Genomic DNA, 144,179 nt, shown 5'->3' with positions numbered 1-144,179 from the left:
ACAGGGGGCTTCCCTGGTGGCGCAGTGGTTAAGAATCCACCTGCCAATGCAGGGGACATGGGTTCGAGCCTTGGTCTGGGAAGATCCCACATGCCACGGAGCAACTAAGCCTGTGTGCCACAACTACTGAGCCCGTGTGTCACAGCTACTGAAGCCAGTGCGCCTAGAGCCCGTGCTCCAAAACAAGAGAAGCCACTGCAATGAGAAGCCAGCGCACCACAACTAAGAGTAGCCCCCGCTCGCTGCAACTAGAGAAAGCCTGCGCGCAGCAACGAAGACCCAACGCAGCCAAAAATAAATAAAAATAAGGTAAATTTATTTAAAAAAAAAAAAAGCTAGCACAGGGTTCAATTTTTGTTTGGGTTTACTGAACTAACAAATGGATTCATCTGGCATCATGGGGGCACACCCACGCGTGTCCTGCCCAGATGCTGTGGGCCCAAGACAGCACAGGCTGGGGGGCCAGCCAGCTTTGCTGCTTCCCTGTGAGTCCATGTGTCCCTAGGCCTCTGCTGCCTCTGGCCACCACGACCAACTGCACTGCATCCCCAGGTGATCATGTCTGCCTTTTGCTGGGGTCTGAGGCCCCTCTCCTGAGCCCTCCAGCAGACACCCGGCCAGCAGCTTGGTGGACGGTAAGTTCTAAGCTCTGCCTTCCTTAAGTGGGTCACTTTGGCACCTAATACACTGAGCCCAGCCTGTGGAAAGCAGGTGATCTCTGCACAGTCAAATCATGTTTCCACAGGAAACGAAGTCATGATTAAAAAATAAATCCCTTTCACCACTCCCAGTCCCTGAACACTGTGGCTTACGCTATAGTTTTTTACAGTAAACAATTTCCTACTTTGGGTTCCTGCTTTACGTGTACTCACTGGCCTGCAGGAGCGGTCAGGTAAACTCGGCCCATCGTTAACTACATCCCGGCACGACTGCCCTGAAGGACCCCCACGTGGACTCGGCCATCCACATATTCCACGCAGCTCCACGACCCGACCTGTACCTGCCCTGGCGTGGCCGTCTGTCTGTCCGTGCAGTGCCCCCGGTCCCACCCCAAGCCCACTCAAGCGAATCTTCAGTTTACAAAGTGGCCCGTATTTTAAGTCAGACCATTCCCAGCGCGCCCTGCCAATTTCGCTAAAGAGAAATCCACACGGTCATTTGGGTCTCAGGCAAGAAGAAACCGATCTACAGGCAGACGGAAACTGCGTTTCATGTATACAGTACGAGAAGGAGAAGAGTTTTGTCAGGAAATTTTATAGTTCTTTTTACTAATTTGTTTTAAATGCTGAGAAAGAGAAGGTAAAGGTCACCCAGAATCCCACCATCTACAGGAAGGAAGTGACACCAACTCCCCGTCCACACTGCATGTCCTCCCGGGATCTGCCCCCTTTCTCCTACACGTATACACAGACACACACACACCCTTTTCTTACATAAAATAGAATCATGTGGTAACTTTTTGACGGTGCCTCCTACGCATCTTCTCAGGGTCATGACTACAAAGCTACGACTCGGCACCGCTAGACAGAGGCGCCGAATTTGGCACACCTGCGCCCTCTCTCCTAACGATGGTGGAAACAATTTTTTTTTTAATTTATTTTTGGCTACGTTGGGTCTCTGTTGCTGTGCGCAGGCTTTCTCTAGCTGCGGCGAGCGGGGGCTACTCTTCGTTGCGGTGCGCAGGCTTCTCATTGCAGTGGCTTCTCTTGTGGCAGAGCACGGGCTCTAGAGTGAGCGGGCTTCGGTAGTTGTGGCACGTGGGCTCAGTAGTTGTGGCTCCCTTGCTCTAGAGCTCAGGCTCAGTAGTTGTGGCACACGGGCTTAGTTGCTCCGCAGCATGTGGGATCTTCCCGGACCAAGGCTTGAACCCGTGTCCCCTGCATTGGCAGGTGGATTCCTAACCACTGCACGACCAGGGAAGTCCCGATGGTGGAAACATTTTTGCTGACATGACAGATGACGACTTTCCAAGGTAGACAGGGACTATTAACCTTGCTTTACGTGTAAAAAAATTAAGGCTGAGGTTAAGTGCCTTATGGAAAGTCACAAGGCTAGTAAGTGGAGAAGCAGGACACAGATGTTAGACTCCAGGTGCCCTCCTGGTCCCAGCTGCCTCTTGTGAGCCATTAACCAGGTGCAAACACCCTCGGACATCCTCTCTGTGGCTGACGAGGACACGGCGTGAGTGGGGAGAAAACCTTCATCTTAGCAAAAGAAATCTTCCTCCTTGAAATGGATGGATGGTGTGAAGCTGATAAGAGGGGTTTTAAAAACTATGTTTGACAACATTATAAATAAGCCATTGTCTTTGGCCAGTATTGACCAATGGGCAGCTTTCTAGAGAAGGGATAAGGGAAGTATCTAATGGGGGGGGGGGTGGGATAGGAGCCCAGAACTCCTGGAAGACAGAGTCACTAGGAAGCAGGGATGCTGACAACAGCTGGATGGACCTCGCAGGACCCCACACGGGAAGATGAGAACAGCAGGAAAGAGGATGGTGGAGGGAGTAGTCAGGGAAACGTGGACGCAAGTGGCGGGCCCAGGTGGAGGGCATAGCCGGTTCCTGGAATTTCCCAAAGTGCAATTCCTGGGAAGACGTTGGCTCAGCCTGTTGACAAAGGGTGAGGCCACAGCAGGGCTGGTCAGTGGCAGAGAACGTCCCTCCAGTCCTGACGGCAGGCTTAGCAGAACACGCGCCCGCCCTGCTCACTGGAGGAGTTGAAAACCGTGGGCTGATTCTACACAGTCTGCTTTATGAGGGTACCAATCTTTCCGGTTTACTTCGAGCTAATTTAGTCCTCCAGCAAATATTTCCCGAGAGCCTACAGTGTGCCGTGCGCTGCGCAGGACACTGAGAACAGAAGGGAGAAGAAGATACAGCAACCAATGGGAGAGACCGGAGTGTAAATCAATATAGGACAGTGAACGAACGTCTCCCTAGAAATAGACAACGGTGCACTGGGGCTTTTGGGAAAAGTTAAATCCACACTGATGAGAAACCCTTCCCAGAGGAAAGAGCCTTTGGCCAGGTCTTGAAGACAAAGTGAATTCAACACTCAGAAACTGGAGGGAACATGCTCTCGAAGGGGGAGAAGGCCCTAGAAGCACCCTCTGCACAAACTCATTTGCACGTGTAAGTGCCACAGCCCCGTGTGTGCTGGGAACCAAGGCCCTGTGGAGGGGCCGCACAGAAGCCCCGCTGCACGAAGCTTCGCACGTATTCTGGACAAGCGCTGCCCTAGGGGCGGCTTCTCTGGCCCTTGCTACTCACTGTAAAACGATCAGGTGTCGGTGCAACAGAAAAATTTTTCTACCCCCGTTGGCAAACTTAAAGGCCCATAGTCCTTCCTCTAGATAAGGCAGTACATCCTATTTCCTTGGTGAATGTTAATTTTTAAAAATATTTTCCATGTTTTTCCCCACTTGCCCTCTGATTCAGAGGCAGTAACCACATTAGACCCAAGTTTCAACGTCCCTGGTATAAACCTTTGTCTCTTCCTGAAGGTCATGATTTATCCTTCTAAGAACCCGAAATAAAACATTATCATCGGGGCTTCCCTGGTGGTGCAGTGGTTAAGAATCCGTCTGCCAGTGCAGGGGACACGAGTTTGATGCCTGGTCCGCGAAGATCCCACAGGTCGTGAAGCAACTAAGCCCGTGCGCCACAACTACTGAGCCTGCGCTCTAGAGCCCGCGAGCCACAACTACTGAAGCCCATGCACCACAACTACTGAAGCCCGTGCGCCTAGAGCCCGTGCTCTGCAACAAGAGAAGCCACCGCAATGAGAAGCCCGCACACTGCAACGAGGAGTAGCCCCCTGTCGCCGCAACTAGAGAAAGCCCGCACGCAGCAACGAAGGCCCAATGCAGCCAAAGATAAAAAAATAAATAAGTAAATTTTTTTAAAAAAACAAAAACAAAACCAAAAACATCATCCTCTTGAATCACTTTCTCCATTTACGCTTGGAGGTTATCTATTTGACCATCTCTGTCTTACTTCCACCTCGCTATTTGCTATGCTATTTGGAATTTTTCATCTTAGATTTTGAGTCCTGGATGTCAGAGGTCTCGTCTTTTTGTTTTGTATTTTTCACACTCTGTAATGATCACGCTCAGACTGAGAAACAAACGTCATAACCGTCTCCTTCCTCCCCCAGAAGAACTGAGGCCCAGGCAAATCCCTTTTCTGTAAATAGACACAATCGACATTAGTACTGAGCCTGCAGACTGAGTCAATACTTCAGTAGACAGAGTGTATCACGGCAGAGACAGGATGAAAGCCAGCCTGTGGGTCTAGCCTGCTGGTGTTATTTCCAGAAATTGTTGTTTGCAGAAAAAGTAAGCTTTACAGGAATATCAAAACAAACGTAAGGTAGATAGCTAGTGGGAAGCAGCCGCGTGGCACAGGGATATCGGCTTGGTGCTTTGTGACCGCCTGGAGGGGTGGGATAGGGAGGGTGGGAGGGAGGGAGATGCAAGAGGGAAGAGATATGGGAACATATGTATATGTATAACTGATTCACTTTGTTATAAAGCAGAAACTAACACACCATTGTAAAGCAATTATACCCCAATAAAGATGTTAAAAAAAAAAAAAAGAAAGAGCATACACCAGTACAGTCAGAGAACAGAAAAAATTTAAAAAAGATTTTCAAATAACAATTCCATAAGATGAGATACAAATTTGCAAACTATAATTGAAGGTACTAAAATCAAGCATCAAAATAGTGCTTTATTAAAGTGTTATAATTCTTCCCATGTCTTCAGAAAGCCCATTATGTCTATATTTGAGCTGTTCCTTGTGCAACACTCCAAGAGGATCACAGTGTTGTTCTGCATCTATAATCAGAAATTAAAATTATTAGACAGAAAATCAGTTTCCAGAAACCATGAGAGCTGTTCCAAAGCACAAGAGAGAGCTATGAGGATTCCCTAAATTAAACTGTCTTTTAAAATAAGGCCAAGAGGGCTTCCCTGGTGGCACAGTGATTGGGAGTCTGCCTGCCAACGCAGGGGACACGTGTTTGAGCCCTGGTCAGGGAAGATCCCACATGCCGCGGAGCAGCTAAGCCCATGAGCCACAACTACTGAGCCTGCGCTCTAAACCCCGTGAGCCACAACTACTGAAGCCACATGCCTAGAGCCCGTGCTCTGCAACAAGAGAAGCCACAGCAATGAGAAGCCCGCACACTGCAACGAAGAGTAGCCCCCGCTCGCCACAACTAGAGAAAGCCCGCGTGCAGCAACAGACCCAACGCAGCCAAAAATAAATAGAATAAATTTTTTTAATTATTATTATTTTTTTAACACCTTTATTGGAGTATAGTTGCTTTACAATGGTGTGTTAGTTTCTGCTTTATAACAAAATGAATCAGTTATATATATACATATGTTCCCATATCTCTTCCCTCTTGTGTCTCCCTCCCTCCCACCCTCCCTATCCCACCCCTCCAGGCAGTCACAAAGCACCGAGCTGATCTCCCTGTGCTATGCGGCTGCTTCCCACTAGCTATCTACCTTACGTTTGGTAGTGTATATATGTCCATGCCACTCTCTCGCTTTGTCACAGCTTACCCTTCCCCCTCCCCATATCCTCAAGGCCATTCTCTAGTAGGTCTGTGTCTTTATTCCTGTCTTACTCCTAGGTTCTTCATGACATTTTTTTTCTTAAATTCCATATATATGTGTTAGCATACGGTATTTGTCTCTCTCTTTCTGACTTACTTCACTCTGTAGGACAGACTCTAGGTCCATCCACCTCATAAAATCAGGTCAAGCATATTTGGGGGGAGAGAAGGGTTGAAGGTAACGGCTTAGTATAGAAAACCCATAAATAGAGCTCATTAATAAGACGTGAATACAATACTTGGAGAGTTTTTACTTTGCTATACTACAAACCTGGCGACCAAGTAGTTATCCACTGACGGAAGACTGGGAAAAATGTCTCTCTGCAAGATGAACACGTCACCGCACGTGATCCTGCCCCGGAAACAGGGCGTTCCCCGCAGGGTCTTCAGTGCTCTCCACCTTGTTTCAGCGGGACCCGAGGGGCAGGGCTGACTTGCCAGGGGCCCTGACCACACTTGTTAATGCCAGGGGAGAGAGCGCCCCTCTGGCGTCAGTGGAAACGTTATCTTTGGCCACGAGAGACACCAGCTCCGCGTTAATAAAATTAGAGTGATGACACCAGCTCTGTCTGCAGCAGCTCCCACCACCGGTGCAAATGCACATGTCCTGGGACAGAAGCCACAAATACCCTCTTCAATTTAACCACTTCCTTCCAGGCCTTTCGATCACGTCCCCACTGTGAAATGTCTTAACAGCTGCTGTCGTCTTCCCCATGAGACCCTGGCACAAGCCCCCTATAGAGGAAATAATCCCTACTTCCCAATCCCATACATTCCCCGAGACCTCAAGAGGAAGGGAGATTCTATTGACGTCATTGGGAATTTGTGATACAAGTGTCAAATTCAGACTCTGTTTCAGTATTACCGCAGCTGATTCGGATTGCAGTTTCCAAGACACAGAAAGCTGGAAGAGTTTGACTTTTTAAATCGCCTTCCTTGCTTGGTGGATTTTAACTCTTGGTCATGAGTAAGGGGAGCATAAAACCCAACTGCCTTCCCCTCCCTCAGGAGTCTGGGCCCAGGGCAGGGAAAAATGCCAAGTGTTGGGGCTGAAGGACCATCCTTCTTGCTCCCTGCAGACCCGCACCCTCAACATCTCATCCCCACTCAACTGCTCTCTGGCCTGATCCTTTCAGAAGGGTTTGCATGTTCCCAGGGGACCTTGGACCTAGAACATGATGGGATGGCCCGAGCCTCTGCTGTCACCACACTACTGCCCGCCCCTGACATGGGCCTGGTCTGGACATCGGGGCCCCCAAAGCCCCTCGGAAAGGAGGACGCTGCTTCTTCACAGAGGGACCAATTCCTGAACCATCAGGCTGCAGCCAGACACATTAAGGCCAGCAAGAAAGAGCCAGGATTGCACCTATAAACGGACAGGAAAAGCTCATGGATTTCTCACAGTATGCAGTCCTTGAGGATGTATGACCTCCAGAGAGTTCTGGACAGTGAAAACAATCCAGGCTGCCCACAAAGACAGATGTCACCAAGGCCTCAGGTGAGGCATTGACAGCGGAGAAGAGAGGAACTCAGCCACAGCTGCTCCGGTCACTTACTGCTCTGGAGGGACCGGTGGAAGAGGGCGGCCCACTTGGATTCAAGAGCAGGAAACTTCAACTGTTATGGAAACCTTAAACTTTCACAGTAGTTTGACCACGGCAATCTGAGGAAACTGCTGTTCCTTCCATCTCTCCTTTATTTAGTAAATGTTCACTGCGAGCCTGCTGTGCCCTGGAACCCGGGTAGGCAGGGGTAACACTGCGACTTACAAATTAGCCTTTGCCAACATGGGTTTCCCATCTAACGCCGTGCTCCCCAGCCACCCAGGTGCCCGACCAGACATCTGCACGGCTGGCTGGCCGGCCTCCTGTCTGCCCCGCATCCCCACACCTCATCAAGTCTCTCCCGTGAGCACCCATCCCTCCGCCCTCACTGCCATGCCCGGATGTGCCCCCCATGCATTCCTCTCCCGTTAACCGTTTCCTGGACGTCATCCCTTTCCTCTCCAAGCCTTTCCCCAGAGTGGAACCAGAGTCAAAACTCTCTAGAGCAAATCCCATTGTGGGACCTTAAAGTCCTTCAAAGGATCCTCCACCACCTTGCAGAAGAAGTTCAAGTTGTTTAATGGGGCTGGGCTTTCCCGCTCCCCAGACTGGACACGCCCAGCACCCCCCATCCCGCAGGCTCTCCTTCCAGGGCTCTGCTCAGGCTGCTTCCGGTGCCCTGAACCCTCGTGTCACTCACACCCTCCTTCACACGACTCAGTCTTACGTGGAGCCTCCTCTGGCCGCCACGTCTGGGTGCCCCCTCCCGGGCTCCCCTCCCCCCCTGCCGTGGCACCTACGCATCGCTCTGAACAAGCCTGTCGGCTCGTCTGGATCCCCCCAGATCCCCAGCACATCATCAGGGCCTGCACACAGCAAGTAATCAACGAGCGTCCCAATGGATGGATGAGAACACAGATGAGTGGCCCCTCCTTCCTTGTGCTTCTAGATTTATCATCCGTGATAAAGCGAACTGATACCTTTCACGCAGGTCATAGAATCATAGATGTGGGATTTTCCTGGATACTCCCAACTTCAAGGTCTCTACTCCTCTAACCTAACCTTCAAAGTGTCATGGCTGCAACTAGCTAGGAAATGCCTCAAATCAGTGGGCGACAGTCCCTTAAAAAATAAGTATATGTTAGAAAAATATATTTCAAGACCATGTGTTCCCGTTGGGTTCTGGGAAGATATGGTGGCCACACATACAGAGGGAAGTCCCCACCTCGCTCTGGAGAAAGCTGGCCTGGAAGGAAAACATCTGGATGCAGAGAAGATGAAAACTGATTCCAGGTCACCCGGGGAGCTCCTGGCAAAGGTGGAGGTTGACTCTATAACCCATACAGCTCAACCTGAATTCTGCTTAGCGATGTTTCTTCCGTATTCTCTCCGGCCCCAGTCTGCTCCAGCTCAGCACTACTAACCAAGGTGGGCTGTTTCATGGGACAAGAACCATTCTACCAAGGAAGCCCCTCTAGGTGGGTGTGGGGAACTTAAAATTCAGAGGACCCTATTTCCACTAGTCTTGAATTGGCACCCAGCCTGACTCAGCCACCCTCTACTGAAAGGCAGACAAAGAATGAGACAAACGGAGACAAGTCCTCAGCTTGTGGTTTTGTTCTTCGGTTTTTTTTTTTGCGGTACGCGGGCCTCTCACTGTTGTGGCCTCTCCCGTTGCGGAGCACAGGCTCCGGACGCGCAGGCTCAGCGGCCATGGCTCACGGGCCCAGCCGCTCCGCGGCATGTGGGATCTTCCCGGACCGGGGCACGAACCCGTGTCCCCTGCATCGGCAGGCAGACTCTCAACCACTGCGCCACCAGGGAAGCCCCCTCCGCTTGTTTTGATGCAGACCCAGGGGCCAGCAGCCCGGCAAACCAACAGGGGAGACAAGCTCTCTGCAAAGGGCACTTTCAATCAATCCTGCCCTTTCACCCACTCAGAAAGACACATCCCCCAACAGGCAGAGGCCCCGCGGCCACGACGCCTGCTCGTGGCTGATTTCCTGCCTCTCGCACACACCCGCTGCCTTTACCCCCTGAACCAAAAAGCACTTATCTTTGTCACTCACAATCTGGCCTAAAGTGTATTCATTGCTAAAAAGAAGAACAGCTTGAAGCAGAAGAATAAGGACGAAAAATGGTTATTTTGGGAGCTTTGGGCTGCCTCTTAAAGGGAACAAAAGCCTCCTATTACAGCCCGAGCAAGCGTTTATTAATAATACTGCTGCAGCCTTTTTCCCAGATTCGATTTATAACCCGAGAGACACAAACACCTGCGCCGGTGAGGCAAAGCCTGGGAGAAAACGCTGCTTCTATGACAGCATCACGCCAGTAATCTGCAGATCCCAGTTTTAACGCTTTCAGTAAAAAGAACAACGATCCCTTTCGTTTGTATAATACTGAACCATTTTAAAGGGCTTCTGCATACTTTTCATTTTATCCTTATGACTCTGCTAATGCTGGAAGGGCAAAGAACATATTCAAATTTTACGGAAAGAACAGGCGTCTCAGAGCAGGTAGGGACCCCTCTCATTTCCCAGCTGGGCGGCACTAAGTGCCTAATCGATTCATCTTTGTATAAACCCAGTGTGGCCGTTGTTCAGTGAATTGAATAAAAGTCAACAATTAATGACAGCTGAGGACGTGATCATAAGAAAGAGACGCTAAATAATAAAAGACCCGTTGTGGAGCCGGGCAGTAACAGAACCCACGTGTACTCAGACTGTCACCTCTTAACCTTACCCACGCTTTCAGTAAAACGTATCACGTTGTATGGGACCTAAATCTATACAGATCTCCCTCCTCTCCTCACTCTACCCGGTGGCGGCCACTGTCCAGCCCCCAGCGCCACACCCCAGACTCCACGGCGAATCCACGGCGCCAGCCGGCCAGTGTTTCTGTTCCCCAGATGGGGGCCTGAGCCTGACTACACCTCACGTTGTGTGGACTCAGCACTAAAAAAGTGGAACCAGGGACATGCTGGCTACTCCTCCGTGCAACGGAATCTGATAGCTTTATTTTTAAATCCGTGTACTTATATATTGTACATTATGATAGACGGTTGCTTGCTGGCGTTTTGCAAAGCACGTTCTCAACCACGAACAGGTATTGAGGAAAAGGTCCCTGCTGCCCACTGTGATCCTCCCTGAGCTCTGCATCCCCTAACACAGGCTGCTCCAGGGTGCCCACCATGGCCAGGACACCTTCTGCACGGCATCCTGCAAGGACAGCAACGTAAACATCGATACAAGTAGGTTTCTTTTCTTTCCCAAAGAGCAGAACTAACCCAAAGGGCTTCAACTTAAATTATCTTTCACACTTGTTTAATGCCTACGATGTTCAACGCACTGAAAGAGAGGTAAGGTGAGCCTCCTGCCTTCAAGGACCCACAAGGAGAGTTAAGTAATTTAAATCCTTCTAGGATAGCGTTTTGTTAACTGACCTTCCTGCCATGTCCTTCACTAGACTAAGAACTTCTAGGGGTCGGGGATTATGATGTTGTTTGTTTAACCCGATCACAGCTCAGCGCCTGGCACTTTGGAGGCCTTCAACAAATGTTGCTGAATGATGAATAAACAGAATAACTAAATAGTTTCTTTAATTGAAGTATAGTTGATTTACAATGTTGTGTTAATTTCTGCTGTACAGAAAAGTGATTCAGTTACACATATATATACGTTCATGTTGATATATATATTCTTTTCGTTTTGGGTTTATCATAGGATATTGAATGTAGTTCTCTGTGCTATACGGTAGGACCTTGTTGTTTATCCAACCTATATATAAAAGTTTACATCTGCTCATCCCAACCTTCCACTCCATCCCTCTCCCAACCCCCTTCCCCCTTGGCAACCACAAGTCTGTTCTCTATGTCCATGATTCTGTTTCTGTTTCATAGGTAGCTTCATTTGTGTCATATTTTAGATTCCACATATAAGTGATATCATATGATATTTGTCTTTCTCTTTCTGACTTACTTCACTTAGTGTGATAATCTCTAGGTCCAGCCATGTTGCTGCAAATGGCATGATTTCGTTCTTTTCTATGGCTGAGTAGTATTCCATTGTATACATGTACCACATCTTTATCCATTCATCTGTCGATGGACAGTTAGGTTGTTCCCATGTCTTGCCTATTGTAAATAGCGCGGCTATGAGCATAGGGGTGCATGTGTCTTTTTGAATTATAGTTTTGTCTGGATCTATATCCAGGAGTGGGATTGCTGGATCATATGGTAATTCTATTTTTAGTTTTCTGAGGAACCTCCATAGTGTTTTCCACAATGGCTGCACCAATTTACATTCCCACCAACAGTGAGGAGGGTCCCCTTTTCTCCACACCCTCTCCAGCATTTGTTATTTGTAGACTTTTAAATGATGGCCATTCTGACTGGTGTGAGGTGATACCTCCTTGTGGTTTTGATTGCATTTCTCTAATAATTAGCGATGGTGAATATATTTTCCTGTGCTTTAGAATATGTAAATAATTGATGGAAGAACGGATCGATGGACAAATGGATGGATGGGAAAAAATAGACAGAATGATAGGAGTTCAGGGTAGGGGACAATTACTGCTGGTTGGAGTACAAGAGGGAGAAAATGCTTGAGCTGAATTTATCAATAATAAAAATGCAGACTAATCCTCCCATTCAAGAGTCTTCCTCTCTGTTACTGGTTCTGCCCAGAGGCAGGATGTACCTCAGAAACTCACTCTATTCTATCTCATGCCGCTTTACCTCCAAATTGCCCTGTCCCCTCCCACCACCACCTCCATCTAGATCTATACAGCCTTTGAGACATAACTGAGGATAACCAGGTAAACGGATAAACAGATTGTGGTACATCCGTGCAAGAAAATACCTGTCAGTGATACACAGGGATGACACCACAGACAGGAGTGAACCACAAAGGCAGTACGTGAAGGAAGCCAGACACAAAAGCCTGCCCACAGGCTTCCCTGGTGGCGCAGTGGTTAAGAATCTGCCTGCCAATGCAGGGAACACAGGTTCGATCCCTGGTCCGGGAAGATCCCACATGCCGTGGAGCAACTAAGCCCGTGCGCCACAGCTACTGAGCCTGCGCTCTAGAGCCCATGAGCCACAACTACTGAAGCCCGCGTGCACAGAGCCTGTGCTCCGCAACAAGAGAAGCCACCGCAATGAGAAGCCCGCGCACCGCAACGAAGAGTAGCCCCCGCTCACCACAACCAGAGAAAACCCGTGCGCAGCAACGAAGACCCAGCGCAGCCAAAAATAAATAAATTTAATGAAAAAAAAGAAAGAAATAAAGAAGGAGGGACTCCCCAGGCAGTCCAGTGGTTAAGACTCTGCGCTTCCACTGTAGGGGGCGTGGCTTCGATCCCTGGTGGGGGAACTGAGATACTGCAAGTCACGCTGTGCAGCGGGGTGAGGGGAAGGGGGAGAGGAAGGAAGGAAAGAAGGAAGGAAGTGAGCTATAAGCCATGAAAAGAACCTTTAATGCATATCACTAAGCAAAAGAAGCCAATCTGAAAAGGCTACATTCTGTATTATTCCAACAAAAGAATATTCTGGAAAAGGCAAAACTATGGAGACAGTAAAAAAGATCAGTGGTTGGCAGGGGCTGGGGGTGGCGGAGGGGAACGAGTTAGCGGACCACAGTGGGCAGGGATGCAGATCACTACATATTTGTCACCATGTGACCCTACAGCACTAACTTCAGAGTTAACACACACGTCATCACATCCCAGATGCCACCTCCCTGGCCTCAGTATAATACTGCTGTCCTGTCAACACACCATCCTGCATAGAAGAGCCTGGATGAGGGACTTGGAAGCACAGAACACCACTCCCACCCTGAGCACCTTGCCGTACTCCACAGACACACCCATAAAGCCCAGATCTCTACTGAAATCACAGACTGCAGACCGCACAGCTCTTCATTATACAGACTTACCGACTAAGAGTCAAATCCTATCCCTAAAGCAAAATACCCACACACCACTGATGCAACTTATCAGACCACCAATAACAACACAAGCATCATCTGGGGTACCAGCACTGTACATATGATCACTGCCCAAAGTTTCATCAGTGTAGCTTAGAAGAAATTCCTAAAAACTCAGTCATGAACAACCTACAAAGTCTCACTTCATCCCCCAGTAATAAAACTTACCCTGTTTTCTCAATAAGACTCAGTACCACTCACAGCCTGATGGTGTTTGAACATTACCTACTTGGATTTTTTTTCTTTCCTATCTACTTCTTCCATTTTTTTCTGGGACCCTCATTGAAGAAAGTAATACGTGATGGAGAAAATAGACACTAAGAGGGAAACATTTTAAAAATGTGTTGCTTAAAAAAAAAAAAACCCAACTCAATGCCAATTAATGACTGGCCTCTGGGAAGACGATGCCACTGGTTGTGAAGAGAGCCAGCTGCTCTCCCCGGACAGAGCAGCACGTGGTCAGAAGTTCATTCCGCCATAAATCGCAAGTCTATAACGTCTGAAGATCCTCCCTGCAAAGATCAACGGATAATATCTGACGACGAAGACTCTCAAGCAGCTAGGTTTTATGAGACATTAGGTTCAAAGAAATACAGTAGGACTTTGCAGTATTATGACCCAGTTCGTTTTCCAAATTAATTCTAGGTGGATCTTAGATTGTGCCCAGGGGAGATTTTCACTCAGTGTAAGAGGAAGACAAAACAACCCTGACAAGAACACAGCCAGAGCCCGGAGACACAGGCCGTGGTCTCCATCAGCATCCCTGGAGCCCCGGCGGGTCCTGGCTTCACCCCTCCCAGCCTTGCTTCCCCCGCCTGGAAATGCGGGTGATGGACTGCTGGATGATTTTATTCCTGAAAGTCTGTAATTCCATGGACAGTCGATCGAAACTGTTTGGACAAGATGATCTCTCATCGTGCTGTCCAACAGAAATAGAATGCAACGTTTAAACATATGCAATCTGAAATTTTCCGGTAGCCACACTAAAAAGAAGAAACACGGAAAATCATTTTAATGATATATTTTTTATTAAACCTGACATAGCCAAAATATTATTTCAATATATAACACGCATAAAATATTATTAATGAACGTTTTACATTCCGTTTTCGTAATAAGTCTTCAAATTCCAGCGTGTACTTTCTGCTTATAAGAAGCTTGCTTCTGGGCTTTCTTGGTGGCGCAGTGGTTGGGAGTCCGCCTGCCGATGCGGGGGACGCGGGTTCGTGCCCCGGTCCGGGAAGATACCACATGCCGCGGAGCGGCTGGGCCCGTGAGCCACGGCCGCTGGGCCTGCGCGTCCGGAGCCTGTGCTCCGCAACGGGAGAGGCCACAGCAGTGAGAGCCCCGCGTACCGCAAAAAAAAAAAAAAAAAAAAGAAGCTTTGCTTCTGACTCACATTCACTGTGCCCAGCAGCCCTGTGCGCCTGGCGGCTCCACACTGGATGGCACAGACCTAGAGGGATGCCTTCAGCTTTGATAACGTCTGACTCTGTGCAGATATCCTGAGCCCCCTGAAGGACAAATATCGGACCAGCGAGATGGAAATACAGCTTTCTACTTGCCCACTACCAGAAAGCTCCTCCCTCGCCGCTCACCTGCCTGGTGTCCAGCTCTCCAGCTCATGTTTCCATAGTCACCCTCCCTTTTCATCTCTGATGCTGCCCTGGTTCAGGCCATCGTTATTTCCCACCTGGGATATTGCAGCAGCCCCCAACTGTGCGCTTTGTTCGCAGTCTTCACTTATGCCCTGTGTTTCCGTCCAGCCCGATTCATTTTCACGGGAGGCCCCTTCTCAGTCACCTACCCACGGTGGTGTTCCCCCCCCCGAAAAAAGTGCCTGAACCCTAACTCAGAAGCAGAGCCGAGTAACGCATTCCCAAGCATCAGGAAGGGTCCATGTGCACACGAGTGCAGAATGGACCCAGAGCATCTATTTGTTACCTGAACCAGTAAAAATGAACAGTTCAGGTACTTTGGGGAAGGGACAGGCAGGGCAGGGGACACAACAGAAACCGCATGATCGTACACTTCTAGCGATTTGGTCAGGCTACACTCCACTGCTGAGTGAGTCCCCTGAGATTCCACAGGACAGAAGATCACGCAGCTTGTTTGCTAGATATATAGCAACTACATCTTTGGGGGTTTAAAGATGGACAACCTAAATGTCCATCAACAGATGAATGGATAAAGAAGATGTGGTGTATATATATATATACTCAGCCATAATAAAGAATGAAATAATGCCATTTGCAGCAACATGGATGGACCTAGAGATTATCATACTAAGTAAGTCAGAAAGAGCAAGATAAATATCATATGATACCACTTATATGTGGAATCTAAAATATGACACAAATGAACCTATCTATGAAACAGAGACAGACTCACAGACATAAGGAACAGACCTGTGGTTGCCAAGGGGGACAGGGGTGGGGGAAGGAAGGATTGGGAGGTTGGGATTAGCAGATGCAAACTAGTATATATAGAGAGAATGGATAAACAACAAGGTCCTACTGGAGAGCACAGGGAACTATATTCAATATCTTGTGGTAAACCATAATGGAAAAGAATATGAAAAAGAATATATGCATGTATAACTGAATCACTTTGCTGTACAGCAAACTTAACACAACATGGTAAATCAACTATACTTCAACAAAAAATTTTTTTTAAATTCTGTAGCTCTAAAACCAAAGTTATGTTTCCTCAGTGCATTTAGAATACAGAAAATAAAAAGAAAATGGGAAAGAGTCTTAAACAAGGATAATCTTGATGAGGCTAAAAATAGTTGATAAGAGGCCTGATCCTGCAGCGCCCTGACCTGAATAAATCAATCACCCAGCAGTGAGCTCTTTCCCCCTTTGAATATGAATGAACATCTCCCTGGTAGGAAGGTGTCATCTAAGCTGGGGGAAAAGCAAGCGTCTTTGTACTTAGGGTCTGGAATGCGATTTCAAATGTCAGAACAGAGAAGTGCTGACTCCTCATGCTGTTCGCTTACCCTAGTTCCCCATGTGATCAGTCTCGGTGACGTGCTTAAAATACTGCAGTAAAAAAAATTTAAAAATACTGCAGTAATCCTGGCATCCTCAGTGCCATTGACGGCTAACACAGAGACGGAAAAGGGAAAAGGGGCTCCCAAACGCTCCATCAAACTGTGGGAAATGTGCCATTCGCTTATTATTTGGCGTGAGATTACAAGAGACTGGAAAACGTCCTTGCAAATGGAAAACCTCGAGATCAGAGTTAATCGGGATTAGATTGCTTTTTAGGGTGAAATTTGATGATACATCAGATTTCGATTCTTACAGAGAGGCAGTGAGCAAGGTAAGAGATGAACTGTGAAAGCAAGAGACCTGCACACAGAAACAACACACCACACACACACACACACACACACACACACACACACACACACATGTGCACGCACACTTCTGACACAGTGAGCCTCCACGACCACTGCTGATGAATGAACGGCACGTGCACTCTGGGGAACACAGCTAGCGGGCAGACCCAGGCAGCTGTGCCCGTGGGACTGTGTCCCTCTGCGCTGTCAGGGTATCTGCAGGTGCAACCAGCCATCCTCACTTCCAGGCGAGGGCTCTCTCCAAGGTCCTGCTTCTGCGTTTGCCCCTTGATAATGGGGAGAAACTCCCAGGGCACGGATATGAGATCACTCTTATTTTTAGCCTTTCTTAATGGGTGTTAACATTTGCTCTAAGCACTTTTAACACCTAAATGGATGTAAATAATACCTTGTATGCAGTGTGGTATTGACCAGAGGTTATATTTAGTCAATGTCAAGATTCAGGGAGGAAAGGAACAGACCCATCTTTAAAGGTGCTCTGTACAAACCCTCCCATAAATGTTTGAAAACTTTTTAGAGAATAATTCTAACTTAACTTGAACTTTATTTTAACTTAATCTTAATTATTTAGAGAATCATTTTAATTTGTCTAGCCGGCACCTCGGTCAGATGAGGGTTTAAGATAAAACATTCACTGTAAAAATAAAATCAATGAATGATGAGATAACGGAAGCCGTCAACTGAGGTGTTTATTGACCCTGCAGGATAAAAAACGACCTTGGAGGCAGGACTACTCCTCATGGAAGGTGACAACCTTCAGAGACATCAGAGGATGGAAACTCTAGCCATAATCAGAGCGCTAGCTGGGTAATCACATACACCCAATAATGACACAAAAAGAACACAAATTCTCCAGTGATGACTATGCAGTCATCTCCTAGTTAAGGCCTCCATCATACGATGGAGACGGGAAAACAGTGACAACTGAAGTTTTTGCCAATTCTGCTGTTTGCAGGGTAAGTGTCTAGGTGGTGGAGTTGACCTTAGCTGATGACGGGCAGCATGAGAAAGGTCAGATATGTTGTCGATACGAGCTCGACCGTATCATAAAGCCCTCTCAATGGGTCGAGTAATGCACGCGCGCACGTTTATGCACGTTACTCGCTAATCACAACCATCCCGTGAACTAAAAAATTTATTTTCATCCTTATCGGTGACGGAAGTAGAGGAAGCTTTTTAATGTCATACAGGTAGCAAATGACGGTGTCAGAATTTAAATCCACTTCTCTCTAACCTGAGAGCCCGATGTTTTAAATCCCATATACACGAGCTCTAAGACTCTTCCAAACACAATCTAGACCCTTAGATCAAGTCCAAAAATAATCCATGACAAAGCTCGGTCAAATCTGTATTTACTGAATACCCACAGGATAGATAGTACAAAAAATGGAAGAAATTAGACCCAGTTCTTTATTTCCACTTGAGGAAGAGAAAAGAATATAGAATGAACGAATTCGTTCTGTGAATGCAGGTCTGATATTGAACTAGGGAGGTTGGAAACAGTGGAAAGCACCCTGGCTTCGGAAATTACCTGGTCCTACCAGAAGCTGACCAGCAAACAACACACAACTGGATTGTTCTTCTCTTCTGTGAAATGAGGGGATGAACTCTGAGATCCCTTCCAGCATTTGAGCTCTTCGCCCTTTCAGCTGCCCCAATTCTCCTCATTCTTCCCTTGAAACTTGGGTCAGATTGTTAGGGGAAAACTAGGTCCATGTAGGAACGCTTTTTAAAACAAAACAAAATTAAAACTTAAAACCACCTTTGAAGACCAGTAGGAATGCTCGTTAGGGGAAAACTAGGCCCACGTAGGAATGCCTTTTAAAACAAAACAAAATTAAAAATTAAAACCACCTTTGAAGACAGGAGAGGGCAGAAGAGATGGACGGGCAGAGTGACATCCATCCAACACAGAGGCTCAGCGGTGTTCTAGAATAGGTGCTCTACAACTTAATGGCCCTGAGGGAACATCCTATCGATGAAATTACAATGATATAACTCATATGTCTTCAATTGGAGTACACGACAAGACCTGAAACGTAACAGTTAACTAGTTTATTTGATGAGAAATGACTGTGCTTTACTTTTGTATATTAAACTTTCTATTTTGAGACCATTTCAGATGCACATGCAGTTCTAAGAAATGACACTGAACTGTCTGTGTACCCTTTACCCAGTTTCCCACGACAGCGCCATCTTGCAAAACTACAGGACAACATCACAGCCAGGATACCGATATGCAGGAAGTCAAGACACAGAACATCCCCATGAGCACAAGGATCCTCGCGTTGCCCTCACATCCTTCCCACCCCTGCATCCTCCTTCACCCCTGGCAAGCACTAATCTGCCCTCCGTTTCTATGCTGTTGTCATTTCATGAACGTTACATAAGTGAGATCAGACAGTATATAACCTTTCGTGGTTGGACTTTTTCTCTCAGCACAATTCTCTGGAGCTCCACCCAAGCTGCTGTAGTGGTTCCTGTTTATTGCCGAGCAGTGTTCCGTGCTGTGGACGCACCAGTTTTTGTTCGATCATCCAGCCCCTGAAGGACATCTAGTTTCTTGTGATTAGGAGTAGAGCTGCTGTGAATGTTGAAGTACAAGTTTTTGTGTGAGGGTAAGTTTCTGTTTCCCTGGAATAAATGCCCAAGAGTACAAGTGCTGTGTCAAATGGTCACTGCAGGTTCAGCGTTGGAAGACACTGCCAACCTTTTCTCCCGAGTGGCTGGACCACTTCACCTGCCCAGCAATAACGGATGAGGGATCCAGTTTCTCTGCACCCTGGCCAGGATTTGGTGATGTCAGCAGTTTTCGTTACAGCCATTCTGACAGGTGTGCCATGATTCACTTTTTTTTTTTTTCGGTACGCGGGCCTCTCACTGCTGTGGCCTCTCCCGTTGCGGAGCACAGGCTGCGGATGCGCAGGCTCAGCGGCCATGGCTCACAGGCCCAGCCGCTCCGCGGCATGTGGGATCTTCCCGGACTGGGGCACGAACCCGCGTCCCCTGCATCGGCAGGCGGACTCTCAACCACTGCGCCACCAGGGAAGCCCCCATGATTCACTTTTAATGAACACAAAGATCCAGAGACAAAAGGAAGACACTCTCTACAGCCACCAGGAATCTTTAGTATCTTCCTGGTCCCTTATGATTATCTTCAAGGTACACAGTAAATCAGCCTCTGCCCTTAATGAACTGAGTAATGGGTAGGAATACAAGAGCACCTCCCTAGTGTAATACAACTACCAACTGCTCAGAGCAAATATCATACTCTAGAAGCATGAAATTCTGCAAGCATTCCCTTTAACGTTCTAAGACCAAAGCAGAAAGGGCACTTCTGGTAAACTTTTGTCAGTACTAGCAAATATAATCAGATAAGAAAAATAAGGGTTATAACAATTACAAAGGAAGAAATGAAATTATTATTTGCAGATAATGTCTACACTTGAAAAATTTAGAGAATCCGTAACTATCAAAATTCATAAGACTGTTCACTAGGTTGTTGGGTACACAGTCAATATAAAACCCCAAAACCTTTGCTAGGCACCGGCAACACCAATTGAAAATGTAATTTTGGGGACTTCCCTGGTGGCGTAGTGGTTAAGAATCCGCCTGCCAATGCAGGGGACACAGGTTCGATTCCTGGTCCGGGAAGATCCCACATGCCGCAGAGCAACTAGGTCCGCGAGCCACAACTACTGAGCCTGCGCGTCTGGAGCCTGTGCTCTGCAACAAGAGAGGCCACGACAGTGAGAGGCCTGCGCACCGCGATGAAGAGTGGCCCCCACTCACCGCGACTAGAGAAAGCCCTCGCACAGAAACGAAGACCCAACACAGCCCAAAATAAAAATAAATTAAAAGAAGGCTCAACATTTTTAAAATGTCTCTTCTCTCCAGATTAATCTACAAATTGAATGCAACTTTAACCAAAATCCTAACAGGATGGTTTTGTTTTCAGAAAAGGCTCTTTTAAAAATACCCGTGGAGGAGTACAGGGCTACTGTCCAGGCCTCGCCACTCTGTCGAGTGGAAAGAAGAGGCCTCAGAGCTCAGGACCCTCCCTCGCAGCCCTCACAGCTCCTCCCCCACTTCCATCTGCCGTCTTTGTCGTCCAAACTGATCCCAGCAGGCCCTTTACCCAAGTTCAAATGCCTGCCCCCTGGGAGCCCACACTGTCCAGGTCGCCCGCTTCCTCACACAATGTGTAAATACCCCAAACAGACCACCGTCTCTTAAAACCTTCCTCCCTGTCTTCCTGAACTCACAGCCTATCCGTCAGCGAAGCCCCTCCCCCTCCCCCTCCCCCTCTGGACATGCCCGCACTGCTCCGCCCTGATGCTGCTGCCACCCACCGTGGATCTCAGATCCCTGCCCTTCCTTCTCCCTGTAATGCCCTGCCTTTGACCTTCATGCCAGCAACTGTGCAACAGTAGCTTTCGCCTTAAAACAGCCTTCTAGAACTCATATCCTCCTTCAGTGACCCTTCACTGTGCTCCCCGCCGCGCGCCCCCAGTTACAAAATTCACCCAAAAGAGTTTTCCGGTCATGCTGTTTCCAATACCTGTCCTCTTAGTCTCTCTTGAAGCTGCTCTTACAGATAGGCTTCCCTGTGATTACACACAATCAGCTCCCCTCAAGGTCACCCATGTCGTCCCCTCCCCACTGCTGAAGAAATGGGCGGTTCTCAAGCCTCAGCTGTCCTGAGCGCTTGGTAATGCTGGGCCCAGCTGGACACCCCGGCTTCCTGGACACCGCCTCTCGGGTTCCCTCCGAGCTCACTGGCCATCCTCACAGCCCCCCTGCTGTTGCCCTCATCTTCCTGACCTTGAAATGCTGGAGTGCCCAGGGCTCTGCACAAGGACCCCTCTCTTTCTGGCCACGTGGATACACATCACGTAAGCGGCAGGGCCCAGTGGCAAATGAAAACGCAGGCCCCCTGTTCAAAAATCAGTAAGACCCCCAACATAGCAAGAGCAGAGCATGAAGACAAACTCGGGACTCTTCCAAGACTGGGGCCCGTGTGAGGCGTGGTTACACACCCGTCCTGAGAGCCCGTCCTGCTGGGCCCGTGGGCCATCGTGAACGTCCTTCTCTGGTCTGGACACCCGCCTGATTCACACGTTCAAAGCCAAATTCCTGACCACCACCCCCGCCAAAAGGAGAACCTTCTCTTCCTGCAGCTCTCCCTATCTCAGTAAAGGGTACATCCTTCCAGTTTCTCGGACCAAAACCCCTCGAGCCATCTTTGCGTCTCCGCTCTCACTGAGACCCCACAGCCCAAGCATGAGCAAATGCTGCGGGCTCTACCTCCTAACACAGGGCAGCTGTGCCCTCACGTACACCTTGGCACCGACGCGGGGACCATCTGGCACCTGGACGGCGCCCGCCCCCCAGCCGGGCTCCCCGCAGCAGGTCTAGCCTGAGCGCGTCAGCCCTGGGAGCCTCTGACACTGGGATTCTCCGCAAATGTCTCTGAAGGCGCCCTTACGTTACTCAGGTTTACAAAACACTGGTCTAAACTGTCTGATAAGTTGTTTTCCTCTCACATTATTCAACTACAGGAATAGGAAAGTCACTTATTTTTATAGGCCTATTTTCTCCAAGAGAGCAAACAAAACCCACGATTCCAAGCGACCCCAGCTCCAAACCGCAAACCCTGTACCTTCCTCGTATCAGAGATGGACCTACAAACTTGCCAAGAGTCCTGAAACGGAATGAAATCTAATCCCTTTCCACCTCTCATTCCCTAAGGGTGTCGACAGCCCATCAAGTATCACAATCACGTGACATCCAGCTCAACAAGGCCGGGGTCCCTAAACATGCTACAAAACGAACGCAACACGGCGCCTAAGGATGCGAGCGGACGGCATGCCGCCCTGGGGGCACCGGGCGTGTGGCTCGAAAAGACCGGCCTCCGAGGCCCAGCCCGGGCGTCCCCAGGGAGGGGGGAGGGTCACCGGCTGGAGCGTCGCTGCGCGAGGCCCCGGGGCCCCAGGGAGTCACAAAGCTGGGGTGCCCCGCCGCCCCACCCCCCAGCTCTGCAGCAAAACGCGCGGCGAGGCGGCAGGGGCGAGAGGCTGGTGCGGAAACCGCCCCGAACCCACCGCGGTGGGGACGGGCACCGGCGGCGGGGGGACGATGGCGGGCGGGGGGGTGGGGGAGGGTGGGGGCCGCCCTCACGAGCACCTGCCCGGCGCCCGGACTCTGACCGTGTCCCCACCCCCGGCCCAGGCCTCCCTGGTGTCGCGGCGCCCAGCCCCCAGCGGGGGCGGGGCGGGGGCGCGGGGGCGGGCGGGGGGCGGGGCGCTGGGTCCTGACCGCGCCCCCGCCCTCTCCCCCCGCCCCGCCCCCCCGCCCGGACCATCCCCTCCCCACCCCACCCCGCCCCGCCCTCTCCCCACCCCCAGCCCGGACCGTCCCCCCTCTCCGCGCCCCCGCTCTCACCTACGGACGTGCGGGTCCACGACCTCCGGGGCAGGGACATCTTAAGAGTCTGGCCGCGGCCGGGGCCGTTGGGCATCGTGCCTCCCGCAGGCGCTGCGCGGGGCTGGGCGCGGGGCCGGCGGCCCGAGGGCCATGGGGAGCGCGCCGGGCCGGGAGCGGGCGGCCTCCTGCGCGGGGCTGCGTCGTCCGCGCAGCTGCAGCGCCCAGTGCGGCGGCGCCGGGGCTGCGGGCTCCGGGCGCGGGCGGGCGGAGGGGGGGCCCGGCCTCCGGGGAAGCCTCTGGAACGTCGCGCAGGCCGAGGCGCCTTCAGGTGCGGAGAAGGCACGCGGGAGGCGGGATCGGTGTTTTAGGGGCTCGCCTAGGAGCCGGGCGCCCCTCAGGGACCGTTTCTCTCTGTGCCCATCTGCTACCTGGTTGCCCCGCCTGCCACTTGTCAGGGGGCGCAGGTGGGAGTCGTTCGGGCTCCTACTTCCCTTTTTATCCCGCCGCAGTTTGTCCTTCCATGTCCAGTACGGTGGGACCTCTGCGAACAGGTATTTCTAAGGTGCCTGACATGTGGCCTGGAACTCAGGAAGGTCCTGGGTCTCTGGACTCCTCACCCCAGCCCTGCAGCCTCCCTACACCTTTCGAAGCTGTAAGAAATTCTGGGCATCACTTAGCGCGCGACACACACACACCTTCTTCCATAGAAACAGAATCGTTGAGAGGTGAGGTGACTGGTCCAAGGTCACTTGATCTACTTTTGCTTGTTTTTACTTTAATGTTAATTTTGAAACTGTGCTTGGTCCTGCTGGGCACCATTCCATAAAGAAAATAAAAGGAAAAAAAGCTGCATCTTTTTAATATCTGATAAAATTCTGACCTCAGAGTGAACACACACGAAAAAACAATTTAAGTAGGAGCCGGCCCCTGCGTTTACCGATGTGACCGCGAAGCTTCTCTGAACACAAGTTAAACACCAGGGGCTGACAAGGAGAGCAGGGTTCAGCAGAGAGGATTCTTGCCCGGGAAGGCAGAGCCATGAGGCCCCAAGCTCCCGTCCCGCTGGCCTCTGACTCGCATCTTCTTAGAAAAAATTCAGAAGGGATGGACAACTTGTTTTGAAAACTGTAGGCTGACAATTTCAGCTTCAAGTAGGATTCCTGCCTGACTATCTTGGGCCTAAAACAAAACAAAATGGGTTCCTGATAAGAAATGAGTCTTTAGCAGGAAGATGAGGAAGAAGAAATGTTCTAAATTGTTGAGCTGAGCTTCAGGGCGGGAGAAAATGTTTCCTCAGTGGGTGGTCACAGATGCTGAAGGTGATCCTAAAAGTTCCTAGCAATGAGTTTCTCTTTATAAATTTATACATAAGACTTTAAGCCATTTCTTAAGCCCTTCTTTACCGTAAACTAAAACCGCATTTCCTTTTTAAAATGTTCACACATGTATACATCTGTATGTCTGCCTTTTATATGTCTATGTCTGTCATGTCTATAGACATTTAAAAAAATAAATTTATTTATTTTATTTATTTATTTTTGGCTGCGTTGGGTCTTCGTTGCTGTGCGCGGGCTTTCTCTAGTTGCGGCGAGTGGGGGCTACTCTTCGTTGCGGTGCGCGGGCTTTTCATTGTGGTGGCTTCTCGTTGCGGAGCACGGGCTCTAGGCACGCAGGCTTCAGTAGCTGCGGCACACGGGCTCTAGAGCGTAGGCCCAGTAGTTGTGGCTCATGGGCTCTAGAGCGCAGGCTCAGTAGTTGCGGTGCACGGGCTTAGGGGCTCGAACCCGTGTCCCCTGCATTGGCAGGTGGATACTTAAACACTGCGCCACCCAGGAAGTCCCTCTATAGACATTTTTAAAGGAATGGCATATATATGGCACGTAAAAAGGTATAGATAAGCATACAGCTATCAGGCATGTCCCTACTCTCCAGTTTAGGGAACAAAACAATATAGACACAGTGGAAGCCAACAGTCCCTAATCCCTTTCCTTTCCCTCTGTCCCCAGACCAATTTCCTTTCAGGCTTTCTTCATAAGGCCTCTCTCCTGTCCTTATTTACAAACTAACACACTAAAGAGCCCCTCTGACAGGATTGGGCGAAGGGTCCGGGAAGGAAGACCATTTCGTGGACATCCTTATTCTCCTAGGTGGTCACCTAAAGCACTCTGCGAATGCATTCTGATGACTCTTGTCCAGGTTCTTCTCATTTTGACACACTGTTTTTAGAGAGAGTGGGCCACACTGGACATGGAACTATCAATATCTATTGATATCTATTAGTAGAACCAGCAATATCTATTTTCCAATGACAAAGGGGCAGTTGTCACAGACCCTGTCCCCCTCAATCATTCATTCACTCATTCACATTCACATCCAGCGTGTGACGCCGGCTGCAGCTGGGACCCCTACATGTGGCCTCTTCGGGTAGCCTAGGCTTCCTCACACCATGGTGGCTGGATCCAGTGGTGCGGGGAAAGAGGAGGCGGGTGAAAGCTACGTCAGCCCTTCTAACCTGGCCTTGGAAATCATGCAGCATCTCTTCCACCACATCCTGTTTGTTAAGGCAGCCACAAAGGCTGGATCAGTCCAAGGGCACAGGAAAGAGACCCCATTTATTGATGGCAAAGCGGCAAGATTCTGGAGGAGCCTGAGGATTGGAAACACCGTTGCAGCCACTTGGGGAACCAGAACGAGCAAGAAGCAATTTTAATTTTAATAAAATATTATTTATAGGGCTTCCCTGGTGGCGCAGTGGTTGGGAGTCCGCCTGCCGATGCAGGGGACGCGGGTTCATGCCCCGGTCCAGGAAGATCCCACATGCCGCGGAGCGGCTGGGCCCGTGAGCCATGGCCGCTGAGCCTGAGCGTCCGGAGCCTGTGCTCCGCAACGGGAGAGGCCACAGCAGTGAGAGGCCCGCGTACCGCAAAAAATATATGTATTATTTATAATGGTACCAAAATCATAAAATACTTATGGAAAAATTAATGAAAGATATGCAAGACCTCCACACTGAAAACAAGGCATTTGGGCTCCCAAAGGACAAAACAGAAGGACTTACACTGTCTCATTTCAGGTCTTAGGCTAATGCTAACACTAATCAAGACACTGTGATGGGGACATGTGAGTAGACAGAGCACCAAACAGCACAGAGCCCAGAAATAGACGCCTGCACATAGAGGGAAATGATTTTGACAGGCACTAAAGCAATTCAAGAGGGGAAAAGTCGTCTGCAATAAATGCTGCTGTGACAACTTGATGTCCATAGGGAAAAAAGAAGCCTTGACCCCTTAACCATACACAGCAATGAACTCAACCTGGATCACAGATGTCAGTGTAAAAAACTAAGCACATAGAGCTTCTAGAAGAAAATGGAGGAGAAAATACTCCTTATGCAGGACCGTAAAAAGCCCTGAGCATAAAAGGAAAAACTAATAAATTGAACATCATCAAAAATTAACCTTCTGCTCATCAAGACGCCACCAAGAACATCAATAGCCCATCCATTGACTGGGAAAAGACATTCACGATGCATCCATCTGACAAGGACTTGTATCTAGAAGGTCTAAATAATTCCCACAGTGCAACACTAAAAGAATAACTTGTTCATCTCCAGGAAAATGCACATCACAACGGACATCGTGTGATGTTGCTTATGTGTGGAATCTAAGACAATGGTACAAATGAACTTATTTACAAAACAGAAATAGAGTCACAGATGTAGAAAACAACCCTATGGTTTGCCAGGGGGGGACAGGGGGAGGGATGAATTGGGAGATTGGGATTGACATATACACACTACTATATAGATAACTAATAAGAACCTGCTGTATAGCACAGGGAACGCTACTCGATACTCTGTATTGACCTGTATGGGAGTAGAATCTTACAAAAAAGTGGATATATGTATATGTATAACTGATTCATTTTGCTGTACACCTGAAAGTAACACAACATTTAACTCAACTATACTCCAATTAAAAAAAAACCACAATATTCCAGCACACACCCACCAGGATGTTGAAATAAAGATAAATGACTACAACTATCGTGGAGGATGACGAACAACCAGAACTCAGACACTGCTGGTGAGAGTGTAAACTGCTGTGACCACCCTGGAAAACTTGCAGTTCCTGTAGAAGTTAAATGCCCACCTTCCGTAAACCCAGAAATTCCACCTCTAGGTACTTACCCCCAAGAAATGAACACTTATTTACAAAAAAGACTTGTAAGAAAATATTAATAGTAGTTTTATTCATAATAACCTCACACTGGAAACCACCCTACAGGTAAATGGATAAAGAAATTGCAATATATTCATAGGCTATGACTCAGCAGTAAAAAGGAACAAATTTACAATTACCAATGTGTACAACAGCATAGATGGATCTCAAAAGGCTGACGCTGGAGGAAAGCAAGACACAAGAAAGTAGATACAGGATGGTTATGTTAAAGTAACCAGATTAGCCCCAAGATAAGTCGCTCATGCTAAACCCCACATCAGCAAACCAAAGCTTAACTAAATTGCTATGCTCTATGCTTGGCTGTCCCAGAAAAGGAAAGCCTAGTCTACCCATCAGGGCTTGTCTGCCCAGCACAAGTTTCCTGACCCCTCCAAGACTTCCCTTTGCTCCTTATAGGTAAGTAACCCTGCTTTAACCAATCAGCAAATGCCCAGTATAACTTCCTTGTACCTGCTCACTCTGGTCTATAAACACCTCCTGCAAGGTGTTCAACATCACTGATCATCACAGAAATGCAAATCAAAACCACAACGAGATCACCTCACACACGTAAGAATGGCTGTCACCAAAAAGACAAGAAATAACAAGTGCTGACGACGATATGGAGAAAAGGGAGCCCTCGTGCATCGTTGCTGGGGGTATAAATTGGGGCCGCCACTATGGAAACGGTACGGACGTTCCTCAAAAAATTAAAAATAGAGCTACCGTACGATCCAGCAACTCTACTTCTGGGTGTTTATCAGCAGAAAACAAAACCACTAAATTGAAAAGATACATGCAACCTTGTGTTCACTGCAGCGTTGTTTATACCAGCCAAGGTATGGAAGCAACCTAAGTGCCCATCCATGAATGAATGAATGAAGAAGATGTGGTCTGTGTATATAAATATATATATAGAGAGAGAGAGATAATATATATATGACGTGAAATATTATTCAGCCATGAAAAAGAAGGAAATCTTGCTGGTTGTGACAATATGGATGGACCTTGAAGGCATTATGCTAAGTGAAATAAGTCAGAGAAAGACTGTATGATATCTCTGTATGATATGATATCTTACTTATATGTAAAATCTAAAACAACAACAGACACAAGCTCATAGATACAGAGAACAGATTGGTGGTGGCCAGAGACGGGGGGAGGATGTGGAAAACATGAGTGAAGGGGATCCAGGTCCAAACTTCCAGCTGTAGAATAAGTGTCCTGGGGATGGAATGTACAGCACGGAGACTATAGTTAATATGACTGTACGTATATTTGAAAGTTGCTAAAAGAGTGGATCTTAAAAGTTCTCTTCACGAGAAAACAAAGCTTGTCACTATGTGTGATGACAGATGTTAACTAGACTTATTGCGGTGGTCAATTTGCAGTATATACAAATATTGAACCATTATATTGTACACCTGAAACTAATATAATATGTAATTCTATCTCAACTTTAAAAAAATCTCTCGCCTTGTACAGCTCTTGGGGACTTCTTTCCATCTGCTAGATTGGATGCTGCTAGACTCATGAATTGTTGAATAAAAGCCTACTTGATCTAGTAAACTGATCTATAAAATGTCTGTGAAAATTTTTATTTTAATAATTCCATTTAAATGAAGTTTAAGAAAAGACAAAAATATATCTCAGGGCCAGGGTGTAGAAATTTACTGGGAAGGGTAACTTCCTGGGATGATAGAAAAGTTCTTTTTTTCTATAAAGGAGTAGATATTGGGTGTATGCATTTTTCAAAACTCATCAAACTGTACAGGTAAGATGTACATGTTTCACTGTAAACTATACCTCAACTTTTAAAATACTAATAAAGGGACTTCCCTGGTGGTCCAGTGGTTAAGACTCCACGCTTCCACCGCAGGGGGCACGGGTTCGATATCTGCTCGGGTAACTAAGATCCCACAGCCTTAAGGTGCGGCAAAAAATAAATAAATAAAATAAAATAAAATAAAATACTGATACAGGGGAGTTCCCTGGTAGCCTAGCGGTTAGGAGTCCAGGCTTTCACTGCCATGGCCTGAGTTCAATTCCTGGTAGGGGAACTGAGATCCCGCAAGCTGCGTGACGTGGCCAAAAAAAAAAAAAAAAAATTAAAATACTAATAAAGGAAGTGAAAATTTTAAATGCTTGTACTGGGATACTCATAATAATGTTATTTATAATAGCAAAAACCTGGAAAGCAAGCCCAATGGCAAAAGAATGAGCATTTAAATAATTTACAATTCTTTTTAGAAAATGATTCTCTTTAAAAGCAAAATTTTTGAAGACTATTTAATGGCTTGAGAAACCATAATATGTTAAATGAATGTCAAATGTTAAATGAACAAAGGGAAAATGCAACTGTATATGTTGTGATCTATTTTTAAATACACATATATATTATATATGTATGTATATATATATATATACACACACACACATCCGTATCTAAAAGGAGAGGTATTAAAACTTTAGCTGTTATTACCCCTGGGTGGTGCTAACTTAAAAAAATGCACAACATGAAAGTTGCGACTTAAGTTTTATTTGGGGCAAAATGAGGACTGCAGCCCGGGAGACAGCGTTCAGATAACTCTGAGAAACCACTCCGAGGGGGCGAGGGGGGAGCCAGGTTATATAGAAGTTTTGCAACAAAAGGGCAGGTAGTCGGGAACATCAAAAGATTATTGTTAATTAAAGAAAACCAGGTATCTCAAGTTAAGGAATTTAGCGCTTTTCTATGTACAGGAAGATGCACGAGTCTGGGCTCACTGACATCGTGCCGTTGACGTGCACCTCAGCTATCTGGGGCCAGTATCCTGTGATTTCGCATCCTGAGTTTCCTCAGGGCTCACCGGCTCCCGCTGGAGGGCTGCAATCGCTGATGACTGTGACATCATTTCTTTACTGATATGGCAGGGAATGTTCCATTTATAAATATTCCATTTATCAGAGGCGTGCTGGCCAACCAGAATAAGTCTCCCTGGAAACTGGGCTTTACCTCCAGGGGAAAGGGTGATCCCAGCAGGGAAGCCAGAGGGCTTTACAGAGAGACACTTGAGGACAGAGGGGCTGTGGGAAGTTATAAGGAGGACATGAGTTGGGGGTTTCCAGCAGCCATCTTGGCACCATTGGGAGAGACCCTGTCTAGCGAGCATTTCTAAGATGCATTTCTGATAACATTGGGTTTTTTTTTGGGGGGTGCACCATGCAGCCTACAGGATCTTAGTTCCCCAACCAGGGATCAAACCCCGGGCCCCCTGCATTGGGAGCACAGAGTCTTAACTACTGGACTGCCAGGGAAGTCCCTCTGATAATATTGTCTGACCTGATCGGTTCAGCTTTTTCTGAAGCCCAGGCCACTCACTGGACTTCATGTGATTGAATAAATTCCTTTTTTATGCACTTCAGGTAATTGTGCAAAAGTTCTACCCAGGAAGGATTTAGGGAGGAAAGGGCTAGGGAACACAGCTTGAACTGTGCCAAAGGCTGCGTTACTCACAGTGTAGATTTTGGGGGGGATCATGGAGATTAACGGGGGCGGGGAACTACACTTTCCCCAAGCCACTCCTGAAACCAGCTACGTTAGTATCACTTGCAACCAAAATATTACTGATTAATATAAATCTCTGCACCATTTCTGCATCTCTTCTGCTCTTTGTCATCAAATTTGCTTGGAACAGGCTGTGTGTAGATGAATGAGTGTCAACTTAAAACAGCAAAGCTTTTTTTTTAATATAAATTTATTTATTTATTTTTGGCTGAGTTGGGTCTTTGTTGCTGTGTGCGGGCTTTCTCTAGTTGCGGCAAGCGGGGGCTACTCTTCGTTGCAGTGCACGGGCTTCTCATTGCAGAGGCTTCTCTTGTTGCAGCGCACGGGCTCTATGTGTGCGGGCTTCAGTAGTTGTGTCTCGCGGGCTCTAGAGCACAGGCTCAGTAGTTGTGGCACACGGGCTTAGCTGCTCCGCGGCATGTGGGATCTTCCCGGACCAGGGCTCGAACCCGTGTCCTCTGCATTGGCAGGCGGATTCTTAACCACTGTGCCACCAGGGAAGCCCCAGCAAAGCTTCTTAAAGTGTCTCAATATCTTATTTTTTTAATTAATTAATTTATTTATTTGGCTTCGTCGCCGCATGCGGGCTTTCTCTAGTTGCAGTGAGTGGGGGCTACTCTTCGCTGCGGTGCGCGGGCTTCTCATTGCAGTGGCCTCTCCTGTTGCGGAGCATGGGCTCTAGGTGCGCAGGCTTCAGTAGTTGTGGCACGTGGGCTCAGTAGTTGTGGCTCGTGGGCTCTAGAGCGCAGGGTCTGTAGTTGTGGCGCATGGGCTTAGTTGCTCCACGGCATGTGAGATCTTCCAGGACCAGGGCTCAAACCCGTGTCCCCTGCATTGGCAGGTGGATTTTTCTTAACCACTGTGCCACCAGGGAAGTCCTTAGATGAAGAATACATTTTTACTTCAAAAATAAAATGTGTTTGTGAGCATCAGCTGGTATATTGGCCATGGTGTTCCCATCACAAAAACAAAAATTCCCTAAACTTGTATCCTATGTGTATTTGGACCTTCTTAGGTCCATTATGTGATGCTCTACTGGGAAGTAATTAAGACCATGGATATAGAGAATGCCTATCTACTAAAAATTCCCCATCAGTGTCTCACTGTCACTTACAAAATTCTCCATAAATCAGGTAACTACTTCCTAACTTCAAGGATGATACAGCTCCTCAAATACTTTCTCCAGTATTTCCTTTTCTTAGAGAAAGTTTAGGGCTCAGAGTCTGAAGTAGCCAAGCAGTAGCCTTCTACCTAAGATAAATTCCAAATATCAAGAGGAAATTTCAGAGACTTATAAAAAGCTTTTAAATATGTGATTTCTATTAAGATCTGATTTCGCAATTTAAACTCAGTTACAAGGCCAAGTAAAACAAGGTTTACAGACTCGCTTTTGTGTCAGTCAGCATTTTTAACTGATCTCAGAATATTCTCTATCGCCAGAGGAAGCTGACCTTTCATGTTTAGATGAATGCGAAAGATAACTAATACGTAATTCTTTTTTCCCTGTTTGCCTTCCACAGTTCTTCCTCTGAGTTGCATTCTACCTTTCGGTGAAAGGCTTGTTGTCCCATTTGGGCAGCTTGAATGGATGTGCTATTAAGGAGACACAGTGGAATAAAGAAAAATGGGTTTCTCAGCCAAGTCACTACGTATCCATTGGCCTTATTTAGATGAGTAGTAAGTCTCTTTAAACTCTGGAATTCAATGATTACAAAACTAATTAAGTCCACTTGGTATAAAGGGTCTAGAGCCATACTTGTACTCACAACAGCAGTCAACTGTGGACAGCTCTACACGTCCTTCTGTGTACCTTGGACCAGTGGGTGTAAAGCTTCTGCACAGAAGAGCACCTCTTACTAAACCCAGGAACTTAGGAACCGCTGATCCTCACCCGCACCTGATTCAGTAAGTCGTGGATTCTAGTCCCAAGGGTATCTGCCTGTCTGCAAGCATTCTGGGTGGTTCTGATATGCATGGTCTCTGCCCCATTCTGAGAAAACTGCCTTAGATTCAATCCAACTGTCTGTGTTTTGCACAGAGAGCACGGCAGCCCTTCATCTGGGTGGCCCGTCAGGATGGGACCCATGTGCTTGGGTTGCCGACTGTGGTCACAGCCCTGTCCCCACATGACCTGAGAGTCAGAATTGCTCCATTTGGGCTCAGACGGAAAGAACCCCAGAGAGTGACAAGAGGGGGTGTATGGAGGCCCAGAGAAAGGCAGGCACTCAGGTGGGGGCGTGAGCACGTGTGGTTGTGATGTAACCTGCGTATACACGTGTGCACAAGGATGGGAAGCATCTTGAAGCTGGCTCTCCTTCAGGCGTGGTGTTTGTTCCTCTAGTGATGAGGGGCCTGGAGCGCAGAGACAACCTCTCATCCAGGACGTCAAAGCCCAGGGACCAGCTGAGGAGAACCGGCCTGCACCGCTCTGTCAGCCATACTATAAGGAAGGCAGCTCACTGGGAAACAAACAGTCTTGGAAAAGAGCTGCCATCCCCCCTCCCACCAGCAGTCACAGCCTGAAAGGCAGTCTTGACCGTGCCCGGCTGCTTCTCAGGAAGACTTAGAGGAGTTTCCTCTCCTCTCTGCCTCCAAGAAAGACGAGACACAAAGGGAAGCATGAGTGTCCAGTGAAAAAGAGAGAGTGCAAGGGTAGAGCATGGTGTGAACTGGGCCATGCAGGCAGAGCTTGTAGAAACAACGGCAGTTCGCTTCCAGTTTGCAATTAACAGGTGACTGCTGTGATTCTCGATGCTCACCCAGTGTTTTAAGCAACTGTTAACTTCATGAGTGTTAATTGAGTTAAACGTAGACACGGTCAGTACAGCCACATAACCAGGTATGAATGTGACTACAGGACATGCTGACTGATTTACAAACTCAGCGAGGACACTATAATACATCTACATCGTACCTAGGAATAAGGTAAATGTCTTTTCACTTCATACATTTTAAAAGAATACTTTTCAACAAAGGACGCTGGAACAAATTGGATATCCATATACACCAAGGTGAATTTAGACCCTTACATCTCACCTTGTAAAAAAATTAACTCATAATAGATCACAGAGCTGAGTATAAAAACTAAAACCATAATACTTCTATAAGAAAACAAAGAAAACCTTTGTGACTTTGGATTAGGTAAAGAATTCTTAGATAGGATACCAAAAACACAGTCCATAAAAAGGAAATAGTGAACTTGACTTCCTCAAGATAAAATTGTTTGCACTTCAAAAAATGCCATTATGAAAAGATTTGCAAATCATATACCTGGCAACAGACTATACAGAACATTTCAACAAGACAAACAACCCAAGTTAAAAATAGGCAACAAGGGACTTCCCTGGTGGTGCAGTGGTTAAGAATCCGCCTGCCAATGCAGGGGACACGGGTTCGAGCCCTGGTCTGGGAAGATCCCACATGCCGCGGAACAACTAAGCCCGCGAGCCACAACTACTGAGCCCACATGCCACAACTACAGAAGCCCACGCGCCTAGAGCCCATGCTCCACAACAAGAGAAGCCACCGCAATGAGAAGCCCGCGCACCACAACGAAGTTAGCCCCCGCTCGCCGCAACTAATGAAAGGCCACGCGCAGCAATGAAGACCCAACGCAGACAAAAATAAGTAAAATAAATAAATTTTTTAAAAAACCCTTATGAAAAAGAAAAGGGCACAGAAATGTAATGTGCTTTGCTTCCCCTGAGAGTAAATGGAGTAGCAAGACCTGCTCACTCTTTATGGCTAATTGCATTATGATAGTAAACACAGTTATTGTCATCTTAGCCACATGGAGAAGCTCTTGCAGCGCAGACGCAGGAGCCAGGGACACAAAAACAAGCAAGAGGTGAGGGTGGGGTGCGGGTCCCGCCCTGGGTGAGGGGGAGGTCTGGCTCGTTTATGTTCTTGAGTTTGCCCATCATCTTTTCAATTGTCGTTTTTATAATGGATGAGGGACCTTATGCCTTACCATTGATAGATGATCTCTTTTCTCAAGTCACAAGAATCCCTTTCTTTAAGGGATTAAGCCCAGGGCTTATTTCAGCTGCGTCAGAGCTACAGGTGTGGCCGGTTCTGTTACTAATGTTGCTGAGACACGGGAACAGCGGCTGCTTGAAATTACGCGGGATTCAAAAGACACAATTTTACATGGGGGGGAAAAGCTCCTAACATCCTTCCCTAATGGAGCAACCTTCATGAAAACAATACATAAGTTATGAAAAAATAGAAACATTAAAATAAAGCTCGTTAACTTTTGAGAAGTTAACGTTTAATATTTGGTTTGCTATCTGCTTCACCTCTAAAAATATTTGACAAACATTCATGCTCATATAACGTTCATTTTAAACATTTTTTTCCCTCACTATTTTCTACTTTTTTTGCTCGGAGTTCTAAAAGGAGCGGCCACGACAGATGAATGTTTGGACCGAGGCTCTTCCTGAATTGTTCAACCACCAAGTGCTCTGGGCTGCATTTTGGCGGAGTGACCCGGGCACTCGGGCCACCGCGCGCCCCGAGGGTGAGGAAGGGGGAGCCGGCTCCGCCCAGGCTGCTCCAGGTGGGCGCGGGTGGGGACGCGAGGGGACAGGGGACCCAGGTGGCGCAAGGTCAGGCTGGAGGGCGGAAGTCTCAGGGGCGCGCAGCCCTGCTGGTGAGCTATCAGTTGACGTAGACCCATTTACATCCTCCCGAAGAAGCGGCAAGATGCACCGCTTGTGCCCGAACTTCGGAAAACAAGCCCATCCAATGCGCCCTCAGATGATGGAGAACGGGGTGCACATTTATGGATACAACAGAGCACCCTGCCGCTAAGCGCAGGTACCCGGGTGCGAAGAGCCGCTCAGGCTGGGGCGCCTCCCAACAGGTGGTCCCGCGCCCCAGGACAGCCCCGGACACACAGTCACCCCGCTCTCTCCGGCCCCCCCCAACCCCCTGCTGATGTGACTGCCGGAGCCTGGAGAGGCAGGAAAGACAGACCGGGTAAAGGGACGAGAGAACAGGCGAGTGAGGGCGGGCAGAGCGAGGGCACGGGGGCGTAGGCCCTTCCGCGGCCTCGCCCCCGCTCGGCCTCCCCCGGCCCCCTCCTCACTCTCTGGATACCCGCGCCCTCCCTCGCCTTCCTCCTGGCGCCTCTCCACACGCGCGTGGCCGCGCGCACCCCTCACCTGCGCAGGTAAGCTTCTCCCCCCCCCGCCCCCCTAACGGCGGGCTGCCCTGGGCGATGACTCCCCTCCCTGTCCCGTGCCCGTTCCTTCCCTCCTGTCCTCCCCTCCCCTGCGGCCCACACCGCGCCCCCTCTTACCCCGGGCATCCCCCGCAGCGCCCTCCATTGTTTCAGGGGACCCGCGGCAAAGCTCCCCAAACAGAACCGCCCAGGTGTGCGCGGCGGCAGGCGGAGGCCGATCTGAGCGCCCCAGGCGGACACGCGCCGACCCGCGTTAACCCGGCTGCACGCGTCCTGACGCAGGCCCGGCCCGGCCCTCGGGAGGTCTCTCCACTGAGGGGCGGACGCCTTAGAGAAAGCGGAGAGCGCCGCGCGGGCCAGGGGTACCCGACGAACAGGGAGCGGGGAGACAGAACCACGCAGCCAGCCAGGTTAAGGGAAGAGGGATGTTCACCGAAAAGATTTCCTTAAGAGGGACAACGACAGCGTGGGAACGCAGCCTGTGGCTGACTCTGCCACTGCGCAGATAAGAGGTGCTGAATACGTGATTGTTTTAGAGTTTGCATAGCTTTGGTTATTAGAAAGATTACACATCCTTTCATATGTTTATTGGTATTTTCCTCCTGTGAATTGGCCATGAACGTTCTGCGTCTGTTTTTCTCTGGTTGATCGTTTATCCTTACTGTAAATGTGTTTCCAGTTTGGTGTTTTTCTTTCAACTGCTTTAGAATGTTTTATGGGGTGAGAGGGAGAAGCGGGGCAGGGGATTCCCCTCTCCACCCCGCCATCCAGGTCCCTAATTCACTAGAGTCCTTTGAGCGCAAGCAATAAACACTGACCCTGGCTAACTTCAGCAGAAAGAGAATTCGGCCTCGATGACCAAAGGTAGAAGAAGGAGGTGGAGAGCCTCAGGCAGGACAAGCCCCTGCGCTCCGAGGTCCAGGCACTGGACAGTCTCCTTAGGGAACCGTCCCCTTTCAGTCCCCGTGTCCACAACTCCACATTCACACTTGGGGGCGGAGCCTGAGTGGCCCAATTTCGGTCGGCAGCCCAGCCTCGGTGGGCAGGCAGCAGGGGGCGCGGGGATGGGAGGGGCTCGCCCACCCAGGCCACAGAAACAGCCAGCCCCAAGGGTTCAGGTGGTCAAATTGTTTCTAATCTTAGCCCTTAGCTTTCGGGATTTCATGACATTTCAAGAAAGCATTCTTTATCTCAAGCTTATACTTTTTTTTTTAATGACCCATTTATTTTAGTATTTTTGTGTTCGCCTCTTTCACATTTGAATCGTCATCCCATCTGGAATTTCTTTTGCTTTTTCTAAGAGGCGGGGGTGTCCAGTTTTATTGTTTTCTGAAAGGCAAGCAGAGTTGTCCCCACCATTTATTGGACTAGCCATTTCTTCCTCGTGGGCAACACCACCTGTAATGCGGATCTTTACTCCGTGCGATTCCCACAGAGACCTACGGCTATTCCTGAACACCATCCTTTACTCCAGGGACTGGGCTCTGAGGGCTGGAAGATCCCATGGCCTCTGGGTGGGCTTGGAGGGGGACAGGGTCGAGGACAGAGCCTGTCTGCCTAGCAGAACCCGGGAAAGGTTCAGAGCTCAGAAACACAGGCTCAAGGGACAGCGGATGAAAGAACTGACAGCAGGGAAGTTAGTGAACCCTGAGGAGTCCACACCAGCGTGTGCACACACAGACTGTGCACACACACTCCCGTATGCAGGCACACGTGTGGATGCACACGTTTGCATACCTGTACACACATGCACAAGCACAGACACAGACGCAGACCCCAACACACATACAACACACCTGCCTACTCAACGCACAGAACTTCCAGCAACCAGACATTTAGAGAAATAAAACAGGATAAAAAAATTAGTACATCAATCTGATCGTTAATAGGGGTTCCAGGAAGAGAAAACTGAAAAAATTAATAGGTGAAAATATTTTTTATAAAAATTTAAAGAGATATTTCTGGAGTTGTGTTCAAGGGTTTTCTCATTAAAAGGACCAGTCAAGTGCCTAACACAGGGAATTTAAAAAAAAAAAAAACGAAAACAAAAACTAAAAACTCTACAACTATACAAAATATTGTGAAATTTTAGAATATCAAGAAAGAAAGGGAAGAAGCAACAGGCTCACAGAAAGGAATAAGCAAATTACTCAAAGAAATGAGATTCAAACAGGCAGAGATAACTTTCCTCATCATTAACTTGATGCCAGAAAACAAAGGAATGAGGCCTTCAAATTTCTGAGGCAAACAATTTTTAACCTAAAATTTATACCAACCAAGCCTTTACATAAGATGAATGAAGGTAAAATAATGCTATTTTCAGACTTGCAATGACTCATAAAGTTTACCTCTTATACATCCTTCATCAGGAAGTGACCAGAGTTTTTTAGGATGTGTTCCAGAAAAACAAGGGACTAAATTAAAAAAAAGGAAGACAGGATTTAGGAAATCATAGATTCTACCCAGGAGATTAAGGGGGAAAATCCCAGGATGACAGTTGTGTGTGGAAATGGAAATTGATCTAAATTGGTGCGACATGGTGGATGCTTCAGTAAGCAGATATGCAGGGAAAGGGGGATAGGAGAGCTTTGACTCTATTTTTGAGAACGGGAAAAACATAAGGAAGCAATAATAACAAAGAATTTAAAGGAAAATAAGGCAATTAGGATGTAAGAACTAGTCAACATAGCACTTATAGAGCTTTCTGGAAAAAAAAATGCTAGAGATGAAATTCAAGCAAGCAACAGAGGAATCAAAATGGAGTGCAAACCAACAAAGACTGGTGAAGTCCAAATGATTTTATAATTACAACTAAATAACTGTGGAAGCATCGTTCTGGAAAGGTAAGTGATGTAAACCGTATCAACAAAAAATAGCAATATGACTCTTGTAATATAAAAATTGGGTATAGAAAGATGGGAAGTGAGAGGAATGAGATGGGGTTACTGGCTTTCTTTCACCCTCCACAATAGGAAGCTAATAACACTGTTTAAAATTAACGCATGCTGCAAGAAATATATATAGTATAAAGACTGTAGCCTCTCATTATTTTTTCATGGTCTTACCTTCATACAAAAGAAATTGTTTGGAAACTAAGTCAAGAAGTTCCTGCAGTCAAGAAATATTTGCCTCTAGGGACTTCCCTGGCGGTCCAGTGGTTAAGACTTCGCCTTCCAATGCAGAGGGTGCAGGTTCGATCCCTGGTCAGAGAGCTAAGATCCCACATGCCTTGTGGCCAAAAAACCAAAAAACATAAAACAGAAGCAATTTGTAAGAAATTCAACAAAGACTTTAAAAAAATGGTCCACATCAAAAAAATCTTTTAAAAACTTGAGAAGAAATACTTATCTCAATTTCAGTATTTCCGTCCATTTTAGTTTGGTTATTTTTTTTCATATTTTTTTCATATTGGGATATTTGATGAAACTTCACCACACGTAGCACACCCAATAGACTGAAGTCAGAGAGTGGGCCTGAGTGTATGTCTGTGTGCTCCTTTCCCTTTAAAGAGTCCCAGCAAAACAAGCATTTTTAAAAAGTCCTTCCACTGGAAATGTAAAACCTTGCCTTTAAGAAACTCTTAGGTGAAAGGGGAAAATTTTTTTAACCACAAAATTTCTAAAGAATCAAGATATTGAAAAGCACTAAGTATCAGAATCTATGACGTACTGTTAAACATAATGATAAAATGTGTAATCATAAACACGTATACCAAGAAAAATAAAAATTGAAATAAACTAATGATCCAGCTAAATGCTGTTTATAAGAGACACGCCAAAAATATAAGCACACAGAAAGGCTGAAAGCGAAAGCAACATTTTGCGGATATTAACAAAAAGGAAGCAGGAGTGATTATGTTAATAAGAGACGAAGTAGATGATAGTAATATTACTAGAGGTAAAAAGGGTTCTGCCTAATGAGAAAAGATTCAATTTGCCTACCACAATAGCCTTAGTACATATAATGAAAACCTGATAGAACTTTAGTGGAAAATACATACGCCAATGTTGTGGGAGCTCAGAGCATGCCCCCTGTAGCCAGAAGGCCACGTGTGATGCCTCACCCCGGTCCTTACTAGCTGTGTGACCTTGGAGATGTTACTCAATTTATTTCAGTTTCCTCATCTGTAAAATGAGGATAATAATAGTACTCACCTCACAGGACAGTTAAGATCACTCCCTAGTAACTAATATAAAGACTTTGGAACGTTGCCTGGTACATAGCAAATGCTCTGTGACTGCTATTTCATCACTGATAGGTCAAGTGGACCAAAAGCAAACAAACAAACAAGAGAGGTAGAGGATTTAAATAACACAGTTAAAAGTTTAATTTTTAATAGGCATTGAAACCTCACACTCAACGGTCAAGAGAATAAATGTTCTCTTCAAGTACACATTGTAAAAATGGAACAAGTGCTATATCAAAAATTTCAAAACATGTAATATTCAGATGACCACATTCTATGACCACAATCCAACTAAGTTAGAAATTCATGACAACAATAAATATATGTATTTTAAGGAATATGGTTGAAAATGTAGATTTCTTTCTAGATGACTCACGAATCAAAGAACTCGTGCTGAGTTCTATTAAAAAGACCTCGCCAAAATAGACCCCTATACAATGCTCACTGGAAGGAAAACTCAGTGTTATGTGATGTCATTATCCACAAATTAATCCACAGACTTGATCAAATTTAAAACAAGTTTCCAATAGGAATTTTCATGACACTTGAAAGGTAGATTTTCAACTTTATAAGAGCCAAGAATAAGCAAGATACCCCCAAAAGAACCAAGTAGGAGAATTTAACCTACTAGACTTATTATGAAGTTACAGAAATTAGGTTCATAATTTAGTCTCTATAACAGTTAAGTCAGTGTAGAATTGATGCTGGGAGAGAGAAACCCACAGAGCAGAATAGGGAGCCAGAGATGTACACACACAGGAAACTTGACCTATGACACAGGCTGCACTCCAGGCAGCGGGGAAATAATAGATTATTAAATAAACAGTGTTGAGTTTCCAAGTGAAAAAAAATGAGATTGTGTTTCTCACACCTTATACAAGTCAATTCCAGTTGGAATTGACCTTTATGACTTCTAAGTAGGGAAAGACTTCTAAAATAAACAACAACACAAATCCATGAGTCATAAAGGAAAAAGATGAATGATTTCATCTACTTTAAAACAAAGAACTTCTCATCCAAAGACATTACCAGACAAGCCAGAAACTGTGGTTAAATATTGTTAACCCACATAACCAACAAAGGATGAACAGCTAGAATTTATGGATTAATAAGAAAAAAAACACAATAGAAAAAATGGGCAGAATATATCACAGGTATTTGACTGAAAAGAAAGCATGAATGGCCCGTAGACATACGAAAATATTTCCAACCTTATTAGTCATTTAGTAACAAAATTAAAACCACCAGGAGGTACCACTGAATACCAATTAGATTGGCAAAAATTAAGGAATCTCTCTTTCCTAATACTAGTGAGGATGTGAAAGAACAGGGGCTCACAAACACTGCCGCTGGGGATGGAAATCTACACAAGTCCCACGACAACACTGACCGTCTACACACTCAAACACTCCTCACGCCTTTGGACCCTCAGCACAAAATAATACATTTCATACCCCCATCCAGAATACCCCCGTGCTTAGAAAAACAGTGCTGGCTCTTTCTGTGTGTGATACAGTCTGATGGGCTCTGTTTTTTCATACAGAAGTCTTCTCTTCTTTTATACCAACCCTGCACCGGATCTAACCCGACAGCTTAGACTTCTTACTGCGGGGGCCTCCCGTAAGGCACTTGTTTGGGGCATAGCAGGCGGGTGCTCCCCTGAACCCAGGTGTCTCTCTCTCTCTCCACTTCCATTTGTGTCTGATCATTTTTCTTCACATTCCTGGAAGCTCCCTCAGTTCGTTTGAGTGCTTAGTAATTATGCACAAATCACACATTCATTCTCTTGCTAAGCATCTTCTTTGACCCAACAGTTTCAGAAACCTGCTGTTTGATGTTCTGGATCCTTCCCGGCTTTGCCATGGTAACGTGTGTGAGGCCTTCCTGTTAGAACGGGCTGCATTTCCTGGCCCAGAGTATGGCCTTTCTGTGGATCCCCATGTGTCTAACCAGGCCGCCTCCTCTGTTCTCCATTCGGGAGATTACTAAAAGATGTCAGATCTGGTTGAAATCTACAGATGCTGGTTGCATTCTGCTAAATTTGTTTTCATGACTTACTAATGTATCGTGACCCACAGTTTGAAAAACACCACCCTGGAGACCCTCTTACATGGTGTGTCAGGAACACACGTGGCAATGTTCATGGGTTTGTCATAGAAAACAGTGTAGGAATGCTAAAGTGCCCACCCTAAGGAGACGTGACAGTTACTTTCACACAATGAACGTTATGTCTTAGTGAAAATTCATGAACCTAAATATGCCTAGATATGGCATGGGTAAACCGTGGAAATATGATGTTGAGTGAAAATAAGCAATTTGCAGACTACATACAAGATAGCATTTTTGTAACACTCAAAAACAAGCAAAGGACTTCCCTGGTGGCGCAGTGGTTAAGAATCCGCCTGCCAATGCAGGGGACACAGGTTTGATCCCTGGCCCGGGAAGATCCCACATGCCGCAGAGCAACTAAGCCCGTGCGCCACAACTGCTGAAGCCCGCGTGCCTAGAGCCCATGCTCCGCAACAAGAGAAGCCACCGCTCGCAGCAAACAGAGAAAGCCCACAAGCAGCAATGAAGACCTAACGCAGCCAAAAATAAAAATAAATCAAAAAAAAAAAAAAGGAAAAGGAAATGTTTAGGGAAATATGCATATGGGATTTTAAAATTACGTTTAAAACATCAAAGGAAAAGGGGAGAATACAACTTAGAACAGTGGTTACTTCTGCGGGGAGCCAGGGAGATGGGGTCAGGTAAGAATACACAGGTAGCTTCAGAAACGTTGACCATCTTCTGGTTTCTAAATTAGATGGTGATTTCATGAGTGTTTATCATTATTACTCATAACTTATACTTTTATTATTTTTATATTTATACGTATTATGCATCCTAGTGGTTATTATTATATATCATATGCTTGTTATTATTATAGACTTCTTATAGGATACCTGCATTTATTTTGTTAATTATCCCATGTAAACTGCTCTTCCTTTTCTTGTATGTATCAAAGATTATATAATACATTTGTTAAGTGAAGAAAACTGTAGATTTGGTCCAGGTTCCCGTGTACGAGAGTCCTGAGGGAGCCCCACGTGCTCAAAGGAAGAACAGCTTTGCCCCAGGCCGCAGGTCCTGAGGGGCTCACTGGGATTCTGCAAGCTCCAGGCTGGATTCCCAGCCCCACCACTCAACCCTGCAGCCCTGACACCAGCAGCACGAAGCCCGAGATGCCCTTTACCCTCCTGCCAGACCCACACTACCCCAGGGCCCCCACTTACCCCTCAACTCCCACATTCACACACATTACACCTTGCACGTTGACCCCTAGTCCCATCACTCGCCCCCCCCCCGCCCCCAGTTCTTCAATTCAGTGTCCTCGGCAATGGAGGTCAGTCATCAGCAAGCCCCTTAGAGCCTCAGCTCTGAAGACCCCTCGCCTTCTGGCTGTGATGGAAACCCCTCTCCCCCAGGGCACTGCATCTCTTCCAGCCTTCCCCTCATCCCCTGCACCTGGCCAGGAGACAGTCGACCTGTCTTTCTCCCCCTAATGGCTGATTCCAGGCCAGTCTCTCTCCTCTTCCAAAGAACCCCTGAGCTCCAGAGTTCAGGACATCGGGCTGTACCCCTGGCTACCCTGGGTCATCCCTCCTTCTCATTCCTCAAAGACTCAGCTCCTGAGTGCCTCCCACTCTTTCCAACACTACTCCTGCTATGATTCTGGATGACTCCATATCCCTGCACGTGATCCATGTGGCGCCCCGGACTCAGGGTTCCTCAACTTCCCTTTCTCCACCCATTCCGTCAGCATCCACTCCCACGGGCACACGCCCGGCACCGTCCAGTAGGGAGGGCTGCGACGATGATGGAAATGCCCTATACCTGTGCAGTGCAATATGGTGTTCATCTGTCACGTGCGGCTTTCAAAGGTGGCTAGTGTGACTGAAGAACTGAATTTTCCCTTTCAGTGACTTTTAATTAATTTACGTAACCACTAGCCGAGGCTAGTGACTATTGTGTTGGCAAGCGCAGCTCTAAACCTGGTCACCACGAGTAACTGGAAAACCTCCCGAATCTCAGCCTCAGTCATCACATCCTCCTCCATCATCTAGTTTTCCAGCACATTCTCTTGAATATCAAATAATCCCTCCATTGCCGTAGGACCTAAAACCCACTGATTCTAATTTCACTGAGTTCAACTCTTCATTTCCCTCCTTATCCAGTTTCAATTCTACAATCCCAATCCCCTTGTCCTTCTCTACCTTTATGGTACCTGCTTGGCTAACCTAAAACCCGATTTCGTGCAAGTCTCTACCTTCCATACACTAAAATCTGAACATCTGAACGTGGAGAAGAAAAATGCCCACTGAGCTGACTGGGCTTGTTGACTTCATGACCGCCAACCTTAAAGGGTACTCAGTACTGCCTGGCTATCTGACCTCTTCACTCTCTCGCTGTCATGAGGTGATTATTTCATAACTTTCTCTCAACCCTCCACACTTCCACCCACATCACCACTCAGCTTTCACAAGCGCTCACCTGGTCTTCCCACCTTCCTCCACGGATGCCCGTAAACCCCGCTCCCCTTGAGTGACTGTGATCTGCTGTCTCCAATCTTAAGACAGACCCCCCTCTCCCCTCATTTATCCAAGGACATCTAACAATTCTCTCCTCTCTCTCTCTTGCATACCAATTTTTCTTTCTCATTGGGTCTTTTCAGTCAACATACAAATAGACCATTATTCTAGCATGTGAAAAAAAATTCTTGATTCTAATTTTCCCTCCAATTCTTACCCTACTTTTCAAGAATCTCCTCAAAAGGGTTGCCTTTTCTTGCTGCCCTAATTTCTTCCCATTTTCTCTCTCTTTTACTTTTCTGAGGTAAAACTGGTGTACAGTAGACCACATACACGTGAAGTGTTCAGTGTGATACGGTCTGGTAAATGCCTTTATCTGTGCGTGACCACAGTCAAGATAACAAACATTTCCTTCACCCAAGAAGTTTTCATCTGTTCCCTTCACTGCCTTCTCTTCAATATTTGAGCTTACGTAGCATTCCATCTCCATTTTAATTCATCTTTTGGCATTTTGGCTGTATTTGTATTTCTGTGTTTGGTGGTGGTGATTGCTCTAGGGATTATAATATACATCCTTAAACTATTCGAATCTATTTGGAGTTAATGAACTGTAGAAACCTTGCAACCACAGAGGTCCAATTCCTCCTCCCCCAAGGCCCTTGGCCTCAGAGTCATCGTAAGCATTACGTCCACACACATCTTCCTTCAGCGCTTTAAAGATGTGGTTCTATTGGCACTCGTGGTTTCTCAGGAGAAATCCATCATTATTCAAATTGTCATTTTCCTCTAGTAACTTTAAATATTATTTTATCTTTGGTCTTACGTAGTTTGACTATATCTAGCAGACTGTCTTTGAATCTGTTCTGCTCAAAGTTTGGTGAGCCTTTTGAATCTGTAAAGGTATGTCTTTCATCAAATTTAGAACGTTTCTGGCTATTCTTTCTTTCAATGTTGTCTCTGCTCCAACATTTATTTCCTCCTCTTCTGGGACTCTTTACACACAAATGTTAGATTTATAAATTTTGTACCACAGGTTCCTAAAACTCTATTCATATTTTTTCAATCTTTCTTCTGCTCTTCAGACTTGATCATTTTTATTGATTATAGACTATATCCACCCAATGGAATATTATTCAGCAACAAAAAGGAATAAAGTACTGATATATCCTGCAACATGGATGACCCTAGGGCACATTATGCTAAGTGAAAGAAGCTATAGTCACATTTGTATGAATAGGACAGGCAAATGCGTGGAAACACAAAGTAGATGAATGGTTCCCTAGGGCTTGGGGTGGTGGCGATGGGGAATGGGGAGTGACTGCTAATGTGTATGGGGTTTCTTTCTGGGTTGGCAAAAATGTTCTAGTATTAGATTGTGACATTGCACAACTTTGTGAATACACTAAAAAACCACTGGAATGCACCCTTCATTCAATGTACGGTATGTGAATTATATCTCAGTGAATTTCTGTTTTTAAAAAAGAATGAGTTGCATAAAGTTACACACATTTAATTCACTCTACTTGGCCAGTTGTCTCTTGTATCAACTTTGCCTGTTCCATCTATGAATTTTCCACTACTCCTTCCATACACTGGATTGGTGGGCTGCTTGCAATCACTTTAAACATTCCCAGGATCTCGTATATATTCCATTACATTGTCCTTAAACAACAGGGGCAAGTTTTCTTTCCTGAATTCTAAAAATCTTGACCACTCTACGACATGTAGCTCTGTTCTTAAATGAGATTCCCAAAATGATAATCAGAAGTTCCTTGCAAAGTAGATATTTGCTGATTCAATGCCTGCTCAGAACTGGATTTTTCTTCCTAGTTCATTGGTTTCTATAACACTGGGTTTTCGAAATCCAGTTAAAACCCGTGATTTGTTGCCTGAGAGAAAAAGAAAAATAGTTTAGACTGTATTAGGAGAAGTGTAGTTAATATTTACTACATGCTTAGCTTACACCTTACATAAGTTAACTCATTTCAATTTGCACAATCAACCTGGAACACAGGTATTGGTCACTCTATTTTACTAAAGAGGCACAAAGATGTTAAACTAGGCCAAGGTCATACACCTACTAAGTGGTGGAGGAGAGATTCTACCCCAGCAGCATGGTTCCAACATCTAGACAGAGATAGGTCGGCAATGGGTCACTGAGTTAACTAACCTTTTCCCACTGCACTGCACTAATTACTTAATTCAGAGGTATTTATGGAGTCCAATTAGATGATAAGTATTGAGGATACAAAACCAAACCAAAACAAACACAAGACAGGGCTCCTCTTCTGGGATTACTCAATCTAACGTGGGCGACAAACAGACCATCAAGTAACAAAACCATGACGTGGGAAGCCTGCCCTCTGAGGCCCAAAGTCTAAGCAGAGTGCAAAGGTGTGTATTCACTTTGCAGGAGGAGCTGGGAAGGATGAGGCAAGATGGCACTGAAAGGCCAGCATTTACTCCAAAGAAACGGCTCGTGCACAAGCAGAGGGGTGGAAGGGATATGCAGTTCTAGGAGGCCCTTGGTGTGACGGTGCCCCAAGGGGCGGGTGAAAGTAAGGACGAGGCTGTGAGGGGCTTGCATTTTATGCTGGAGAGTTTGGAACAAAGAGCGCCAAAGAGCTTGGCTTCCCATAATCCTATTTGCATTTTGAGAAGGTAACTAGGAATTCTGCTGGTGGAGAGGGCAGAGACAATGAAAGCAGGGATACCACACAGGAGGCTGTTACAACGATTGACCTCGAGATTATTTTAAAAAGAAGCAAATTAAAAATCTGCAATTTATTTCTCTTTTTGGTGTATAATAAGCCATATATGGTCCCAGGACCATGGTCAGTATCATCTAAACCAGCACTGTCCAAAAAATATAAAGTCACATACGTAATTTAAAATTTTCTACTAGCCACATTAAAACAAGTAAAAGACATACATGAAATTAACTTTAATCATGTTTTAACTCAATATATTATCCTTTCGACATGAAATCAATATACAAATATTAATATTTTACATTTTTTTCACACTAAGTCTCTGAAATCCAGTGTGAATTTTATACGCAAATGCTTCTCAACCTGGATGCTAAATGTACCTTAGAACTACTTGGTTTGCATTTAGGTTTTGTAAAATTGAAAAAGTAGACTCATGTAGCCAAGTAGTTCCAGACACACTTAAATGTTGCCCAGTATTTGAACTGAACGTCAGTTTTAAAATTTTAAATTGATTCAAATGAACTTTAGAATTCAGGTTTCCAGTCCCACTGGCCCTATTTCATGTGTTCAGTAGCCACATATGGCTAGTGGCCACCACTTTGGACAGCACAGATTAAAGCCTGCTTGGCTTATAATAGTTCAGAAATATGTTATTATCTGCAAACACAGGATTTAAAAAGTGAAGAATCACTCATTCTAAACCAACTGTAAATAAAACATAGTATTTTGGAGCAGAAGGAATTCTTTTTGAGACCAGGAGGAATAAATACTCAGCACATTACTGTTTTGGGCTAAATTATTTAAAAGAACCTTGCTCTTTAGACCAATCTTCTGTGCAGCTAACACAGAAGATGTAAACAATGATTGGAAAGAATCATTCCTTGTTATTAACGTACTTACAAAAGAGTAAAACACAAAAAAAGTCTCATTACAGAAGACTGTCATAACACAACAGGTTAGGAAACATACACTGTGTGCTGAGTACCTGTGCAGCATTTATAACTTGCCCTGGGGTAGGAAGGAAACCACCCCTCCTGCCCCTGCTGCCAGCTGCCCTGCTCTGCAGAGCTCCAGATTCTGCAACTCTGAAACTGCAGAGCTCCAGATTCACTGCATTCAAAGTGATTGACATCAAATGCTTTCCCAGCACTGAGGAATTTACTACACGTGAGTACATTTTCCTTCCTAAGGCTTGTTTGTGAACAGACTGACCATTGGAACTTTAACGCCTGTGCGTGACACCTGCCCTGTGAGTTCGTTTTCCCTATTGTGAAATGGAGAAAATACCTCCCCCACCCTCCTACACAAGTCATGGCACCAGTGGGGAGTGTGCGGAGAGGACTCCTGTGGTAATGAAAGCGGGAAGGAGGGGTGGACAAAGCCAGTGGCAAACAGATGATTCAGTAAGTAGAGTGATGTGAGTGCAGGAGGCGGTAGAGAGGGGTGGGGAGTGGGGATAACTGGAGGATGAGTGACAGCTGAAGGGGCAGCTCCCTCTGCAGGAAGGCTGAGGCACTGCTGCCAGATCCTTCCACTGAGTTCTCAGAAGTAAGAGATTTGGAATTTTATGTAAAATCTGATTTTTAAAAATCAGCAAACATTCTGTGGACTAGAAAGATCAAGTGGCAGAACTCTAGTCTGTAACCTCTGAACGTAAAGTCACAGAAGCCAAAACTAAAGAGCAACACCAGAAACAGAGTGAAAAAGTAAAAGCCGGGTTTCCCTGGTGGTGCAGTGGTTGAGAGTCCGCCTGCCGATGCAGGGGACACGGGTTCGTGCCCCGGTCAGGGAAGATCCCACATGCCGCGGAGCGGCTGGGCCCGTGAGCCATGGCCGCTGAGCCTGCGCGTCCGGAGCCTGTGCTCCGCAACGGCAGAGGCCACAACAGTGAGAGGCCCGCGTACCGAAAATAAATAAATAAATAAATAAAAGCCAAGAGAAGGAAAGTTATTCTGAAGAAAGAATAATATAGACTAGATCATGGACAAAGGAGACTACAATCACTACTGAGCTCAGATGCAATCTAGGTCAGCTTACACCCAAATCAGGAATAAGAGAGATTCAACAGAAGGTAGGCCCATAAAAATTAAGTCAAAGCCCTCTATTTAGAACTGTATTTGGATTAGATGGCCAAAAATACAAAACAGCTGAAAGTGATGGATATAATTTTTAAACATGCCTTTTAAACTCACAGCTGAGTTAGCACGAAAGTAAGGTAAATTCTTAGAAGCCAGAAATGAAGTCAAAGCTTGAGGAAGGGGTACCTGAGACTGGTAGTGGCCCCTGATGCCAAGTCTCAGCAGCTGTTCAGGAGTCAAGCCGAGGCCCAGGAACCCTTCTTCCCTCTTCTCTGCCAACAGGAGTTTAGGGGAGTGTGAGACCACCCACCAAAAGACACCCCCAGCCTCACTTGCAGCCCTGCAAGGAGGTTCTGGCCAGCTGACATGAGCAAAAGCGACCTGTGCAACCGCTGGATCACACTCTGCAGAGGAAAAGTGTCCCTCTCCTCTCCACCCTTTCCTTCCTCCAGGAGCTGGAGTGCAAATCCATCCCACCACGCAGACGGGGCAGAACCACAGTCGGGAGTCTGGGCCCCTGAGCAGCCATGTCACCCCCAGACAGCTCCCTGCACCACCGTGTGAAAGAGGAACCATCTTCTCTAAGCCACTGTACCTTGAGTCCTCTAATAGAGCAGCTTGACCACACCCTAAGTGATGTAAGCCACGTGAGGCAAGGAGATCAAAGAACCCCTACAGAACAGGGCTGTCAAAGGTCTACACTAGGAGTCTGCAGACATTCTCTCCAGCGGGCCAGAGATAGTGATTATCTTAGGCTTCACGGGCCATGCGGTCACTGTCCCAACTACTTACCTCTGCTGTGATGAGCAGAAGCGGTCGCAGATGGTCAGTAAACAAGTGGGCACGGCTGTGCCCTAGTAAAGCCTTATTTATAAAAACAGGAAGTGGCCTGGTTTTCACCCACAGGCTATAGTTTGCCAACCCCTTTCTTAGCACTACCATAGATAGATAGACAGATAGATAGATAGATAGGGGGATAGGGAGACAGATAGATAGGGAGATAGATAGATAGGGAGGGAGATAGATAGATAATAGATAGAAAGGATAGGCAGATAGACAGATATGTAGATAAAGTATCTGACAAAGAAAACTTGCCTCTTGTAGCCTTGGCTCTCTGAAGTGAAAGAAAATTCTGCTCTGAGAATTCACTGCTTAGAGCTGACTCTCAACAGGGACTATGGTTTCAAGTCACACTTCATACATGGTCCAAAACATCCTCAGAGTGAGACGTTACGTTAAAGTGGACCCGGGCTGGCCATGCCCTCAGGGGCCTGACAGAAGTTCCTGTCTGGAGGAGCACATCTTCGGCCTCAAAGAATTGATAAATTCCTATCAAAGACGAGCTCACAAATAAAAATTACGAAACACAAGGAGAAAGACAAGTCACATGGAACAAAAGACAGCAGAGAAAACAAGTAACAAAATCAGACCCTATTGACTTTAGGTATTGGACTTACCAATGACAAATACAAAATAAGTATGTTGAATAATACATAAAGAAAAGAAAGTGTAAATAAGGAATAAGAGATTACCAAAAAGTGACCCAGGCATACTTTTTAAAGGACCAATCACAACTTCCAGAAAAGAAAATTGAAATTTTAAATTAAATGAATTTCCAATAAAATTACCACCATAAAAAGATTAAAGTTTTAAAAGTGGCCTAAAACCACAGAGACAATGAAAATAGGAAAAGAGGCAATGACATTTTAGGAACTGGAATGGGAATAACTGACTCAGCAAAATCAAGAAAGCTAAATGTGAAGCTTGCAGTGGGGAAGCCTTAGTATTTCAGCAAATAGCAGTGGAGGTGGGACTGGAAACAGAGTTGACCGAAAGCTTAACAAGGTCAAAACAGCCCCTTCAAAAAGGAGAGGAAGGGGAGAGTGCTGCTTTTGTCATGAACCTTAGAGAGACATCTGACTCTTTAAACCTTGTTATGTGATTCTGATAAAAAATAAGAATTAAAAAATGAAGACAAATCCTGCTATTTTCAAGGCTAATAAATTCCCTGGACTAATAATATAAAGTCAAATGGGCAAAATATTGATATAAAAATATATACAAAATATACCTTTAAATATTTACATATCATCAAAAATAGGGATGACTGTCAATGACATTTTATTCTACTCATATATGAGCAATTTTAATTATATCTGACACTGGGCTGAAAGTGCTCTCCGTATGATCACCTGTTGCAAGAGGATTTCACTAGAATGACACCTATGATACTGGGGTTTGAGTCTTGGCATCATCACTTCGTACTTGCATAACTTTGGGCAAATTACTTAGCTTCTTCCCTCATCTGTAAAAGAGAAATTACCGTACCATTATTAAGGTTAACGTTATTAACCTTAATGTTACTGCAGGGCTCAAAAACTTCGAGGTGTAAAGTCTTTCGGTCCAGACACGCCCATTACAATCTGACCCCAGCCACCCAGCTGAATCTTGTAAAGGCATCTTCATACAGTTATGATGTGTCAATGAAATATTAATATGACTTTGTAAACTGTATAACTTAAAAGGTCTTATTCTCTTTTTTCCTCCCACCGAGTTTTCACTCATTCCCAGAAGTCATTTCAAAAGGACTAATAAATGTTGGCAACGTAAGAAAATTAAAATTTCTACACAACGAAAACAAGTGACCATAAACAGACGTGAAAAGATTAACTGTGAAACATTTGCCATACATAAGACAAGTAATTTAAATATTAAGAATGTTTAAAAACAACATGAAATGGGGTGATGTGATTTTTTAAAAAACAGTCACACGAATCCAAGACTACAGATTTAAAATTGTTAATTTTTCCAAACATTTCTACAGAAAGTGATTGCATCCAAAGAGCTCTTACAAATAATTAAGATGGCCAATACCCACATGAAAATGTTCAAACTCGCATAAAGAAATGTCAATAAAATTGGATACTATTTTCACCTATCCTAGTAGAATCATTTCTAATAGCCAAAAAAAACAGAAACCATCTAAGTGTTCACCAAAGGAACTAGTTAAACAGGATACAGACATATATGCCACGCAGCTGTTAAAAAGAATGAAGAAAAACAAGAATCAAGATGAAAAGGAACGTAGGAACTTCCTCTGGAGACGGGGGTATTGGTGGCTTTTAATTTTATCCCTTTATGCTGTTCACACTTATTTATGATTACTTTTAATTAAATGTTTAATTTCAAATTGTAAATACTTTATAAAAATAAATCATTTATTATTTATAAAAATAAATCATATTCATACTCACTCACTCAAAGCCACTTTCTAGTACAACAAATTTCTGACTCCCCCAAGCCTGAAGAATCTCTATTCCGTGCTCACAAGAATTTTCTTTGTATCTTTATCCCATAACTTAATAAGAGAGCCCAGCCTGCATTATACTTATTTGCATCAAAGTCTAGACTCTGAGAAAACTGCCTGGGTTTGAACTCCGGCCCATCCACTTACTAGCTGAGTGACCGTAACTACTAAACTTCTGTGCCTGTTTTCTCATTTGTAGAAAAGGAATGATAGTATCCACCTCACAGGACTGAGGGAAACAAGTTATATCTGTACCCTCTAAGCTCCCATCAGCGACTCACACACGGCAAATCTAAGTATTTACTGAAGTAAACTGACCTGCTACCAGGGGGCTCAGAGGGGTGAGGATGACAAAACCAAGTTCTCTGCAACTTAAATCTACAGCCTACCCTCAGCACTGCAACCTTTGTGACCTGGTAGGTTGTTTGTTTGAATTGACAGATTAAGAAGAAGAGAAAAATGGGCACTGAATGAAGGAGAAAGGCAAAAATATTCTGGGCCAAGACCAATTTTTCTGGTAATCCCTATCCTCTCCTCCATCTGCTGCTGTCTCTCAGCCCCTGCAGCCCATTTCCATGGTTTTCTTGGGCCACTGAGGTGCATCTCCGCATGGCAAGAAAAGGATCCAGCCTTACTCAGTCTGAGTTTGTGGTGTTCGTTTCAGTTACAGGGGTCAGGCGAGCCTTCCTGGAAAGGCTTTCTTGTTAAACTTCTTACAAGATTCAAACAGCCCAAACTGCTCCCCTTACCCTGTCCGAGGTGGACAGACCACCCCGCCTGCCAGGAGCTGGGATGTCTTCCTAACACTCCTTGCACCCTAGAGGGTGACTGTTCTCCCTCAGGCCCCAGGGCCCTCGGTATTTCCCTTACCTGCAGGGACCCAGTCTACTGCATGTGTGCAATTGCCCCGTATAAATCAATGTAACCACGTTACCTTCGGTGCCTTCCAGAGGATGGGCATGAAGGTTAGCTTGCTATCCCTGTTTCACAGAAAATCCCCAGCTGCAGGACTTAAGAGCTGTGTGGCCTTGGGGAAACCGCTTAGCCTACACCTCAGTTCCTTCATCTAGACACACGGGATTTCTGCCTTCTAGGATCATACTGAGACTGAACAAGGTCAAGTATATAGAGTTCTGAGTGTGCTGCCCGAACAGACTACACACAACAAATGAGACACGACCGTGAGTGAGATTCAGATGAGACCCCCGGGCCCACGTTAGCGAGCCCCCGAGTCGTGCCCCCTGAGCAACACCGTGTGGCGCACTCCCAAAGGCACAGCGCAGCCAGACTTACCCACAGTGAGAGGCGGGGGCAAGGCACAGAGGAAGGGGGTGCTGCCTATCTCGCGATAGACCGTTGCAACCCAAATATGTCACACACGAAAGTATCCCACTGCAAAACTTCTAAAGGCGCTATTCACCTTCCCTCGTTGTGAAAATCTCTATTTGAGATTAGCAGTACATTAAGTTGGGCTTACTATGTTATCACAAAAGAACAGTTAATCTGCATTTGTACTAACTGTAGGATACACATCCTCACTGAGGAATAAAATTAAGATGCCGATAGGGAAAACCACCAGGGATCTAACAAGCACTGTAAAACCTTGCTGAAATAAAAGACCTAAGAAATGCATATACCATGCTGTACATATGAAGATGTGAATTCTCCCCAGATATATATTTTATTTGTATAAACCTAATCAAAAATCCCAGTAGGATTTTTCCTAAGAAAAATCGAACTTGACAAAATAGGTACATCCTAAAGAGTATAAGGGTCGTAGAATAGCCACCCAACACAAAAACAGAAAAAGAAGATAGGGCAGCTTCCCCGTCAGGAACCGAAATAAAGCAACCAGCTACAGTGAGCAGCTGGGGAACCGGAGCGGGAACGGTAGATGCCTCTGCAGCGTCAGAGGTCCTGCACCCAAGTGCCTTACGCAGACTTCACCTTCACACAGCCACCTGCCTTCACTGGCCTCACTTGGCAGGTGCTGAAGCTGGGGTGTAGAAAAGAAACTTGCCCAAGACCACACAGGTTCGAGGCAGGGGTCTGGGCCCAGCTGACTCCAGAAGTCCAACCTGTCTCATAAGAAAAATACTAGCACACATTGTCTACAGAGACCCTAAGGAGAAACTCCTAAATGATCTGGTGTAAAAACGGACACAGGACATTACCATGCAACTAGGTTAATATGTAAATGGCTAACATGCATGCTAAAAAGTTCAACCTCACATGTACTTGTTTTAAGGACTGATACTATCTAGGGCTGCAGACAGGAAGTGGGTACTCACACATACCACAGGAGTGTCTGTTTATATAGCATTTTTGGAAGGCAGTCTGACATTAAAACATACAGCTTGTATGCCTCTTCAGCAATTCCTCTTCTACAATCGATCCCAGAGAAACATTAAACGTAAGCACCAAGAGTCATGTTCAAGGATATTCACTGCAGCTCTTCTGTGAAAGCGAAATACTGGAAAGAAAAGGGAACATTTGGAACAAATCACCGGGCGTCCACGCCACGGGACAGTAAGCAAAAAGTCAATCTCCACGGACTGACACGCAGAGAAGATACGCCACTAAAGGGGAAAAAAAGGAAGTCACAGAACACACAGACTGTTAACCCATTTGTTTAAAAAAAAAGAAAAAGAATCTAAGAGACAATAAATGTGAGAAAATGAGAGAGAGAAAAAGAATGAACATTTGTACACAAGCTGAAAAGGCATTTTTAAAAAGGATCTGAAAGGATACACACCAAACCACAAAGAGCAGACACTGTGGGGAAGAAAGTGGGTTTGGGGCCCAGGAGCTGAAGGCAACTTTCACTTTTTACTCAATATTTTTGTGTATAATTTAAAACGTTTTTGTAATTTTGAGAAGACAAAAGCAAGTGACAAAGAACTTGCTATCTTGTATTCAGCCTTTTGTTTTTTTTCAAAAGAGCAAGATGTATAAACCAGTGAAAACAAAACACTGAAAACCAACCAGAGAATAGAAGAGGAATAATAAGAAAATTACATATGAATAACAACTACTGACACCTATAAAGATTCAAAGCAAGTGACACAGTAAATTTTATTGTTTACATAATGACAGGCTCTGGACAAAGTGGAGACAATGGACACAGTGACGACACATTTAAACTCCTGTCACAAATTGATCTGTTACAAATTCCCAATGGTCAACATATTAAAATGTAAAATATATAAAGAAAAAAACACAAGAAATATAAATATCCAGCTTTTTCCAGTACAATGCAATGTCCTTTTTAAAAAAAGCTTGCTGTAATGTGTATTTAATTCTGACATTAATTCAAAACACAAAACCACATGTTTTCCTACCCTTCCCCAAAACCTGGATCTGGTGACTGCAGTATTAGGGAAGTATGCAAAAATAAAAACAACTTTCATGCTCAGAAACAAAGCATTTTCCTTATTTTAATGCATCAAGGCGCAAAAATTTCAATTCCAAAAGCCAATCATCGCTATATGCAGATAAATAAAACAGATTTGACAACACTTTCATAATCAAACCCAACTAACGTTATACTAAAATATATGTGTGTGTGTGTGTGTGTGTGTGTGTATACATGTATATATATATATACATGTATATATATACCTATTTTAGAAAAAAAGGTGCCTTGGTGAAAATGATTCTGAAAATATTCACTTGATGCACATTATGTACAAAACCTTCTATATAAAAAAATTAAACTATTTTCAGTGAAATTCCATGTTCACATCCCAACTGAAAACTGCACTTGAAAGATAAAATAGGTCTACTTAACGGTTTCTGTCTGAAATCATGGCTAAGGCAGTTCTCTTTCCAAGGGCTCTCTTTTTCACCCACTCTCTGTCACTAATACTAATACAAATAACACACAGATGAAACCTGACATGTCTATATATGTTATTACCTGGAGCTCTCTGTTCACTGTTAAAACGGGGGATAGTTTACTGTGGCTACAAAGAATACTTTTTTTCTTAAAATATACTGTTTCTTTATTCCAAATTAAGCACTTACTTAAGACATAAAAGAGGCTGATAAGCGACTCCATTTGGTGTCAATATCGATAGCCCTATAAGAAAGAACTCTCTATTGGAATAGCTAGAAAAGTCTCCACTAAAATAATAGTGCATCCTTCACCTGCATAGAATCAGTTTGGCTTAATAGCTCTTTGCCCCCAGAACACCAGTCTGGAGTTCAAATATGCTCTTGAAGGTTCATTTCAGATATGAGGATACATAGGATAATAAAGTTGTTGAAGTCGGTTTGATGAGTCCCAGCAGCCCTCATCTGGAGCAGCTGCTGAGATTAACATGGAAACAAAAATGGGAGAGACTGGGGGCAATGAAGTTGAGTTGGTCAATATTTACACCAGTAACCATTTCACTAAGTCTTTAAGCAAATAACTACAATGACTTGGCGCCTTTAGCTCCTTGTTCTACAAGCACTGAGGATTTGAAGCATAAAAGGTGAAAAATGGAGTACCCTTAGAAAAGGGGAACAGTCTGAGGCAAAAGTTGTAGGTCTGTAAATATATATTCTATATGCACACACAATTGTGTGTATTATCCTGTATATATTTTACATACATATTCACAAGATGCCCTGCAGTGTAGTTCAGAAGGCCTTTTATCAAGGAACAAAGTGATTCTGGTATAGGCCCTAGAGTTCATACCATCTACATAAGAAACAAATGTGCACATATTCACATAATGTAAACCTTATCAACAAAAACATTGCTAAAACACTAGGTTAAATAGTAGTAGGTTTTACCAATCAGCGATGTAATATTTCTTACACTGAGAATCAAAATAATGAAAAATACACAAGTAGGTTTCAGATACACAAGAGAAAAGTTGTTTAGCACGGCAAACGAGAACAGAGTTCAAATTCCAGAAGTAAGGAAAAACTATCAAAACTTTATACATCTCCTGGGATGCAATTTAGTTCCTGCTTCAACTTTAGAAAAATAGATTCAGAGAATGAACGATGCTGCTACGGATTCTCTCAACACATCAACCCATGTTTATCTTTTTCCTCTTTTGTTTCCAGCTGGAGGCTTCTTCAGCTGAAGGAGTTGTCCTCCTGTTCCAAAGCCTGCAGAGGCAGGATTGGACACCCCAAATGTCAAACCAGCTGACGCCGTGATGCCAGGACTGCTGAAGTTAAACCCAGATGTACTTGAGCTGCCAAAGCCTTATGTTTAGGGAAGAAAATATTCACATCAGAAGTTAAATCACAAAAACAAACATAAAAAATGGGGATGAGAGCTAAGTGTCTAGCTGAAAGACTATATAACCTATGCAAATAGCAAATATCTTAGGGCCCTGAATTTCTAACATGGAATTTTACAGGAAAATAATTTAGCGGACAACTAAGTGGCACCATTACAGACAGAAGTTTAGTGATCCAGAGCAAGAGAGAAACCTTACACAAATAACTGAACTCGACAGAAAACTTCAAATTGGCAGCCACTTTCGTGTTAATTAAATATGCCAAGGTACCCTCCTCCTCAGCCCTCCAGAAACATTTTATCAAAATGTAAAGAAGAGACTTTCACAGCTTTTGGACCCACCCTTGCAATTCTAAGTCCTCCAAGAAAGCCTTAACCCACAATTTCCAGGACAATGACTACACAGAAGAGCAGAGCCCTCCAATAATTAAGATCAAATACTATTACTGCCTAGCTAACTAAATGTTAATATATGCATATTATAATCCTGATACCACTGAACTCTATTATCTTACTCCCTAGGAACTACTGATTTTAAACACCACTTAATTTTAAATGGAATTTCCTTCAAATTCCCGCAATTAAAAACTTTAATCGGTACTATTATTTTAGGCATGCTATTTATCCCTAAGAATTGCACGTTAAAACAAGTCATTATTTACAAATATAGAAACAAATGCAAAAGTAGATGGAATTTGGAAGTTTCTAGTAGAAGCGTCAAGAGATTATACCTATGTCAAAAATGAACAAAGAAGCCAGTTAATCATCATTTGTAAGACTGGTATTCTTAAAATCAGGGGGGCTTATAACTAAAGAACACCTCTTCAGAAGAGAAACTATTCTCCTGAATGAATAATGATAAAACTTTCGCAATGGGTTCATTTTTGTAATAACGAAGAAAACTGTTTAAACATAAAACTGGTCTTTGGGTTCAAAATAATCTCTACTTAGTTAAAAAGACGATGTAGTTATTTATTATATCAAACTTAAGTTGTTAGAAACGTTCTACAAACCTGACCTTCAGCATATGAGACAGAGAAAGCTATGCATGATTACTAGGCTTGCAGGCTTCATCCAGTGGGTAGAAACTGAATCAGGCATCTTTTTTTGGATACCGGAAATAACAACACTTATACTTTTAAAATTAAATAATGTGCACCTTTGAATCTGCCTGAAGTTCAGGCCAAAACACACAAACCTGCACTAAGACTTCCTGAGGGTTTATTTGTTGTTCCAAGTCCAAATGTGGAGGCCCCTGTGGTGCTGCATCCAAAACCAGAGCTAGCTCCAAAGCCTGGTGGGGGCGATAGAGACACGGCAGGTGAGACACAGGTGAGAGGACACTGACAAGTAACACCCAAATTAGCAGTGGTCTAATACACAGTGTTGAGAACCGCGGCCTTACTAAGGAGATCTGCTTTACTCCTTTGCGTAAGACTTTTGGAAGAACCAGATCAATTCTGAAATAAAACATTTAGATCTACTTAGACTAAGCTTATGACCCATCCGTAATTTTTAAAGAACAAAGCCATAAAAAACAAGGTCGTATTAGTACTTTCTCTCCCAAACGGACTAGAAATTTCAGTGACCATTCAAGTAGGATTTTAGTCGAACAGATAGACACATATCTACTTAAGGATATTTCATTTCAGGAAAAAAAAAAGACTAAATTCATAAATAAGCAAGGCACGCACAACAGTTTCAATGCAAAGTACCAAACACAGTAATTTTACTCTGCTTCCTGCGAAGACATTCTCACTTACGAAGTTTACCACTGGAACCCTGTGTGACTACACAAGGGTCGGTCACTCTACAGCTACTCAGGAAGAGCAGGCTCCTGCCACAGAAGCAGCAACGCAATGCTGAGAAAGTGGGAGGGGGAGCGTCGAGGCTTCTCTCCCAACAACACTACAGTCACAATTTAAACGAAGCACGTGTCTTCATCATACAGAGTGCAAGAGGGGATTTTGCCAAGTGCTGGAAGATTGGTTTCAAGTGCTCAGAAAATGGAATCCGATTCATCTTCGGCTACTCTGCAACAGCTTATCTAAAATACTGAGCCTGACAGTATTATTGCCCGTAACTCTACGAAATATGGCAACAAACGGGAATACAGATCATAGGAATTACGCTGTCTGCCATACTCCCAATAATTCCCATTAGAGTGTAATATATTACATAACCATAATAGCTTATAGGCTTTCCCTCTTATAATGATATACTTTAATGGAAATAAGGGAATCTTATTCATTACATGACAATGCACCTGTCAAAATACAATCAACCTTCAATTATCCACACCAGAGAACTGGGAATGCATTTGTATTTAACATGCTTTTGCAGAAGACTTACCTTACTAGTTAGACTTAACTTATGAATCTACTGAGATAAACTTAACTGCCTATGTATACAAGTATGCATAAAGGCAAATATGCCAGAAGCGCTCAGGAATGGAGAGAAGTCAAGCTGTTCGATTTATAATACAATTATGTCCCCATTTAAAGTGTTCATTTGCAGAAAGAGAAGATGCTTAGTAGAATGTATGTCCAGCAGTAGTTAGGACTCCAACTAATTTTTTTAAGTTAATTTAATAAAACGAAGTAATTTTCAAGTTCATATTTTAGCATATTCCTTTGAAAATATGAACATCCCTACCATTTGATTTTTAATACGTTTTTATATTTACTATTCACAGACATGAAATGATTTTTTAAGTTCTAAATCTAATACTAGAAAGCACTGATTATGTTTGGAGAATCCTTTTTTTGCCAGATAGAACCTTAACTTCCCAAAGAGCAGATCCTCTTAGAAGTGTTTACAGGCTGGAAGCAATTCAAATGTATCACAGTCCAATGCAATACGAGAAAAGTTAAAGTGTACCTCCAAGGTTTGAAGAACCTAGGCCACTTGACTGCAAGCCAGTGCCAATACCTGAGCCGAATGGCGCTCCAAAACTAACTCCCAGAGATGGCTGTGGCCCTGGTATAAAAAAAAAAAAAAAAAAAAAATGGGGGGGGAAAAAAAACAAATTTGCCTTACTCTTTCAAGATTAAAGTTACTTTATGAAATTATTTTTAAAATGAACAGTGATTACTTTTAACAAATTCTATTTGCTAAAACTTAGTTTTCAGGATGTCCCCCCAGCCTAATTTATCTGTCCCAGCTGATTTACCTATCCAAAAATAAATTTAAAAAAATTAACTTGTTCACACTAGACAATTAAAAGAGGCTTACCACACGGAAAGATGAGTGTTAGTTTAAATAATTTGAAATCTTTAATGTATTGTAAATTATAGTTCTTTTAGTTCTACTTCTAGAATGGTTTTAGATCTCTCCGCTTGTTTTCTGATAAAACTAGTTGCTGTATTCAGTAAACGTTTTTACTTTTTTTCTTTTTAAAATAAGCTCCTTAACTGTTAGAGTCAAGTCTCAATTGATCAAAAGAGACTGACACTAACATGCAAAACCATCATGTTACTTCATAAGAGTAAGTACCAAAAACTAGGCATGATTTCTTATAGGAAATATAAATGATATATAAATAAATAGATAAAAAACAAGACAATGTTTTATTTTATTAAATTTATTGTTCATCTTAAAGCAAATCAATTACACAGTAACATGACAATTCCAACTTGTTCACAAAGAGTGATAACTGAGTTCTACTGTTAAGCTCTGCTACATTACACCACTTATCACCTGATGAAATAAGATAGAGAATGAACATTTACAAAGGCACCGCTGTGTACCTTGACAGATTCAATACATTCAAGATTTCAATTCAGAAGTTTCTTTCCAACATCTTGGAAAATGTACTCAGATGCAGAACGATTAGTCATCCTTTTCCCATTTGTTACTTTAAAGATTTTGGCTGAGTTTGTTTGGCAAGAATAGCATCAAACTTACTAGCCTCCCTTTTTTAACTACCTTTTTTTTTAACTAAGCAGAATACAAAAATCTATAAATCTCTCATATTTGATAAATAATTTATGAAAATTATTCGATAAATTTCATAGTACAATCTTCAGTCCTGTCTTTTTCAAGCACAGTGATCAGTGCATCTCAAAGCTGAGGGAACTGCCAAAGTAATATACAGATTGATATTTAGACTTTTTAAAGAAATCAAAGCCTTCAAGTTGTTCAATGAAGAATGAGGTTTGTATATTCAAAAAGGTAGTGTACAATTATAAAACATTAAAGAAAAAGGAAAGAAAAGAAAAAAGAAACTGAGGAACTACATTTTGCTAGACTGGGACAGAAACTGGACTTTCCCAATAGCTTCTACCCAAGAATAAAGAATAAGGACTAACAGCAGCCAGAGTTCTTATACCACTATTACAAAATAAATTAAAAAAGAGTTAAATTTTTACATCCAGTTTGAGATCAGTTTGAGAATAAAATACCTGCCTAGCAGCTCTTTTGTAAAATGTTACTACAGGAAAAAGAAACCAAGCATATTACCCTCTTATTTCTAATGAGAGTAATATGTAGAAAACACACGTCCAGTTTCTTTAACATTGAGAGACTTAAGTGTCACATGTTCACAGGAGGCACTGCTGGTGGAAGACCCTAGAGCATAATGCACACCACAGCCCTCAGCCCTACAAGTCCCAAGAGTTACTCAAGTAACATGCTTCGTGTTGTGTGCGGGTCTGCTTTTAAGAGCAACTCTAGTCATTAATATTCAGGATCCAGGTAATCAAGAACTCTAACGATGACAAGACTTTCCATTGCACAACAGGTACATGATATTTTGAGTTTTGTACCTTCACACAAATTCTGAAGGCAACATCATTTATAAAACTAGTAGGCAAATGTATAACATTTTTAATAGTAAAAACTCATGATAAATATCTCCCATGCCAAAGTATCAGCATATATTACACTCTGGCCACCATATAAATTATTTTCACTATTAGAAAGCAGAATCTACATCCTTCAGGCAAATGTTACGTAAACAATTCAAGAAATCTGTTTTAAAATCTGAATAGTCATTAGTCATTCAATGAGAGGCTCTTAGTTCCATAAATAAAACCAAGTTAGTAGTAACATATCCCAATGATTGCCCAAAGTGAAATCTTCATGTAGAGTAACATTTTACAAAAGTTACTGAATAATATATTCACACACAACAAAATCAAGTTTAGCACTGTAATTCATATTTTCCAGAATAAATTCTACTTTCTTAAAAGTAAAACTGCATTCACAGGAAAAGGACTAAAGTGCTAAAAATTTTTTATAATTTTCAATGATCACTCAAGATACCTAATGTCACTAGCATGGTTATTCCTAAGTCATATTTTTTAAAATAATAATTTTTCTTAAAAAACAAAAAATGTCTTCCCCAATTTCAAATATTTTACTGATTTAATGGGGAATGTCCTTTGGTTATTAAATATAACAAAATCATAAAACCACAAGGAAGTAAAATGAAGAAGTTTCCTATTTAACACTACACCTTAAACGTCCAAACATACACTTAAAAGCTAGAAAGTAGGAATTCCTAACAAAATGTCTCAGCTCTCCTTAAAAACAGCAGCTAAGTCATATGAGAAAAGTTTTTTTATGTAAACATCAAGAACTTTTAAAAGTGTCAAAACACAACAGCAAAACTTAATCCCAGTACATTAGCTTAAAACAATCTATCCTAAGTTAAAATTATACCGAAAAGCCTAACGTAAATGTCTTTAGCTTTTTAAGAGGCTTCAGAAGCACTGGTGGACAAGTGCACTCCAGATCTGCCGTCATGCAATCCACGGGTGATGCTTATTTCATACATAAGCAGCCTGTGGAGTTTGGCATCAGTTCTCTTCAGCCTTCAGAAGCAATAACCACAAATCACACAGGCCTAGGTTCTATCATATTTTTTTTTCATTAAAAGACATTGAAGAAGGCTCAAGAAGTCACTTATGTCCATACTTCCACCTCCAAGAAAGACTACACAGAAAGCACCTTCAGAAGGTATCAGCCTAAGAAGCTGCCTGCTTTTTTACATTAAAAAGTCAAGAATCCATATGCAAATAGAAGCAAATCCCCCCCCTGACAACTCAAACCTTTCACACACCAACAGGGCTGTGTAAAAACAGCACACAAGCCTCATCCAGATTCCTCTAGATGGTCTTTACAATTTGTTACTGGCACTTAAAAAGATTTCATCAGTCACAGGACAGAAGGAATAAGTCGCTGGGTACAGAGCACAATGCAATAAAGAGGGGCATTTCTAATGGGCTGCACGCATGTAACGGAGCTGCTGCGCCTCACTCTGGTGGTGACAGGACTGAAGTGGCTAATCCTGACGGGGAGACACAGAAAGGGATGGGCTGTGGAGCACGCGAGACCTTTAGAGAAACAGGTGGGAAACAGGAAGACGGTACAAAATGATCGCTATTGTTTGGCTTCTCAGTTCCAAAAATCCATACAACTCAAAATGAAAACACTGTAAGACTGTTTAAGTTAATAAATTACAATTCCTGCCACCTGATTAGAAAGCCCTTATGTGGGCTTCACAACTGCAGGGAATGTTCAAGGGAGTCAGTTTCCCCAAAGCCTGGTCAAAGTCCACAAAAAATTGAAGCACGTGAGCAAAAGGCTCTTCAAGATGATGACTCTAAACTCAGCTAACATTCTCCACCACCACAGAGAGCAAAGACCATATCTCCATTGTTCACCTTTACGTCCCTGGAGCCTAGCACATAGGAGGCACTCATACAGAATGAACGTATTTCTTCAGATGCCCACAAGCCCAAAATGTGAGAGTGAAAACCTACAAACCTCTCAAAACTGCCTACGTAAGAAAGTGTATAAAACAAAAATCCGACAGGTGGTTCTGCTTCAATTTTAGCTGTACACCGCAGAACGTAATTAAATTCCCTTACAGCACAGCAGTTAACTGACTTTTCTCCAGTTTTATTGATTAGAATAGAAATCCCTTATGTTTAAAGAACACCTAACCAAATCCTGCTTCTCTGATCTATTTTGGGATTAATAGTAACCCTAAAAAGTAAACTGGTGCTGTAGCCGGTTGGATGAGCTGGGTAAATAATCATGAGAACTGATGACCGTCATTATGGGGTTGATTTGATATCTATCCATCCCATAATGACCTGATAGGAACCAACTCCACAGTGACTTCTTTTCCCCCTGTAACTGGAGAACGCAACCCTGTACTCCAGCCAGCTAGAGAACTACTACACAGTCCTTATGTCAGCCACTATTCACATGGGTCCAGCCATGGAGCGTGGAGGGTTTGGCATAAATCCATCATCAATTCTGTCATCTCCAAATGTGAAGAACAATTTTTTAAACTGCCAACAGTGAAACCCAGAGAATGCTTCCCTAGTAGAGGCAGCCTGAACGCAATCTAGAGATGTACGTTTTTTACTTTTTTGTACTATAATTTACTACTGGACTACAAGGAACTCTCAGAAACACACATGCTATAGAATAACTAGTAAGCGCTACACAAAAATTTATGAACAAGTAAAAAAAAAATCAGTATCCATTAAGACTACATTTTTCTCTGTCACACTTCAAGCCTGACAAAATAGGGACTGCAGGAGTAAAAAGATAAGTAATCATCTCTGAAAGATACAAGACCAAACTAAACACTGCAGAACTAGACCACAAGAATGTTTCTCTCGCAAGAAGTGAAGTTAAACCATGGACTAAAATTATCTGCTTTCCAGTATCTCACCAGCTATTTTCATCTGCTCAACCTCCCAGCTCATACTTCTTCATGTATAATCCAAAGCATCTCATAACATTTTTTCCTGCTCTTGCCACTGTTCTGTTCATTTTGAAAAGGTACAAATAATTCTAGCATGTACCTTCTTCCAAATTTGGTTAAGAAGGCCTGTTCTCTGATCAAACAAACCTACTGATCTTCAACACAACTTCAGTCGATAAAGACATACTTCATCCTGAGTGTGGGCATTCTGTAACCACTGCATGTGAGAGCACGCCACCCGTCAGCATCAGGTACGAAAAATGCCAACCTATGGCTGGTTTACCTCTGACTTTAAAACAATACACAATACAGTCACAATTTTAGAATCTGTTGCTCTTAAATGTAATTCAGTAGTGGAACACCATGTTCTAAAGGGCATTTATAGCAATACAGCAAATAACATTAATTCACAATATTCAGTATCTAATTGATGTATAATTATTGCTAAGACTACCCTGCATTTTTATCAGGTATATGGTTTATAATTGTGTCCATCACAATTTTTAGACTGTATTGGAACAGCTACTCAGAGAAATTTCTTCAGTGCTAACACAAAAGGAAGACTCATAAAAATGCACATAAATTCTCTGCATTTTAACAGTAAGAAGCTATAACTTGAATGCATTCAGACCTGTAGCAGGCTGTTGCTGCTGTGTAAGTGTTGCAGCCATGGCAACGGCTGCTGCGTTTGGCATGCTGCTGAAAGGGGTGGGTCCCGTAGTGACTCTGGGCGCATTCTGCCACTTCTTGGCTTCTGCTCGCCTGGCTTCAAACACATCCACAGCATCTCCCAAGAACATTTTCCTGTAGCCAAGGTACTGTTCTTTGAGCACCTACAGGAATGAAAAAAAGAAAAGGTTAATCAAGTTTTGTGCTGACTTGGATAATATAGGGATGAACATAACCATGAAATAAGTTAGCAAAGACAGATCAAAAACACTGCCAACATTACACACTTCATCTAACCTTCAAATCAGAAGGACCTGAGTGATGGATCGGAGAGTTCTATCACACCTTTGTATACTGTGTTCCCTATTTTAGTCATATGTCTTTACGATCAACTGCCTAACATATTCTGGCTTCAGGAGGCCCCCTTTAAAATAAGTTAGCTAAGCTTTTAGACAAGCAAAGTAATACCTAAAATTCCATTTTAAATATTAAATATTCCAGTTTCTCATGAAAATTTCCCCTCCAAAGGCCAAACTTTGGATAACTTTTAGATTCAAAGAGCTTTAAAAAAAAAAAAGCCCACTAAATATGTATTTGTTAAATACCTTTTTTATCGGTATATATAAATAAATAATAAAAGGCATGGGTGACACATACTAAAATAAGACATCACCTAAGCAGAGAGAGTTTGGAGGGTATAAAGAGGGCTCTTACTTGCTCAACATTGTTTATTTTACAATGAGAATAACTCGTGTTGAGCTTAGGTAACCAAACTGGGGGGAAAAGAAAACAGAGAGTTTATGATCTCAGAGTAAGAAAGAAAAATTACCAAGTTCATAAAGTGGGCTGGATTACCCAATACAACATTTGCCTTAATTAAGGCCATTAATGGGAAGGATTCTGTTTCACCTTAGAATCATTAAATACTTTAAGGGTTGAGCTTAGTTTAGATCAGTTTTATATTACTTCTGAAGAGACGTAAGATCTTCATATTTCCAACCTGTTAGTACAGGAAATTACTAAACATGAGGCTTTGGGTTGTGACAGGTATTTCCAGCATTTGAAAGCTATCGCCTCCTTCCGTGTGGACGTCAGTGTATCATGCTCCAGTCCCAAGCTTTCCCACCTCCGCAACGTGTGCAAGTGGGCCTGCCAAGAGCTGGAAACTGGGGAAATACACTCAGAAGTGGGTCTGTGACATCAGAAACCACAGCTTACGAGAACAGATCTCCCCCAAACGCATCCTCCCTCTTTCTGTGCAATTACAAGCACATACCATGCAGCGTGTGACGTCAATAGCCCATAAATTTTAGTTCTACTTCAGATAATGGGAAATAATGACCTATCTTAGAAACTTAAAAAAGACATTTAGTTTTTTAAAAAAAACACAAAAAACTGACACCAGCCATTATCTACAGAATTAATAAAATTTACGCCTAATTTTGTTGCGGAGGCCTGGCTGACCAGGTGGCTCAAGCCTGTTTCAAGAGGTTATCTGTGTTGTTAATAACACCACAAAAGGAACAAAACAAAACACCTCTTATAAGAGGTGAACAAGTCTAGAAATTACAGTTTACTAAACGCAGCTGAAAATAAATGTCAAATCTGATCATGGAATATCCTTTGGTTCTTGGGATGTGTATTCAAAAAAGGAGTAGGTCAAAATTTCAGGTAAAGTTTATCCAACATGAACTGGAGCTTTTTGTGCAAATCGCTGTCTCATTGTATTACGGCCCTGTTACCGAAAAAGGTAGTTTTCAAACCAGAGAGAAGAAACTGCCATTGAAAACACATCTATATTTACAAATACGTCTCAGATCTCCTTTAAAATACTCCAGGGAAATCAACTGTACTTCAATGAGAAAAATTTTTTAATAAAATAAAAATGTATTGGGGCTTCCCTGGTGGCACAGTGGTTGAGAGTCCGCCTGCCGATGCAGGGGACACGGGTTCGTGCCCCGGTCCGGGAGGATCCCACATGCCACGGAGCGGCTGGGCCCGTGAGCCATGGCCGCTGAGCCTGCGCGTCCGGAGCCTGCGCTCCGCAACGGGAGAGGCCACAACAGTGAGAGGCCCGCGTACCGCAAAAAAAAAAAAAAAAAAAAAGTATTAATTAAAAAAAATACTCCGGGGAAAAAAGCATGAGTGGAGAACTGATAAAACAACATCAGCAGGATCTGGATAAGGGCCCAAGTCGGGTGGCAGGTACCTGAGCATTCATTAGAATAGTGCTCTACTTTTGTGTGTATTTGAAAACTTTCATAATAGAACTTAATGGGAAAAAACATCTGCAGAACACAGACTTCAAAGTGCCAACAGAGAATCACCTTTAGCACTTTAAAAAACTAAACACTTACTGCAGACAAAGTTTCAAGAGAATTTAATAAAAATTCCTCCTTTAAAACTAAATTATTTTAAAGATTTGGTTTAAAATTTTAAATCTGTTAAGGCAAAAGGTCTGAAGTATGCTATCACTTCAAAAATGGTATGATTTAAGAGGTTAACTTAAAAAAAATTCTATTACCATGCATCAAGTGAAAATAAAAATGAAAATACTGGTAATCTCCATGGAATTCTATTACAGTTAGGGATTGATTTAGACCCAGGCTTGGATGCTTTGAATTTAAAGGTTTTCTCCGACTATACGTAACTCCAAGAAAGACTTTTAATTATATCTGCTTGATGGAAAAAGTGTACGTATATTAACATTTCACCCAAATAATTTCTAAAAATGAACATATTACACAAGGTTCAAAATATTCAGTGACAAATTATTTTATTTTTATTATTTTAATAAATACAGTTTCCTGTGTTTAGAAGGGACAAATGTTGTTAGCAAGCTTTTTTTTATGCAGGGATCAATAAACATTTAAAACACACATAAAATTAAAGCAGTGAGACATGATTTTGCTACTAAGACTGTTTACTATCTACAGAAATAAACTAAAAGAGATGGAAACAACCCAATGTCCAACAGAAGACAACGAGCTACACAGACTACGTACACACATGCAGTGAAATCCTGACTACTAAAGACGATGGTGAAGAAGTGTGTGTATGAACGTGGAATGTGGTTCACAATGATGAAAAAAGTTAAAATAACAGAGTGCATAGGACACTTGGATCTTGTTTTTTTTTTAAAGATCTTATCCATGGTTGTGTCTGGGCGTGATCTGGATTATTTTAGTTTTAGTCTTTTTCACTTACATATAATTTTAGCTATTTCTGTAGTAAGCATGGATACTTTTGTCCTGTGAATGAACAAATAAATACTTCACTTGGGTGTAGATGTCCAGATAGATGAACAGGCAATGAGAACTTACCTTCACATTTTCATGAATAGACTGAAGTTGTGCAGCTAAAGCTACAAATGTCTGATAAATTTTCTGCATAGCCATTGACAAATCTATAAGAGAAAATCATATTATCACACAAATATGTATACGACAATCGATAGCATTTTTCTATTACTTGAGTCCAATTTTTGGCACAGTTAATGTACAGGATGAATAAACTACACCAATACTTCCATGGATGAGAGAAGACAGCAGAACAGACTGAGAGAAGGATTCCTCCATCAGTAACCTGGGGGGCGGGGTGGGTGGGTGGGGTGCCCTAGGACATCTGCCATTACATCATAATAATTCATAACAAAGCATTTTATATTTATAGGAAATAAAGATCTAATCGAGGACTTTTAAGGAAATTGTCTTACGGCAGTTTAAGACAACTACTAGTAATAATCTAGAATATCGACTATATAACAGCTTAAGCTCTCTAACTGAAAAAACAGTGCTATTAAAAAAAAAATTACCACGGAAAGCATATTACCTTGAGGGGTGATGTGTGAATTGTTCGCTTGGGTGGCAAGATGGTTTTCCAGTTCTTCAATCTGTTGTCTGTACTGCTGGAGCTGCACCTCAAACTGCTGAACCAGGATTCTGAAGTAGCTATACAATAACATTTACCAAGTCAGATCAGTTTTAAAACACTGTTTCCTTTATATTCAAAATTCCAACAAAAATATGCCCCTGTTTATTTAAGTAGGGCCTTTGAATTAGTCTGATGACATAATGTATCTTTAAGTGACAGAGGTATTATTGAAACAAAAACCCAAACTTGTAAGTTATCAAGGTATGAAAAATAGATGCACAGCCTTACTCCATCATGAAAAAATACCAATTAAGGGATAATCTACAAAATAATACTCTTCAAAAATGTCAAGGTCATCAAAGAAAAGGAAAGACTGAATAAATGTTACGGATTGGAAGTGACTAAGGAGAAATAACAACTAAATCCAGTGTGAAAAGAATCCTAGAACAGAAAAAGTGCATTAGTGGAAAAGAGTAAAATTCAAATAAGTTCTGTATTTTGGTTAATATAGTACCAATGTTAATCCTGTTCTTGATAATTATACTATGATTATGTAATATGTTAACAGTAAGGGAAGCAGGTAAGGGATATAAAAAAATTCTTTGTACTACCATTTTTCAAACTTTTCTATAAGTCTAAAATTCAAAAGAAAAAGTTCAAAAAAACCCGTGCAATTGTCAACTAGATTTTACAGCCAAATACTTACAGTTCTTATGTTTATAATCTGAAATACTACTGGTATTTATAATCTGAAAACACTACAGTGTGCTACAGAAAGAGTACGTAATTATAATCACTATTCTGATAAATTTAACGAGAGAATGCTAGAAAGATAAAAAGGGACCTTGAATAGCACAAAACGCAGTCTGAACACGACTCCACGAGAAATGGGGAACTGTGAAAGCTTTTCACAGTGGAAAATCACACAATTCAACCCATCTCAAAATTATCTCTGATGGCAGCATGAAGAACAAGACAGCAGAATAAAATACTGAGGAAGTCCAGCGAAGGAGCTCACCCCATGCTAATCCGAATAAGATATCAGGAGTATCACTGTTATTGTCCATTTCCTGATTTTGATCACTGTACTATGGTTACGTAAGAGAATATCCTTATGTTTAAGAAATACACTCTAAAGTACTCAAGCATTAACGGGTATCATGTCTGCAAACAACCCTAACTGTCCAGGGGGAAAATGTATTTACACATATGGAGAGCAAGGAACGAAACTGCAGTAGAAATGTTAACATGCAGGGAATCTGGATGGAAGATACATGAGAATTCTTTGTTTCATTCTTGAAACTTTTTTTGTAAATCTGAAAGTATAATAAAAAGAAAAAACAAAACAAAAGGGTGAGGGGCCAGGAGTCAACCAGACCCCTACCGCGCAGAAGCTCAGGACTCTCCTCTTCATGCCGCAGGCTCCTCATTTCTAAGACTGGACTGTGACAGCTGTGGAGGGTTTGTGGGAAAGCAGATCCAGCAGGTGAGGGGCCAAGCGCGCTGTGCGGCATGTGGCAAGCATTTGAGAATATGAGCTATTACTCTCTTGCACAACACAGGCAAGACACATACCACATGCATGGAAACCACATGAATATACAAGCTGGGTACAGGCGGCTTTTTCAGGTTCACTTATCTACACTTTGTAATTTTTCTTCCTGAAGATTTATTATGTATGCAAATAAAAGTTATGGAAATACGTGAAAGAGCTAAACTATACTTAGTATGCCCTGTTTAAGGAAGGGACTATCATAAAGTATTTTTTAATTGAAAGTCCTTATGGGTATAAGTTTCTACTCTCTGCACAATGTAATCAAGTAGAATAGACCCTGTAAGTAATATGAAGTGCAACTGCATAATAGTGGGTAAAAGCTCAGACCTTAGCCTTCACTTACCCTTCAATAAAATGGGGATGATATACCCTCTCAGAGTTATGATGAGAATTAAATTTAAATATCCACATAAGGTGCCCAGACTTGCTACAAAGTAAACTAAAAATCCCTACCCTGTATACTGTTTTTACTGTTCTGCTTTTTTAAAGAGAGAAACATTTGTTTAACTTACTCAGCAGGAGCTGTATTCTCATGTTGGAGTCCAGGTGGTGTTTTCTGGGTTCTTAAAGCTATTTCAGCATTTTTTAACTCCTGATATAATAGAGGTTAAGAAAAAGAAAAAGTCAATTAAAAGTCAGGCTAAAAATACCGACTACCTCTGGACTGAAACTTCAACAACGCCATTCCTGGAGCTTCATATGCTGTGAGAACTTATGGATGAAGCCGCTTCCAGGCAAGACAAACTACACTTTTAACAAACTTTATAATAAATTTATGGTCTATTTTAAGAAACCATGGATTCCTGTAGGATTTGTGAAGTCAATTCATCCACAGTTAAAGACGGTGTTGCTATTTTAAAATCTGCAATAATACAACTATAGAAAACACTATTTAAAAAAAGCAAGGTAGTAGTAATAACCCTGAGGTTGATGACAGCAGCAGTTAACATTCTGGGTACTTACTTACTGTGTACCAAGCCCTGTGCTACAGGCTCCCCTTCTATTATCACGGTCACTCCTCAGTAACAACTCTATAAAGTGGGTGACGAAGTTACAGAGACATTAAGTAATTTGCCCAAGGCCACGTAGCTGGAAGACCTGAGACCTGAGTCGAGGGGCCCAATTTTGTATGCCTCACACACTTAACCTCCCTTCCACTCCTCTGCAGTGCCACTCTTATCTTCCAGCCAATGGTTTTTCAAGACTCATAATGCGTCTAACCCACTTACACTCCACATTCCTATCATTTCATTGCTTCTGCAACCTCTATTTCAACGCCTATTTAAGTTTCCCTTACTTAAAAAGAAGTCTCTTATCCTAACTTTATGTCTCCTGCAGCAACTTCTACCCTCATTTTACTGCCCAGCTGTGAAGTCTCTAACTGTCCCTTCCACCTCCGTGTTACCCTCCACCTCAGCCTTCCGTCCTGTGACTCTGGACACGGGCCCAGAGCCTGGACTGCCCAGTGCTGAGCCGCGCCTGGGTCTCACTGGCGGGGCCCCCTCCCGTAACGCTTAACAGCCTGCGGGTCCTCCAACACGCCCTCTTCCTGCCTCCGTGCCTTCCCCGTCACCCTGCCGCTTCCTCGCGGCCTGGGAACCACCGCCGCAGCTCTGGAGGCTCAACTCTGAGTGTGCCACTACCGCTCCACCCTGCTCCGGAGGGGGGCTGGAAGCGCCCACTGAGCCCTCTGCACTCCGTCACACCTTGTCCCTGGAACACTTACGTGAGTGCTTTAGCTCACTCTCCCTAGGATACTGTAAGCGTTTTGATCCCAAATGCCAGAGGAAGTGCTCTGCACATAACAGATACTTAAAAAGGTTCTCTGAATTTGTGGATTCAGCAATATAACTTCAATGAACCACGTGGCACCTGCCCTGCCCATAGAAAACATTAACCACGCAACTTATCTGAACTCTTAAGTGATGTCCCCCAAACGGGGCATGTGAAAGACTTCGCTTCCATAAGGTTCTGGCCTTCACAACTTCAACGCTGCTCCTTACCTCAGAATTGCTTTTATTTCCCAGAAAGGCTTTCTTTGAACAAAAGGTTTTGGATTTAATAAGATGGATAACTCCTTCACTAAGGGAGTCAGAATGTTTCTGTTTTCAACTGGCAATTCACGAGACTGTGGGTACAGCACGAATCCCTGTGTATTTGAAATAAGAGAAACCACAGAGCAAACCCCTTTGAGTTCTCATATAAACTTTCCTCAACGCAACTCAGAAGCCATTTTCCCTCAAGGGAACTCTCGACTCCCACCCTCTTCTCTCTCAGTCTTTGAGCACTTCACTTACCCCACGAGACGTTAGCACTTTGGAGTTTCTCCTTTTGTCTCTGAAAGACAAGTCTGGTTATGTGACAAGTGTCTCACAAGTGCTTGTGGATGGAATCACCCAGTGTGAGAGTTACAATGGTTCCCATTCTTGTGTTCATTTTTTTCCCTTGAGTTTGCCTCCTCTATTACTTTGATAATGACCTTGTGCATATAATTTCATAAAAATTTCACACATGAAATTTAGAATTTCCTATAATGTTTAATCAGAGTCAAAGCACTCTCCACAGTCTAAAGGCTTAAGTAACATTCTGTTCCTCCTAGGAAATTCTGATATCTGAAATATTTGATGATAAGGGAAGAATAAGTGGGCAGGAAACATGGGGGAATACTTTATTCATATTTAACCAAAGCATTTGTAAGTGACCAGGAAACGTGAAAGCAGACAATAAAGCCTTTGAATCCTCTTTAAGTATCATAGTTTAGATTAGCTTTTTTTTGGTAACACATTTATTAAAAATGTCACGAAGTATTCTCCAATAGTTGACTTAAAGACACATAAGCAGGTAGAAACTTCCAGTTACAAAATACGTAAGTCCTGGGGATACAGCCTGGTGACAACAGGTAACAATACTACACTGTACACCTGAAAGTTGCTAAGACTGTAGATCTTAAAAGTTCTCATCTGAAGAGGAAAAAAAATTGTAACTATTTGTGCTGATGGGTATTAATTAGACTTCTTGTGGTCATCATTTCACAACATACACAAACATTGAATCATTACGTTGTACACCTAAAACTAATAACGTTATATGTCAATTACAGTTCAATAAAAAGACACAAAGCACTTAAAAAATTTTTACTTAAAATATTATCACTTAATTTATGAAGAGCATAGCACTCTGATAAACCCATTAAAAAGGCATATCACATAAAGTTCATTAACAGATCAGGGAAAACTTTAGGGAAAGATTTCTAGATTGCCACGATCAGATCAAGTATACTGTATAACTGTGAAATATAAAACAAGTAAATCATCTATCATCATTCTTCCCCACTGATATAAAGAAGATATTTTACGTTATATATTATACCACCGGGACAAGAAGCAAGTAGACATTAGTGACAGAAGGTATTAGCCTCATTACCATTTTTATTAACTAAGACCTAACGAAACTAGCAAGTCACTGGAACTTAATATCTATAAAGCATGATATAATTTATATTTAACAACTGACAGATTAAAAAAATGTGTTTTTCCCTCTTGTATAATATAATAATTTAGGCAGTAGGCATGCTTGTGAAACAAAGCAGTCGGAGCATAAGCTTAGAGCTGGGTCACCAGGGTCTGAATCTACGCTCTTAGAAACAAAGCTCTCCTGTTTTCTTGTTTGAGGTAATAACAGTACCTACCTCATAGGGCTGTTGTGAAAAATCACTAGGTTAATATATCTAAATTGCTTAGAATACTGCCTCATACATAGTAAATGCTCAATAAAACCCAGTAACTATTAGTATAGTAATTTAAAAGTATATGCACTGTACGGTTTTCTTATAGCATGTCGGTATGAAACTTCATAATTTTAAAAAGACCTATTTCTATTTGAAAAACAAACAAACAAAAATCCTACAATGAAATGACAGTTTACCTGAGCAGTTTCTATTTTCAATTTGTCAATATTGAGAGTGTTCCTCTGTAATCCACTGGCAGCCAATGACAAAAGCTGCTTCAGAGCTTTAATATCTTCCTGCACTTTAAGCATTGCTTTTGAAGACATTCTACTAATTTCTTCTTGGACTTGTTTTTGTTCCTTCACAAATTTCCTAAAAAAATAAATAAAACTCAGTTTTAAAAAAATACACCTTTGGTTTTATACAGAAAAAAAAGTAGACTGGTGAGAGTTTTAAGTCCAAGTGTTTTAAGAAGCAACTATTAAAAATTCACCTAGAGTTCACAGAATGGCAGTCACAGAATTTTAATTCCTTTATTTATTTAATTCCATTGTTCTGTGTTCTCCCTGATTTCTAAAAGCACCACAATGCTCCCCAAGTTAAAACACTTAGGAGGAGGAGAGGGTCCCCCTGAAACACCTCCCAGCACTCCAGTCTGATTCATCTACTGATGACACCTCACACACTTACTGCAGGTTGTCCACGTCCTGGCAGATGACAGAAGGTAGAGTCTCATCCTTCAGTGCTTTACTATCCCTAAGAAAGATGCCACAGGCGCATTAATACCAGAGATCATAAAAAGCTGACAGCTATCTGTACATCTTCTTTGGAGCAATGTCTCTTTAGGTCTTCCATACCTATAGCTGATTCACTGTGTTGTACAGCAGAAATTAACACAACATTGTAAAACAATTATATTCTAATAAAGATGTTAGGAAAAAAAAAGCTGACAGCTGAGTTCTACAACAGTATGTGTTAAGATACAAGAAAACAGAGCAAATATTCCCCATTTACAGTCTTCCTGGATGATCTTGAAGTTCTTTATAAAGAACAATAAACTTCATGATCTACAAAATAACTAACAATTCATCTGACATGGAGGTTTCTTTTCTAAGGAGATTGGCATCTATTATAAGTACACCTAGATGCATTTGACTAAATGTTCAAGAACAAAATAAGAAAATACTACAGACGGGATGAAATATTAATTTAAGTTCCTCCAGCTCAAAAATTCCATGACTGACTTTTCATTCAGTTCAAAAATATTACAGCATTCACTAAAGGAAGTCTGAAAAACTTCTCACAATGAGTTGCTCACAATATTTTACAACGTCAATCTGTTCTTCAACAAAATAAGACCTAGGAGTAGCTTAAAGGATTGATGACTATTTAAGGAAGACAGGAATAAATGTAACTGGGCTGTAATGGCGGGAGCCGCAGATCTGTACAACTTCGGGGACATAACCCTGAGCAAACGGCAGGCTCTCGCTGCTTCCCCCTTTACGTAACAAATACACACAAGATGTTTGGGAGGCGGGAGCTTCGTCATTTACTTACAAATGTTTTATTTAATGTAATAGAAATTATGGGAGAATACAATTGGCAAGAAAATAATGATCTTCAAATGTATATATGACGTACATGGAGGCTATTCTCCCTCTTCAACATCAGTGAATGGTGCTGGGACAGTAATTTATATATAAAATAAACAGTATATATACATTTTTAATTTGTATATATAAATAAAAAGTGCTCCAAGAGTAAAGTTCCATGAGTTGTTCAACATTTACTAAGTTAAAAAGACACATACATATATTTGTGTTTATTTATATTATTTGGGGAAAACCAACTATTTCCTAGAAATAAATGGTTATAAATTTTCTTAAAGATCTGACCTTCCATAATCTCTCCAGAGCCTATGCTTATTATTTTATTTTTGACAAAAACTTTAAAAGAATTTTTCTTCTAAGTACCTATAAGGTTCCATTTACTTCCAACCATACATTGGCCTATAGTTTAATAAGTAAAACTCTTTAATTAAAATATTTTAAAAGTCAAACTGTAAACTTACTCTGGTCTTGTCCCCGTTTTATCACCTAGAAAATTCAAGAAGCTTCGTGTAAAAATAGGTTATTTATCAATGTATTCCAAATACAAATTTTAAGTTAACACAAACTAAAGTATAAATAAAAATTGTTAAGGATTTCTTAGAATGCCTCTTAAACAGCAGGTGATGTCACGACTTGTCACGAACTCTAAACACAGCATGTTACAGACATGTTTATGTACACATAAACACAGTTATGTAGCTGATGTGCATCCATTTCTTTCAAGGGCAAGAATCTTCCTTTTTCAACTATCTTCCCTGAAAAATCTTCTTGCCTAGGAGTTTAACTCCTGAGAGCTTTATCTGACACTTTTTAAGGCCCTCTTAACAGGCTGCTCCACCTGAGAAAAAAAAATAAGTTGCTAAAACATCTAAGGCTATTTTTTGAATTATGGAGTTACTACAAAGAAAATTAAGTAAAAACAAGAGACAGGACCTTATGTTTAAAATTTTTCATTCAAAGAGAAATAAATCCAAATTTTCTAAGATTAAAAGGATTTTACCAACTTTTAGGATAGTAATTCACTCTTTAAAACAAGTATCTCCTACAATAAAACCCATGTCCAATTTCTGAAATCCCTATACAGATACAGGACACTGAATATTTTACAACTTCATGCATCATGCCATTCTAAGCTCTTCCAAGCGGTCAGTGCAGTGTGTACGCACGCGCTCCAGCCGAACATGCTTTCATCAGAAACAGAATAGGCGTTGCGAAACAAACAAGCAGATCACACACACACAACCAACAACCACAAAAAAAGTGCAAAATGAATTTGGGTTGGAAAAAAGTTTTTAAAGAATATTAGGCATGCCAAGAGCACAGCAAAAAGGGCATTTTCATACTGGTTGGTGAGTAAATAAAGTGGTAAAACCTTTCTGGAAAGCAATTTCACAATATATGCCAAGAGACTCCAAAATGTCCCTCCCTATAAGCCTATGATTCGATTTCTAGGTATCTGCCCTAAGGAAATAACCAAAATATGAACAAAATTTATAATAAAAGCACACAGCATCTTCTGCGTGCCTGGCTCTCCTAAGGTTTTACAAACAGCAATCCTCAAACCAACCCCATGAAGCAGGGACTGTTATTTCCCCTACTTTACAAAGCACCGAGATAGCCTGAATAAGGTCACAGAGCCTGTGAACAGCTAAGCCAGGACCTGCAGCCAGCAAACCAGCTACAGAGCTGACACTTAACTACCATACTATGTTGCCTCTCTCTACAAGGATACCCAATACAGTGACGCTTCCCAGAGCGAAGATCTGGAAACAAACACTAACCGCAGGATGGTGGCTGACTGCACGATGACACATCCATTCATAAAACTGACATTAAGCAGCATTAAAATATTTGTAAAGAATTACGGACACTGACTAAAACTTGTGATATATTACACGAGAAAGAACAGGTTACAAAACATGTACACGGTCCCGATTTTTAAAATGCATATTAAAACACGCATTAAGATAGTTACATAAGACATATGCACATACAAATCTGTCTACAAAAATAAAATCTTAAATGCACAACACACACAAAATTTGTGAACTATAATGCAAACTTAAAAATAATACCTTTACTATTGAATATTTAACTAACAGTCTTCCAGACATAGGAATTTCAGTTCCGTAAACAGCACTGTTAGAACGTGAAATTAAGAGTAACATTACTTACTCTTTTTATCCGATGAGCTGCTAAAATCTATGCCTCCAAGGCCTTCGTTGCCAGCAGCTGAAGTAGCTGCTGCAGTTCCCAGAGACAGACCTAAAGCATTTTGTCCAAGTCCTACAAACAAGCCAGATGCCACTCATGAAGTTCCTCAGTCTTTATAATGATTTCCCCACTGACCAAAGCACTCAAATACATTTAAGTTGGATCCCAGATTATTTTCATTCTTGATTTAGACAAATAGTAAGATACAAGTCTAGAGCATGCTTTGGACAAAGACTGATAATCTCGCTTGGATTCAATGGTATATGTAGTTTGAATGATGTGATTTTATTTATTAAAACGGCCAGAATATATCTGTTCATGGATATTTGTGGATACTCGATTTTATTTGTTGTTTTTAAACCCTCTCTATCAAAGCAGTTTTAGTTTGCATATTTTCAGGTGAATACATCTTGTCTTCCAATCATGCTTTGGAATTCTATACTTTTAAAATAATGTAGTACCGGATGTGTTAATTAACTTGATGGGGGGGAAACAATGTATACAGTCAAATCTTTATGTTGTACACTTTAAATATCTCACAATTTTATTTGTCAATCACACCTCAACAAAGCTGGGGGAAAATAAATAAAATAAATTAAATAAAATAAATAAATAAAATAAGCAAAATTTCAAAGATCCTGCACTGGTCAATCACATAAGTCCATGCATTCTCAAGCTGACACAATTGTGTTTTTAGACAAGATGCTATTTACTTTAAAAACAGGAAATAGCAGGATATACTGGATAAGAGCATGGGATAAATGAAAACTGGATTTAAATCCTGATAATGTGTTAAAAAACACAGCTGAATGAATGTTATGAATTTTTAAAAAATCAGTGGCACGTTTAGGTTAACATAACCATAAAGTAAGCATTGAATATTGTGTCAAAGAACCTAACAAAATTCAGAACAGACCTAAAAACTTAATAACAAGACACAAAAACTACCCTCTAACTCTTGTTTCTATTATTTTTGTGGTTTGCTCCCATGGGAATCTTTGGGAAAGATGTTTATTTATCCTGCAAAGAAATGTACATTATAGTCAACTAATGATTTGGTTATTAGAAGACACTTACAAAATTGACTATAATAAAATCATTTAATACTTGTTTTTAATATCCTGACTTCAAAGCACTCTAACACCCTTTCCTAACATCTATAACAGAAAGCCATTCCCAGAACCCGGCTTATGAGGTCAAGTTGTGCCACAGTGAATTTAGAGGCTAAACGATTCAAGACTATCCAACTGCCGTTTATTAAAAAGACAAATTTCTCTATAGAATAGTTTACTGACTCCGGAAACAGGCTCTTTCTTGCCTCCTTACCTAGTCAGTCAATGCTGAGAAAATGCATTTCTAAAATACGGCAATAATGTATGAACAACTTTATTTTATAATTCAGTTTTTACACTAAAAGGAAAACATAAAGGTTCAAGAGACCACATGATCTGCTCAAAAGACCAAAACAAAGACAGTAAATTTAAACATGAATATTTACTCTTCTGGAGAGTAAATATCACAGTTACCTGATGCTGCCGTGCTTGCGCTTTGGAAAAGCGGCCCTCCCAAACCCGTCAAGGCTCCCCCTAAAGAGAGGCCTGCTGGTGCAGTGGTGGCTGCAGCTGCCGTCCCACTCAGGCTGCTCAGAGTGAATCCTGTGGACGCTATAAACAGTGAGCCCGTAAGCCCCCAAGAGCGCGAGCATCACAGAAAACACAAGACACCTTCTTAAAAACTGACGTCACGATAAACCTGGCTCTTGAGAAAAACCACTCACTAAAGCTAACATTATACATACTTAAGAACAGAAAGAAATAGTACCTTTAAAGCAAAAACCAGTGACAGGAATAAGGGCTTTGGTTAATACCAGCATGGTATCAGGTAAGTGACTCCAGACAGTAATAGAGTTTTCAACCCAGGCCACCAGCTCCACACTCAAAACCAGATGAATCCTAAGGCAAGCAAGGTTTATGCAAACTCTCTACCCTTCCCTGTCACCAAAGTGCGCCTTGAAAACAACGCAGACATCAAGAGTTTCACGTGTGCCCTCTCACCCGCTCCCCTGCTTTGCTCTGTAAAGAGACGAGACCAACTTCCAAGAGGGCCTCTGCTGCTTTAATGCTCAAGGCTGATCTTCACAAACCAGTAATTCAGTAGGTCAACGCTGCTGAATGACTGAAATAAAAATTCTCCCAAACTGAAGTTATCTTTACCAAAGGTGGATACCTACATTCACTGACCGAGGGAAATAAGAACTCAACCAGAAAATGCCACCCTTCCCCGACACGCCTCACCTGCAGGAGTCGACGTCAGAGCGGACGAGAGCGTGAGACCGCCAGCCGAGGCAGACGTGATGGGCAGCGCAAACGGTGTGGCGGACGCCGCGGGTTTACTGAAGCCTAAGCTGAAGCCTGCCGTGGACGCAGAGGTGGTGGCCGGTGGGCCTGTAAAAAAATATCCCAGCTTGCCGTAGCTGCATGTGTATTACACAGGTATCAATCAGGAGCCTAGAAGTCTACTTTTCGTAGATGGAACAAAGGTATATGTACTTACATACGTATGAGAGAGGAAAACCATTCACCAAATCAGGGTGCACACTAAAGATGAAAATCCAATCTATGCGGTAACACTGAAACTCAATCTCAGCCCTACCTCTAAATACACCTAAAACGGCACTTCCCCCTCCTTTCCTTTACACTCAACAGAACACAGTCCTTCTTCTCCAAGACTATTTAAAACATCTTCTCTGCTGCTTGAAATCCTCCTCCTCTGCTTCCGTGTCTGTCAGTGCCCTCCAGTCCCTTCTGTCCATCTCCCTCCTCGGTTCACCTCTTTTTATTTTTTTAATTTATTTACTTATTTTTGGCTGCACTGGGTCTTCGTTGCTGCGTGTGGGCTTTCTCTAGTTGCAGCGAGCGGGGGCTACTCATCGTTCTGGTGCATGGTCTTCTCATTGTGGTGGCTTCTCTTGCTGTGGAGCATGGGCTCTAGGCGCACTGGCTTCAGTAATTGTGGCACGTGGGCTCATTAGTTGTGGCGCATGGGCTTAGTTGCTCCGCGGCATGTGAGATCTTCCCGGACCAGGGCTCAAACCCGTGTCCCCTGCACTGGCAGGTGGATTCTTAACCACTGCGCCACCGGAGAAGCCCTCGCCTCTTTTTTTAAATTGAAGTATAGCTGATTTACAGCGATTCAGCTGTACAGCAAAGTGATTCAGTTTTATACATATACACACACACACACATATATATTCTTTTTCAGGTTCTTTTCCATTATAGGTTATTACAAGATGTTGAATCTAGTTACCTGTGCTATACAGCAGGTCCTCGCTGTCTATCTGCTTTACACGTACTAGTTGTGTATCTCTGTCCACTTCTTAAATGCTCCTCCCGATGGCTCCATTCTTGCTCCCTCACTTCCTGAAACATCTCACCCACTTTCAGAATCTCACTATATGTTCGTGGGTCTAAATCTACATCTACCTGAGCCTCCAAAGGCTATAGCTCTACCTGGATGTCCCTCTGGACCCCTACACATCTCCCTATAAAAAAATTTCCTAAATCCCCCAGGGTCAATGTGGTTGCTCGAGCCAGAAATCATAATCATCCTTGACATTCCCTCGCTCCCCTGTATTATATCAGTACAAGCCCTGTCAATTCTACTTCAGAGATATCCCTGGATTACAAACATCCTCAAAAACCTTAGTTCAGGCCATCTCTCTCTCAAGAACTATTACAATAACCTCCACGATCAGTCTCCTCCAACCTCCAATCTACTCTTGGAATTATCTCAGTTACTTTAAAAAAGAACAAAATAACATGCTGGCGATTCCCCCGACTTAAGGTTCCCACTAAATCTATACATTAGTCTTTAAAATAGATTCTAAAGGCTTGGTACCCAAAACCCTTTCCTATGTGGTCCTAACCCGCTCCGCCAATCTCCTCTTCCTACCATGCCTACCCTCAGAATCCTAAACTCCACGAGCAAAGTACCTTTCCTGTTTCCCTGGATCCTCTGACGACTGGCCTCTGCGCTCTCCCCTCCTGCCTGGAACAGTGCTTCCTGCCCCGCCAATCAACAACTCCTCTCCTCCTCAGCCTTCCTAGTGCCTTTCATGCGTCTCTTAGAGCGCATGTCAGATGACACAAGAACCCATCGCTCGGCCTGCCTGCTCCCTTTGCCTCACAACAGGCTGAAGGTCTTGCTCAGGCACCCAGCGGCCCCTGACCTCATCAGGGTCCTGCACCACCTTCCGCTGATACTCAATGATCAAGGCATTGTGTAGACTCCCGGCCACAGCCAGGAACTAGTAGTTACGCTAAGTTAATAAACGGAGAATTTATGAATGACCTGCATTTTGGCTTCTCCTGAAGGCACTCAGAGAAAAGAAGTCAGAAACTATGCTTCTGGATCGTCCTTGCCACAAGTGGAAGTCCCTGCCAGAGTAACGTGCTGTGAAACACGCACAGGCTCTAAAATCTCAGGACAGGATCCAACTGCTCGCCCTTGTAACCAGTCCTGTCCGAAACTTTGGTGGTAGACAGACGTGCTTTCTGTTGATAACATGTAAGTGGCATCTAAGTGAGGCAAGTTCACCAATCTTTAATTTATTTCAATTTTAAGTTTACATTTAATTAAATTAAGTCACTTTAATTGCAGTTCCTCACTGTCCTCTCGTCCTTTCACATCATTTCCTGGCATCCAGGTCAAGGTGCCGTCACCCTGGTTACCCACATTCCCTGCAGCATATCACGATAGAGAACCACGATATTTTTGAGCTGGAAGGGAATTCAAAACCTTTTGATTACAATACCCTCATCTGACAGATAACTAAAAGCCGCCAGATATGACCATCTAAGGCCTCACAATTATTTAGAGGTACAACCAGCGCTTAATTCCAAGACTTCTGGCCTAAAGTTTGGTTCTTTTTTCACTAAAAGGGCTTAAATGACTGAAAATATAAATGTGAAATAAATTTTGACAGAAAAAGCCAATTCTGTATTAAATTTTTTTTTCTGAACTAAAAAAGGATTACATAATCATCGATTTTTTAAAAATAGTCAAATACTGAAAGGTTCTTTGAAAAGTCAGTATCTATGATCTATATTCAGTTCCTTATATGTTTCTTCTATAGCCCAGCTCTGTGAGAGATTAGCAAAGAGTAGAAAAACCAGAGATCTGGGACCTTCCCTCAAAAATTCCTACTCGGAGTTAATCCTGTAGTTACAGCTGTTGCTATTCCTGGGGACAAAAAGAGAAATAAACTTTAATCATCAGTGGCAGATGGCATTCTTTTGGCCTGTAACAGGGCAAGACTTGGAATCACCCTCAGGGAGTGATGACACTGCTGGTAAGACTAACGCGTATCACAGTATCTTCCACCACAACCACTGCCTAATACAGCGTTCCTTCTATAGCACTGGTTCTCGTATCATAGGCTGTGTATAATTTGATCAATTAGGGATTAAGAGTTGTAAAGTGCAAACAACTATTGCCTATAACAAAATCCAGCAAGGAGGAAAAAAGCTAGTCCAAACAAAACAGCGGCACTGTCTCAAGAGGCACACTGGCTGGTCTCACGTTTACGCCTGCAGTTCTGCCACGGTTTCTGTGTAGCTGTGAAAGTGCTGCAGTCAAGGCTGGCAGCTCAATGCAAAAGGTGGTTACACAGACCAAGAGACTCTGAGGGCAGAGAATAGAGGTAAATAAGGAAGTAAACTTTTAAAATGGTGGATCCAGTGAAGCATATTGCTGGCTTATAATAACAAAATATCTGTATTTTTTTAATTAAATATCAGAAATAAAGTACATGCACAGACTCTAGACAATGCTATACTTTTTTTTTTTTTTTTTTTTTTTTTTTTTTTTTTTTTAGTTTTGGCTGTGTTAGGTCTTCGTTTCTGTGCGAGGGCTTTCTCTAGTTGCGGCAAGCGGGGGCCACTCTTCATCACAGTGCACGGGCCTTTCACTGTCGCAGCCTCTCTTGTTGCGGGGCACAGGCTCCAGACACGTAGGCTCAGTAGTTGTGGCTCACGGGCCTAGTTGCTCCGCGGCACGTGGGATCTTCCCAGACCAGGGTTCGAACCCGTGTCCCCTGCATTGGCAGGCAGATTCTCAACCACTGCGCCACCAGGGAAGCCCAAATATCTGTATTTTTTAAAAAAACTTTTTATTGTTGAAATGCCCACCAGAAACCTTTACCTCCTGCCCTTTTCCCAGTGCAACAATTGTTTTAATAATAAAAAAATTTGAAACATCTCTTAGGTATGTAAATTATAATGTTATAGCAAAATAGGAGGGCTTCCCTGGTGGCGCAGTGGTTGAGAGTCTGCCTGCCGATGCAGGGGACACGGGTTCGTGCCCCGGTCCAGGAAGATCCCACATGCCGCGGAGCGACTGGGCCCGTAAGCCATGGCCATTGAGCCTGCGCGTCCGGAGCCTGTGCTCCGCAACGGGAGAAGCCACAGCAGTGAGAGGCCCGCGTACGGGAAAAAAAAAAAAAAAAAAAAAAAAGGAAGCTGACTGTCCCATATACTAAATTAATTAATGTCCAAATTGTAAACTTGACTCAGTCTTCACCAAGATAAAACACTGCATTACATAATCTAACATAAACTTGAATTACTTTAATTCATTACTTTTAAATAGATTTATTTCCTTTAATTCTTAAATGTATGTGTGTGCTGTCCTTCCTTACACTGAAGTCAGTCACAGCTAACGGCTGGCCCTATCTCTGACCCTTGATCCCACATCCCTGTCTGCCTTTTCATCTCAGTATTTACCATTTTTTAGGTCTACCACCAGTGACGATCCTTGTAAAGGGAGGAGACACAGGACAGAACCTGCAAAGAATGAATACCCCAAACCCACTCCCTGAGAATCTGACAACCCTCCTTACCTGTGTTCGTTCCTCCTAGAGTGAACCCAGTGGCAGGCTTAGATCCAAAGAGCCCGGCTCCGAAGCCAGCAGAAGGAGCAGGTGCTGTCACTGGAGCTGCCGTGCTCCCGAGGCTCCCAAGACTGAGCCCCACAGAAGGGCTGCTTGTTCATAGAAAACACAAAATAAAGTCTACTAGAGCCAATACTTATTTAAGGGAAACGCAAGTTAGCTCTTCGAGGTTATTTCTCCATTTAAGCACCTCACACATCTCCACAGGATACAAAAGTAATCACAACTCACCTTCAACCAACCACGTTCAAATATTTTTCTGTTCTCTATAAAAATAAATCCACATACAAAATTATTCTTAAAAAATGCAACAGCAGTCTTCAAGAAAAGCAGAATCTATAGCATTTAGGATTTCAGATGCCAAGGAGTCATAAACAAGATCACATGTATCCTGCTTTCACCAGTTTTTGTTTGAAAGCTAGCGTATTTTAAAACAGCCATAGGAAATTCTACAAATACGGATCATTTTCCTTCTGAACTATGTATGTACAATTCACACTGCTAAGCTCATCTGTTCTTCCCCGACTGCTAACATAAAGACATGCCCAGAAGTAGGAACGTCACTCGAAGCTGTCCCCACCACCTCTCTGCTGCTGTATCGCCGGCCCTGGGGGTGGGGAGGAGGGACAAGAATAGACATACCCTGGCACGAGGACGCTGCAAAGCAAAGCTCCCCTCTAAAAAGACTGTGTAAGATCAGCAGAAACCCTCTTCAGAGGTTCTGAAAGCTTAGAAGAGAGCAGCTGATAATAACAAGTGATGTGAACAAAGTTTACAGCTTTTCAACTGTTCTTAGCAAGCTGCAGAGGCTCAAATTTGCTACCTATAAATGGTAGAACAAATGAAAACAAGCCAAAAAATCTTGACAATTTGACACTTCAAAAATTATGTCGGAGGGTTAAGAGAGGTTACAACATGTGTAACATAATGGGAAATCCCGTTCATGCTACATATGTATCTTTATTACTTCTCTCCCTGGCCTTCCACATAGACGTAAACACCATGGCGGAACTGCATGTCAGTTTTTTAAAAAAGCTTCAACGCCTGCGGCATTTCAATGGAAGGGGCAGGCAGTACTGCTCTGGCCAGGCTCCGGTACCAGCTCTCCAATGTGCTGGTACTTGTATGACAGAATGTTTCTGGGCCTCTATCTCCTCATCAGCAAAATGGGAATAACAGTACCCACTTAAGATTTTTTGTAAAGATTTAGAGATTACGAAGGGCAAATTAACTTCACTCAATAAATGCTGTTGCTACCATTATCATAAGAAGCACTTATAAATTCAACTAAACATATCATGTACAAGGTTCTACGCCAGTTAATCACTGTGAGGGCAACGGAGAGGGAGGAGTTTTCAAGGAAGGAGAACCTGAAATCAGTCATCAACACTGAGCAGGAAAAAGGAGAGGGTGCACCCAAATTGTGTCTTTCCCTAGTAGCACGTGTGTACGTGCCCCTCTGTGTATACAAGCACAGGGGGCTGGCAGAGCAGGGCTGCAAGGTGTCACCCAGAATTAAAGTACAACTGAACCAAAACGTATTTTTAAGAAACATTTTGTTGGCAAATTATGAAGAATCAAATTAAGGAAATGTTTATTATGCTACCCTTCCTCCCAAACAAGTCAGTAATCCCATGTTTTTACTGCTATTCCATAAATACACAAAAGATATACAGTGAAGGTATGTATTTTTAAGACAATTAAAGTATTTAAAATTTCTTGACAATCTAAGGTAAGTAACGATACAATGAAGTGTTTCACAAGTTCATAAAGTTGAAAACATTACCAAAGAAAATATATCAAAGTAAAATCTTACTTTACCAGAGAAGCAAAGGAGAAATTTCTGTGGCAGAAATATTCACTTAAAGAAAAACAAAAAGCTACCTCAGACCTAACCAATTATTGCCTCAACGAATATTATCTGCCAACTCCTCAACAAGGACATGATGCAGAAAAGCCAGCAGACCCTGCCAGATGAAGAATGGAATCTTGCCCTACCGTGGACCTGGGAGCTAACCTAACCTAGGTGCATTTACCAAAAGAACGTTAGGCCTCCAAACCAGTACTCCAATGGGCAGGTGTTAGACCGTCTCTCCTTTTATTAATTTCCCAAGCCTTTCTACAGCATGTATACATTTTTCTAGTTTATTACTAGTAATTCATTTACTCAGTCATTCAACAAGTATTTATAAAAGCCCTGCCAGGCACTGTCACAGGGACTCGGAGTGGCAGATGAGACTCAGGCCCTGCCCTCAGGAAGTTTCCAACCAGAGAAAGAGATTTATCAATCATTCATGCATTCAACAAATACATATTGAGCTCCACTGTGTCTTCTGGAAAACTAGTATGAAAAGATCTCCACCATCATGGAGCGTAAAGAAGTCAACAAAAAATGTAAGAACTGAAACAACTGTGATAAGTGCTATGGTACAGGGTAAGGGATGGAAACCTCTCTACACTGACAGGTCAGAAAAGGCTTCCCTCCGATGTAAGCACCTGAGTCCCACAAGCAGGCATCAGCTCAGCACAAGAGGTGGTAGGGCAATTCCAGGCAGAGGGAACTGCCCTAAAGTGGGAAGGGGTTTGGCCTTCACCTGAGGAACTGAGAAAAAGCCCAAGTTGTGTTTTTCAAACTAAGATCAGGACCCATGAGATGAGCAAAAAATCAATTTAATAGCTCACAACCAGCATTTTAAAATAAGGAAACGGAACAGAATAGAAAATATCAGGCCAAAAAAAAAGAAAATATCAAAGAGTATGGGTAGTATCTTTCGCTGAAACTGTGTCAGTTACTTATCTGTATGCCTGTAGATGTTATTATTATTTTCTTTTACAGTTGGGTCTGAATCACTGAATTGGAGCAAACAAAAATGAGAAGATGGGCTCAGGATGTCTGAAGAGGTTCCAGACTGGGCCTTGCAGACCATGGTAAGGTTTATTTTTACTTCATTCCAAGGATAGTGGAAAATCATTGAAGGGAGGCAATGGGAATTTTTTTTTTTTTAATCTGGCTACAACGTTGTTAAAAAAAAAAAAAAGAAGTTGATGTAAAAGCAGTTGAGACAGCAACTGGGATTCCAGAGAACTAATCAAAGTAGGAGGTGATGGGAGCAGTTTTCATCTAACAGGAGAAGGTTACTGGTTGAGAAGCTGGCAGGAATCATTAAGTATTACGATCTTTCATGTAAGCTTCAGGAGAGCAGGACTTATCTTACCACCTAAAGGGGAGCCTACTACCTAGGAATGCGTTCAACAAACATTTGTTCCACGAATGACAAGAGCCCGCAACAGGGTGGTGGCCCTGGAAATGAAGCAAATGGCAAGTAAAGCATTAAAATGATCAGGCCTTACTGATTAAGTGCACAGACTGACAGCATAGGAGCTATTAAGGAGAACTCCAGATTTCTGACTTCACCGTGTAGTCTTTGCCCACCCTACCCCCTCCCATACAGACAAAATTGAAGGATTTTTGCTTTGTTGATCTACCAGCTCCGGGAGCTATCCTGTAACTCATTCTAGGCACACTATTTGATTTAACGATCTCCATTTTTATCTTCAAAAGTTTGAGCTCTAAAGAGCAAACCTCGCATCATTAAAATGATCTTTATTTTAATTGCCTCTTTCTGGACGTCTGCTGGCCAAATTGTTATCACTTGAAGAGGTGAGGTAGCAGGCTGCACAAAGACGATGACTAGGGCGCCTACATTTCACAATTTAAGTAAAAGACAATGAGAGTCAGCACAATATCCTCACCTGTGATATACTAATTTGCACATACTGTTCAAAACTACCACCAAAAAGTGCTGTAACAAGTATTTGAAACAAAAAACCCAAGAGGACAGATAGAGCCCCATAAGGCACAAAAGGTTTGAAAGCGCGTTTAAAATAACCACGAAATCATTAATGTCCCAAAACGTATATCCTGCAATGGCGTCTCAATTATCGGGGAGAAATTTGTCTTTGTCCCCCTTACAATTTCCTATTAAGTCTCTTTTTCTAAAAAGAGCTTAGATCCGACAACCTTAGCTCCATTCATCCCTGCGACATTCACCGGGCGCCGGGATAGGCCCAGAGAAGCGGCGAAACCGCGGCCGGGCCTCCGCGTGGAAGCCGGCGCCCCCCGCCCCAGCCGCCCGCGACCCCCAGGCCACCCGCCCCAGCCCCGCCGGGAAGAAGGCCGCTCGCGGTTACCTAGACGCCGCGGTCCCGAAGGAGAAACCGCCTCCCGTGCCGCTCCCGCTGGCGGCCACGGTGGAGGAGCCCAGCGTGCTGCTCCCGAAGGAGAACCCCGTGGACATGGCTGCGGGCTCGGCGCGGTTGGCAAACTAGTGGCTCGGCTCGCCGCTCCCGCCTCAAGGCCCCAGCGGGCCGGGCAGCATCGCTCCCACCCAGCCGCGACCCTGCGCGGACGCGAAGACCGCCCAACTGTGTGGAGATGGCGCAGCTCAAGTATACTGCGGCTGTCCGCACGCACCTCCGGAAGCGCGACCGTCACGCAGGGGCCGCTGGGAGTGAGCGGGGCCGGCGGCCACGCAGGGGCCGCTGGGAGGGGGAGGAAGGGGAGGGGAGGAAGGGGAGGGGAGGAGGGGGAGGGGAGGGGAGGGGGAGGGGAGGGGAGGGGGGAGGGGAGGGGAGGGGAGGGGGGAGGGGAGGGGAGGGGAGGGGGGAGGGGAGGGGAGGGGGAGGGGAGGGGAGGGGAGGGGGAGGGGAGGGGAGGGGAGGGGAGGGGAGGGGAGGGGGCGGTGTCTGGAGATCCTGATGGGACCGTGTCTCTCTCGGTTCTTCCTGTTTTGGCATCTGTGCTGACGTAACCTTTGCATTATGGCTGCTTAATCTCAGTTATTGCTTATATCCTTGCCTCCTGCCAGGGAGGATGCACAGACTAGACGGGATAAGAAAAGTACAGAAGCAAGAACGATGTAAGGGTTCTGTGAGCAACCCTTAAACATAAGGAAAATGGGGCTTTAAAGAGGAGAGTCCCTCTGACGGGAGGATGAGGAAAGGCTTGCAGGCGGTGGTGAGTTCGAGGTGCTGCCTTCATAATGCAGATGCTTATTTTCCCATCAGGGGTTGTTACATTACTCTCGCAGAGGGTTTTCCTACCTGCGATTTCTTCCAATAAGATACGTCTTATAAGCAACCACCGTATTTGCTTTCCTAAAACAATTCCCACCAGGACACTGCCTTGATCAGAAACCGTGGGACTTCCCGAGTGGCGCTCAGAGTCTTACACATCACAGATCCTTCTAACCTGACGTCTCACAGCTCACCTTAATGCAGCACTTTCTCCTGCATTGATCTTGGGCATTGGCAACTGCTACGGACTGAACTGTGTCCCTCCAAAATCCACATGTTGAAACCCTAACCCCGCAATGTGATGGTATTTGGAGATGGAGCCTTTGGGAGGTAGTAAGGTTTAGATGAGGTCATGAGGGTGAGACCCTCATGATAGGATTAGTTCCCTAACAGTAAGAGACACCGGAGAACTCACTTTCTCTGCCTCTGAAGACACATCCAAAAGGCAGGCGTCTGTAAACCAGGAAGAGAGCCCATGAATACCTTGATCTTGAACTTAGCTTCCTGAACTGTGAGAAATGAATTTCTGTTGTTTAAGCACCCAGTCTGTGGTATTTTATTATTGCAGCTTGAGCAGACTAATACACCATCTCTGTGTATAATTTAAAAATTAAATGCATTTCAAATATTATGGCAGTCACTGTGGGAATGATAAAAAAGAAAAGGGACATATTTGAACTATTGTATAAAGAAAAAGTTCATAGTGATTAAACAGGAAGAGAAAAAATATTGTGGGGTTTTTGAGCTTCAGTGGTCTAGAGAATGCTATTATTAGTGATGAGTATAGGATGGTCACTAAGAGAACTGGGGATATAAAATCAAAGGGTACTTTTGACTTGGAAACTAAAAAAGATAGATCCAGATGATTTTTGTAAAAAGGTAGAAAGTGGCAACCTTTGTGTTAATTCCATTGCATATTCTTTCCAAAACTTTTGAAGAATACCAACATAAAATTAGTAAGAGCAAAATTCCTGGCACTTAAATGCATATATGTTAATTACCAACACATGTAAGATTAGCTGGATGGAAAGAGCATGTAAATATGTAGTAGGGATGAATATAAGACGTTCATAATAGGTGAAACTGGGTGTAGGGTATATAGGACCTCTCTTTGTAATAACTCTGTAAATCTAAAACAGTTCTAAAAATAAGTTTATAAAAGAAAATAGTGGGAAAATCGCTAGAGATGAGACTTTGGAGGGGAGCCACTCAAATTGACAAACTATTTTTTAAACTTTATTTTTAAAAAATTTTAGTACAGCATTTCTGTCTTGTATCTGTCAGAGTAGTTTAAGTTATTGCTGCAGAAACCCCAAAATCCCACACAGAGGCGCACTGCAGAAATGGAAACTGGAATATTTGATAAACAGTATTACAATCTACCACATGCCCCTAGAGGCACCAAATGTAAGACTGGACCTCAAAGAGGCTTTGTAATCTTATATGCCTTCTTCTGTTTGTCCTAATAGCAAAAAGAAAAGAAATTCTCACCCATATGCTCTACAGGAATAAAATTCCAAAGAAAGCAGTTTCTGTAAGCCCAATTGTTTGTTTATTCAATTGAAAACTTCACAGTAAGGTGGCAATAACGTAAACTTCATGCCTGTGGAAGATAAAACCCCTTCCAGCCAGGCAAAACCATGGAGCACTGGAATTTGGCTTTACCTTCCTTTCCTGACAAGAGTAACATCCTATTCCAAAGCATGTTTCCAAATACTCTTACTGGGCATTATGGGACCTGAACCCATGTATCAGTTCTATGTGAATTGCTTCTTTCTGAGGATGAAGCAAGTGATTTGAATTCTAAATTCGATAGCAAGCCATTTTGCTTCCCCTTATTATTGTTATTTTTTTTGCAGTAAGTGGGCCTCTCACTGTTGTGGCCTCTCCCGTTGTGGAGCACAGGCTCCGGACGCGCAGGGTCAGCGGCCATGGCTCACGGGCCCAGCTGCTCCGCAGCATGTGGGATCTTCCTGGACCGGGGCACGAACCCGTGTCCCCTGCATCGGCAGGCGGACTCTCAACCACTGCGCCACCAGGGAAGCCCCCTTATATTTTATATTGTGAAAATTCTGTTAAGAAACCCCATCTTTTGCTGATTTACTGGCTGTGTGATGACATTGTTAATGTTATAATCAAGCTGAATTATCTGAAAGGCAATAGTACTGTAAAAAAATTCTAGGGGGCTTCCCTGGTGGTGCAGTGGTTGAGACTCCGCCTGCCGATGCAGGGGATGCGGGTTCGTGCCCTGGTCTGGGAAGATCCCACATGCCATGAAGCAACTAGGCCCGTGCACCACAACTACTGAGCCTGCGCTCTAGAGCCCGCGAGCCACAATTACTGAAGCCTGTGAGCCTAGAGCCCGTGCTCCGCAACAAGAGAAGCCACCGTAATGAAGAGTAGCCCCCGCTTGCCGTAACTAGAGAAAGCCTGAGTGCAGCAACGAAGACCCAACACAGCCAAAAGTAAATAAATAAATAAATTTATTTAAAAAATAATAATAATCCCAGTTTTGTTCAAAGTGGCACACTAACCAGAATCCCAGCTTCCTTTACAGGTAAATGTGGCTGATTAGATGTAAGTGGGAGACACAAGATGAGCGTTGGCTCATGTAGAGGAGGAGAGAGCTGGCATACATCCCTCTTGCCTTTCTCCTCCTTCTTTCTTCCCGCTGCCTGGAACTCAAGACACATGGCTGGCTCTCCAGCAGCCATCTTGGGCCGTGAGGAACTTAAGAATGGAAGTCATATGCTAAGGAGGATGTAGCAGAAAAACAGTATGAACACTGGTTATAGAACCACCGAACCAACCCTGGTCTGCCTACCATCCAATTTCTTTTCGGAGAAAAATCAACTGCTGTGTTAAGCCATTATAGTTGAGTCCCTATTATTCTAAATTTAGGATACCATCTTTAGTAGGAATCCACACTAAAAGATGAAATTTACACGTGTTACCGGGGAAACATAGGAAATATCCAAGATGAACCAAGGTCCAGAACATCTATAGGACTGGAATATAACAATAAATGCTGTTTAATATTGATAATATTAATTGATATTAATAATATTAATTTAATATTCTGGCACATATTCGTAGACCAATATCCACTTCTGTGAAGCAGGAATGCATTCTTAAGACTTTCCCGTAGCATGGATAAAATTTCCCCCAGGCCTGTCCAATTCCCTTTGATCTGTTTTCCCATACCTTAATTAGGCCTCTTTTGGTTGCAAGCAATCGAAATCCTCTCAACGGAGTTCAAGCACAAGTGTATGTACGTGTTGGGGAGACATAAGAAGACAGATATATTGTACAGATACTGAGAAGTTTCAAACGAATCTAGAAGAGGAATAGCGGCCCTTGAGTATGTCGGAAACCAAGAGCTAGCTCATTAAGAAACAAACTGGAGGGCTTCCCTGGTGGCGCAGTGGTTGAGAGTCCGCCTGCCGATGCAGGGGACGCGGGTTCGTGCCCCGGTCCGGGAGGATCCCACATGCCGCGGAGCGGCTGGGCCCGTGAGCCATGGCCGCTGAGCCTGTGCGTCCGGAGCCTGTGCTCCGCAACAGGAGAGGCCACAGTGGTGAGAGGCCCGCGTACCACAAAAAAAAAAAAAAAAGAAACAAACTGGAGAGGGTGGTACCTTCTTCAGGCAATGAGGCGGTCTGGAGGTCCCAGAGGATGAGTGAAGGGTTAACTAATTGACTGAGTGCCCGAGGGAGAAAGAGGCGGCCTTCATACATCAGGGATGCCAGATTATAATGGAGCTAGCCAAGTAAGACCCGATTCCCAGGGAGCAGAGGCAGGAGCTAGCAAGCACATGGGGGGAAAGTGCGATGAGCCTGTAACTCCTAAAAATCAGATTGTTCTAAAACCCAAGAATGACCGGTCCTTCTCTACGAGCTCAAGCTCCTACTGAGGAGAGGGTAAAGGATAGCTGACAAAGCAGGCTTGGAGGGCAGCCGTGGAGAAAAAGAAAGTTGCTGCCCACTTCACCCCTGAAGAGCCCAGGGTTCAGTAAAGTGGTTACACAGAGTAGGGCACGACCGGCCACTGTATAGACCAAAGTTGAGAGCGGGTGCAAATGGACAGAAAGAGCAGACACATATGCCCCTGGGGTAAATCACCAAGATTCACTTTCTAAAGGATTCAGAGAGAAGGTCACACAGTTAGGAAAAGCAGAAAAATTACAAATAACTTTCAAGACAGAATAAGGGGCAAGCTTCCAAACCCTCATATCCTGAGAGAGTGAGGTTCACATTGACCTGGAAACATTATACTAGGTCTCAACTTCAGCATGAGACTGAAGCAGCCCTGTACGTGGCCTAACCTGGAGGTATGCACGTGGCTGGGCCTCCTCAATCACAGGTTATAGAATACCAACTATGATCACTGGGATACAGTATGCAGTGCACTCAGTTAAGAACGCCTGATACACACGTACGCACAACTGTTATTTATAGAATGTATTAAGGCCAGCTGCTATGCTTAACGGATCTGGGTTCATTATTTCACTTAACCAAAACAAATAACTCGATGGAGGGGATAAAGGTAAGCATTGCTATTTACAGAAAAGAAAACCAGGAGTTGGAGAAATTAAATAATTTTACTAGATTCACAGTTAATAAGGGGCAGATAGGAGATCTGGATTCAAACAGCTTTGATTCCAGAAAGAATTCTGAGCATAGGCTTCAGCTTCTGCAGTAATCCACCTAAAAATAAAAGCTGAGAAATGCAGCCAATTCTTGCTCTTTTAATGATTTATTTCTATTTAAGAAACACCCAGATTAGGAAGTGTGATTGCTTTCATAATATCCCATTAGACGGTAAGCAGTAAATATAATTATAAAAGCATTAACATTTAATTTTAAAATATGAAATGTTTTCTCACATGACAATCATAGCATCAGACATCTCTTGTGTATTTTATAGGGGAACTCAGTGGGTTTTTTTTTTAAAAAAAAGTGTAAAAAGAAACACTAAGCATTAGGGAGAAATGAATGTGGAAGACTGATTCCTCATTATTTCAAACCACCATGATTGTTTACTTACTGCTTTTTGTGTATTTGTTAATTTTTGATGCAAAAAACCCTCCATTTTTAAATGCAAGGTCAATTAAAATTATATTTTATTAAAGTCATCAATAACTAGTATGTTATTTTAAGTAGTCTTTGTAGGCACATATAAGGCAAAATCTAGGTGTCTCCTAGAAGTTGGATAATAAAGGAAATTATAAATATATACATCAAGACAAAATTAAGCAAAGCACAGATGTTTTAAGACTCCCTCCAAAAGATAGCATGGCTTCCAGGCTACATCTTGATAGGAACTTAGCAGACCAGGTGGCATTTCTAAAGAAATGGGGTCTCAGCACAGAGATGTTCAGAAACTAGACTGGGGATATGTAACATACCCCTATAATAATGAGACATCAGGGCTGCCCCCAGAGGCTTTCCTGGCCCAGAAACACTGCTCTCTTGTCTTGTAGTTGGTACATCACAACTACAGATGGGTTTACAGCTGCATCGGGATCTTGGCTGGATGACAACAGCCTGTCATATCATTTAGGTCATTTCCCTTGCCCGAATTCATGCTAAGTAAGCTTCTCAATGCAAAGTGTCCACTTAGCTTTATAGGAAGAGAATACGCTGACCCTCACCGCTGTCCGCTTTAACGTGTGTTTCTCATGGCCAATGATCAAGCTGGTATTTAGATATTCACCAGTCTGACTAACCCTAAGAGACAGAACTCTTCTTGGCTGGCTGGCCTTCCCTCAGGTTAGCTTATAAGTCTCGGGGACTCCTCCGTTGGTACTGTAACTGGATTAAGTGACCTGTTTGCGTAAGTAACGTGATAACGACAGCAGAAAATATTTAATCTGGTAATTTTTACTGATCCAACTTTTTTAGGGAAGGTTAGAATTTAGGGACACTGGTGCACATACAGGTCCTCTTAAATTGGACCCTATGCTTTATGAACATTCGTAAGAATAAAAATGAGTCTCAGTGAACAAAACTCTTCTCCTTTATAGTGTCTACTCATCTCCCTTGAGTGAACCCACCCCTTCGTAGTGACAGAGGAATTGGGGCTCTTTGTTATGTTGTAGTTCTCACCAGGGGGAGAGCTAGCAACAGAGAAGCAGATGGTCTGAATCATTTGCATCCTGTGTGTGGTGTCCAACTGGGGCTTCTACTCAGGCTCTGCTACTGCTGCTAACAGGACATCTATTCCCAGGGCTCCTTGTGTCCATTCCCATGCACAAGACCTTCAAGTTGTGATGTGCAAGATCCCCAATAAAAGTGCCACATCGCCACCCCATGATTCTGTAGCAATCCTGGCCAATTATCAAGCTCTCCAACAAAGATTGTTCTCAATTAACATTTTACTACTTGAAAGGATGATCAAAGATGATCAGATATTAGAGGAGAGTTCTGACATGAAAGTCAGAAGCCAAAACAACAAACCTAGAAAGAAACCTTGAGGGAATGGAGATAATTTGGGAAGCAAAAACAAACAGTCAAACAAACAAATACCTTATGTACCTAGAGAGATGAGATCCACAAAATCAGAACAAGGTGATAGGAAAAGAAAACAAACAAACAGAAAATGTATATAAACAAAAAGAACTCTTGGGGCTCCCCTGGTGGTGCAGTGGTTAAGAATCCGCCTGCCAGCGTAGGGGACACGGATTCAAGCCCTGGTCCAGGAAGATCCCACATGCCGCGAAGCAGCTAAGCCCATGTGTCACAACTACTGAGCCCGCGAGCCACAACTACTGAAGCCAGTGCGCGTAGAGACCATGCTCTGCAACAAGAGAAGCCACCACAATGAAAAGCCCACACACCACAATGAAGAGTAGCCCCCACTCGCTGCAACTAGAGAAAGCCCGTGTGCAGCAATGAAGACCCAACGCAGCCAAAAATAAACAAATTAAAAAAAAAAAGAACTCTTGTTAATATTCCAGTAGGAAAAGGCTTACCTAAGGCCCAGATCTTGGATTCTAATATCATTCTTCAATAAAAGAACCAGAGCTCTTTGGAGAAATAGTTAATTCTAAGGGCTGGGGTGGGAAAGATGCAAAATGAGGTGGGAGCTTCTTGTAGCTCCAGAAAGTAAGGAAGTGCTAAAAACAAACAAAGAAAACCCCCAGTACTGATGGGGGTATGTCAAAGGGACAGAGGAGCCAAGTGAAAGAGCTGCTAATGGCCAAAACGAGAACAATTTGAGCACGAAAATAAATGAAGAACTATCAGAATATAGCCTGAAGTATAAAATGAATATTCTTGAGCCCATACTGATACAAACAAATGATGGAGTAAATAAGAAAATGGGAGAGAACAGAAAATTTTCTTGTGCAGAAGAATTTCAAACAACTTATGTAGAAACTCAGCCCTCAAAGATGGGGTGTATAACTCCTTCCTCCTTAAGTATGGACTTTGAAGAGTGAGCTCCTTTGAGAGAGGAGAGGATAGAAATGGGGGGAAATAGTAACTTTACAGTGGAGAAACTTGACAAACACTACCTCAGCCAGGCGATCAAGGTGTACAACAACAATGATAAATCGTATTGACAATATGACTTGATATTGTTATGATGTGATAAGAACGGCATTTTATCTGTCTGGTCTTCTCCCACAAAGCCCTTAACCCTGGTCTAACTATGAGGAAAACTTTAGACAAATTCCAGTAGAGGGGCATTCAACAAAATATCTGACCAGTATTCCAAAAAACTGTCAAAATTGAGTTTTCTATTCTGTAAACAAAGTACATCTCTCCATTTATTTAGGTCTTCTGTGTGTGTGTGTGTGTGTGTGTGTGTGTGTGTGTGTGTAATATCTATCTACCTATCTATGTATCTATCTTTTTAACTCTCTATCTCTCCATCCATCCATCCATCCGTCCATCCATCCAGGTAATTTTATAACACGCTCTGTAGAGATCTTATACACATTTTGCTAAATTTATTTATTGATATTCTTTTTAAGCTGTGACAAATACATCTTTTTAAAATTCCATTTTCTCCTCATACTAACTTGGAACTTCTGTGCTGTTTCTATATTTTAGCAGTTACCCTGGAAATTAAAACGTATGTAAATATAACTTTTTAAGGCTAAAATTAACAAACACTCCTACTATCTTCCAAGAGAATACAAGTATTTTACAGTATTTTATCTCATGCCTAACTCATATATTTGAATTCTTTTCTTTTTAAACTTCTTAAAACTTTATTAAAATTTTGTGCCATCAATATTTGTTTATATTTACTAATTTCTTTACATTAAAAAAACTTCAGGGCTTCCCTGGTGGTGCAGTGGTTGAGAATCTGCCTGCTAATGCAGAGGACATGGGTTCGAGCCCTGGTCTGGGAGGATCCCACATACCGCAGAGCAACTAGGCCCGTGAGCCACAACTACTGAGCCTGCGCGTCTGGAGCCTGTGCTCTGCAACAAGAGGCTGCGACAGTGAGAGGCCCACGCACCGCGATGAAGAGTGGCCCCCGCTTGCCACAACTAGAGAAAGCCCTCGCACAGAAATGAAGATGCAACATGGCAAAAATAAATAAATAAATAAATAAACTCCTACCCCCAACATCTTCTAAAAACAAAAACAAAAAACTTCATTTCTTTTTTATCTTAGATCTTCCATCTGTGATCATTTTCCTTATCCTTAAGTATACTTTTGAATAATTTGCTTTAATATGGGTCATGGCAAACTCTTTCAGTCTGTATTTTTTGTTTGAAAATGTCTGGGTTTTTTTTTTTCCATTTTCATTTTTTGAAAGATAGTTTGGGAAGAGAATTCTAGATTGTCATCGTTTTCCTTCTGCATATTGAAGATACTATTCCAATGTTATATGGCTTCCTCAGTTGCTGAGAAGTCAGCTGTCAGTTTAATTGTTAATCAACTGGGGGTAATTTGTTCCTCTTCTAGTCTGGATGATTTTAAGCTCTCCAGTTTTGTCTTTGGTGTTACCATAGTAAATTCACCATAGTGATTCTAGTTCACTTCGGTGTGTCTAGACATGGATTTCTTTTTATTTATTCCTCTTGGAATTCGTTGAGCTTCCATATTCTGTGGATTGGTGTCTTCCATGCATTCTGAAAAATGTCAGGTATTATATTATCTTTGCCCCAGTCTCTCTCTCCCCCTTCTCTTCTTGTGAAACTGTGGCAAGACTTATGTTAGATCTTTTCATGCTATCCTCCATTTCTCTTAACTTTTGTTTCCTATTTACAATCTTTTTGTCTCTCAGTGATCCTTTCTGGGTAATTTCCAAAAGTAACTTCCAGTTTTCTAATTCTTTCTTCTACTGTGTCTAATCTGTTAAACCCATTCAGTGGGTTTTCCATTTCAATTTTTGCGCTTCATTTATAAAAGTTCTATTGGGTTCTTCTTCATGTCTGCTCATTAAGACACTGTTCTTCCCATACACTGCAGATATTTTCATCATGACTCATTTCTTTAAACATAATGAGCATTGAGCATAATTGTTTTATAAACTAAGCCTGATAGTTATAAAAGCTCTTATTGCCACTCATGCTGTTCTTGCAAATTATCTCTTGAGAATTGTTTCCTTGTGTGCTAGTTATCTTTTATTGTGACTAACAATTTTCCTTGGAAAGCTAATTGTAAGAATTATTTAAAACCTATTGTAGAGTGGCATTCCACCCAAAAAGGATTTGAGTTTGCTTTAATAACATTCCTAGGCACTACTAATCCCAAACTTTTAAAACTATATTCACAACTTGAAGTTTTTCTGAAAGTTCTTTAGGTGGTATGAATCTAGGTTGCAAATTAATCTAATAACATTTGTGTGGTTATAATATTTGCAAGACAGGAGATTATTGCCCCCCTGCTGTTTCTTAACGTCAAGGTGAATTTCCCACAGTATTCTGGGCATTGGATTTGTTGAGTTTCCTTCTGGCCCAGGCTTTATGTAGGGAGAGTCCCCCATTGTACTTCCTCCATGGGGTGGGCTCTAGACTTTGACTTCTGGACTTTAAGTCCTGTGAGAACATCAAAACAGGTACTAAATTTACCTGGTTTGGAAATGGCCCTCTTGCAGGAATTTCTGTATCCTGCTTACCTTTCTGGGTACACACTTTCCCTTGTATTTTGCACTTGTGAGTCCTCACTCTCTTCTCAGTTACATTATAGGTGCTTTACAGGATTTGATTTTCTATTTTATTTTAATATATTTTATTTATTTATTTATTTATTTTATGGCTGCGTTGGGTCTTCATTGCTGCATGCGGGCTTTCTCTAGTTGTGGTGAGCAGGGGCTGCTCTTCATTGTGGTGCTTGGGCTTCTCATTGCAGTGGCTTCTCTCATTGTGGAGCATGGGCTCTAGGTGCATGGGCTTCAGTAGTTGTGGCACGCGGGCTCAGTAGTTGTGGCTCATGGGCATAGTTGCTCCATGGCATGTGGGATCTTCCTGGACCAGGGCTCAAATCTGTGTCCTCTGCATTGGGAGGTGGATTCTTAACCACTGCACCACTAGGGAAGCCCTGATTTTCTATTTTAGATACTATTTTAGTTTTTAAAAAAAGCAGAGTCATTTCCTAGCCTATCATATTACCATAACTGAAACTTTTATATGGATTTTGAAAAACAAATCGATATAGAATAGTATTAAGAATACAGAATCTAGAGTCAGGCTGTCTGGCTTTATCTCATGAATCTAGGCTTTATCTGCTGTGTGATATTGGGCAAGTTACTTAACTTCATTGTGTTTCACTTTCCTCATCTTTAAAATGAGGAAGGTGATAGTATTTTCCCCATAGTACAGGTAAAGCACTTAGTACTCTTTCTGCCACCTGGTAATCATTTAAGCGTTAGTTATGATTATTATTACCCTTCTATGAGAATTGGTAAAAGAGACAAAGTGAGAAATGATAAGGGACGAGGGAGATAATGTTGTGAGGATAACGTGTTTGGGGATGTGGAATGGAGAAAATGACAAAAATCTGAGGGAAAATAATACAAAAAGAGGTTTTACCAAGGAAGTCTTGATGTATGTTATGCAATATAATTCACCCTTTTCTGCTTTTTCAGAAGATCTTCTGGAAAAGACTTGCTTTAGTTTTCAATTTTTTTTTTAGCCGGATTTGTGTCTTTTGGATGTGATACTGTACGAGGCTGTTTTCTAGGTCGTGCAATCTTATCCTCATTATGTATTCCCCGTGAGTATCTCCATTGCTTTGAAAATCTGTCTGAAACATAGCCTGCACTCAAAACAAAGCAACACCAAGACGACTTGAATAAAATAAATGAATGAAACACTGGCAAAATAAAACATAAATTTTAATTAGAAAAGAAAACCTAGAGGGTAGAGAGGTCTTTGTAGCACCAAACATAGTAAGAAAGATGATGTAAAAATGGTGATGATGTTTTAAAAATAGCATTTTCTAGTTACAACAGAGTGAAGCGGCTTAGGACAGAACACTTGGAGAACATAGAGCAGGGCTCCTCCGCCTTGGCACTACTGAGGTCTTGGGCTGGATAATTCTTTGGTGGGTGGTTGGGTGCAGGGTGTGTCTGGTGTATTTTAAAGTGCTCAGCAGCAGACCCAGCCTCTACCCACTGGATGCCAGTAGTACCGCCCGACACACACTCCTAGTTGTGACAACCAAAAATGTCTCTAGATGTCCCAAATGTCCCCTGGGGGCAAGATCACTCCAGGCTGAAAGCACTTCAGCATGGCTGAAACAGAGGAATTATAAAAATCACCTGTTATCCTAACCATCTAATAATGTTAAGTATTTCGTTGTTGTTGTTGTTGTTGTTGTTTTGTGGTACGCGGGCCTCTCACTGTTGTGGTCTCTCCCGTTGCGGAGCACAGGCTCTGGACGCGCAGGCTCAGCGGCCATGGCTCACGGGCCCAGCCGCTCCGCGGCATGTGGGATCTTCCCGGACCAGGGCACGAACCCACGTCCCCTGCATCGGCAGGCGGACTCTCAACCACTGCGCCCCCAGGGAAGCCCCAGTATTTCGTTTTAAATAAATAAAAATGACCCAACACACTCACATTGAACCTACCATTCTATAGCCGCTTTATTTTTCACTCAGTAATTCAGCATCAACACTTTTGTTATGTAATGTTTCTCTACAGCATAACTTGTTTTTGAAGTGTGAGTACTTTCTAATAAACTAATCTTAGATTCTCCCTCCCGCCCCTTGTTTCACTGTTGTCATTAATTTCACTTATATGTAAGCATTTCACAGGGTACAGAATTCTAGGTTGGTGGACTCCTCTGTTAACCCTTTATTTCACTCCCCTCTCTTCTTGCTTGCCCGCTTTCGGATGAGAAGTCAGATCTGATTCTTTTCCTCGCTCCTCTATAGATAAGGGTTTCTCCCGCCCCTGCCTTCTTCAGGATTTCTGTTTGTAATCTTTGATTTTCCATGGTTCGAGAATGATTGTAGTTTTTCTGGCATTTATCCCGCTTGGTATGTTATGGTATGTTCTCTGAGGGTTTGGTGTATGACATTAATTGGGGGGAACTTTCCAGTCATTATTGTTTCAAATATTTGTTTCTGTTCCTTTCTCTCTTTCCTCCCCTTTAGATATTCCCATTACATGTATGTTACACCTTTTGTAGCTGTCCCACAATCCTTGCGCATTCTGTTCTGTTTTTTTTCAGTCTTTTTCCTTTCTCTTTTTCAGATTCGGAGGCTTCTATAGAGGTATCCTCAAGCTCAGAGAGTCTTTCCTGCGTCACATGTGTTCTACTCATAAGCCTATCGAAGGCATTCTTCATTTCTCTTGTCGTTCTTTTTACCTGTAGCATTTCTTCTTGGTTCTTTCCTAGAATCTCCATCTCTCTGCCCACATTGCCTGTGTGTTCTTGCATTCTGTCTACTTTACCCAGCAGAGCCCTTAGCCTATTAATCCTAATTGTTTTAAATTCCCAGTCTGATAATTTTAACATCTAGGCCATAGCTGAGTCTGGCTTTGCGGCTTGCTCTTTCCCTTCAAACTGTGTTTTTGCCTTTTAGCATGTCTTGTCTCCTGGATAGTCGGACACTATGTGCTGGGTGAAACGACCTGCCCGGCACTGGTTCCCAGGGAGGTTGCTGCTGGTGGGTTTCTGCTCCCATAAGGTGTTGTTCTCTGTACTTGCCTGTCTGTCTGTCTGTCTGTCTCTCTCTCTAATTTGAGGGTCAGTGGTTTGCCCTGTGACCTCAGTTCTCTCCTAGATCTAAATAAAGTTGCTGATTTTTCAGTTTGTTCAGCTTTTACTTTTAGTCACATAATTTTAAAATAAATAATTAATTAATTTTTGGCTGTGTTGGGTCTCTGTTGCTGTGCGCGGGCTTTCTCTAGTTGCAGCGAGCGGGGGTTGCTCTTCGTTGTGGTGCACGGGCTTCTCACTGTGGTGGCTTCTCTTGTTGTGGAGCACAGGCTCTAGGCACGTGGCTACAGTAGTTGTGGCACGCAGGCTCAGTAGTTGTGGCTCGCGGGCTCAGTAGTTGTGGCGCACAGGCTTAGTTGCTCCACGGCATGTGGGATCTTCCTGCACCAGGGCTCAAACCCGTGTCCCCTACACTGGCAGGCGGATTCTTAACCAGTGCGCCACCAGGGAAGTCCCTACTCACATAATTTTTAAGGTATGCTGATATCAACAGTGTATGGACATACCACACTTTACATAACAATCCCATAATATTGGAGATTGTGATGGATTCAAATAAGGCTACAATAAATGTATCTGATTATTTCCTTAGAGTAGATTCTTGTGAGAAGAACTGCAGCTCAGACAAAAGACGAAGTACTGAAATTTGGTGTCACCCTGTCTCGCCCTCACCCACCGAATTCTCTTCTCACAGCACGTCCACACGACCCTGTCCACGGGGGAGAATTGCCGGCCAGTTTCCCAGGAGAGGACCGCGCTCTCTCGGGGATTGGAAGGCCTCCACCGACAGGAGACGCTGTGGTTCTCACGGCGGCCCCAGGCGGTACCGTAGCCGCTCTCTCAGCGCCGCCGCCGCTCTGCCCACCGCGCAGCGCCCTCTCAGCGGCCCCGGTTTGCGGAAGTGTTTCCAGGAGACGACGAGCGGTTGCGCGTGCGCGGTGGGCGCGGCCGGCTGGAGGTGGTGCCTGCCGGGTCAGGGGCGCCGCGGCCCGGGATATCCGCTCTATGGTGCGCAGGTGCTGCGGCCGCCGGCGGACGCGTCTTCGGGATGGAGCACATCCGTACGACCAAGGTGGGCGCGCGGAGGGCCGCTCGCCGCTGGGCGGTTTGACTGGCGTGGGCGGCGGGACGCGGTTGGCCGGCGGACGGGCCGGGGAGGCGGAGCGGCCTGGGCGGGGGTGAGGCGGGGTTCTGGTCCGGAGTTGGGTGCGGAGGGTCTGGGGTCCGTTCCGTGGGGCCGGCGGCCGACCCCCAGCGCTGCGGCTTCCTGGGCGGAGTCGGGGCTGCTGCGGCCTGGTAGCCCGGAACACACCTGGGCGCCGGTGCACCTCCCCTGCTCGGGTCCTGCGGTCCCGGGTCACGGATGCTCGGTGCAGGCGTCGGGGGAGCTGGGACCGGCGCTGGGCTCCACCTCACTTCCCTGGGGTTTTGGGGTTTCCGGCTCCGTTTCACACTTGGGTGTTTTTAGTGGCAAGTCAGCTGGGCAGACGAGTTACGGAGGACGGCTGATGGAAATGCTCTCCAGCTGAGCTGATTAAATCCCGTGCTTCAGTTTTGTGTGTGATTTTCAGTTTTGTGTGCATTTACTCTGAGAACAAACATATTCTTATGGTTCTGGTACAACTGTGAACACGGACGGAAGTGACCTCAAAATATTGCCAAGTTACTTTACCGACAACGTTGAAGTTCAGCTTCCACTTTGAGAGGGCAGGAAACAAGTCGAGGTCAGAACTGAATAGCATGTTTTTAAGCTCCGCGCAGAGCCTAACAGAATCGGGACGAGGACCACTGTGAACCTTGACTCTCCGGGTTTTGCGGAAACCATCGGTCAGTTGCTGCCCATCCTCAAGTTATAGCTCATTTAGGGAAAGAGCAGACATCCGTCTTCTTCATTTGTTCCAGGGAAGACGTGAGATCTATGTCATTCAGATGTTTCACAAACTTTTTTAAGATGGACATGGATTTATATTAAAACTTTTTTTAACATGGCACGTACTATATCTAATAAAATTAAAGATGCTAAAAAGTAACGCCATTTAAAAAGTTTCTCATTGTGTCTTTAAGAGCAGAAAAGTAAAGTAACTCTAGAATTCAAGTTGCTGCCGCTTAAAGTTTGAAGATAGAAGGGTGATTAAGTAAATAACCGAACTAGTAGAAGGTGCAGCGGACTAGAGTAGGCATCAGATCAGGGTCTGGTCCTGGTTCCCAGGTTCCAGATGTCTTTGTACTATCTGTGCACACAGATAGGAGCTGTATGCGCGTGACTTCCTTCTGTGCCAAATTAAACCCCATCTTTGCACCTTTCATCGTGCTTGCTACAGTGCAGAACATGTAATAGGAAAACAGTAAAAGTGAGCTGAATTTAATCAGAACAAATCTCATTCCTCGGGATTGGTAAGAGGGAACAGAATGTTAGAAAATCTTTAGGCTCCCTTGGCTTATTTTAAGTCTTTCCACCTGAAATTTATGATGAGTATATATCTTTGTTTTTATTTCTATAGTCATAGCAGCCCTCCCTTACTCCCTTACGATTCTTTCTGGTGACTTTCATTTGGCCTGATGTTCCTCTGTAACGACCAGTTGATGGACTTCTCTTTAGTTTTCTGATTTAGTCTTACCCTTTCACAGTGGGCCCATGCTGGTGGTTTAGTAAGGTCTTTTTATAATGTTTTTTAAGGACTAAAAGATTTCTGACTAATTTCGTATTAAGATTAATTTTCTACTGTGCTCCTTTATTACTCTGGGTTATTTTTCTAGCATTAGACCACTCCTGCTCTCTTAAGTGGCTGTATGTAGACTGCAATTAAACAAATATTTACTAGGTACCTGTTACGTGTCAGGCACTTTACAGACACCGTACAGGCACACAGCAGTGAGCAGGGCGGGCATGGCCCTCACAATGCATTCTGAGAATTGTTGTGTAGACTATAATATTTTCCTAAATTATAACTTATTCTTAAAAGATCGATTTGAACATAGCCAACTTTTTGTTTCTATTATGCATAGCCTTCACCTGGACAGCTAATTTGCTGCAAAAGTAATTGCATTTGAAAACTAGAAACGAATTTCTTTCAGTTTATTTAGCTGTTTTGAACTCTGTGTAGTTTAGTCACGATCAAGAATTGACTGTAAGTAGTGCTGTGTAACTAGTGACTTGTTCTGTGTTGTTCAGACCACTGTATTTTTAAAGTAATGATTGCCATTTATTGAGCAACTGTATATCAGTATAGCCAACTCGACAGTATGATTTCACAGTGTTTACAGTTCACAAATATGTTAATTTGTACAGAATTATCACTAATTTCTTGACGCTGCCAGTTGTGACATTATCTCCATTTACAGATGAGGAAATCGGCTTGAGTGCCCACTTAGCTCATGAGGGGGTAGAGGTTTGTCTAACTCCATAGTCTACATAATGACCTTTCCATCATCTCTCTGCTTTCAGTCTGTTTTGTTCAAATGTGTTAATATTAATTCAGGAATCTTAATAATAATTCTAAGAGCTTTTCCTTCCCCAAACCTGTTCTTGACATAAGTAAATCATATTTATATGCTGTTGTTTTTTTGTGCTGATTTTAGTCACTTTTAAAAAGTATTGCTTACTAACCAGAGATATATCAGATAAAGTATTTTAGTTGACTACTAATTAAGTGGCTTTATAGTTCTAAGATTCAGGAACAGATGTATCATCGTGTTTTGGTCACATTTGGTTTACAACTGTACAGCGTCAATAAAGATGTCAAGTCTGACTTGGCAATTTTGAAAGTGCATTTCCAGGCTATATGCATCAGCAGTGTAGCTGCTGCCTCTCACTTTGAGCTCCAACTTTGCCATAGGAGCGAGTCTTGCCCAGAAACAATGGGAGCTGTGTGTCTTCCTCCTTTCCCCGCCAGGCTCCGGTGCTTCGGCTGACATCATTGTTGATGCCGATGGTATTGTTCTAATGTGAGTGGAACTTTACGGAATGGAATGGAAGGATGTTTTCCTCAGCTATCCGTGTATGAAAGACTGCTTCCTAGAGCTGGTTAAAGCATGGACTGTCCCATGGAAATCTGACCCCTTTGGGACTCAAATTGAGTTATTTCAACAGTAATGCTCAGTTTGTTCTTGGCTTGCTCGCCCTTTTTGTCGTTGGAGTGTGAGATCAGTCGTACGTGTGTGTGTACAAATATATGTTACATGTCATGGAGAGCGAGGGTGTGCAAAACTAAGAATGGATCAAGAACAAGGAGACCGATGATATTTTGTCTTTGAAATAAGAGCCAGCACGTTTTCAGGAGCACCTGAGTGCTCCCCACGCAGAGTGCTACGTTGACTGCCACTGGTATTATCCCCTTACGCAGCTGGGGAAGTGACTCTTGCAGAGATCAAATGAAATAGCCTGTCCTGGCTCAAACAGCTGGTTCCACCAAGGAAGAGGTGGAGCTGGGAACTTGAAGCCAGGTCTGTGCTGTTCTCTTAGCTGCCACACTCCCCTGCGTCAGGTCAGGAGATTAGAGGAGGGAGGTGGGTCGGTGTGAGCAGGCAGGGAAGGGAGGGATGGACGAGCCCTGTGTCTAGCAGGTGGCTGACCACGAGGGTCTGGAGTCAGGGAGAAGGTGTGCCCCGGAGATGTAGGCTCGCGAGTGGTGGGCGTTTAGGGGATCACTGAGATCTTCCGTTGAGGGTCCGTTTATGCCGGGAGGGCATGCAGAGGCTGGAGAAGAGTGTGAAGGCCGAGCCCTGGGGCTACTCATCAAGGGGCCAGGGAAGGAGTGTTAGGGACAGAGGGGAGAGGAGAGTCCCAGGCGGGCGGGCACAGCCCTGCCGGTTCTCGTTTCCTTCTTTGCTTCCCCCTGCCCCCCTGCTCCCGCCTCTGCTCCTTCCTTTTCCCAGGGCCAGGCACTGTTCTGGGTACTGAGGAAATGGCGCTGAATCAACCACAAAAATCCCTGCCCTTTGAAAACTCATTTTCTAGCTGGGGAAGACGAAACAATCAACAAAGTAGTGAGTCAGATGTGTACCATGGTGGATGGTGGTGAAATCCTGTGGAGGGTGCTGGGCCGGGCCTGGGAGAGGACAGCTGGAAAGAGGTGGTTAGGGACGCCCGTCCAGAGCTGGTGACCCCCGAGTGCAGCCCGTCCAGTGCTGCAGGAGCGCAGAGTAGGCCGGGGCTGGAAAGTGCCCCTGGGTTTCTGGTCTGTTCCATTTGGTGATTTATGCAGCCAGACTGTGTCGTCGGTGCTGGGGAATACGTGGCCAGAAAAAAGGTCAAAGGCCTCTGCCCTTTTGATGCTTGCCTTCCACTTCACAAAGGCAACGTGATGCTCTTTCTTTTTTAAAATTTTATTATTTTCATTTATTATTTAAATTGGAGTGTGGTTGATTGACAGCGTTGTTTAGTTTCAGGTGTACAGCACAGTGATTCAGTTATACATATGTGTATATAATATATATATATATGTATTCTTTTTCAGATCCTTTCCCCTTATAGATTATTATAAAATGTTGAGTACAGTGTCGTGTGCTGTACAGCAGGTCCTTGTTGCCTCTCTGTTTTATATATAGTAGTGTGTACATGTTAATCCCGAGCTCCTAGTCTATCCCTCCTGGTGCTCTTGCTTTCTGGTAGCTAATTCCTGGCACGGTGTCAGTGCTCTGAGTGTGGAATAATGATTACAGGAGTCCCAGGTGGAGGCCTGGCTGTCAGGAGGGACCACGCGGAGCCAGAGAGGCCTTGACAGGGCGTTTCCTGCTTCACTGGCCTCGGCCTGTAGCTGCAGAGTGGGTACATGCAGCTGGTGGTCACAGAACCTTGGGGGAGGCCGTTGGTCCCTTCTGTCCCAGAGGCCCGCTTATCCCTCTTAGGGGCAGATGGGTGTCTTGCATTTTCAGAATGTGATTCCGTGTATGTGTGACTCCCTGTGCTTTTCATTTCCAGCTTTGTAGTCAGCTGAAATGTGAACTTGCCGTAGACACCATTAGGCCACCTTTTATTGCAGGCCCAGAGTTGGCCACAGTTCCCCTAAATGGCCCATAAAGTGATGTGCTGGCATTTCCTCAGGGCTAGTGATGACAGAGAGAGGGTGGGGAGGGGAGGGGGGAGAGAGACACGTGCTGCCTAAATATCTGACAGAGAACACTTCCAGGAAAACACTGGGAAAAATCTGTAGCGACATCTGTAAAGTACTTTCAGTTCCTCGGTGAAGGGGGGAAATAAGAAGCAGCAGTTGGTGTTGAGAAACTGGCTAAGTCTGTGGTTGGAAATTTGTATGCTGATGGTTTTAGCAAAGAAAAAGATCCGATTTCTGTGTTTTTAATATTTATCTTAGGATTTTCAGCCAAGAACAGAATAATCTGTGTTTTCTCAGAAGATCTTCTATATTCTCCAGACCTTTAAGTAGTAAATAAATGTTTTTGAATAATTTCAGATTTATTATCTGTCACATCCACATAGAGGTTGCCATATGGAAGGAGAAATGTCATGATTTTCTGTTATGTGGCCTCGATTTGAGTAGAATCCTCCATTTACTAAGGTCATGAATAATCCTCAGATTGTTACAGTTGAGATAGACTCTCTTTCCCTCACACTTACATTCCCTTTGATCCTCTGTCCTAGCGAATGGCCACCAGTGACAAGCTAACATCTCAAGAAGCCCGTTTCTCCTCCTTTACTTCTCACATCAGTTATTGCCCCCAGGTGGGCTTCCTCCTTATCCTCCAGGCCCGTGTCATGTCTCTCCCAGGCACCCCTAGGTTATTTCAGCAGCCTCTCGCCTGCCCGCTGCACTAGCAGACTCTTCCCAACGCAGCGTTCTCTCCATGTTGCCATTGGAAAGATCTTCTTAAAACCCCCATCTGAGCACAGACTGCCGTGCCTACAGTCCTCCACTCGTGTCCCTTTACCTGCCGCAGTTTCTCTACCTTTACAGGTGTTTCTTTTTCATCAGGTAAAATATTATGTCTCCCCTTTTACATTTTTCCTCCTGTATTGAGAATTCTGTGTTTTCTCTGGATTAGTCAAGAAAATTTTGTTGATCTTTGCTTTTGACACTTACATTAGGAAAGCATAGATTTTTCTGCCCATAGAGCACATTAGAATAGTGCGTTTGCTTTTGGAGTCCATGTACCTCTTCCTTCCTTTCTCTGTTTGAACTTCACTGGGCAGTAGTTTAATACAGAGGAGCGTCAGGGCTCGACTTAGCTTATCAGCTTACTAACAATAGTAATTTGTTAAACATCTATTTGAGCACTTTATTGCTTACTATCTGTCAAGCAGACTTGGGGTAAAGTACCTGACATTTGTTATCCAGCCTTTCTGCAGCCCTTGAGGTTGAGATTATTGTCCTTATTCTACAGATAAAGAAAATGAAACCCAGACAGATTGACCTCCAGCTGATAGCCAGTGTATTTTTGGGCGAATTAGCAAACTCTCTTTCTGTATATTTATGTGCATCTTCTTCCCAGGTTCTTCAAAGACGTGTGTGGGGTGTGTGCATGCACACGGAACGCAGGGGTGTATTTTAAATGGCTAAAGTTGTAAGAAGCTCTTTTAACAAGTGGGAGGATGAGGCAAGCCGGAGCCTTAACTGTTTGGGGAGAGAGTGCAAAGATAGAGAAGGAACAGAGCCTAATGTGAGTTGAGAGCAAGAGGGATTCATTTGGAGTTAACATTAGAAGGAGTATCAGGTGCACAAGAACAATCTGGTGAGTTTCTTAAAAATACAGCTTCTTGGTCTCCGTGTCCTGAGACGATTCTGTGGTGGGAGGTGGGAGGTGGGATTTGTACTTTTGTAAAGTTTCGGAGATGATTCAGATGAACAGCTAGGCTTTGAAACTTGTATGTTTAACCCAAATTAAAGCTCTAACCAAGGGAATTTCAGAAAATTTTGGATGTAGAAATTAGGAGAAATCAAGAAATAGGCTTAAAGCGTTAGGAAGAGTATTATCAACCTGAATTTCCAATCTCGATAGACACCCAGCCAGAAAGAAGCATGGAACATTGTACAGCCCTAGAGGAAGAAATGAGGAGTGGGGTAGGGGGCTGAGAGTCCACACTTTTATTTTAAAAAAAGGAACTGAACTGTAACTGTACACTCTGTTAGTCATTTGTATACTTTAGATTTGTTCATAAGTTACCGAATGGGTGTCTACCGTTCACCTACTTTGTAGGGAAAAGGTGGCAGAGAGAAGTGAGGAACAGTATAATGTTATAAAGAACTCTATTTAATAAATGCCTTGATGACTTCAGCAAGAGAGACCACTGGTGAATTTCGGGCACCTTCTGTTTCTCCCCGTGGGGAATTTCTCTGTGGCAGTTCGCCCTAGTTCCACAAACATTTACTGTGTCCGGTGCTGTGCTAGCCCTTAGGTATTCAGACACAAGAGACAGTCCTCGCCCTGGACATGCTACAGCCTTGGCGGGAGAGATGGACCCTTGAACAGACACTTCCATTATGCTGTGGGAACACTTGAAAAATGGTGGATGGAGCAGAATTTAAACATATTTAGACCATGGGACGTCCCTGGTGGTCCAGTGGTTAGGACTCCTCGCTTCCACTCGGAGTGCACGCTCGATCCCTGGTTGGGGAACTAAGAACTAAGATTCCTCATGCCGCACGGCACAGCCAAAAAAAAATATATATATATATGTGTGTGTGTGTGTGTGTGTGTATACATATATATATATATATATATGTACATTCAGGCCATAAAATTGGTAGACGTTGTGATTCACTGAATGTTAGGGGTCAGGAAGTCATAGGATGGATCTGAGGTTTCTAGCGTGGGTGAGGATGGAGTACCATTAACTCAGTCCAGAAATACAGCATTAGGAACATATTTGTGAGAGGTCAGGGGAAATCCGTTTCGTTCTCAGTATGCTTAACATGCCCCTTAAGATGTCCCAGTAGAGCAGGATAGAGCGGCGGGAATCAGACCTCTGATGTAGGGTTAAGACTGGGCTGTTCCACTCCCCAGCTGACGCTAGCACATTTCCCTAACCTACCTCTCAGTTTCCATGGGGATAGTAATAGTACTTACCGCACGGGGGTTGTGAACATTAAAAAAAGTCGTGTGTTCATTTAAACACTTATTGTGGTACTGAGCATATGATACGACCTCAGCACTGCGTCAGGAACTCTTATTGTTGTGTGTGCAGCAGACAGTGTGAACTCAGGAGAGAGCAGAGCTGGACATTCGGTTTTGGGAGTCGCTAACATACAGACTACAACAGTGACAGTGGTTGAGTTTGCCTATAGAGAATGGAGCCCTGAAGAGTAGTAGTAGCAAGTAGGGGATGGGCAAGAGAGGGTCAAGATCCAGATGAAGAGGGTGTGATTGTCTTGCATGTAGAGAATCGTGTGTACACGGTTTTGTCCTTGTAGAGAAATTATTATTTAAGCCTTGTGATTGGAGGAAACAAGAAATATTTATGATCTTTTTAAAATCCACAGATTCAAACCCTTCATGTGGACTTTTTTGTAAAAAACAAACTTACTGTTGAATTCAATGGTAATAAAATCAGCCCGCCGCCCCATGCCGGCCCGCCTTTGTAAACTACATGTCAGTACACTTTTTTCTCTTCTCTGGGGGTATCTGAAGTGCAGCAGAGTGACGTTGGCACAGGTTGTTTGCTTGAGTAGAGTTGATACCTTATGATAACCTTTATCTCCATATATATTCATCAGTTCTCTTTTCTCTAGAGCCGTTAACACTTTGTTTTAATTGCTGCAGGAAATAAGACAGGTGAGATAAATATTTCTGGGGTCGCTGTTGGTTGGCCAGACTTTCCTTGCAGCCGAACCTCATACAGTTAACGAGGCAACAGTAGTTGATCCCATTGTTTTAAAGTGTTTAAGTTTTGATGAGAAGTATGTGGTATAATAAAGTTACATTTTTATTTAAGGAAGAAATGGTCCTGAGCAATGAAATAGATGCTGATTTCCAGTCTTCATTCAGGTTTATAAGAAGGACGTTTTCCTGTTGTCTTAAAGGACAGTGTGTGACGATCTGACAGTTTTTGTCTCTCAAATCAGCTCTCGGACTGGAGCTAGAATACGTTGTTAGATCATGTCTCTAAGTTTCCAGAGGAAGGTGTTAAAACTCAATTCATTGCCGTACCCATGCAGATAAAGTTTTGTATCAAAACCAGATATTTTTTTACATTTAAATTTTAACTTATTTGAATGGATACTGTTATAAGTTAAAAAAAAACTATGGCATTGAATATCTTGGAGGAGGAGCTGATTAGCCTTTTTTTTTATATTTCTTTCTTTTAAATTTATTTATTATTTATTTTTAGCTGCATTGGGCCTTCATTGCTGTGTGCGGGCTTTCTCTAGTTGCGGGCTGTGTGCGGGCTTTCTCTAGTCCCCCATACGAATGAATAGTAATAAATACTGTCTGTTCAAAACAGTGGTCTCCTGCAAATTCTTGGCCAACTCTAACCCGCTCTCCAGTGGCACCCGTGTGTGTGTGTGTGTGTGTGTGTGTGTGTGTGTGTGTGTGTGTGTGTGTTCGTGTGTGTCTGTGTATGTACTATCAATAAAGATGTACTATGTACTTCACTGCGTCAGCTGTAGAGGGCGAGGGAGCAACATGTAACATAATCTATGCCAGGGAGTGCAGAGCCAGGAAGAAATACAAAGCTGACATTAGTAATTAATTAATTAACTGAGAAGCCTTCCTGTTAAAAGACAGGACATCAGTGAGCCCTGAAGAATGCCTCTCACTTAGCTGAGCAGGAGAGCCTGTTGGCAGGGCGGACGGGGTGAGTAGAAGCACAGGGCTGGACACAGAGCAGTATCCTGGGTGCAGACGTGAGCAGAGTAAGTTGTAGGCTGCAACCTATTAACTACTTCCTGATTGATTTTTTTCTGGTATTTTAGTTTCCTAACTCTAGATAATAACCTTATTTATTTCTTGACTTGCCAGCTTTTAATAAAAGATATTGATTCTTGGATACAAAAAACGTTTATGCTTGTTTATACCATATCCTCGCTGTTCCCTTCCATATTTCTTTTTTAAATAAATTCATTTACTTATTTATTTTATTTTTGGCTGCATTGGGTCTTCATTGCTGCATGCAGGCTTTCTCTAGTTGCAGCGAGCGGGGTCTACTCTTCGTTGTGGTGCGCGGGCTTCTCATTGCGGTGGCTTCTCTTGTTGCAGGGCACGGGCTCTAGGCGTGCGGGCTCAGTAGTTGTGGCTTGAGGGCTCTAGAGCACAGGCTCAGTAGTTGTAGCGCACAAGCTTAGTTGCTCCGCGGCATGTGGGATCTTCCCAGACCAGAGCTCAAACCCATGTCCCCTGCATTGGCAGGCGGATTCTTAAGCACTGCGGCACCAGGGAGGCCCATTCCCTTCCATATTTATGTTACCTTTTTTACAGAGTTCTTCTCTATTGGTTATATTTGTCACTGTAAATATTAATAATACTTATATTGTTGGTGGTTTATATGTTCCCCAAGATATGTGCAATTTAACTTTCAATATTAAATAAACTTATGTTTTTGAACAGAAGGAGAAAATGTACATTTAAATGCTGGGATAACAGAAAAAGAATTTATACGACTTTTGAAATGAGAAATAACACCTTTCTCTTTTTCAGGTTGAGCAAGTGAAATTGCTCGACCGATTCAGTACGAGCAACAAGTCGTTAACAGGAACCCTGTATCTCACGGCCACACATCTGCTGTTTATAGACTCTCATCAGAAAGAAACCTGGGTAAGGAAGACCTCTGCTGTGCTGTTTACTGTAATTATATTATTGGACATGGTCTAGCTCATGTTTTATTTTGAATATGCACAAAAAATTGTAATCGTTGGGTATTTGTCTCAACCAAAAAATTTTCAAAGTCACGTGTTCACACCTGCCCTCCTATTTTAATAAGACAGTGATGTCATTGTGGAGTGGCATTCTTTCTCGGTGATGAATTTTAAGCAAAGGCCAGAAATAACACTAGAAGTTAGAAATAACACTAGAAGGGTGAAGAGGTAGGAGCACCGCAGTGCTGTGTAAAGGAGCTTGGTGCATTGGAAGAGCCAAAAGAAGGCTGTTGTCACCAGAACTTAGGGATGTGGCAAGGGACCTGAAATGAGGCTAGGGAAGCGGGAAATAACATGACTAGGTGGCTTTTTTATTGTTTATGTATTTACTTTTCTTTTTTTGAACATCTTTATTGGAGTATAATCGCTTTACAGTGGTGTGTTAGTTTCTGCTGTATAACAAAGTGAATCAGCTATACGTATACATATATCCCCATATCTCCCCCCTCTTGCGTCTCCCTCCCACCCTCCCTATCCCGCCCCTAGGTGGCTTTTTTTATTGCTTTTTATTTTATTTTTATAAATAAAATTTTAGAAAAGCAATTTAAAAAGCCATCTAGTCATGTTATTTCCCACTTCCCTAGCCTCAAGTATTATTGATGTACAGTGTTGTGCTAATCTCTGCTGTACAGCACAGTGACTCAGGTACACACATATACACTCTTTTTCACATTCTTTTCCATCATGGTTTCTCACAGGATACTGAATACAGTTCCCTGTGCCGTGCAGTAGGACCTTGTTGTTTATCCATCCTGTATGTAATAGTCTGCATCTGCTAACCCCAAGCTCCCACTCCTTCCCTCCCCTTCCCCCTCCCCCTTGGCAACCACAGGTCTGTTCTCTGTCTGTGAGTCTGTTTCTGTTTTGTAGATATGTTGATTTGTATCCTATTTTAGATTCTACATATAAGTGATATGTGATATATTTGTCTTTCTCTTTGTGACTTACTTTGCTTAGTATGATAATTTCTAGGTCCGTCCATGTTGCTGCAAATGACATTACTTCATTCTTTTTATGGCTGGGTAATATTCCATTGTATATATGTACCACATCTTCTTTGTCCACTCGTCTGTCAATGGGCATTTAGGTTGCTTCCATGACCTGGCTATTGTAAATAGTGCTGCGGTGAACATTAGGGTGCGTGTTACCTTTTTGAATTAGTGGTTTCATCTTTTCTGGGTATATGCCTAAGAGTGGGATTGCTGGATCATATGATAACTATTTAATTGTTTTTTAATGGTCACTCCTCTGCCTTGTAGAAAATGGCTTAGAGAGGGTCAAGGGTAGGTGTGGAGAGAGCATTCGGGAGGCTCTTTACAGTAATTCAGGTGGGAAACAGTGGGGGCATTGCAACTAGGGCCGTGACAGTGGAGATGGAGAGAAGGAGATGGTGCAGAGGTATTTAGGAGATGCCGTTCTCGGGGTCTGATGGTGTGTGGAACATGTGCAGCGATGGGGAAGTATCAGGGTGTGTTTCCGGCTTGGGCATTTGGTCATTTAAAAGTTTAAGTTTGGGTGTGTAGCGTATAACCTCTGAGACTTTATTTGAAGAGGGCGTTTCTAACATTTACGCACTCTGGGAAGCGAGTAAGGTACTTAGTGCTTGTTTATAACGATGGTCAAACGTTTTCTCATGCTGTAGATACTGCACCACCATATTGCCTTGGTGGAGAAACTAGCTCTCACGACTTCTGGATGCCCTCTTGTGATCCAGTGCAAGAACTTCCGGACTGTGCATTTCATTGTTCCCAGAGAAAGAGACTGCCACGATATTTACAACTCTTTGCTACAGCTGTCAAAACAAGGTACTGTTCTTCAGGACCAAAGCTTACTTGCTCAAATGAGATGGATTATCTAAGATACTTTTAAAATATCTCATTATTGTTATTTTGTACTTTAAGTACTCTTAAGTCAAGGTCTTGTGCGCTCTGTTCCAAAAAGTTTGGCCTAGAAATAATGAGAAACTTCTGCTCTGAATTGTAAGAAGAAGGGGTAATAAGAAGGAAAGAAGGGATAATAAGAAGGAAAGAGTGAAACGTTTATAGTAGTACAGACTTGAAAAACCATAGATTTACGTGGGTGTCTTTAAAGTTGATAAAACCAGTAGCACAGCTTTTTTTTTTTTTTTTAAATGGTATCCCACAACTGAGAGCAATGACTTGGAAATTGATTCCTGAACGAGAAGTTAAGGACGGTCAGGCTCCTCTGGTAGCAGTGGGACTAGTACATTTAATCTGAGGGAGTGGAGCCTGAGGGGGTGAGCAGAGGGAAGAGAGGGTGACCCCTGCTTTAGCAGAGGTGGCAGTGAGGGTGACATGGCCCTAGAGAGGAGTTGCATCACTGCTTACCCCCCTGAGATCTTACGCCCCTACGCCGACGTGCTGGACTCCACAGCTCTCTCTGGAGGCAAAGCGCACCGGTTCCTGAACGTTCCTTTGTGCTGAACACCTGGGTCGCAGTGATCTGGGAGCAGGTCCACACTCACTCTGCTCTCCTAACCCTGGAAGCCTGTGCTGTTGGTCCCACTGTCCCCAGGGCAGCCCTTACCGCGGGGATGGTTCTGTGACTTTGGAGCTTGGCCTTGTTCAGAAGCGGGTGCTCTCTGGAGCTCTGAGCAGCCTTTGACGATTTTGGTCCACGCCGTCCTGTTGGGGTGTATGCAGTCTCAGCTTCTGTGTGCCGCCTCTAGCTTTCCATTAGAGCGCTGGGCTTCCATTTTACATCTCATTTGGGAAAAGTGGTGGGTGGGAAGGGTCTACTTGTATCTTTAAATTTTTACTTTTAAGAAAAGGAAATATTGCAGTAGAGTATTTAATGTATGAGTCTGTACTGTTTACTAGCTTTTGCCGATGGTGTAAATTGAATCTCAGATCAGTATGTGTGCCTTTAGGTGTAATCATCTGCATCAAAGAACTGAGAAAATACTAAGTTCAAGTATGTGCAGGTATTAGCTATCTCTCTGAAGATTTTTTTAAAATGGAGGGATAAAACTGAAAAATTTCTTTCATTTGTAGTGTATTAGGTCCTATAAATTGCATTTTGACATTCATGTGTTTTGTATGCCATAGCAAAATATGAAGATCTCTATGCATTCTCTTATAATCCCAAACAAAATGATTCAGAAAGGCTGCGAGGTTGGCAGCTCGTCGACCTCGCTGAAGAGTATAAGAGAATGGGCGTGCCGAATTCCAACTGGCAGTTGTCCGACGCCAACCGCGACTACAAGGTAAGGGGCTCAGAAAACATTGTCACCTGTTGGAGGAGCTCAGAAAACATACTGGAGGGGAGGGTCAGAGACCGTCATAGCAGTGACTTGTCTATGTACTGCCAAGTACTGTTCTTGCATTTAATAAGTTTTAGTGGTTTTTTTTTTTTTTTTTTTTTTTGCGGTACGTGGGCCTCTCACTGTTGTGGCCTCTCCCGTTGCGGAGCACAGGCTCCGGACGCGCAGGCTCAGCGGCCATGGCTCACGGGCCCAGATGCTCCGCGGCATGTGGGATCTTCCCGGACCGGGGCACGAACCCGTGTCCCCTGCATCGGCAGGCGGACTCCCAACCACTGCGCCACCAGGGAAGCCCTTTAGTGGTTTTTAAAGGTGATTTTTAACCTCTTGGTTTTTGAACTATGAGGAGAATAGTTATATTTTATTTGATTTTTTACAGATTTGTGAAACTTATCCCAGAGAACTTTATGTTCCCCGAATAGCAAGCAAACCAATCATTGTTGGTAGTTCCAAGTTCCGGAGCAAGGGAAGGTTCCCAGTTCTTTCCTACTATCATCAAAATAAGGAGGTAGGAAGCTGTCTTTTGATTTTACAAATGGAGTGTAACCCCTCTTCAGATTGTGTCCAAAAGAACACTCATTTTTACATTTAGAGGTCATTGTTACAGTGTTGCCGATAGAGAAATGCTGGCTTTTCGCTTGATTACATTTTTGAAATTTTAAAACAAAATTATCTGAAACACAGAAACTTTCATACTTGTCATCTTCCTCCCCTCCCTCTCATCCTTTCCTTCCTTCCTCTAGTAGTGACTTGAAAATAACAGGATTTGTGAACAGATAGATTCTCCTTCCTTTCCTGTGCTTCTCTTTTGATCCTGCTTGTTTTGGGGGAAACCAGATAGTTCTGAAAAGCCAACTATTGAGAAAAGGGAGAGAGCCAAGGGTGTTTCAGGCTCCCATTTTAATAGTCAGCTCTTCAGATCAGAAGGATTTTTGCTGTATGAATGGGTGGAGGAGTCTTTTCACTGAGATTCTGTAATCGGACTTGCCCGTCCCAGTACAATTTGCCTTTGTGGTCTCCACAGAAGGCCAGGAGGTACTGCATACTTAATGTCTTATACGCATGGGATCCTCATGTAACTTTATAAGGTAGTCTCTGGGTATTATTCCCTGTACCTTTCAAATGGGGAAGCTGTGGTTCAGAGAGGGCGAATCATTTTCCTGTCCTCACAGCTGGTAACTTGAGGGATGGATGCCAGTTCTGACTCCCAGTCTTTTGTGGCCTGATTTTTTTCCTTGAGAAGGTTTTAGAATTTTCTTTTCCCCCAGTGTCCTGAAATTTCACAATGATTTCAGGCCTTGGCATGTTGTTTTAAATTCTACGTGGAAACTCAGGACTCAGTTGGGAAATTGCCCCTCTATTTCTTTGGTAGCTTCCTCTCTTATGTTAATTTTCTTTGTACTTTTGTGTGTGTATGTGGACAAGTGGGCTTCCTAGCATAAACTTTCTATGCTAGGAAGTTAATACCCTCTAAATTCTCTCCTCTTTATCTCATTCTAGAAGATTCCCTCAACCTTATCTCCAGTCCATCTCCCGGCTCCTTTATTTTTGCTATAGGATTTTTTGTTGTTTTTTGATTTTGTTTTGCTTTCTGTTTTTGTTTTGTTTTTGTTTTTTTGGCTGTGCTGTGAGGCATGCGGGATCTTAGTTCCCTGACTTTTAAATAGATTGCACATTTGATTTTAACTGTGGGTTTTTTTCCTTTAAGCATGTCTTTGAGGTGTGTTTTAGACATCTTTGGATAATCTATTTCCTCTCTTTTTAAAACTAGGCTGCCATTTGTCGATGTAGTCAGCCGCTGTCAGGATTCAGTGCCCGGTGCCTGGAGGACGAACACTTGCTTCAGGCCATCAGCAAAGCCAACCCAGCCAACCGCTACATGTATGTCATGGACACCAGGCCCAGAGTATGTGTCTTAAGTCTAGTACGGTCTCGCTTATCTCTGCTAATTCAGTTAGTGGGAACTGATCACTTCGTCCATATTTAACATATCTGAATCCTAGTTGTAAATTAACCGAGGCTAATGATACTAAGGAGATCAATCTTTTAAAGGATACCAACTTAGGATACCAATTTCCCAATAACCCAGGTGGTGATTTCTTATGTCTTCTGATACATATACAAATTTAGGAAACCTGAATTTTATATTGGGACCTCTAGATGATATGTAAGCCTTATGTTATTGTGAAGAAATACTGAAAAGTATGTGTTGTGAAAATTAGAAATTCTTATTACTTTTTTTGGTGGAATTTTTAATTGGCAAAACGCTGTTAAAATAATGGACTGTAATTTGGAATATTCAGGAAAATAAGGAAAATAGATAGTGAGCTAACTTAGGAAATATTGAACTAGGGAATTATAAATAGTGAACAGTAAATAGTTGTTCTGTTAGGTATCTATAATGTCAGGATAAATTTTTATCATTGGAACAAATGTTAGAATCCCTTTTTCTTTTTGTAAACACAGTTGAACAACCAATTCATGTAAGATACTGAAACTAAAGTAATTAAAATCCTCAATGGTAATAGCTAACATTACTTTTAATTTTTATTATAGCATCGCATGCAGAGCTGGTGGGCTACACAAAAGGACATTGGCAGAATTATAGTGAGAATTTCTTCAAAAATCTGGAATGATGAGAAAATAAGAGAAAGCGATGGGAAAAAGCGAGTGAGCGATATAGAACACAATTTTAGGCAGCTTTGTTGAAAGGAATGGTAGTTGTTTTAGAAGTAATTCTCATCATTATGCAATTTCACAAAAGATAATGGAGAAAACAAGATAAGATTAATTTGCATAAATTAACAAGTATTAAAAATTAGAAATGGATAATTTGATATTCTTTTGTTTTAAAAAAAGACTTTCTTAGAATTCAAGGGTGTTGGTGATACCTCTTGTAAGAAAAATTTTAGTTTACTTCCTTGTATAATCTGGGTGGGTTAATTGCTTAGAACTATTTTTAGGTAATGCTAGATATAAAAAGATGATTGTAACGTAAGACTTTCTGAACATGAGGTCTGAGGGTGATTTGTTTCTCAGGCCCTCATATCTCTTACTTATATAATTGACTCCTACACAGAGAATAGATCTTTCTTTGATTGGTTCGTTTTACTAGTTAAACTCAAGTGGTAATAATGTGGAAGCATTTAAACACCTAACTCTTGCCTTAGCCATCACAGGTGCTGAATGACCAGTGGGTCAGTAGACACAATTTAACTATACTTCTTACGAACCTGGGCCCCAGTCCACTGCATGAAAAGCAACATTTTCTTCCAACTTAGGTTCTGTTTCATCCAAGTTCATAAGACTATTTAGCAAATTATCATGACGTACCATATGAAATCCTAGTCTGAAAGAATTAAACATGCCAAATCTTAACCTCTGATAGCATTTGATCTAATAACCGAAGACTGTGGGCCTATAGGCAGTCTTCTCTCCCTAGCAACTGGGCTGTTTTTGCCCCAGTTCTTGGAGCTGTATCAGTCTAGCTCATCATACACTGTGTCGTATAGGGTGTGGTCTTCCAGTAACCCGGAATATGGAGGACCTGGAACAATCTAGTGCATGTTTCAGATGTGATTTTTCAGGGTCCCTGTGGCTTTCTGAATGATTAAGTGCTCCAGGCTTGTTCTGAAGTCAATCTTCTAAGTTCATTCTGTAAAAACTCCCCAGCTCTGCTCAACACTGAATCATATAGGGTTTGGACAGGAGACATTTCTTTCTTTTTTTTAATTTTAAAATATTACAAACATGTGGAAAACTGACTAAATACATATGTGAATTAGTTTCATGAATTATATGTGGGGAACTTATCTGATTCTTATATAGCAATCATTTTGTTACTTTATAGGATCCTTCTGTACTATGAATAACATATATGACACTTTTCACTTATTAAAAAATGGTAGTATATTCAGTTTTGATGAGTTCCTTTAAACTCTGCTAGCTAAATTGTGGTTTATTTAGTGTTTTCATGATGTTTTGGTAAACTAAAAGATAAAAGCAATTTGTCTCTAAATTTCTAAAATTTAAAATTTTAGCTGAATGCAATGGCCAACAGAGCAGCTGGAAAAGGTTATGAAAATGAAGACAACTATTCTAATATTAGATTTCAGTTTGTTGGAATTGAAAATATTCATGTCATGCGGTCCAGCCTTCAGAAATTATTGGAAGGTACGATTATTGCTTACCTTCTAGGCAGCTTTGTCCCATAGAAATGTAATGCTAGTCACATTATAAAATTTAAAATTATATAATTAAAAATTTTCTAGTAGTCACGTTCAGAAGTGTAAAAACCAGTTGAAATTAATTTTAATAACATACTTAACCTAATATATTAAAACATGCTAACATGTAATCAGTGTAAAAAATTAGTAATGATATATTTTGCTTCTTTTCCTTTAAGTCCTAGAAATTGGCTAGTGTGTCTCTTATACTTACCTCTTACTGTGGACTGCCCACATTTCAAGTGTGTAATAGCTGTATTTCAGTAGCGGCCACTATATTTATTAGACAGTATAATTCTACTGGTTTTACAAAAAATTGCTATTGTTAGATATTCTTGATTAGTGCAGTGAAGATTAATTTATGACAGTGTTCTATTTAAATATTAAGCTATCTTTCCAGTCTTGGTGTGGAACTTAAAAAACTGGAATCTCAGACTTTTTTTTTTTTTTTTTTTTTTGCGGTATGCGGGCCCCTCACTGCTGTGGCCTCTCTCGCTGCGGAGCACAGGCTCTGGACGCGCAGGCTCAGCAGCCATGGCTCTCAGGCCCAGCCACTCCGTGGCATGTGGGATCCTCCCGGACCGGGGCACGAACCCGTGTCCCCTGCATTGGCAGGCGGACTCTCAACCACTGGACCACCAGGGAAGCCCCTCAGACTATTTTTAGTTACACATTTGTGTTGAAAATTTTTTTAAAAAGGGTATTGGAGCAATTTTTTTTTTTTAAGCATGAGGAATGACAGAAAAATGTACCTAAAACTCCATTATTGAGCTTTTAATAGCATGTGTTCATGTATAAAGAGTCTTGCCTGTTTATTTTGTCCTCTTCTTCCCCACCTCGCTCCCCAGGGGTCTCTTGAATAGAAGTGGGCACTCAAGCTCCTTTCTAACTGAAATGTCTTTCCCCTTGCAGTCAATGGTACCAAAGGGCTTTCCGTCAGTGATTTCTACTCGGGCCTGGAGAACGCAGGATGGCTGCGCCACATCAAAGCCGTTATGGACGCTGCAATCTTCTTAGCCAAAGTAACCCTTCTTCACTCATGTTTGATCTGGACTTTCACTGGTTGGGAAGGAATGGATTTATTCTGTTGGGTGCTGGTATCCTTTCCTGCCAGATAACTTCTATTATGTTTTACCTCTTTAATGAGGTTCACTTTAATTTGAACCTTGAAAATATCATGTAGCACTTAATGTAGGAACTTCAAGAGAAATTCCGCAACACATTGCAACGGCATTTTTGTCTGTGCTTTTTGTTTGTTCGCTTTGTGTTTTGTCCGGTTCCTTGGAGATTATGCTGTGACAACATAATCATTGCGATCCTAGCTCTTCTTTGTAATGCAATACCTGCTACTTCGGTTTTTGAGTAAATAGCACTTACTGATTTACCTAAAATGGATTTTGCTAGAATCGAAGTGTGTGGTCTTTCTTTTCAGGCAATAATGGTTGAAAATGCGAGTGTGTTGGTACATTGCTCTGATGGCTGGGACAGGACTTCCCAGGTCTGTTCCCTGGGCTCTCTCTTATTGGATCCCTACTACAGGACAATCAGAGGATTCATGGTAAGGACTTGTTTGGCCAGACCACTGGTCTCAAATAGGAGTGATTTTGTCCCCCTCCAGGTGTCATCTTGATTGTTACAACTAAAGGAAAAGGTGTACCTGGGATCCAGCTGGTGGAGGCCAGCTGCTAATAACCTATAATTCACAGGACGGTCCCTACAACAGAGGATTACCTGGCCCAAAATGTCAGTACTGCTGAGGTTGAGAAACTCTGAGTTAGATTAATTTCCACTTGTGCCATCTCTTTGACAAAAAGTTTTAGATTAAAAGGTTTTTTTTCCCCCCGTGAAATGTTGCAATAGAAATATTCAGTATTTCTCCCTCATTTTTATCTAACAAATGTAAATATTGTAGTAAGACAAGACATAGATAAGAGTACTTATAAACTATATTCTAGAGGAAACTTTCTATTTAGTGCACCTTCACTTGTTAGTTGTAACTACACTCTAGGGAGCATGTTTTAAACCTGAAGGTGCGATTTCTAGTTGAGCAGATTCCCTGCTTTGTGGTGCCGAAGCCCCGGCTCTTGGGTTTTGTGTTTAATGCACGAGCATGGTCAGATTAACTCCTGTTTTCACAATTTATTTTAACTCAGGGCAGGTAAAATAAATGAAGAGCTGGTAGGCAGTTTTTATTAGTTTAGAATTATGAAGCACAGTGCTGTCTTAAAGCAGGGGAAGGTTTAATGCAGCCAGACTCCTTTCAGAACCGTTGTTTTCGTGGTGCCGGCATGTTGCATCTGGGACAGGTCAAATGCAAGGGCTTCTAATAAAGTAAGGTTCTGCTGGCCTTGGGCGTGTGAGATAGGGGTGTTTCCTTGGCCATGTTTGGCTTTCACTGTCTGCCGGGCATCCAGATGAAAGCGTGCAGTAAGTGACCGGCGACCGTGCGGGAGCCTCGCAGGCTAGAGGAACGGTGAGGACTAAGGCGTGGCCCCTGCAGGTGACTGCAGCCGGCGGGTGATGGGTAGGGTGCAGGCTGTGTGAGGGTGAGGCTGGCACAGAAGAACGGGGTGGGCTAGGGCCCGAGGAGGAGAAGTCTGGCAGGCAACTGGACGTCCCCCTGCTGGGGGGTGAGAGCCAGCAACAGGCTTTTTTTTTTTTTTTTTGCGGTACGCGGGCCTCTCACTGCTGTGGCCTCTCCCGTTGCGGAGCACAGGCTCCGGACGCGCAGGCTCAGCGGCCATGGCTCACGGGCCCAGCTGCTCCACGGCATGTGGGATCTTCCCGGACCGGGGCACGAACCCGTGTCCCCTGCATCGGCAGGCGGACTCTCAACCACTGCGCCACCAGGGAAGCCCAGCAACAGGCTTTAAACGCGGGAAACGGGAACATGCTCAGAGCTCATCTTTTTAAAAAGATGGTGTCTGGAATGCAGAGCGGTGGGAATGGAGGCTAGGAGACCCGCATAGAAGCCGATAGGATGACTTAGGAGAGAAAAGAGAGCCAGAACTAAGGCAGTGCCCCGCGGATGGAGGAGTGGGCGACGGGCCCCTCCAGGGAGGGCGAGACAGCGGAGTAAGCGTTTTTCGCGGACTGGGTGTGGGTGGGGGAGAAGACGCCTCTTCTCGGATTGCTTCCAGGCTCTGCGCTCAGTTGCCAGGATGGACTGTGCTGAGAGAAGCGACTGAGTGAGAACGGTGTTGAGTTAAGTTTCAGACGTGGGTGTGTGGCAGAATGGCAAAGGTCCCACGGTAGAAGCCGAGGCTACAGCCCAGACCACGTGCCCGAGGTTGCCGGGTGCGGAAGTGGGGAAGCTGGGATTTGAGCCCGTGCACTGTGACTTCAGAATCTGCATCTTTACCCACACGTGCCATGGCCTTCTGGAGAGATTTAAGACAAAGTCAGAGGAGCTAAAAGTGGCAATTTTGACATTGAAAAGAATGTACTTGGTGATTATATAACGAAATTAGAAAGTATAGTAAATACTAAGAAGATAATGTTGTTTAGATTAGACCGAAAATAATTAGAAACCTATTATTTCAGTAGAGTTGTAACAGAAAAGAGTGCACTCAGGAGGTCACATATCAACATTTGAATTTGAATATAAACTTTTCATTGCTTTCTTTACCATCCTTTTTTTTTTTAAAGTATTACAGAAGTAACGTACAAGTAAGCCAAAAGGTTTAAACGTCCACCCCAGTTTGCCACCCAGTAACCACTGGTAACCTTCTGATTTTCATTTTCCTAACCTTTTTTCTGTGCATATATCCTCATACATACAAAAAATGTAAATGCAATAGTGTTTTGTAACATGCACTTTTCCCTTAAAATGTAATAAATGCAACTGAAGTAAACTTAAGTCACAAGACCTACTGTATTTCTTTTTATGTATCATTTTCACTCCTTGTTAAGCCAGCCTCTCACCCAGGTTCTTGCTGTCTTTTGCCTGTAATTTAAAAAATTTCATTTTGTTTGCCACCATAAGTTAAAAGTGTAAATGCTGTTTTTAAGATAATAGGATTTAATCCATTTTAAACAAAAAAAGAATTGTGGTTACAAAATGGATTTTATTTTTTCTCGTTAAGGTTTTAATAGAAAAAGATTGGATCTCCTTTGGACATAAATATTCGGAGAGGTGAGTCACAGTTATACATTTAGGCACTTGGTAAAGTTAGTAGAACTAATTTAGAGTACCTGAATGTTCCTGTTCTTCATGAACTCCCATGTCTGATGGGAGGTGAGAGTGGTGTTTTTTTGTATGAAGCCCGATTTAATTCTTTTTCTGTCATTTTTTTCAAGTCTGATACTTTTGTTAATTTTCATAGCAGTTTATTACCTTCCGTTTTGTCTGCATTGTAGTAGTTAGAATGTAACAGACCTGTTAAAATTGTGGTTGAAAAACTCATAGATGTAAATTGTTTCAATAAAAACATGACAGTTTTTTTAATGCCAACGTAACAATGTTTTACGATTTTTTTTGGCGGTGGGGTGGATATGTATTTAAATTTAACAATACCCGAACAGTTGACCTCTTTCAGTGGCATTTTCAAAAGCTTGTGCTTTCTGCGGGGTTAGGTGTGGCCATTTGGATGGTGACCCAAAGGAAGTTTCACCGGTGTTTACTCAGTTCTTGGAATGTGTGTGGCATTTGACTGAACAGTTTCCACAAGCCTTCGAATTCAATGAAGCGTTTCTTCTTCAGATCCATGAACATATTCATTCATGCCAATTTGGAAACTTTATTGGAAATTGTCAGAAGGAAAGAGAAGAACTCAAGTAAGACAGTTGATTGAAATGGACTTTCTTCTTTCCTATTTAGCTGAGGTCTAACATAAATCATAGTTGAACTTAAACTATCTTGACAGTATGATACAGAACTGGGTCTTATTGTAAAGATTTTATTGTCTGTTTTTCTGAAGCTGAGTATGCTCTGAGTACCCCTCATGCTCTCGGGTTAATAGTTAAAGTTTGTTTTGAAGTGTAGCATACATACAGAAAAGCATGTACAGTGGAAGTGTGAAGAATTCAGAGGTGAGGCTAGACTGTGAATAGAAGCAAAAGCTAAAACTTAACTCTACGTGGGAAATGACTGCCTGCTTTATAAAAATGAGCGTTAGCGTCTCTGGGAAGATCTTCGTGTTTTTCTCATCCCATTAGGTTAAAGGAGAAGACGTACTCCCTGTGGCCGTTTCTGTTGGACGACCAGGAGAAGTACGTCAATCCTCTCTACAGTTCCACGTCTCAGAAACCGGCAGTTCTGGAGCCAAATACCGTAGCTTTCCATTTCAAGTAAGCTGGCATTATCGAAGTATTTGTACTCAATTTTTCTCCAACACAATTTATTGAAGTATTTTTTTTTTCTTTTTTTGTCATAAAGGTTTTGGAGAAACATGTACCACCAATTTGATCGAACATTGCATCCTAGGCAGTCTGTGTTTAATATAATTATGAATATGAATGAGCAAAATAAGCAGTTACAGAAAGATGTTAAAGACTTAGAATCTGTAAGTATTCTGAAGTATTCGATGTAATATATTTGGGATATTAAATTAGTTTATTTCCTTACTTGGTGCTCTCAGTGTAAAGGTAGTATACGTATCAATAGAAATCTTGTAAGTACCCATGGTTGCTTCAAAATCAGGTCTCCTCTGCTTTGAACAGGTTAGTTTAAATCGCTTTCTCTGAATTTTAAAATATATTGAACTATTTGAAGTATAATATATAGAGAAATAGAGATATAATAAGTATCAGGCTATCACCACCTGGCTTTGTGAGGTTTTAAGATTTACGGTATTTGATTCAGACCTTTCATGTTTCTGTTTGAAGGGAAGACACATTATCGATCTATTTGCAGACCCTGTGAGCCCTACTGAGTCTTCCCCACTACACTTGCTGCGCTGAATCTGGTGTTAGTCATTCCTGTGCCTATTTTTATACTTCCTCTATATATGTTTATATCCACAAACAATTTATAGTATTGTTGCATATGGTTTGAAATATTATTTTTATTATATATGGAAAAAAGAAAGTAGTTATGTATAAGATGTAGAGGGCAACAAATAACCTGAATGCCCAGGTGCCCTTCACTCCGCTTAAGAAACCACGTTTTACAGCTACACAAAGGCTGTCACGCTGTCATGCTTCACTTTGCTCTACATTGTTTTGAAATTTATCCACGTTGATACACGTAGCTTTAATTCATCTGTTTTATCAGTAGCTACTGTATCGTATTCTCTTGTGTGAGTGTATCACAGTCCATCAATTCAGCTCTGCTAGACATTTCAGTTATTTGCAGTTTCGGATTTCCATGACGAGTGAAGTTGAATTTTTCCCTTTCTGCGAATGGCCTATTCAAACCATTTTTCTGTTGGCATATTTGCCTTTTTCTTACTGATTTATAAGAATTCTTTATATACCACACACTAATTCTTATTTAGTTAAATGTATCACCAATGGCTTTGTCCAGTCTTTTCTTATCTTTTCCATTTTCTTTATGGTATGTTTCATATAGTAACTGTGAATTTTAATATAGTCAAATTGCTCAGTCTTTACGTTTTATGCCTTTTTATATATCTTGTTTAAGAAATCCTTCTCCACCCTAAGACGTTTCTTTACCATTATATGTAACAAAAAGGATCAGTAAGTCCATGTTTTAAGAAATCCTGGCCAATTGTTATAACTCAGTGAGACTATCCTGTCTGCCTCTCAGACAAGAGTGTTGCTGGTCACCTCTCAGATAAGGAGGTCATGACTGCCTGAGTGACCTGTAGGAGAGGCAAGCCCAAGATATAGACGGTACAAGAAGGTTGTCTGGAGATCAGTCCAAGGATCTAGAGAGTGTAGAACTCTGCCAAAGAATCCTTTTAAAATCTCTTAAAATCCAAAAAATTCTGTTGTATTCTATAGCCTGTCGTGCTCACCTACCAAACCATTGTAGGAAAACCACATAAGAAAGCTCTTCAGGCCATCACACCTTCAGCTAAATGAGTGTGTGTTTGTTACATTATATAGCTGTGATTTCAGGGTGACTGTCTCACATATATATTTCTCTCATTATAAAATGTTTACTTTTTATAGTTTCTAGGAAATGTATGTGCTTTTCAGATATGAAGGCCTAATGAACTTCTGTCAAATATGTTTTCCATCGCAAAAGTTGTAGACAGTTGGGATTCTCGACCATGTCTCACACTAGATTTTAATTTTTTGAGATTTAATTTTGCATCGTACATAAAGAGAACATTTGCAGAAGCTCGATTTTTGTGTACTTTCATCTAACATATATTGAACCTGTAGCGTGTACAGTTTGTAATTTTTTTCAAATTTGGATTTGTTTCTAGCAAATTAAGCAACATAAAAATAAGCAGACAGATGGAGTTCTCACCAAGGAATTGTTAAATTCAGTTCGTCCTGAATCACCTGCCCTCAAAACCTCCTTGTGTCTCAAGGAGCAGACTCTGCTGCCTGTGAATGATGCTCTCCGAACTATAGAGGGCAGCAACCCCGCAGATAACCGCTACAGCGAGTACGCGGACGAGTTTTCCAAAGCGGAGCCTGCTGTGGTCAGCTCGGAGTATGGCGTGGCCAGAATGACGTGTTAGGCTCAGAGAGAGTTTTCTGGCTGCCTGCAGTGCGAGAAGTGGATTATTGTGAGGATGGTCTGTGTGCGTGACCCAAGGAATTTGCCTAGTGATGACCTTAGAGTTTACCAGTAGGTTGATAGTTGAAGTCAGGATGCTAACTGCTCTTGGGAGAGAAGGCAGTTTAGCTGCATTTCTAGCAAGAAATGAATGACCTTCAGCTCTTTAAGAAGCAGGTGGTACTGGCCAGTTTACTGCAGATGCAGTTTGTACTGTACACTAGTGAACTGACATGTCTATGATTTACATGTTAATTACAGTCAAATAGGAATAGCCTTCCATAAGTATGATTTGACTGCCAGAAAACAAAACTGACAAAGTGGTCCCTTACTTAATAATTGACATGGCATGTACTTTCAATTGTGTAACTATGTAACTATGAATATTTGCAAATTTTGCCTATTAGTGGTGTTTATTGTTGAAATGCCATGAAAAATATTTCTAAGGAAGCCTTAAAGTCTCAGTTTATTCATTACACCACTCTTGAGTTTTAGAGCCTAGAGCAAGGTGGTTGGTTGTGTGTTTCGCTTGGTCGGTCCGGTTGTGTCTGTGAGCAGCTGCCCTGGCCCCCGCAGGAGCTGCACGCTGCAGTGCCCCTGTGGAAACAACACGGTGGTCGAAGGACACTGCCAAGCCCATGTTTGGCTGGTCCCACTTTCGTGGTCAAAATTAACGAAACCGACGGTTTTGTTCTGCTTATAATTTGTTTAGTGCTACATTTGACGACTTATTATTTACGACTTACCCTGTTGATTTCTTGTATATGTGTAAGCACGTTTGACTGTCCTTTATGAATGGATTACTGCATCCTGTTGGTTCTTGTTCTGTGGTTGGCTTTATTCCTTTGATAAGTATGGAAGTTTACGAAGCTAAAGCCCTAAACTGTTCTTAGAGACAATGAATAGTACATATATGTATATTTTTAAACTGTTTTCTCTCTCAGTGAATTGTTCTTCCTAGAAGAAACTTTCAATTTACCCAAGAATTTTGGAGTCAAAAAAAGGGAATACGGATAGTTTAGATTTTGCTTGGTTGCGTGAATTTTTCTCTGTGAAACATTTTTTTCTTCTCTGTTAACATAGAAGAAAAAAGAAAAAAAGGAAAATTAAGGATAGCCTAATACAAAGTTAATGTTTAACAAAAAAACTTAAATGCTAGGAAGAGTTTCATTTTGCCACGTTATTGATAACTTTATTCTCTGTACTAGTACATATTATTAAAGCACCAAAAAAAAAAAATAGAAAAGAAAGAAAGAAAATGACTTGCAGTTGACGGTATCACCCAGCTGGCTTTAAAATGGACAACTTAACATGGGTGGCACAAGATATGATTGAAGGGTACTAGGAAATCTGCATAGGATCCCTTACGCTTCTTTTTATTACAGCTACATCTGTTATATTAATTTTGAACATAAATAACTTTTTCAAATGGAAAAAAAGGCTTTATTGTATGAGCTTATCCTATTTATTTTTCCAATGCTTTTCTGTAATGCATTATGTAATAAGAAAAATACTTCTTTTTAAACAGTGACGGAAATGCACCATGAAGTAGAGTTTGTGACTTAGCCACGTCTATTTCCCTATTGAAGCACTGGGACGAGAAACTGAAGCCTTGTGGCCACACAGGGAAGCTATCGTGCCTTGTTACTTGGCTCCAGTGACTGATTGTGGTTTTAGCATCTTCCACGGCAGACTTCTTACATTCACCTCTTTGGTTTATTATCTTAATCTTCAGTTTGAGGCATATATATATGTGTGTTTATATGCTCACACCTGGGCTGAGAAACCAGCTAACATCCTAAGTGACCTACAGGGTATATGTTGGCAAAAAGTAGTTGTGTATACGTCTTATAAGATTGCATTTGTGTTCAGTGTGTTTGGGATTGTGTAGCATGTACGTTATTACATACATTGTTTAAAGGTAATTAAATGTTCATGTTTTACATTGAATTATTATTATTTTTTTTGAAGAAACAAATGGGATCCAGTTGTGGTGGGGTTTTTTCTCCCTCATGTAAGCAAATGGACCTGCACATGACACCAGTCATCACAGTATAAGGTTTGAGCAGTTAATTTTTCAAAAGGGGATGTTGATAAATAATCATTATTATATACAGAAGTAATTACCAAAATATTAAAAGAAGCATAGTGCGCTAAAAGGTTCAGCAGATATAGTTGATAATGTCCCTGCATTTTCTGTGTGATCCTGTCACTTCCTGCTGTCATATCAGTATTTTATTGTGTCCTTCTCAACTTGTTGATAGAAGGTGGTATCCAACGAATTTGTACGTTTAAGATGCAGTGTCTCTCCAGAGACAGGCCTGGATGTGATCAGACACAGGAAGTTGCCTGGCAGAGAGGAGTGTGACTTTATTTGGGGGTGTTTTGAACAAGTTGCTTAGGCTAGAAGTAGCTTGGGGAATCATGGCTAAATAAAGATGGCTGGAAGACCTCTTTTTTTTAAAAAAAATTATTTGGTGGGGTAGCAGGGCAGGGGGTAGTGTCAGGTTAACATCTTTTAAGCTCATTATTTTTGGGGCAGTTTTAGGTTCACAGCAAAATTGGAGGGGAGGTGCAGAGATTTCCTTATATACCCCTGCCCCACACACGCATAGCTTCCCCCATTATTAACATCACCCACCAGATGGTACATTTGTTAAAATCAATGGACCTATACTGACACATCATAATCACCCAAAGTCCATAGTTTACCTTAGGGTTCACTCTTGGTGTTGTATATTCTGTGCGTTTGGACAAATGTATAATGACCTTTACGTATCGTACAGAGTATTTTCACTGCCTTAAAAATCCTCTATGCTCCACCATCCTTCCCCTTCCCCAACCCCGTGGCAACCACCGATCTTTTTACTATCTCCATAGTTTTACCATTTCCAGAATGTCATACAGCAGGAATCATACAGTAAGTAACCTCTCAGATTGGTTACAGATTCTCTCACTTAGTCATATACATTTAAGGTTCTTCCATGTTCTTTCGTGGCTTGGTAGCTCATTTCGTTTTAGCTCTGAATAATATTCCATTGTCCGGGTGGACCACAGTTTATTTATCCATTCACCTATCGTAGGACATTTGGGTTGCTCCCAGGTTTTAGCAGTTATGAATAAAGCTGCTATATAAACATCTGCGTCTGTGTTCAGATTTTTGTGTGGCTGAATACCAAGGAGCATGATTGCTGGCGTGTATGGTAAGAGTGTGTTCAATTTTGTAAGAAACCGCCAGTCAGTCTTCCAGAGTGGCTTTACTGGTTGCATTCCCACCAGCAGTGAATGAGAATTCCTGCTGCTTCACGTTCTTACCAGTATTTGGTGTCGTCAGTGATCCGGATTCTGGCCATGCTTACGGATGTGTAACCAGTGTTTTCTGACTTTTTTTCCTTGTGCAGAAGGTCAGCTTCAGAATACTGGACAATGTCCAGTTGGCATTCCGAGTTGGAAGAAATGCCTGCAGTCACCTGCAGTTGCAGACTGTGAATGACATCGGTCCATTTCCATTACCCAGGTTTGAGATATTCTGTTGGCTGCTCTGTAGTTGTCCATTTGGCATTAGCATACCTCGATTAATTAAATAAAATGTAGAACCTCTTTTTAAAAATGTCACTCTACCTATATGGGGAAATAATCTAAAATAGAGTGGATGTATGTGTACGTATAGCTGATTCACTTTGCTGTACAGCAAAAGCTAACACAACATTGTGAATCAACTAGACTCCGATAAAATTTTTTTTTTAAAGTCACTATAAGCTTTAGGAACCTGTACTAGAAAAAAGCCTGTAATTTAGAATGGTTGACTGTCCCTAAAAGAGTATACTATAGTGCTTGCCATCTTATTAAAAAAAAACCAAACACGAATTTCTGCCATTTTTATAAACAGTATTAATGCTACTCTAGTTATCACTGAGCAAGTAAAATATCCTTTGCACAGCAACTTTTATAAAATAGTGGGATGTGTAACTGAAAGCAGCCTTCAGGAGCTATAAGACTTAGTAGACTCCTAAGGCCCTAGCTTTGAGTTTCTGATTCAGCAAGTGTTGGTTGGGACTCTGGGGTTAAAAAAGCATTTACATAGCGATAAAGCATTTGCATTTTAAAATATCTTGGAGATTCTGATGCAAAATGGCAGGAGAATCACACTCCAAGGCGCACCGCCTGCAACCACCTGCGCTGATCAGTAGGAGTCTCTCATTCTCAAAGGAGAAGCTGAATTTGTCTTGTACAAAGAGCAGTAGATCGGGGAGCATCTTACTTCTGAAACGGTGCTTCACGGGTGGGAGTGAGAAATAGACCTTCGTCCTGAGCCACTGAGAGTTTGGGCTCTTATGTTACTGTGGGTAACCTGGTCCATCCTGAATGATGAAACCACTGGCACACCTAAGAGGAGAACAAATCTGATTTCATCTAAAGACCAGTCCCTCACCGTCCTCAGGTGGCCTGTTACTTGTGCTTGCACTCGTGTCTGGTTACGGGCCATTGTGTCTGGCCAGAGCTCTCTCCTCTCTTTATCTCCAACAGTCGCCTCCCCTCTGCCCCTTGGCATTGACTCCTTGAGCCAGACCAGCTGTGAAGTACCACCCCGCCCTCTGTGCTTGTCTAGCTGTTTCCTCGTGGTGTAGTTTAACTCGTTCCTCTATCTGCTATACCTCCTGTAAAGTAGGCACGAGATGAGATTCAGATTAACATTTCAGGAAAGATGCTGTGTACTTCACATTGAATCCCTCAGGAGGGTATCATGTCAGGCTTGCTCACTTTTAGGATGCTGAATTTGGTCGCTTGGTTGATCTCACCGATATAAAGGTACATTTTTTCCCTTTGGACTTAGCAGGTGCTCTGCAGGGTAATGTTTTGGCATCAAAATGAATATCCTATTCCCTGACAACCTATCCACTGATATTTGCCTAAATCAGTTATTTCATTGGGTGTTTCAAAATTGTGATTTTTTTAATTTGCTTTTTTACCCAAATAGTTCAAAATGTGTATGTATTTGTGTGTGAATGTGTGTGTGTGTGTGTGTGTGTGTGTGTGGTGGAGATACTGATGGGTAAGGCATTGATGGGTAAGGCATCGATTTTTTTTTCTTTTTCCATATATTTAAGGTCATTTTTACTTTCTCTGTGTATTGCCTGTCCATGTCTTCTCATTTTTTTCCCCAGCAGGTGGTAGTGGTTTTTTTCTTTATTTAAGATCTTTTTTTATATTTTAGGGAGACTAACCCTTTCCCTATGATATAATGTGCAGATGTATTTTATCACCAGAATTTCAATTCATTCATTTATACTCAACATGGACTCGTGTCTGGTGTTAGCTCTGCCATCCATGTTTTACTGTCTTTATTACGAGTATATTTAGTGTAACTTTGTATAATTATACTTTATAATTTTTGTCTTTATACTATGTAGTCTTATTTTTAAAATACTTTAGAACATTTCTTTTGGTAATTATATATTTGGATTTGTATCCCAGTAGTTGCCTTTTTACCTTTTGCAAGATTGTTTTGGTTGTTCGGGATCCGTTGGAATTCCATATGAATTTTTGGATGTGCTTTTCTATTTCTGCAAAAATGCTGTGGGATTTTCAATAGGCATTGCATTGAATCAATAGATTGCTTTGGATACTGTTGACGTCTTAATATTCAGTCTTCTTGATCTGTGAACAAGGAATTTCCATTTATTTGTGTTTTTTAAAATTTCTTTCAGCAACATTTTATAGTGTTCAGAGTACAAGTCTTTGCCTCCTTGGTTAAGTTTATTCCTAAGTATTTTGTTCTTTTTGATGCTATTAGAAATGGAATTATTTTCTTAATTTCCTTTTCAGATTTTTCATTTTTAGCATATAGAAACACAACGGATTTTTGTGTGTTGATTTTGTATCCTGCAACTTTTCTGAATTCATTTATTAGCTCTAACCATTTTTGTATGTGGAATCTTCAGGGTTTTATACATGTAAGATCATGTCATCTGTGAACAGAGATAGTTTTACTTCTTCCTTTCCACTTTGGATACCTTTTGTTTCTTTTTTCTTGCCTGATTGCTCTGGCTAGAACATCCAGTCCTATGTTGAATAGAAGTGGTGAAAACAGGCGTCCTTATATTGTTCTTGATCTTAGGAGAAAAGATTTCAATCTTTCAGTATGAGCTATGGGTTTTTCGTTTATGGCCTTTACCATATTAAGGAAATTTCCTTCTCTTCCTAATTGGTCGGGTATTTTTTTTTTAATCATGAAAGGGTGTTGAATTTTGTCAGATTTTTCTGCATTAATTAAGATCGACTATGTGGGTTTTTCCTTCTTTCTGTTAATGTGGTATATTACACTGATTGATTTCTATACATTGAACCATCTTTGCTTTCTGGGAATAAATCCCACTTGGTTATGGTCTATGATCCTTTTAATGTGCTGTTGAACTAGTTTGCTAGTATTTGTTGAGGATTGTTGTATCAGTGTCCGTAAGGGATATTGGTCTGTAGTTTCTTTTCTTACCATGTCTTTGGCTTTGGCCCAGCTGTTGTTTATGGTTGACTTTTGACATGCATTGGTAAACTAGAAGAGTGACCACCATGAAAACCTGACACTTCAGCAAGGAAGAGGACAGAAAAGCATTTCTCAGACTCATAAACCGAGCCATCATCCTTCAGCTCATCTTAAATTTTTCTTTTGATGTGGTTACCAAAAATGTGAAAATTAAAATCAAGATGGCTAAAAGGGTCATGTAAAATATATGAGAAATTCTAGACTCATTCCAGCCATCTGAAAGCAAAGGCAGAATACTGTCAAAGACATGGCGTTGGAGACGTGTTGAACACCATGAGTGTGAAATTGGGCAACAGGGAAGCTATTATTCAGATTTCCAGATTGCCCTACGTTTCCATCAGAGGGTGTTCCTGTGGTAAAGCAGTGACTGAAGACGGTGGTGAGGGGTCCAGGCCAGTGCTCTCTAATACAAGTATAGTGCGAGCCAAGGATTTAGTGTTTCTGAGAAGCCATGTTTTAAAAAGTAACAGGTGATATCTTTTATTTAACCCAGTGTATCCAAAATATTATCATTTTAACAAGTGGTTGAGGTAAAAGTCATAAATGTGACATTTAACATATTTTTTAGTACTCAGTCTTCACAACCTGGTATACTTTCCGCTTACAGCACATACCAACTTGGACTTGCCGCACCGTACGAGCTCAGGAGCCACAAGTGCCTACCTGTTTGGGGCAGCAGAAACCTAAGCAGTGGGGTCTCGCTTGTCCAGTTCTGTTCCTCTGTTTACTTTCCCAAAGCTTCCCAGATGAAGTGGATCGCTTTCCTGCCCTCTGTTCTTAAGTGATCCAACCGCAAGACAGTTCCTGTAGGAAGGTGTAAATCCTGAAGCCTTTAGTTGGTGCGATGACACGGTCTTTAGAAATAGCAGACTTCGGGCAGACTGTCAAGACACAAGCCCTTGGCAAGCGGTCTTGGCCTCTGAAGGGGAAGGAGGGCCGTGGCTGGGTTGTTTGTGGCAGATGAGGGCCGGGGGGGATTTGTGGAGGGTCTTAGGCCCGTGGGAGCCAGCGGGGGCGGGGGGGAGAGTTTGTGAGCAGCTGGTAGACGGGAGAGAGAACATCAGGGAGTCTGGGGACAGAAGTCGATGGGCAGAGAGGCTGGCCTTTCTTTCCTTCTCTCTTGCCCGTGTGTGAGCGCGAACGAGAGCTCTGTGGGGTGGTGAGTTGGGTCGCACGTCACCAGCTGCTCACACAGGCCGTGGTCTCGCTCTGTGTGACCCTCTCATCTCCCTTGTATTCCTTCCAGTCCCCGCAAAGCAGCCATTTAATGTAGCTAACGTGCCTCTCAGGATGCTCGCCCTTAAAGTGTGTGTGTGTGTTTTAAACTTACACAGATGTACTCCGCCACCTTTCTGCCCTTCTCCCTGCCTTCTCTCACTCGTGCTGTCTTCTGACTTTCTCCCCTTTGATGCCTTTTCCCTGGGTCTTGCTTGGCCCTTCTTGAGCGCCTGTTGCGTGCCAGGTGGGGTGCTGGGTGCGTCACAGGCACTGTTCCCTTAAAGTCTCATGGTGAGCCTGCGAGGATGGTGGCGTTTTTCTCATTCTGTGCAGGAACCTGCCCACCATCACACAGCCAAGCAGTCTGGACTCACACTTCCATGTTCTGAGTCCAAAATCCACACTCTTTCTGTTACTCCTAAACCCTTCTTATGCTTTAGAAAAAAACGTCCACATCCCTCTCTTAATGAAGAAATGATGCAGGTTACTTTGGCGCTCTCTTGGGACGCAGATAGTCCAGCTTTTTGCAGATTTGGTGATGACACCAGCTAACATGCGTTCGGGGCTCATGGGAGGCAGTGGAGAGCAGTGGTTAGATTCCCAGCTCCGCCCCGCAGCCCCTCCGTATCTGTGGACTTTGGGCAGGCTGTCAGCCCCTGCCGGGGGGGAGAAGCCAGATTCTCTGTGCCGGAACGAGTGGATGGTAAGAAACAGGCTGCGTGCTTCCCGCGCATTCATTCGTTTGGCAAATCTTCGAAGGGCCTGCCGTGGGCAGCTGGGGAGATGGGAGAGGACAAGGCACTGAGGGTCCCCGCCCTGCCCTCAGGGAGCTTACCTTCCAGTGCGGCAAGTAAGAGGGCTGACACGACAGGAAGGACGGGGACCCCCAGCTCGAGGAGGAAACAGTCACGGTAGCTGCGGCGCACTGCTGTCAGCCTTCTGTGTGTTCGCGCTCGCTTCCCACTCTGCCCCACTCTCTAGGGCAAGCTTCCATTCTTAACAGCTTTATTGAGGCCCAGTTTACCTACTCTAAAATTCACCCATTTTAAGTCCACAGTGCAGTGATGTTTAGGAAGTTTATCGAGTTGTGCCACCCCGCCATCCGGTCGTAGAACATTCCCATCGCTCTATAAAGCTCATCCTCAGGAAGAGCAAGACATTTTGTCCTGTTGGTTAGTGAGCCGAGGCTGTGTTTTGTGTGGAAGGGGCACCGGCCTCAGGCCAGGAGAACCAGGACCTCGTCCTGGCTCGGCCACTGTGCCCCCAGGTACGGCCCTTCCCCGCGGAGCCTCGGTTTCCTCACCTACGAGGTAGAGGGCCATCTTACCAAGTCCCCGATACTTGTGAGATCTTAGGATCTTATTTAAGGAAGAGCTGAGTACTTGTGGTAGCTAAGAAGGCATTAGAGAAGAGATTTACAATATAAGAGGAAAGGAGATGTGGATGGGAGAATTATCAGAGGGCGTTCAGGGCGCGGTGTACTGGGAATTAGGAGCTCATCTTTTTCTCTCACCACTTTGCCTGGGACATTAGGAGGAACCCTCCAGTGTCACTACATTCCTTAGATTTCCAAAAATATTTGTAAGTATCATGTACAGCCGTTTAGCTCCTTGCTTCTTATAAGTGGTTGATTAAGCATATGCAATGCAGGTACTTGGCATATCTCTATAAACAGTTCACCCCATGGACCATCAGTGCTCTCTTTACTACGGGAAATAGACTCATTAGCATCTTTAAATCTAGTCAGATTAGAGAGAATATTCCAAAATCCTAAGAACCAATTCAGAAAACTTATCCTTAAAATTCTGTTCCTCTAGAGTCGCTCTCGGTACCAAAATCTGTATTGTTTCTCTGGAGAACCAGAACCGATGTGGTTCACATAGTCACGGCGGCCGACATGTCCATCCCCAAAATCTGTCATCTCCAGGCTGGAGAACAAGGGAAGCCGGTGGTATAATTCGGTCCAAGTCCAAAGGCCTGAGAAAGGGGGAAAGGTAGGCTGAGGGTGTAAGTCCCAGTCTGAGTCCAAAGGCCCAAGCTGATGTCCAAGGGCAGGAGAGGACGGATGTCTCAGCTCAAAGAAGGAAAAAAAAGTGAATTCACCCTTCCTCCACCTTTTTGTTCTATTCTGGTCTCAACGGATTGGATGGTGCCCGCCCACATTGGGGAGGGTCACCTGCTTTATTCAGTCCAAGGATTCAAAGGCTCATCTCTTCCGGAAGCGCCCTGAGACACACCCAGAAATAACGTTTTACCAGCTATCTGGGCATCTTTTAGCCAGTCACGTTAACACGTAAAATGAATTATCACATAGGGGCAGCCTCTTAAGCGTCTTCAAATCCAGGCCAAGGATTTGAGGCAGCTGACTGTCATGGGGACGCCACTGAAACTTTGGTTATTGCTTTCGTATAGTAGTGAATGACCCAAGATGGTCACCTGGAACGAGGCCCAAGCTCGACCCCTGTCATCCCCATGCGTGAATCTGCTCCAGCTAATCTCTGTAAATTTTTGTTCCTTTATGTATAGATAATACCAGCCTCACTGGGTTTAAGACAGTTGACAGGTACGTGTGAAGCACATAATCGTGTTTGGTGCCAAGTACTTGATGTTTTAAAATTGTAAAAGCTGTTTTATGAATATCAATTAGGCAGCAACGTTTTGAGTGAATTGCAGGGGAGCCAGTAGTTCAGTGTTTTTCAGAATATCGTTCCTGGATCAACTGTGTCAGAGCCGCTTAGAATACATCGTTAAACAGATAGATCCCAGGTCCACACCAGATGAATCTGAACGTTGGAATTTAACATATTTCCAGGTGCTTCTTATGCACATTTAGGTCTGAGAACCGCCGGGACTGATTAGCCCTCAGTAAATGTTAGCTGTTGTTTTGTTATTTTTTTGCTGCAGCTGCTGCAAATTATTACCGTTACGGCCTAGAGGAATCCTAACCCAGCTTGGGGAGGGGTCGTCAAAGGCTTCCTTTTGAACTTGTTTGCGCACCGGAGTAGGCTTGGGGTGAACCTGTAGGTTGTGGCCAGGTCAAGAAAAAAGTTATCCATTTAGAACAAGAGCACAGAAATACGGGAGATCATGGCTTTTGTGGGGAATTGTAAGTAGCTCAGAATGTGAGCTAAATGAAAAGTATGAGAGACTAGTAAGGGGTGACGTTGAATGTTATGTCGGCAAAGATGGAAAGGCAGTTTGAGGCACGAGTGACATGAGGTCGGATTGGCATTGTAGAAGGATTGCTCTGGGCTGGAGGGGGTCAAAGGGAGGCTGCTGAGATCACGCAGGAGAGCAGTTATGAAGGCCTGAAGTAAGACTTGGTTGGTGGAGAGGGTGGGGCTGAGCAGGTGAAGGGCTGGGAGCGGCAGGGCTTGCTGAGGGCCTGGGCTGTGCACGGATGCGAGGCAGCGTGACTTCCAGATTTCTCGTAGGGTCCCTGGGTTGACGCCACCACTCACCCAGGTAAGGAGAAGAAGAGGAGAAGCAGGTGTGTGGGGGGAAAAAGCTCTTGGTTTTAGGCATATTACGTTGGAAATGGGACATCCAAGTGGAGATATTTTATAAATATTGGACCATGGGACTGGTATTTAGGGAAGAGACCTCAACTAGAGAGGGAAGTCTGGAAGCCACCGGTTGCTAGTGGAGGATTAAGCTAAGGGTGTGCCTACAATTTATCGGGAGGTCTTAGAATGAGATAGATCTGAGAACGACACCTTGAGAAGCAGACAGAAGGAAAAACAGCAAGAGGGAGAGAGCACGCTCTGGAAAACCAAAGAGAGGCTCCAGTGAGAAGAGTTTCAGAAAGTTACTCACTATGTCAAATGCCACATAGAGGTCGTTTAATTTAAAGAGTAGAAATTCTCTGTGCCATTGTCATCTGGCAAGAGCAGTCTCAGTATCAGATGGCAGAGGCAGAAATCAGATTTCAGCGACTTTATAGTTGAAGGAGAGAGTAAGTGGAGACCATGGATACAGACTGCGCTTATGACTGGGAAGAAAAGAAATTCTTTATCTATATAACTTTTCCGTTAAAGGAATGGAAGTATATTAAAGACCAACAATTTTAAAAACCCGAGCACACACAGCCTATGGAATGGGCACAGAAAAAGAACGTCTCCTAGGGGACTTGGTCCCGGACTGTCAGCCTTGAAAACGATGGGGCGTCTTCCTCTTTTTATCCGCCGTTCAGGGGCACGTGGCCGGGTAGCAGGCAGCTGGGCAGGAGAGCTTTATTGATTGGATGGTGGATGGAGATACAAGCCCAGCCTTTTTAGGTTTACTTCTTTGTAGTTTCAGATGGAGTTAAAAGGAAGGGAATTAAACAGAATCATGTTAAAATATTGATACGTACCAAGAACGATACTTCTGGTTTTCAAATAGCCTGTCATTTCCCCCAATTTGCTAGGATGATGCTTTTTCTCTCAGTGTGCTTTCCCTTCCCTTCCTCATAATTCTAGCAGAGTAGTTAAATATTTTAGTATCTTACAGAGCTTGGCAATGAGTTAGGCTTTTAAAATCTGAGTGTTGTTACCAGATAATGAGAACATAGGATCCTAGCGGGAATGTTTCACCACAGCCCTGAGCCCCTGTGCCGTTTGACAGCTTCCTCTTAGTTAAGAAACAAGACAAAACAAAACAAGAAACCCAAAAAAACAAACAAAAAAAAACAGTGATGGGAAGAGCGGGATGCAGGAAACAGGGGTGCTCTATACCGCACCTCGCCCTTGCCTCCGACAGGGTGGGGAGAGAGCTACCTAGGGTATTAGACACTGAGTTTGGTGTCCTCTCCTCCTTAGGCCTGGGAAGTGTGCTCTGAGGGCAGCCCCAGTAGCCCAAGGGCCGGGACCGCAGCTTCAGAAGGCAGGTCAGGCGCTCTCAGCCAAGTGGTTTCTGAAAACGGGCTACGTTAATAGACGTTTAATGTTCCCCTTCCTCAGC

At 43.0% G+C, this 144,179-nt stretch overlaps 2 protein-coding genes across 9 annotated transcripts; one reads left to right on the top strand and one right to left on the bottom strand.

The window, feature by feature from the left end:
• Window positions 1-55,802: 55,802 nt before the first annotated feature.
• NUP58 (nucleoporin 58) lies at window positions 55,803-90,840 on the bottom strand. Of its 4 annotated transcripts, none has more exons than XM_079902845.1 (15): window positions 90,513-90,840; window positions 86,271-86,413; window positions 81,667-81,816; window positions 80,899-81,027; window positions 79,334-79,444; window positions 77,620-77,644; window positions 76,239-76,304; window positions 75,746-75,920; window positions 72,334-72,413; window positions 70,225-70,343; window positions 69,717-69,799; window positions 66,356-66,557; window positions 60,879-60,977; window positions 59,197-59,292; window positions 55,803-57,961 (listed from the first exon to the last, which is right to left on the bottom strand). In XM_079902845.1, the coding sequence occupies exons 1-15, from the start codon at window positions 90,617-90,619 to the stop codon at window positions 57,792-57,794; spliced, it is 1,755 nt and encodes a 584-aa protein (XP_079758971.1). In that variant the 5' UTR covers window positions 90,620-90,840; the 3' UTR covers window positions 55,803-57,791. The 4 variants fall into 4 exon arrangements, with proteins under 4 accessions (XP_079758971.1, XP_079758969.1, XP_079758970.1 ...); XM_079902843.1 differs by having other exon boundaries at window positions 80,899-81,036; window positions 90,513-90,839; XM_079902844.1 differs by having other exon boundaries at window positions 80,899-81,036; window positions 86,271-86,410; window positions 90,513-90,839.
• Window positions 90,841-105,444: 14,604 nt separating this feature from the next.
• On the top strand, window positions 105,445-136,142 carry MTMR6 (myotubularin related protein 6). 5 transcript variants are annotated; one of them, XM_079903438.1, is made up of 16 exons: window positions 105,445-105,599; window positions 116,117-116,233; window positions 117,977-118,139; window positions 119,403-119,560; window positions 119,997-120,125; window positions 121,389-121,523; window positions 122,174-122,287; window positions 123,658-123,790; window positions 124,756-124,865; window positions 125,276-125,401; window positions 127,929-127,978; window positions 128,419-128,619; window positions 129,001-129,132; window positions 129,221-129,347; window positions 131,181-131,365; window positions 133,008-136,142. In XM_079903438.1, exons 1-16 carry the CDS (start codon window positions 105,576-105,578, stop codon window positions 133,024-133,026), a joined length of 1,923 nt encoding a protein of 640 aa, XP_079759564.1. In that variant the 5' UTR covers window positions 105,445-105,575; the 3' UTR covers window positions 133,027-136,142. The 5 variants fall into 5 exon arrangements, with proteins under 5 accessions (XP_079759564.1, XP_079759563.1, XP_079759565.1 ...); XM_079903437.1 differs by having other exon boundaries at window positions 131,181-131,470; XM_079903439.1 differs by having other exon boundaries at window positions 122,174-122,224; window positions 131,181-136,142.
• Window positions 136,143-144,179: the final 8,037 nt, after the last annotated feature.

This window comes from Stenella coeruleoalba (genome assembly GCF_951394435.1).
Source record: "Stenella coeruleoalba genome assembly, chromosome: 18".
NCBI lineage: Eukaryota > Metazoa > Chordata > Mammalia > Artiodactyla > Delphinidae > Stenella > Stenella coeruleoalba.
This window is presented reverse-complemented; position numbering and strand designations above follow the sequence as displayed.

Coding starts and splice junctions, on each gene's coding strand:
- MTMR6 (XM_079903437.1), top strand. CDS start 105,576: ATGGAGCACATCCGTACGACCAAG. Junction 116,234..117,976: donor CTCATCAGAAAGAAACCTGG/GTAAGGAAGACC, acceptor CTCATGCTGTAG/ATACTGCACCACCATATTGC. Junction 129,348..131,180: donor ATGTTAAAGACTTAGAATCT/GTAAGTATTCTG, acceptor ATTTGTTTCTAG/CAAATTAAGCAACATAAAAA.
- NUP58 (XM_079902843.1), bottom strand. CDS start 90,619: ATGTCCACGGGGTTCTCCTTCGGGAGCAGCACGCTGGGCTCCTCCACC. Junction 77,645..79,333: donor CAGCTCATCGGATAAAAAGA/GTAAGTAATGTT, acceptor TGAATTTTCTAG/GTGATAAAACGGGGACAAGA. Junction 66,558..69,716: donor CTATTCATGAAAATGTGAAG/GTAAGTTCTCAT, acceptor TCATTCCTGTAG/GTGCTCAAAGAACAGTACCT.